This window comes from Cupressus sempervirens, chromosome 11 (genome assembly GCF_028749045.1).
Source record: "Cupressus sempervirens isolate cs-2001-9-10 chromosome 11, ASM2874904v1, whole genome shotgun sequence".
In the NCBI taxonomy this organism is placed as follows: Eukaryota; Viridiplantae; Streptophyta; class Pinopsida; order Cupressales; family Cupressaceae; genus Cupressus; species Cupressus sempervirens.
In genome coordinates, this window is record NC_143128.1 from 583,511,572 (window position 1) to 583,655,750 (window position 144,179).

The 144,179-nt window shown below is 34.8% G+C and overlaps 1 pseudogene across 1 annotated transcript; it reads right to left on the reverse strand.

The window, feature by feature from the left end:
* Window positions 1-24,893: 24,893 nt before the first annotated feature.
* Window positions 24,894-100,301, reverse strand: LOC149530998 (kinetochore protein SPC25 homolog; annotated as a pseudogene). The gene is made up of 7 exons (XR_016359052.1): window positions 100,070-100,301; window positions 99,853-99,918; window positions 96,999-97,144; window positions 40,034-40,132; window positions 39,819-39,914; window positions 39,522-39,644; window positions 24,894-25,270 (listed from the first exon to the last, which is right to left on the reverse strand). The product of XR_016359052.1 is annotated as a kinetochore protein SPC25 homolog (transcript).
* Window positions 100,302-144,179: the final 43,878 nt, after the last annotated feature.

Below are 144,179 nucleotides of genomic sequence, written 5' to 3' on the forward strand. Positions count from 1 at the left end.
GATTAGAGAAAAGGAAAAAGAAAATTGCATGCATGTTGGGTATGTGCTTTAGCAAGATGACCTAACAGAGTAAAGTACAAAGAATATCATTTCAATAGGAGGATAAGGGTCCTAAGTATGAATAATTAACTCTTAAGGGTCTCTGTTGTGATATGCCAACTCAATTTTCTTACCAAGATTAGAGGGTTTACAAGGGCATGGGTAGAGGAATTGTGTGTGTGTGTGCACGCGCATGCGCGAGCATGCAGACACACACACACACACACGTGTGTGTGTGTGTGTGTGTGTGTGTGTGTGTGTGTGTGTGTACGTAGACATATATACATATATCTATGTATATGTATATATATATATATATATACATATATATATATATATGTATATATACATATATATGTATATATATGTTAATATACATATATATGTATACATATGTTTATATACATATATATATGTATACATATATATATATACATATATATGTATACATATACACATATATATGTATATAAACATATATATACATATATATATGTATACATATGTATATATACATACATATGTATATATATATATACATACATATGTATATATATATACATACATATATATATATATATATATATATATATATATATATATATATACATACATACATATATATATATATGTATGTATGTATACATATATATGTATATAAACATATGTATACATATATATATATATATGTATATAAACATATGTATACATATATATATATACAGATATATACATATACATATATATACATATATATATACACACACATATATATATAGATATATGTAGATACATAGATATATGTATATACATATGTATATATGCACATATATACATATATATATGTACATGTATATTTATATGTATATATGTATGTATGAATGTGCATGTATTAACATACAAATCGAGACAATCCATATAGGTATTAGTGCATTGGTATTTGTACATTAATATTGGCATAGAACTAAGATTTGATTCTAATGAAATAGTTATTATAATTGAATTAGAAATGCATGCCTAATTAGTAATTGAGGTTAAAGATCTCATCCATCCAGTTTGGATGAAGACCTCTAATTTAACATACACACTATGACACCTTTGATATTTAGAATTGAGGAGTGAGAAAGGCCATCATGAATCAAAGGGAAAACAAAAGGCTTTCAAATCAATGGTAATATCAAGTCATTAATCAATCAATCACATATCAAATAAAAAAGGACCTAAATCACATTAAAAAAGAGGAAAAACAATTCATAAAATCACAAAATAAAATTAAAAAGGTAAAAAAAAAAAATATTGAAAATAAATGGAACATTTAATAAATCAATAAAACCCAATTATCCTTTCAAAAGTGAAAATCCTCCTTTTTGAAATTAAAAGAATTGAAAAATCCTCATTTATCCTCACAAACTAAGTCTGTTGGACTTTTCCACTTGTGCCTTATGAGATATTTTCAATTTTATCATTACCCTCCATTGAAAAGTATAATCTCGGTCCTTAACGCAACCCCATTCTGAAATCCTATAAATAGGAGGGAAATCCAAGAGCAAAAGGACCCAAAATAAGGAAGTACTCTCACATAGGCAAGGGGATATAATAAGGACATCTACCATATAAAGGAGGATTTTGGAAGCTTAAAACAACAGAATCGAGGGACATATTGCATTTGTTTCCTTATATTGCAAGACTAACCGACAAAGATTAAGGACAACGAGTTATGTGGAAACCATTGCATAGAATTGGATCGATAAACGAATAGGAGAGGACTATGACTATATACAAAGTAATCAATAAACATAAATCAATAGATTGATAAGGACAAAGGCCTACGCCAATGACAAAGTATGTGGGTATAAATGTTACGCTACTCATGGGGAGTAATGGTATTTATAAGAATATTTAGTTTATATGATTTATAATGTAGTAAGATAAGAATCTTTAAAAGGACCACAATTAGGACTTAATAGAATAAAATATAAGCTAAATGAGTAAAATGATAAATGTGGATCATTCCAAGAGTAGGGAATGGCATTAGTTCCTATTTAAATTTAGAATCAAATATAATAATAATCTTTTCAAAGGAAATGTAGGGAATTTGATAAAAAAAAGTCCTATAGACCTTAAGGAGCATCTTCCAAAAGAAGGCTAACTAATTGAGGATCATTATGCAAGAGCATAGGGAGTCCTCTCAGATGATTATGTAGCTCAAGTTGAATAATAGTTTCAAGAAAGACAACAAAATAATTGAGGTCTGCTCTCCAGACCACGAGATCCGCTCTCCAGAACACAAGGGACGCTCCCAAAGGGTTAGAAAGCCTGAGACTACAGAATAGTTGAGGACCTCTCTCTAGAATACAGGGGATCCTCCCTGAGGGTTAGGAAGCCTAATTGAAGAGATCCTTAAGGATTATGTTTTCGATTAAGGAAAACAGGTTTTGAAGGGTGCATGAAACCCTGTACATAGCTTTAGATATTCAATAAGCATAGAGACAAAATTACAACAAACCAAAAAGGAGCTGGTCACCCCCCAAAAAGAGATGACCATGGTGACAGAAAAGCCTATCACCATCCAACACAAAATAACCAACTAGGAAGCAAAGATCTGAATGGAAGGATCTGCCTCCAAAAAATTAGGCACAACAAGGGAGCTCACGATACGCCCTTTGATTTAGAGTCTCCCTTGCTCGACCTAAGATTCATTTCTAAAGGAGGAGCAATGGGCTTAGTTTTCTTTCTTTTTATCGTAGTCCAACCATCCTCCACCTTAGTTGCCTCACCAATCAAATCCCCAGAAGAAACTAAAGAGTGGAAGCCAAGGGGAGCAGGAGTAGCAACAAACTCCCCAGGAGAATCCATAGAGGGATGACCTCCCATAGGAGTAAGAAGATTAGCTGAGACAAGGACAGAGGTAGGAAAGGGACCAAGGGCCAGACACTGGCCTTCCTCAACAACCACTAGCATCGAATCGTCAGCAAGGGGAGAGGACCTAATGTCCACAGCAACAACAAGCTCTGGGATGTCAACAACATGGGGCGAGCCAGAATCATCCGCAACCTCCAAGGAACCTTCTAAGGAAACATCTGAGGACTTAAACACTATGTAGTGCTTAGGGGAAGCCCCAGACCACCAGGAACAAGCAGCAATGTGACCTGTCTTTTGGCATTTTTTGCAACGGAAGGGAATACCTTTGTAATCCAACTTTTGGATCCAAGAGCTCGGCAAAGAGTCCAAATAAATCTTTTCTAAAAGGCCCTTTGAGACATCCATCTCAAGAATTCGAGCACACGTCGAATGGAGAACATTAGAAGTGGCTAAGTCCACATATAAAAAATCTCCGAGAGAGTCCCCGATAGTTTCCAAAACAGAATCTATCCAGAGATGCATTAGGAGGTTCGGGAGCTGGACCCAGATAGGAACCTTATTAAAGGATTCAGTAAGTGGATCGAAATCCATATGCCATGGTTTGGCCATAAGTGGGTATCTATCTCGCCATGAAAAATTGTTATGACACAAAATGGTCTTCCTATCCTTAGCACTTTCAAACTTTACAATGAAAAAACCTCTGGCATTTGGAAATATCTGGACACCATGGTCTAAAATTGGTTCCCATAGCTTGGAGATCCAAGCATGGAGATCAACTAGAGAGGGCCAAAAACCTCGAAAATGAAAGATGGCAGCGAGCGAAGAGAGCTCCTCTGTCATATTGAAAATATCATCAATCGTTTCATTGTCTAAAAAGACCTTAACAGGTTTGGAGACACTCACAGAGACAACTTCATGGGGACGAGGAGGCCCAAAACCAGCACAAGTTGTACCATGAAGACTCACTTCAAAGGTGCCCATGTCAGCATAAGAGGTAGCCCTACCTGCTGAAGGAGCAAGAGAAGCTGACCCAACAGCACCTGGAAAAGCCGCCAAAGGATCGCTCGTAGGAGGTAGGCAAACCCTACCATTCCCCAAGGTCAACACAGTAGCAGTCTTGATCAGAGACAAAAGAGGGCGAAGCAGCTCAAGAGTGCACACATCAGAGGCATTTTGAAATTATGGCAATGCACATCCAAACGTGTGAACAGGTGTGAAACCGATAGTAGGCATTGAGTCCCGAATTCTAATCAATGTTATCCTTAAGGATTATGTTGACACAAGTAAATATCTCAATATGAAATGTTTTAGTTTTACATTTATGTTGTCACTATCAAAATCTTTGGAGGCAAATCTTATCAAGTAACAACTAAGGATAGCTCTATTTCTTTCTTAACCATGTTATTAATCTTTCTCCACAAAAAAAACCTCCACCACTTGTGTTTTTTCTATCATCAACATTACTAGCCTAATCTACATCAATATAAACTTTAAGAGTAGCATAATTTGATTGATTCACATTTATATCATTCTTTATTTGATGAACTTGTAAACCAATGAAAATTTTGATCTTAACAAAAATAGATATCTTAAATTCTTTACTCATTTGATGAGAATATGATTTACATAGAAAATCATTTCCACCAAATATAATGTCATCCACAAAGATTTCAGCAATCAACACCATACTTTAATATTCACTTTTCAAATACAAATTATTGTTTTCACATGTTCTAGAAAATGCAATCTTAATCAAATAAGACTGATACCTTTTATACCAAGCTCTCAGTGCTTATTTTAGTCCATATAGTGCCTTCTTCAATTTATTAACCATGTCCCTCTATTTAGGTTCAATGAATCATTTTGGTTGTTCAATGTAGACTTCTTCAAGTATTCCATTCAAAAATCCCAAGGAATAGGTCTAAGTTTAGGGATTGGTCATGATATATTAACCATTTCTTTGTAGTGCAAAATTGTACATTTGTGTTATAAAGCAAATAATCTTGTATAGTTAAATTTATAAAACAATCTTGTCTTAATGGAAAGAAGTTGTAGGCCAACTAAGAGATTATTAAAGGTGTACGAGATTGGTATTAAAAGAATTGTAGTAACTAAGGATAGTTATTACACAATTGAAGTTATCCTCGACATTCCAAAAGTGCTAACTAAATGACATAACCAGGTTACTAAGAGGCAACCTTTAGCCGCCAAATTTGAGCATGCAAACTAAGTTTAGAGTAAGTAGTAAAAAAATGTGCTTTCTTGGTAGTTGTTGTCACTTAGGTTTGCACCCTTGTCCAAGGCCTATGCGTGAGGACAACCTAGTAAAACATGGAAACAACCTCCAAGCTGTGGGACTTGAACTGCGAGGTTGAGTCTCTAGAGAAGGCCAGCTTCCTCTTACTATCAGGGCGCACCTAACTACTCTCAGAAGGAAAAGGGGAAGAAGGAGATGCAGAAAAACAACTCTACCCTACCTAAACTATGGAGGTGATGCACCAAAATAGAGTGTTCAGACCCATTTCTACCCATATATGCACTACAAAACCGAGATAACATTCAAGAGACATACACATCCAGATTTATGTCAATCAATAACCACATACAGATCAGGAAACCAAACTGAATAACTCAAGGAAAAGGATTTCACTTATATATTATCCAATAGGCCGAGAATAGATACAGTATGCAAGCCACTGATCTCAACAATACACCAATGAGAGGCAAGACGGATGCACATACACATCGATGGTTGAAGGAGATAATACAGAATGTTATACAGCTCAGAGACAAAGGGAATTTTACACTGCAGACCTGCGAGCAGTAGCAGAGAAATCAGAAAAGGAGTCGACCTTGACAAAATATACAAAAATTGCCTTTATAGTTCAGGCATAACTGATATTTTTCACTCTGCAATTACTATCCAACCACTGCCATAAGTTCTGCACTGAAATCTAATCTGGAAATCTGATCGCAGCATGGCTATGAGGTACAAAATCAAGTATTTGACTGAAAGAAATGCCTCGAGTAGACAGAAGCGGCGCCAATGAATGATCCTGACACAGTAGATAGATCTGCAACAGTGATGGAAGGTCCTTCTGCACCCTGCATTCATTCTGAGTTGGTGGCAATTGATTACAAAATCGAATCCATGGCGAAGACTCCTAATTTTACCATTTCTGGTTCATAAAATAGCGAATCAAACAAGTCAACTCAACTCTATACGCCAGCTGGGCCACACGGGCCAATCATTTTCTTCCATTCTGCCACCCTGGGAACTTTTACTCGCTTACCCGTTGACCATGCCTTAAGCTTGACTAGGCGCTATGTCGCTATGGAGATATCGAGGGCGATATCCCATAGCGAGATAGCGCCCAAGTGTTTCCTCATAAAACTGTGCCACCTCCAAAACTGCTAACACTAACTGTGACTATTACACTAACTGCCAGTTGCCGACCGTCAATCTTGACCAGGCCAGTGAGACACGTGTCATTAGGGCGCCATCTCGCTATCGTAAATATCATGCAGCTTCTCCATAGCGCGATGGCGCCTGCCGTCGATCTGCCTTGATTTGACGGCCACGAAAGATCTGCCCCTCTTTACTGTGCTGGCTGCATGAAAATATGGTCCCATCGGGACACGTGGCGCCCGGGTGCTATGTCGCCAATGTTATCTCTCGAGCAGTTTCTCATAGTGCGATGGTGCCTGCCCTTGATCTCTGCAGATCTGACTGTGGACTTAACCCTTGACTGCATTGGCCGCGTTGAAGATCTGGTCCCACGACACGTCTGTGTTCTGACTTGGCATATGTGGTAGTTCCTCATTGGCCTAACGAAGCACCACCCTGGTAGACTCAAGACTTGACCCCTCGGAGCGGCCACGTGTCAACCAGGCAACATGTCTCTATGAGGAAATCAAGGCCAAATCTCCATAGCGCCATAGCACCCAACTGATGACATGTCCTTCTATCGCAGACATGTCTCCATCTGATTGGCCATCGTAGCACCGAGCTTCCTACCGTGCATGCGAAGTACCTGTTGGGACCCGTCGTGCCATGGTTACTCGTCGCGGTGGATTTTTTCGTTTGTGCGCTATGTCGCCATCGAAAAACTCATGAATTTTCCGATGGCGCCATGGCACCCACTGACTTTTCGACCTCCCGGCCCCACTGACACGTATTTGCCCGGCGTAACATCTCCTGCTGCCGCGAACTTTGCCCGCCAAAAATGATGATCCACTAAAAAAACACCTTCGGCTGGTCAGGGGCTATATCGCTAACGAAAAACACGTGAATTTTTCGTTAGCGCCATGTTGCCCGACCGCCTTTTGAAATTTCTAGCCTGTAAAAAATGTTTGCCCGACCCGCCGTAAAATCGACCGCTCGCCGTAAGAAAATTCTGTCGGGCGCTATGTCGCTATGAAGATTTTTTGGCCAACACGCGATAGCAACATAGCGCCTACGCGTCGTAGAACCTTTTTCGACCTACCGAACACTGGACCCACCATGGCAACATGTCGTCAGGGCATCATCTCGCTATCGTAAATATCGTGCATCTTTTCCATAGCGCGATGGCCCCATCCGTTGATCCTCTTTGATCTGACGGCAAAGAACTTACGAAGAGCAAAAATATATTATAAGGTTCGGAACTTGGTATTTTTCAATATTTCCATGGGTATTAAAATATTACTAATTGGGGAGGTGACCGTTGGGCGGGGTAACATTTGAATTTTGAAATTTGGCGGGGCAAACAAAATGTGGTAACATTTTGGCGACTCACAGGGGATGCAAGCCTGCTATGCATTAGACCAGTGGCCATATAAAATCCATTGGGCTACAGAGTCAAAAAATAAGACAGATTCTGAGCGTTATGTAACCCTAACCCTACCATGGAAGGCCATAAAATGAAACCCTAGTCTCTGAAACTTGGAAATAGAAAACTCAAAACTGCCAAAACTTCGAAAAGTTGGCAACTCCCAGAGAGAGCCATGTGCCCGTGCACTTATTGAAAGCCGGAAACAACAGAAAGGAACCTAAACTGATATGTACATGGTTTCACAAATTTTCAGAAACGGGACTTTAGATACATCTCATTGACTGGAATGGGCAAAATTTCTCCATTTGGCCTGCTCAACTGGAATGCATTGGCCTGCTTGCAACTGGATATTAGATAAGGGCCACTCCACAATGCATCAAACTTGGAATGTCTTCCTGGTTTTGCCCTATCTGCATCCCATTTCAAAACTAGATCCCCTTCTTTGAAAGTCCTGACCCTGGCCTTCTTATCAAAGTTTCTCTTCATCTGTTGTTGATGTATCTCTATGGTTTGCATAGCCTTATTTCTCTTTTCTTCTAGTTCAATCAGCTCTGCCATTCTTACTATCATGGCATTATCTTCAGTCAATTCCAGCTGATGAGCCAATTCTAAAAATGGGAACTCTAATGAGATTGGGAGTTTGGCTTCCCTACCATATACCAGTACAAAAGGTGAATTCCCAACAGATCTTTTGGGTGTTATCCTATCAGCCCACAGAGCAGTTCTTAATTTCTTATGCCAGACCCTCTGATTGTCTTCTATTGTCCTCTTCATGATTCTGATCAGATTCTTGTTGGAAGACTCAGCCAAACCATTACCCTGGGGATAGTAATTTGATGATGTTCTCAGGTAGATATTGTGATTCATTGCCAATGCACAAATCTGGGTTCCAAAAAAAGACTTAGCATTGTCCGAAATGATAGTAGAAGGAGCACCAAATCTAGATACAATTTCATCAAGGAATTCAACAACCGATGGTTCTGTGGAATCCTTCAAGGCAACTGCCTTTGTCCATCAAGTGAAATAATCAGTAGCAGCCAAAATCCATTTATGACCTGCACTAGACGGAGGATGAATGGGGCCTATAAATCCAACCCCCACTGGGCAAAGGGTTGATCCACCTGAATAGGATGAAGGGGGAGAGCTGCAAGCCTCTGTTTGCTTGAGAAGAAAGCACATTTCTCACATATCCATAACAATCATGAAACAGAGATGGCCAATAATAACTAGCTCTCATGATCTTCATGGCAGTTGTTCTTGCAGAGAAATGGCCACCATCAGGGCCATCATGAAGTTCCTTAATCATCCTCTCAGCCTGATCATCTTCAATGCATCTCAACAGGGTCCCATTAAAATCCTTCCTGAATAGGATATCATCAATTACAACATAGGGAATGGACTGTAGTCTATATTGTCTTCTTTTAGCTCTGTCCAATCCCTGAGGGTATCCATTCCCTGATAAGAAGTTCCTCATATCATTTATCTAGCTCCTTGGACCATTAACATTTCTTACCTCCTACTGCTCTGTTATTACCATAGCAATTTCTTCATCAAAATCTTGACCTAATAACATTTTTTTGCACAATCCTCTCCCTCTTACCAGCTTGGTAATCTAAATATCAACATCATACTCCATTACCTTAGTGATCCATCCAACTCTCTTTTCACTAATGTCCTTGCTCAAAAGGAAGTCCTTTACACTGGCATGGGGCACTAATAAATGGATCTTATTGTGGGATAAGAGGTGCTTGAATTTCTTCAAGGCTCTGATGACCGCAAGGGCTTGCTTCTCAACAAAGTTGTACTTATCTTCATATTCCTTGAGCCCTTCACTAGAGAAGGCTATGGGCTGCTCCTCATCCTTGTCATTTGTTTGAGTCAGGACAGCAGAGATACTTGACTCACCACATAAAGTGTAGAGGATGAAATCTTTCTCAAAATTTGGGTTCATGAGAGTAGGGGCTGAGGCTATGGCTGCCTTGATCTCTTCAAAACTCTCCTTCCCTTCCTTGGTCCATGAGAAGACCATGCCTTTCTTAAGCATAGCTGTAAGAGGTTTCACCATGGTAGCAAGATTAGGAATAAATCTTCTTAGAAAATTTATTCTACCAAGGAAACTTTGCAGCCCCTTCTTGTGTTTAGGGAGAGGAAGGGCAAGTATTGCCTTTGTTCTTTCTGGATCAATGGTCAGCCCATCCTTAGATACAATGTGTCCCAATAATTTTCCTTGGCTTGTAGCAAAGACACACTTGGCTGGGTTGAGGGAAACTCCAAACTCTCTACATCTTAGAAATACCTGTCTTAGATGATTAAAATGATCTTCTATATTTTTTGAATATACAGTTATATCATCAAGGTACACTAAGACAAACTTGTCAATTAATTTTTTAAAGGCCATCTCCATAGCCTTCTAGAATGTGGCACCTGCATTGGTTAGCCCAAATGGCATCTTGCAATAAGCATAGGTGCCCCATTTAGTAGTAAATGTTGTCTTATATCTGTCAGATTCTTTAACCAGCACTTGATTATAACCAGAGAATCCATCAAGAAAAGAGAATCTCCTCGAACCACTAACCTTGGATAGAATCTGCTCCATGGAAGGGAGAGGATGGTGATCTTTAAGAGAAGCCTGATTAAGATCCCTAAAGTCCACACACAATCTAATTTTCCCATTCTTCTTCCTTACACGGACAAGGTTAGCTACTCATGATGAGTGTTTGATAGGAAATATTATATTAGCCTCTATCAACTTGGATAGTTCTTTTCTCATTAGAGGTTCAATCTTAGGATTCACTGGCCTCTATTTTTGCCTTACTAGCTTGGCCTTATCAATTAAATCTATGGTATGCTGAAACAAACTAGGGTCAAACCCTTTTAAGTCATGATATGTCCAAGAAAATACATCATTAAATTCTTGACATAGATGAATGAAGTTTTCTTGCTCAGTTTCAGAACATACCTTCCCCATATTCAGAGATTTTCCATCAGCAATTGTAACTGGGGCATAATCATCCTTTTCTGCAGCTAGATTCATTCCTTTGCCTCTTGTTTGATCATCAGGATTAAAGACACTCTCCAAGGTTATGAGACCCTTCAGCAACTTGTTAGAACTGAGATGAATGATCTGATCACTATATTGATCTTGCAGTCTTGACTGGTTTCTATCTGAGAATTCTGCCTCATTCTGCAAGAAACTCACAATTTGCTCATCAGAATCAAACACCTGCCAATGAGTGTTGTTGTCAGGGATGGCAGGCCTCGCTACCACCCTTACTTGTTGCTTCTTCTCTTCCTCAAGATTCCCTAGTACATCATAAGACGCACCCACTGCTGCGAGTCTATCAGCATGTTTATTTTCTTTCCTAGGAATGCTCTGAATATTAAATGCATTGAAGCCCTCAAGAAAATCCCAGACTCTGTGTTTGTAAGACTTGAGCAGGCCATTTTTCGTGATGTTCTGATTTCTCACTTGGTTCACTACCAACTCACTGTCTCCATATATTCTCAAGGCTTGAATTCCTCTCTTTTGGGCAAGTAAGAGACCTTGAATCAAAGATTCATACTCAGCCACATTATTGGTGCAACTGAATTGGAGCCTAAAGGAGTAGTAGTATCTTTTTTGTGCAGGAGAGATCAACATAACACCAGCCCCTGATCCATTTCTATTTCTTGAGCCATCAAAGTACATACTCCATATTCCATTTATATTATCATTAATCCCAACAAGATCAGGAACTTGAGCATCTTTCTCTATTATGCAATATGTACTAAGGCATGTCTCAAGAGTTTCTGACATAGGTTCAAACTAATATGCATTTGCCCACTCATCCAAGAAAAAATCAGAAATCTCTGCTATGGAAGTGGCAGGCTCATTTACTATGTCATTTTCATCCATCTCTAGAATAGGGCAATTCATGTTCATGGGATTGGGGGTGTAAGATTCAGTGTGATGAAGGGCTTGAGGTTCTGCTCTAATTGAGGCATTGGCTCCATATCTGGTCTTAAATGACATATATGACCAATCAGCAGATATGAATCCACCAATTTGGGCAGTGAAGTCTCTTGACAGACAAATAGCAAAGCATGGCTTGACCTCAGCAACGGATATGTCTTGAATCATAGTGCAACCAGGGCATGCATGTAGGGCCATCTCCACATTCCTAAGGATACCCACAATTTTGACAGAACTACCATCTAATTGTAACACATCCCTAACAATGGGCTCATATTTCATTCCTAAAGCATCAGCAACACACCTAGGCATTATTGAGCTACTAGCCCTTGAATCTATCATGCAATTGTGGACTAACTTGCCCCCTATAATTAGAGAAACATAGAATGGAGGAGGTCTAACCTTTTTATTTGTCTCCACATACCCTGCTGGTTGTACTAGACTTGTGGCACTCTCCATGATAGATGGCTGATCCTTGGGTTCAATCTTCTCTAATTCTTGCTGCAGCATCCTCTTTTGCATTGGTATGGTAGCAACAGCATCCCACATAGAAATATTCACATTTGTCTTCTTCATTTGCTCTACCACACTCAATGGTGCATTAGGGACTTTGGTAGAAACTTTGGGAGCTGCACTTATAAGAGGTTGAGATGGGGCAACATAAGGATCACTTGCATCTTTCTTTCTAGAATCTTGCTTTTGCTGTTGTGAAGTACCTGTTCGTTCATTTGTTGCATGTGCATGAGGTGCAACACTTGAAGTTGAGGCCTGCTTAGGAGGAGGGGAAGCATGTTCCATAGCTCTCTTCTTACTTCTAGTGTTATGAGCAACGGAATCCTGGTTTACATTACAATGCTCCCCAATCTGATGATTCATGAAAGAGCAATCATCACGTCCTTGTATATATGAGGCCTCCTTGGGATGATCCTCCTTGTATGGTTGCTTTGTTGCAGGTTCTTGGTCAGTTAGGGCCAAATAAGATTCTGCCTTCTCGCACATGCAATAGGTATAAGAATAGTTGCAGGAAGGACAAAAGTCTTGATCTTGGGCCAAGTTATTTTGAGGGACTATAGCTCTATTCTTATTTGAGCTTGAAGCAGGAGCATGACTATTTTGCCTATCCTAACCAAAAGAGCTATTCCACTGATTAGGAGGCCTACCACCATTTGGAGCCTGATATTGCAATTGGGGAGGCTTGCCACCTTGAGCTTGCTGCCTTTCTAAGGACACCACCTTGTTACTCATTTTTTGTATCATAGAAAAGCTATCCTCCAATCTCTTCCCTTAGTCTTTCAACTCCCTCCCCTGCTCTTGCAATTTTTTATCCAGGGTCTTCTCTCTTTTATCTGTATTCAACACTAGACCTTGGAGCATCTCTTTGAGTTCATCTATCCCATTTGAGGATGTGGAAGCTTGAGGGACTGGAGTAAGGGCTTGTGATGTAGAAGTTGTAGGAAGAGGGTCCATTGTTGGTTGGTGGTTGGGAACATCAGGAAAGAAAGGCATAGGGGGCCTTGGAGCCAACTTTCCTCCTTGTATTAGGATGTTCTCAGCTTTTATGGCTATCTCATAAGCATTAGGCAAGGTATCTCCTCCCATAGTTTGGATTGTAGTGGCAATATCACTGTTAAAAGCTCTAAGGTAATGCAAGAAGGCATTACCAGGGGTAGGTTTCACTGTAGTAGGTATTCTATCCCATGTCTTTTGAAATCTATAGTTAAAATCAGTCATACATTCATGGGGGGCTCTTTTTATAGTAGTCAACTACTCTAAAAGTGACAGATAGTCACTTTTATCCTCAAAATGTTTGCATAATCCTGCTCCTAGTCCATCCCAATCAGTTATAGCACCATGAGCTAAGCCTCTGTACCACTGTAATGCTTTTCCTTTTAAAGATGAGGCTAGAAGTCTGACAGCAACATCATCCTCTATAATACCATGAATATTACAGACATTTGCTACTTCTTGGATATGCTCTAAAGGGGAGATGGAAGTTTCACCAGTAAAATCGGGTATACTTTTGAGTGCAGATACTAGTATATCATGTCTTTGGGCTAACAATAGAGGACTTCCACCGTTAAAGGTGGCAAAAGCGTGAACTCTTGGTTGTGCCATGTAAACAAGTGTTCTATTGATGAGTGTTGATGGCAATCTAGGCTGAGTTCGAACAGTAGGAGGAGTAGAGACAGATCTTACAGGTATATTAACTGTTATTACACCCCTAACTGGTGATAATGAAGTTCTAGTCCTCCTTCTTCTAGGATTTGAAAGAGAAAGCTCTTGATATTGAAATTTACCTCTAGAAGACGCCCTTGTTTCAGCTCTGGGCATGAATCACTGCAACTTTGGCCTGGAACCAGATTTGTTGATGTTCAGAGTCGCCAAGTACTTTGAAGGATCAGCCTCTTAAAGGCTTGAATACTGAAGCCAACACTACCTCTTCAGTATTAATCTCTGAAACTCTTTCTTCTTGACACCAGTAGACTTTAAATTTTGCTTGAAAAAAGTCCCACCAGGCGTGCCAAAAACTGTTGTCACTTAGGTTTGCACCCTTGTCCAAGGCCTATGAGCGAGGACAACCCAGTGAAACATGGAAACAACCTCCAAGCTGTGGGACTTGAACTGCGAGGTTGAGTCTCCAGAGAAGGTCGGCTTCCTCTTACTATCAGGGCGCACCTAACTACTCTCAGAAGGAAAAGGGGAAGAAGGAGATGCAGAAAAACAACTCTACCCTACCTAAACTATGGAGGTGATGCACCAAAATAGAGTGTTCAGACCCATTTCTGCCCATATATGCACTACAAAACCGAGATAACATTCAAGAGACATACACATCCAGATTTATGTCAATCAATAACCACATACAGATCAGGAAACCAAACTGAATAACTCAAGGAAAAGGATTTCACTTATATATTATCCAATAGGCCGAGAATAGATACAGTATGCAAGCCACTAATCTCAACAATACACCAATGAGAGGCAAGACGGATGCACATACACATCGATGGCTGAAGGAGATAATACAGAATGTTATACAGCTCAGAGACAAAGGGAATTTTACACTGCAGACCTGCGAGCAGTAGCAGAGAAATCAGAAAAGGAGTCGACCTTGACAAAATATACAAAAATTGCCTTTATAGTTCAAGCATAACTGATATTTTTCACTCTGCAATTACTATCCAACCACTGCCATAAGTTCTGCACTGAAATCTAATCTGGAAATCTGATCGCGACATGGCTCTGAGGTACAAAATCAAGTATTCGACTGAAAGAAATGCCTCGAGTAGACAGAAGCGGAACCAATGAATGATCCTGACACAATAGATAGATCTGCAACAGTGATGGAAGGTTCTTCTGCACCCTGCATTCATTCTGAGTTGGTGGCAATTGATTACAAAATCGAATCCATGGCGAAGACTCCTAATTTTACCATTTCTGGTTCATAAAATAGCGAATCAAACAAGTCAACTCAACTCTATACGCCAGTTGGGCCACGCGGGCCAATCATTTTCTTCCATTTTGCCACCCTGGGAACTTTTACTCGCTTACGCGTTGACCATGCCTTAAGCTTGACTAGGCGCTATGTTGCTATGGAGATATCGAGGGCGATATCCCATAGCAAGATAGCACCCAAGTGTTTCCTCATAAAACTGCGCCACCTCCAAAACTGCTAACACTAACTGTGACGGTTACACTAACTACCAGCCGCTGACTGTCAATCTTGAAAGGGCCAGTGAGACACGTGTCATCAGGGTGTCATCTCGCTATCGTAAATATCCTGCAGCTTCTCCATAGCGCAATGGCGCCTGCCATCGATCTGCCTTGATCTAACGGCCACGAAAGATCTGCCCCTCTTTATTGCGCTGGCTGCATGAAAATATGGTCCCACCGGGACACGTGGCGCCTGGGCACTATGTCGCCAATGTTATCTCTCGAGCAGTTTCTCATAGCGCAATGGCGCCTGCCCTTGATCTCTACAGATCTGACGGTGGACGACTTAACCCTTGACTACGCTGGCTGCGTTGAAGATCTAGTCCCACGACACGTCTGTGTTCTGACTTGGCATATGTGGCAATTCCTCATTGGCCTAACGAAGCACCACCCTGGTAGACTCAAGACTTGACCCCTCGGAGCGGCCACATGTCAACCAGGCGCTATGTCGCTATGAGGAAATTGAGGCCAAATCTCCATAGCGCCATAGCACCCAACTGATGACATGTCCTTCCGTCACAGACGTGTCTCCATCTGATTGGCCGCCGTAGCACCGGGCTTCCTACCGTGCATGCGAAGTACCTGTTGGGACCCGCCGTGCCATGGTTACTCGCCGCGGTGGATTTTTTCGTTTGGGCGCTATGTCATCATCGAAAAACTCATGAATTTTCCGATGGCGCCATGGCACCCACTGACTTTTCGACCTCCCAGCCCCACTAACACGTGTTTGCCCAACGTAACATCTCCCGCTGCCGCGAACTTTGCCCGTCGAAAACGTTGATCCACTGAAAAAACACCTCCGACTGGTCGGGCGCTATGTCGCTAACAGAAAACACGTGAATTTTTCATTAGCGCTATGGTGCCCGACCACCTTTTGAACTTTTCGGCCCGTAAAAAATGTTCGTCTGGCCCGCCGTAAAATCGACCACTTGCCGTAAGACAATTCCGTCTGGCACTATGTCGCTATGAAGATTTTTCGGCCAACACGCGATAGCGACATAGCGCCTACGGCGCCGTAGAACCTTTTTCGACCCATCGAACACTGGACCCACCATGGCAACGTGTCGTCAGGGTGCCATCTCGTTATCGTAAATATCGTGCATCTTTTCCATAACGCGATGGCGCCATCCGTTGATCCTCTTTGATCTGACGACAGAGAACTTACGAGCTGCAAAAATATATTATAAGGTTCGGAACTTGGTATTTTTTAATATTTCCATGGGTATTAAAATATTACTAATTGGGGAGGTGACTGTTGGGCGTGGTAACATTTGAATTTTGAAATTTGGCGGGGCAAACGAAATGTGGTAACAGTAGCTTCATTTGATCAATCTAAATTATTGTTAAAAGTGTAATAGTATGGAAAATTGCAAGCAATGGTTGTTTGGAAAACTTAATAGTATTGTACAAAACGAGAGATCAAGAAGTTGCAAAACTTGAGTAATGAACCAGTTGCTAAATGAAGAGTGTCGCTCTAAACATCAACCAAATAATGAAAATTCCAAATATCACAGTCAAATCACATGGAAAAAAAAATTAAAAATCTGTTTAGCAAATGTTAAACAAGAACCAAGTAACCTATGGTTTGTGAGATAACATGGATTTTGATGAGATTATGAATGTTCAATATATTGCACTTTGATTAATGTTAAATATGCATTGAAGAAAATTCTAAAATTGATGATAAAATATTTGGTTGGTTTTAAAAATTAAATTCGTATTTAAAAACATCTACAATCTAATTGCTTCGTATTAAAGGATGTTGTTCAATATTTACAGAGTTAATAAATCTCTCAGGATTTCTTTTCAAATTTGTAGAATATACATCTACCCCTGTTGTATCGGAGTCTTAGTTACTATTATATCTAGTATTTAAATAGTGTTATTTAAGTATCTAACAAAAGAGGTTTTTTTCAAATTTGTAGAATATACATCTACCCCTGTTGTATCGGAGTCTTAATTACTATTATATCTAGTATTTAAATAGTGTTATTTAAGTATCTAACAAAAGAGGTTTTCTTTTGATGGGGACACAACCCGAGCACAGAATGGACACAACAGGAAAAGGGAAATTGTATTAACTGTGAAAATAAGCTAGTACATTCGGTACAGAGAAAATATACTTCAAAACATGCCCTAAGGGCTTACAATAGCACAAAACTGGAGATAATTTCTCCTTTTGGTACCTCCTCTCAAATTCCACTCCGAACTGCCTTTTACAATGCCAAAAATGTCCTTAAATAGACCCCAGAGCGTTAAGGACTAGGAGTACATTCTAGAAAGTGCTTGTAGGCATCCACCGACCTAGTAGAAGGCTCCAGAAGTCGCGTTAGAAGTTGGTGCAAATCTAAAAGAATCCAAAAACGATAACCGAACTTCCAGGAGGCATAACTTTTGAACCGTAGCTCTGATTAACGAACCATTTACATTTTCGAAAAGCTCTCGAAGCGCTCTATAGCCCTATTGGCAAACTTCGCTCGTACCCCATTTTTTGACCCTTTTCAAGGTCATTTAATGCCCCTAAACTGTCTTTGAAGCATTCTTAGGAGGTCTCCAAAAATTGAAAAACTGCGATAACTTTCAAACCGTGGGGCCTTTTGACTTGATTCTTTTTCTGGAATGCTCTAAATTGCAATTACATTCATCTAGCCAATTTACACCTCCTAGTTCACCAAAATGATGGCTCAATTACATACTCCTATTTTTTTGACATTTACACGTATCCCAAGGTGTTCAAATACTCTATCCTAGAACATTGATAGTGGAACTGTGAGAGTTAGAACCTTTATTTGACCCAAATGGGTATCCAGAAATGAAAACACATGAAACAAAAACTAAGTCTAAGTACATTTTTTTTTGGGTGACACAAGATTGCCCTTATACCTCTAGATGCTCCTACATTAGACACCGAGGGTACATTAAAAATTGACCCTGTCACTTTATAAATGGTAGACGAAATCCCAAATGGGAAACCTCAACTGCTGAAATCCAAGTTGAGTCCTCTATCGGTCGTCCTTTCCACTTGACCAAATACTCTTCATACTGCCTATTTCTGGTACTCCTACCCACACGATGATCTAGAATGTCTTCTATCTCCTCCTTTTTAGAAGCAAGAATTGGACATAGCTCTAACAGCAGTTCCTCATCGGCACCATCATCATGATACTCTGTTAGGTCTGCAATGTTGAAAATAGGAGAAATGTGAATACCATCTGGAAACTCCACCTCGTATGCATTTCCTGAGTCATGTTTCTTCAGAATTTTGCAGGGGCCAAATTTCTTCATTTTTAGCTTGTAAGTGCCAGCTGAAAATCTTTCTTTTCGTAAGTGTACCATGACTAGATCCCCTACTTGGAATTCCTTATGTCTTCTCCTTTGATTAGCCCTAGCTTTATATTCTTGATTCATCTTGGTAATGTGTGCTTGAGCCTCCTCATGTAGACGCTTGATATGTTCAGCAAATTCTTCAGCTTCAGCACTTGTCCTCTCCCTTTGCTTTATCTTCCTCAATTCTTGTGAAGTCCTTGGGCTACTTCCATATACAATTTGGAATGGTGATCTACCAGTACTCCTATTTACAGAGTTATTGTAAGAAAACTCGACTTGTGGTAGAATCAAATCCCACCCCTTGGGCTTATCCCCAACTAAACATCTCAACAAATTGCCCAAACTTCTGTTTACCACTTCCGTTTGGCCGTCAGTTTGTGGGTGATGTGTGGAACTGAATTTCAAGTCTGTTCTCAACTTTTTCCACAATGTTCTCCAGAAATACCCCACAAATTTAGTGTCTCTGTCAGAAACTATACTCCTTGGAAGACCATGTAGTCTTACCACCTCTCTGAAAAACAAGTCTGCAATATGGACAGCATCATGAGTTTTGTGAGATGGAATGAACTGTGCCATTTTGGAGAACCTATCAACCACCACAAATACTGAGTCATTACCCCTTTGTGTCCTCGGCAATCCAAGAACAAAATCCATACTAATGTCCTCCCATGGCTTTGATGGAACAGGCAATGGCTGATATAGTCCAATATTGTGGCTAAATCCCTTGGCAACTTGACAAACCTAGCAACTCTGTACAAACTTCTTCACATCTTGTGAAATCTGAGGCCAAAAATAATGTTCTCTAAGAATGGCAATGGTCTTATCTTGACCAAAATGTCCTACCATCCCTCCACTGTGTTTCTCCTTAATCAGATTTTCCCTCATGGAACTCCTTGGAATGCACAATTGGCTGCCCTTGAATAACATACCATCCTGAATCAGATAGTCTAACCACTTAGTTCTGTCTACAGCAACAGGCTCTTTACAAGCTTTCCACGCTTCAGCAAAATCAGGATCATCAAGGTACAGATTCTTGAGTTCATCAAACCCAACTACTTCAACCTCCATTACTGTTAGCAACAACTGTCTCCTACTTAGTGCATCTGCAACCCTGTTAGATTTTCCACTTCTATTGTTCAACACAAATGTATAGCTCTGCAAAAACTCTACCCACTTCATATGCCTCTGATTCAATTTACCTTGGCTATTTAGGTATTGTAATGCCTGGTGATCAATATACAAAACAAATTACTTTGGCAATAAATAATGCCTCCATTTCTTTAACGCCTGAACTATTGCATAGAACTCTTGATCATAAACAGAATACTTCTTCTTTGCATCATTCAATTTTTCACTAAAATATGCAATAGGCTTACCTTCTTGGCTCAATACAGCCCTAATAGCGTTGCCACTAGCATCACAATCCACCTAGAACACCTTTCTAAAATCTAGAAGTGCCAACACATGTTGTTCTATCACCTTCTTCTTCAGCAATTCAAAACTTCTCGCAGCTACTGCAGTCCATTTGAACTCTTTTCTATCCCCTCTTATTGTGTCAGTTAGGGGTGCACATATGCCACTGAAATTCTTAATAAACTTCCTGTAAAAACTATCCAGACCATGAAATGATCTTACCTCAGTAGCAGACCTCGGAGTAGGCCATTCCAAGATGGTTTTTACCTTCTCTGGATCCATTTTAAGACCATCAAGTGATATAACAAACCCCAAATAGACTAACTCCCTTTTTGCAAAGATACACTTCTTCAAATTAATTAACAGTTTCTCTTCCCTTAACCTTTCAAGGACACTATGAATATGCAATAAATGTTCTTCCAAAGTCTTGCTGAAAATTAAAATATCATCCAAATAGACAATAACAAATTTTCCCAAGAACTTCTTAAGTACCTCATTCATAAGTCACATGAAAGTTCTTGGGGCGTTCGTCAATCCAAAGGGCATGACTAACCACTCATAAAGACACTCCTTGGTCTTGAAGGCTATTTTCCACTCATCTCCTTCTCGAATCTGTATCTGGTGATAACCACTCTTGAGATCTATCTTTGTGAAGTACTGAGCTCCACTCAAGCAGTCCATAAGATCATCCATTCTTGGCAAAAGAAATCGATATTTGATGGTTATCCTATGTATAGCTCGAGAGTCTGTACACATCCTCCACTCTCCATCCTTCTTTGGTGCTAGTACTGCAGGTACTGCACATGGACTCAGGCTCTCTCGAATCAAGCCCTTCCTCAATAGTTCCTGAACCTGTCTATTTAGCTCCTCAATTTCAGTAGGAGTCATCCTGTGAGCAGCCTTGTTAGGCAAACTAGCTCCTGGGATTAAATCTATCTGATGACTAATTTTCCTTACTGGTGGCAATCCTTCTGGAACATTATCAAAGATAATATCTCCAAATTCACCTAGTGAATCTGAAACTTCAAGTGGTATTTCACTACTACCTTCTTTATCTTTCCTAAGAATCAAAGCATAGCACATATTTTGATGTTTCATTCCATCTTAAAACTTTCTTCCATCAACAAGATAAATCCTAGCACTGCTACATACCTTTTCACCTTCCTTTTTCATGGGCTTCAATTCGTGGCGAACTCCATCTTTTGTTAGAGAGTATGTGTTTGCATGACCATCATGTACTGCATGGCTATCAAACTGCCATGGTCTACCCAACAATAGATGGCAAACATCCATTGGAATAACATCACAGAGAACTTCATCATGGTAACTCCCAATTTTGAATTTCACGAGACATTGTTCATTTACCAGGACCTTATGATCATCTTTCACCCAAGCAATCTGATAGGGCTAGGATGTTTCTTCCTCTTGAGCTTCAACTTAGAGACCATCTCCTTTGATACCAAGTTATCAGTGCTACCACCATCAATGATCACATCACAACATTTATCCTCACACTTGCATCTGGTACGGAACAAACTCTTCCTTTGTCCTGGTTCAATCTCATCACTTAGTAGGACCCTTTCATTTACCAAAGTCTCTCCTCTTTCTGCATCCTCTAAATGTGATGATTGTGCATCCTCATCCACATGAGCAACCCTAACTTGACCCTCAGCTCTCCTATCTATCCTTCCTTGTCGTTGAGGGCATTCAAAGGCACAATGACCTTCTTCATTGCAATGGAAACAAGTACCACGGAAGCCTCCTCTTCCTTGTCCACGTCCTCTACCTCTTTCTCTCTAATTTCCAAAGTCTTGATCAGGGAACGGTTGAAACCCTCATTCCTCTGGTTCCTGCTAGTACCCACATCTTCATTTTTCTTTTGGGTTTCAGATGACCTACCGCTTCCCCTTCCTCCTTAACCACACCCTCTTTGTCTCCCTTCAAACCTCTTATTTAGCTTCTCTTCAACTCGTAGGGCAAACCGGTATGCCTCTTCCACGCTGGTCATTCTTACCAAACTTAATTCCTTCTGGATGCTAGGTCGTAACCCACTGATATAACGAGCAACCTTCTCCTTATTTGCTTCTGCATGCCCTGCTCTAATCAAAAGTCGATAAAACTCCTCTGTATATTCTTCGACTGATCTTCCTGCTTGCTTTAGCCCATGCATCTTCTTAAACAAATCAAACTCGTAGTCCACAGGAATGAACTGCTTCTTCAATTTGTCCACCATGCAATCTCACCTTGTGATCTTCTCCTTTCCTCTTCTGTTTCTTTCCAATTGAACCTCTTGCCACCAGATTTTGGCATGGCCTTTAAGTTTGGCCTTTGCAAACTTAACCCTATCTGGGTCCCTGATATCCTCATACTCAAAGTATTCTTCCAATTCATTGATCCAATTGATCAACTCATCTGGTTTCAGATTTCCTAAAAATACACCCACATCAATTGTAGGTCTTTTCCCAAACTTAGTAATGGCCCTAAAAAGCCTTTCCTCTACCTAATTCAGAACTTCCCCGTCAAATTCCCCTTCTGGTACAATTTCTTCTTCTTCATTGTCATCCTCACTATCGTCACCTGCGGCAACATTTGTTCCTCTACGGAGCTCCTCTTGCAATGCTTGTACCTGTCTTTGGAGGGCTCTAACCTCCTCAAGATTAACAACTTCGGCCCTTCCACCACGCTCTCTTCGTGGAGGCATCTTCTTAACTCAAACCCACAACCACACAGTTCTGGTGCAAACTGCCTCACAGTCGGCGCTCTGTCTACACGCTTAAGAAAACCAGCTCTGATACCACTTGATGAGGACACAACCCAAGCACAGAATGGACAGAACAAGAAAAGGGAAATTGTATTAACTGTGAAAATAAGCTAGTACATTCAATACAAAGAAAATAGACTTCAAAACATGCCCTAAGGGCTTACAATAGCACAAAACTGGAGATAATTTCTCATTTTGGTACCTCCTCTCAAATTCCACTCCGAACTACCTTTTACAATGCCAAAAATGTCCTTAAATAGACCCCGGAGGGTTAAGGACTAGGAGTACATTCTAGAAAGTGCTAGTAGGCATCCACCGACCTAGTAGAAGGCTCCAGAAGCCACGTTAGAAGTTGGTGCAAATCTAAAAGAATCCAAAAACGGTAACCGAACTTTCGGGAGGCATAACTTTAAAACTGTAGCTCCGATTGACGAACCATTTACATTTTCGAAAAGCTCTCGAAGCGCTCTATAGCCCTATGGACAAGCCTAGCTTGTCCCCCATTTTTCGGCCCTTTTCGAGGTCATTTAATGCCCCTAACCTGACTTTGAAGCATTTTTAAGAGGTCTCCAAAAATCGAAAAACTGCAATAACTTTCAAATCGTGGGGCCTTTTGACCTGATTCTTTTTCTGGAATGCTCTAAATTGCAATTACATTCATTTGGCCAATTTACACCTCCTAGTTCACCAAAATGATGGCTCAATTACATACTCCTATTTTTCAGCATTTACACGTATCCCAAGGTGTTCAAATACTCTATCCTAAAACACTGATAGTGGAATTGTGAGAGTTGGAACCTTTATTTGACCCAAATGGGTATCCAAAAATGAAAACACATGAAACAAAAATTAAGTCTAAGTACATTTTTTTTTTGGGTGACACAGGATTGCCCTTATACCTCTGGATGCTCCTGCATCATCTTTAAAATCCCTACTCTAGATGTTCCCATATCTATTGTGTAGACTAATGTTCTGCATTGTCCTGCTAGTGCGTACAAAGTTTGAACTTCATGCACTTGATTGTCAACAAAGTGCAATTAATTTTCTGCTAATACTTGAAAATGAAATCAAAACAAATCAAATAACACTAATTGGCCATGCATGTCCTCAAGAATAATTGAAGAAAAAAATAAATTTATATGACAAAATGGAAATAAGGTATAATTTGGTTCCAAAGGAGATTGTCTTGACAATTGAGAGTGACTAAAAAATTAGATCTAAGCAGAAAATAGCCACAAAATAACTAGAAGATTATTTTGAGATTAGTTTCTCACGAAAAATGTAATGTTGATATTCTTGAATGCTTCCTATATGATATTAACCAAAAACTACATTTGCACCTCAAACATTGTAAATGTAAGATGTAAGAGATGGTGTTGTCTAATAAGCTCTTCTGCACCGCACATATTGGATTTATAGGGTGGAATAATCCAGAAACACGTACTCATTTCAATTGTTGCCTCTTACATTGAAGGATTAAGAAGATACAAAAATATAATTTTTTTGACTGAGAAATGGTGACCTTAAAAAACACAAGATTTTAACAACGCTAGTAAGATGCAATATTTAAGAGATAGGAAAACTATTACTGAGAGAGCTCATTTCAAGTATAGAAATTTGATAATAACAGCTTGATCATGCCTGTCATTAAACAAAAGCTTATACGGCACACAAAATAAAATGTAATCTTCTAATAAACAATGTATGCCTTCAACATAACATATAATCTTGTAATAAACTATGCATGCCTTCAGTTATTACATAATTTCGAGCTCAAAGTTCTTAAAAGGGATGAAAACCAGAACCATTACATATAATAATTTTCTTTATCTCCACACATTTACTTAAACCCAAAATTTAACACATACAAATAAATAGAGTTTTTGACTTGATGCAGATTGATGTGATATAAGTGATCCTATAGATACCTAAATGTAAAACATCTCAAGAGCATTAAAATGACGTAATTTTATTCTGAGATTGCCAAAAAAGTAACTGCACAAGGCAAACATAGGAAAATAAAATACGCATTCAGTAAAACTTTTTTTTGACATGAATGTTTCTTTTGAGAACTTTCTCATTCGCAAGGCTTTTTTTATATACTGCATTTACATGGTGTTGGCTTCTATCATATGTCACTATCATATTCTACTAGGGTTAATCACTTTATACCATCTTTTAATTTCTTTAATATGCACAACTTACAAGGAGACAATGTACAAAAGGCATGTATCTCCCACCTCGAAGATACTAAAAAATGACCAAGCTTGCCCATAGGGAAAGCTATTTGCCACCATTTCCACATAATAATAACCATAAATACTGCACCATTTCTCATTCTATAAGGGATTAATAACACTTGTCTCCTAACAAGAACCATAGTTCAACCTGCACTCAATCAAGACAAAGTTGAGAATCAAGGTAAAAATGTTTGCAGAACCTTAAAAAGAAATAAGTTTAAGGATATAGAAGTTAGTGTGACATAACAGTTGAATGAATCACTGAAGTAAAATCCTGTGAAAGGGCCACTCCAAATAAATATGCAAAAAGCTCTAAAGAGTGAAATAGTTGTGTTAGTTAAACACAGCCTTCACAACGAACTTACTACAGGAATATATACAAGACACCCAGAACAACACATAGGGCACCCAACTCAAATTATATAAGTATAAAAAAATTGATGTTGTCGCTACTTAGCAATAAATAAAATTTATGTAATCAAATTTCCACAATCCATTAGAAGTGCAAAACAGTTTTCTAGTATTTAATTGTGTACATATTTTTATCATCAACATTTTTCATCAGGATAAAGGAGAGTGCTAGAGAGTAGAAAATTAATGAAAATAAAACAACAATTTAGGAGAACAATGCTAGATTGGAAAGAAATGTAAGCAAACCAAGAAATTATTTGTACTTTTTGATGATATACCTAGATAATTTGTCACCTAAGTCCTATTCACACCGATTACTTAAGTTTACTTTTACACAGGATAGTTATCACTTTGTCTCAAGTCATAAGATTAAGACATGTCATAATCTTACACAATCATGTATTCATGTTGACCTACATATCCAAGGTGTTCCCTTTGTAATCTCAATTCATTCAATCAATCTGTTAGTACATAATTATTTTCTCATAGTTGATCTCTCTTGCTTTTGCAGAAGTCCTGAGATCTCAGATGGCTACAATCTTAACCATATTTTGCATGGTATATTACTATATAATATTCTATATCAACTATCACATAGTATCTGAGCATATGGGATTGCTTCTTGTTAGCCTTAATTGAGAGATCTAGGATGCAAATCTTGGTGTATCTTGAAGTTAAATATGCTCTTCTATTGCATCAAATGATGATCAACAGAATTTAAAAAATACTTGATAGAAATATCAGACTCAAAGGCTTTCCTCTTTGTGGTTTCATATGGCAAGCCAAAACTGGAGCTTCTCGATGCACAGTTGAGCTCACTATTGAGTTTAGAGTGTTCGAAAAAGTCAATTTTGTCTTTTGTTTTGTCCAATGAACATCTAAAGTCAAATCTATAGGGGTTTGAAATTGAGAAGTGGATACCAAATCCAGAAGATAGGGAACATTTTGAGTTAAGACTCAAAACCCTACCATTATGTCTGAAGGCCCAAAACCTAAGTTACAAAATAATCTACATTTAACTTGAAGAGACTTCCCCAATCCATCATATAGAGCAAAACAATAGTGTTTCTAGATTTGATTGTGTGCACTATTTTTGCATCAATGTTTCGAATCACACTCTATGATCCACAATCACAATGAGATGAGCTAAAGGAAAAAAGCTTAGTTCCCAATTCAGAATACGAATCTGATTCGGGCACATGAATCGAATCTGCCATTAGGATTCGTGAATATATATATATATATATATATATATATATATATATATATATATATATATATATATATATATATATATATATATATATATATATATATATATAAAAGAGAGAAATATACAATGGGAGAATGAAACAACGAGCAAGTTTGAGGTGAACTATATTTGGATGTGAAATAAAAGGTCATTTTAGGATTAGAAAGCAAAAAAAATATTTTAAAAGTCATTAAATAAGTTAGACCCACTTAAAACATTGGCCTGTTTGTCAATCCTTGAAGATTCATGTTGATTCAAGTAGGATCCTTGTTTTACACAGTGAATTTGTTCGGATTTGCGAGCTACGAATCTGGACGAATCCACTATGTAAAACAAGGATCCTACCCAAATCAACACAAATCTAGCAACTAAGGAAAAAAGTGATGATGACGGATCATGGAGTGTGATTCTAAATGTTGATGTTTCTTTCCAATGGCAGATTCTTCTAAGGCAACAAATTTCAAATCATTTGGTCCAACTAATTCCTCATATGTATCAAATTTATCTTTTTTTAGGTCTACCAACTAATTCCTCATATGTACATTCAATGCAGTCTTCAATGCTAACCTCATAGCCGAACTCTGATTATTTGTATTTCCTAGGTAATACTACTTCTATGAAGCAATGATTCCTATCAACTACAAAAGTAATATTAAGTTTAAATCTTTATACACTATCTTCCATATTTCTCTATCTTGAAATTAGGTTCTTCCAAAGCTCAAGGAAGTATTCTCTACATGCATTATCCTTGTTATCCAACATGTTCAGGTAACTATACATTGCTCCCATATTCCAAACAACATTCTCCTTCAATGGTAATGATTTCAAAAAGTAAAATACCAAACAAACAACCCAATATCCAAAACAAAAAACATAACCCTCAATCTCAGTTAACATCAAGTTGTTCAACAATTATAATCTCAACAATTCACATAAGTCATAGTCTATTCCTTCCCTAACCATCTGATGAGCAACATAAGCAACAATGAGGAAGTGGATCTTTCTCTATTTCAGTAGTTTTTGTATGTCATGCCAAATGCAACGTATTTTACTATTGGATGGAAAATTGTGCCAATTTCGAAGGCCTTTTGATCTCTTGTTACGCCTGTCATAGTCTATTCCTTCCTTAACTATCTGATGAGCAACATAAACAACAATGAGGAAGTGGATCTTTCTCTATTTCAGTAGTTTTTGTATGTCATGCCAAATGCAACGTATTTTACTATTGGATGGAAAATTGTGCCAATTTGGAAGGCCCTTTTATCTCTTGTTACACCTGTCATAGCTCCAACTTCCTTCTTCTTTATTGATTTCATTATCAGTATGGATTTGTAGGAGCAAAGACTTGTAACAACATTAATGGCTTCTTTTGTTATCTGATAATTTGGCCAAATGCAATTATCATGTATTGTACTCTAGATCTGCACTAAGCAGCTTTATATCCAAAACCATTGCAGAGTTAACAATATCCATAAAAGGGTCTAATCGTTCCATTCACAATTTGATTTCTGCAATTACTAGTCATATGACCAAATCTTTTGTAGGCAAAGCACTGAACATTCCAATGTATCTTGCTTTTGCATTTTGCAACTTATGTCTGAACTTTTTACAAAACAAGCATCACCCATAAGAAGAAGGGAACCTTTGAGCATTAGGTTGCTTGACAGAAGGTTAAGTTGCAAAATTATTTTGATTCAAGACCTACTTTCCTTACATTATTTCTTAGCTTATTGTCGAGCTTGAGTCTTTTTCATCTCGTCCTTTCTTTCAATTCTTTGATCTGAGCATTCACCAGTTTCAAAGCTTAATCATCCTTTGTCCTTGGAAGTTCTGTATGCAATCATTATTTAATCAAGTTTCAGAGTGGTTTCCTATACTTTACCTTCTGACTTCAAAATTACTACATGTCCCAACTTTGCCCAATCTTTTGTCTTCTGTTTGATTATGCCATTAAAGCATTCTTCAAATTTATTGCTTTCTCTGATTCAAAATTTCAGATTAACAATTGTTAAATTTGCTTATTTCAAGTCCTTGTTGAGTTCTCTATCTTTCCTTGAACTTTTTGATTTGCTCCCTCGGCTTTCTTGATGTTTTCTTTCAGATCCTTGTTTTCACTTTCCACATTTCCAAGGTCCTGGAGCTATTTGCAATTCTCCATCCATTTGGTTGTCATCTATCCTTCCTTTGGATGTCATTTGTTCAACCATCAAGATCTCCCTTATGTGCTTTAGCTACCAATTGTTGAACAGTTGTTATATTGAGAGGGGGGTTGAATTGGTATTGAATCCAATTCACTTAGGACCTGTTTGGCTGTGAGAATAGAAATATGGGAATAGGAATTGTTATTCTGGAATAATTATTCTGAAATAGAAAACAGGTTTATTATGATATTTATAACTCGATAACATATATCAGCTCATGTCCCTTTTCCTCTTACTTTTGTGATTACTCTTATTTATTGGGGAACCTTAATTTATAAAAGTGAAAAACTAAGTAATTCAGGAGGAAAGGGCATGATAGTGACGTGTATTTGCATAACAGAAGTATTAGTTTCTATGTTTGGTTCAACCAAAATTTGATGGGAAATTCACGGACCCAAAAATTGATGTTTTCTAAAATAAATAAAACTAGAATAGGAATATGTATTCCAATTCCACATGTTTAGGTGGAATTGCAAATGCTTATTTTTGGGCCAAAATTGGAATACGTATTCCTATTCGCAATTCTGATTTGGTGCACCCAAACAGAGAATTCAAAATTTTAAGATTTTACATATGCCTATTCCACTTGTATTCCCGTTGCCAAATGGACCCTTAATGCTCTTCAAATCATTCTTATCATTCATATAAAAAAAAAGCAAATAATCAAATGATCAACTGAAACAATTACATTGCATGCACTAGAGGACACTACGATTTTTATAGTAGAAAACTCTTAATATTGTATAACTAGTTATAAAATATTACAAGCACTTACTGCACAGCTCACTACCAAAGGGCTTACTACCCAAAGTAAAATAGGTAAACAAAATGAACTATTATCATTGCATCTAACATATGCATAAAATCAAATTCCTTTGAAGCTAAAAATACAAACTTCACACACTTCATCTATTCTTCAATATTTGCATCTGCGTCTGCTACATATCACTATATATTCCTTCACAAGTTCTAATAAAGAAGGTGCAACAATCATGTATACACAAAATCCAACCATGTTCCAGGTTGGCCATACTTGCTTCATCAATAGTCGGCTAAGATCATTTTCTACATGTTACATCCACTGTATACTAAACATTTTAGTTCCATGAGTCAGCCAAAAAACAATAATTATTGATACCAACTTGATATTAGACATTTCATTCATCTTTTACCCATGTCCCAAAATCATAGGAATAGAACTATCCGTGCAAAAAAATGATAACACACTAATTATTTTTGTCTTGAAGGAACAAAGCAACACTCAAACCAAGTTACCAGACAAAATAATAATCTGACCAAAGCACCAAAACTCATGAAATCTTGAATATAGAAGCATTAGATATACCAAAACATGTCAAAATCAGATACCCATATATGTATATGTGAAGCAGTGTGGACCAAAACAAGATCGACATTATCACTCAAATTCTAAAAGCCATAGCAAAATAGGTCAACAAAAGTATGTTGACATCAATGCCAACTAGTTTCATATAACTACAACATTCTCCTTCATCAATGACAAACTTCCAACACTCTTACCAGAATACCAAGCACATGTACACCTATAGTAACTATCACAAAGTCAAGTGCTCTCAAAACAAGCGTGAAACCAAACTCTACCTTTAAGTAAATAATGACATATACAAATCCCAATTGGTTGCAAAAGCCATATTTAAAACAAAAGGACAAGTCATATAACTGTTTGCACAACTGTCAAAAGAGTCAAGTTATGAGACCGTTGGAGCTTACCGTTAAGACAAGTTATAATAGTGTTGTCATTGATGCCAAAGAAGAATTGAAGTGTCCACAGATATGGGAAAAGAAACTGGTGAGACAAGGAAGAACACTAGTGCATTCTAGTCAGACGACTGGACTACAGTATGGTGATAATGGAAAGGTGAAAATAAGTGATCTTCAGAATCACATTTAGACAAAGTGAACTAAGTGAATGGTGACATGAAGTAGAAGTCAAGACAGGTGAACAGAAACTGGAGATTTGTTGTCAAAGTAGACACAATGAGAAGACATCAAGGTCAAGGCAAGAAACCTGTGACTATACACGCCACAAAGGTAGATGTAATTCATCTGGCACCTTGGAGATTGGAGAGGGGGTTATCACATCAAGCTCCAACAAGCACAAGAAAATTCAAATTTGAATTCTTCCCAGCAAGTAAACAGGAGTCACACGAAACCCATGACCTTCTATGTCAGGAAAGTATACTTGACACATGCAACCTACGAGAACGGCACATGACAAAGACAAACAAACACACACAACAATTTAAGGAGAATTCAAAATTTGAATTATTAGGACTTGAAGATGATTGAATAAGAATCATATATAGTGTTTCATTTTTTTATGAACTTGTGGGATTGCACATTTGAGAAGCTAGATGCCAAAGTGCAATCACAGGAGAAAAGTTGAGAAGAAATGAATGAAGGTGACTGGAGTTGAGATGAAATGTGATCAATAAATCTAGGGAGTCAAATGCACAGTGATCAAGAGTGCTGAAGTTGAGCATAGCTGAGTATAGAAGTGATAAAATTTGTGTTGTGTTGTGGGGTTTTCACACCATCGCCCCATTGCAATTGGGGACCCCCTTTTTGTCTCTTGGTCTTGTCCTTTTGGCTTTAGTTCTTGGTAGTAGTCTTGGGCTTGATCTTCTAAGGTCCCCTCTTTCGAATGAGAATTGGTAAAATTGGCCAAGTCTGGAAAGTGTTGTTCATGTGGCTCCCAGAATAGAAACTATTTGCCTCTTTGAGAATCGAATGTCTTGACATACTCTTTTTAGCTTGTCTATTTTTAGTAAGTCTATTTATAGTAAATTTCACTACCTCCCAGATTGACCTTATTTTGAATTTGTAACAACTTACTATTTTTAGTAAATTTCACTCCCTCTCGAATTGACCTTACTTTGACTTTGGGACTACTTACTATTTTTAGAAAGTCTATTTTTGGCAAGTCTATTTTGGCAACAAGTGAGCTCTAGTTGATATAGAGACAAAAGGGTATCTGTTTCTATATCCAAACAAATGAGCAAGCAAGACAACCAATCAAAAAATGGTTAAGTCTAGAATCACCCTTGAAATATCCAAAAGTGGAAAGGCATGAAGACATCAAGAAAAATGGTTGTTGCGGAATTCTTCCATCATGGACAAAATCCATCACCACTCAAAAAATCTTGCCTTGGAGAAAAATGGTTGTTGTGGAATTCTTCCATCACAGACAATTTCCATGATCACTCAAAAATCCTGCCTTGGAGAAAAATAGTTCTTGTGGAATTCTTCCATCATGGAAAAAATCCATGATCACCCAAAAAATCCCACCATGGAGAAAAATGGTTGTGGAATTCTTCCATCATAGATAGAATCCATGACCACTCAAAAAATCCCTCCTTGGAGAAAAATGGTTGTCACGGAATTCTTCCATCATGGACAAAATCCATGATCACTCAAAAATCCAGCCTTGGAGAAAAATGGTTGCTGCAGAATTCTTCCATCATGGAAAAAATCCAAGACCACTCAAAATTTCTGCCCATAAGAAAACTAGAAATCTTGGAAAAAATGGCCCAAGTGTTGGTGGTGCAAGGGACCTTGAAAGATAGGGCCCTCACCATTTTCAATTTCGTTGTGTTGTGCTCCAAGAGAGCCTTTGTAAGTAGAATAAGGGTCAGTGGACCTAGGTGCATTAGCTAGCGTATAGGAAGTCATAAAATGTCCTTAGAAGAGTCATTAAATGGCCTTAGAATCAAGGCATTCCTTGCCATAGAGTTATAAGTAACCTAGAGAATAGGCCTCTACCCTAGGGAAGGATCCCTAGCATGGAAATGCTAAGGGATAGCCAAACTAGCAAGTAGGAAGTGTTAAAAAATTGCAAGCAAGGAAAATTGCAAAAGTTGCTATGCAAGAAATTTTGCAATTTTGCAATTTTGCAAGAAAATGCTGATTTTCTTTTCCAAGCATCAAGGAGGTCGATGAAAGCCCTAATATGAAGGAGAAAGACCTAGGAAGACATATTTAAGCTTCCCAAATCCTAAAGTTGGCAGATGTTACTTGTTATTGTACGAACAGCATGTTGTAGCATGAGTTTTGATTGCAAAAAGACTAGAATACTAAGTGTGGAAGGCTTTTGAACTTTGTTTTGTGTGTTGTACCAGTTGGCATTGTAGATAGGATTGATTAGGACATTTTTGTTTCAATGAGTTTGTTTTGGTTGTGTGTTATTTCATTCTTTTAAAAATCTTTCTTTTCCAGCCAGTATGTTGTCCTATTATAGGCAATTTGCATTGGAAATGATGTAACTCACTATCCCACCGTAGGAACTATACGACCTCTAGGGGATAGTGAGTGTACATAATGTACTACACCTTGGCAAAAACATGTGCCCTCAAAAGCATGGGAAGCATTTTTAAGCTCTTGCCCTAGGCAAGCCAAAGCATGCCCAACTAGGAAATAATGAAATTGTAGAGCTTATTGTTTGCAAGGTTGTGGAGATCTTTTGGAAAGTGAATGTGGAAGTTGAAAAGGAGTGAGAGGAGGTTCTTTGGGTAGAAGGACAAGGTGCCACCGATCCATTAAGGCACCCAATAAAGCCAAACAGCAAGTTGCCCTTGAAAACCCTCAAAATCAGCAAAGGCACTATACGGCAGTTCTAGGGTCTAAAACCTAGAAAATTTGAAAGTGCTCATGAAATGAATACAAGTCTGTCAAGACACTTTGGAAGGCTTAGTGTAAGAAATTGGAGAAAATCCCTAATTTGTAGGAACAATAGGACTAATTGGGGCTCTTCCTTGTAGCCCTGTTATGAAGGAAAAGGCTGAAATCGGTAGGAAGTCCAACCATAGAGAGTTGTTGTGGAATACCAAAGAAGTGCATCGCAAGGTTTTCTATCTTCTCCATGATCCTGCAAGTTGGAAGTGTAGAATGGTCAAAAAGACCTAGTTTAGTTGGAAGACCTTGAATACTCTCCATCTAGTATGGGAGCATGGCAGATAGCAAGAAATGAAGTTTGATCAAGATAGTGAAGTAGGGTTTAGGATTGGGGGATCTTTGCTTAAAAAGGATCCTATAAGTCCATTGGGTGATCTAGCAAGACACCTTAAGTCTCAACAGTAGCCAAGAAGCATGAACTTGTGATTGGTTCATCCCTATTCTCCCTATCGGTTGGAAATATCTCCTTCATGGAAGGAAAAATGACTAAGTGTTGGAAAATTCCTCCTTCATGGAAGAAAAATGGCTAAGTGTTGGAAATTCCTCCTTCATGTAGAAAAAATGGCTAAGTGTTGGAAGCATTTCCTTCATGGAAGAAAAAAATGGCTAAGTGTTGGAAATTTCTCCTTCATGGAAAAATGAAAATGGCTAAGTGTCGAAAAATTTCTCATTCATGGAGTAAATTGCAAGAAGTAGATAAAATTTGGCTAAATATCTTACTAGAGAGACAAAGAATATGTAATTGGTTTATGTGTTTCGTTTTGAATTTTTTTGCATTATTCTTATATTGCTTATTTCTATTTTGCAAGAGGAGAAAGCTCTAATTCTACAAATTCAAGAAAGACGCTCAAATCCAAAATTCTAGTACCAACATCAAAGACATCAAAGTACTAAGTGATCCGATCACAGGTATTCAAGGTTCAAAAATCAAAGCTCAAATCCAAAAATCCAAGAACATAGCGAAGGAAGTTCAATATGAGGAAACTCTAAAGTGAAAAAATCATCCGCAACGGATTCCAATCCATTACAAGGAGATAAATTTTTGAGCGGGTACATGAAAGATAAGATGTTTGAGGAGAGATTTTCAAAAAAGTTAGTCAAAGTTGGATCTTAGTTTAAAAAAATGACTGTGTTAGAAAGGAATCAAGCTTACCTGGCCTTGATCATGATTTCGTGGCACCCAATTATCTTTATTGATGAGTTGAGGTCTCCAAGTCAAACTTCTATGCATTCAAGAATGGAATCAAGAATAATCTATTCTAGGAAGACTGAGCATTTATCAAGGAATGGACATGCATAGTGGGTAATTATTGCACCCCACTCTCTTTCTGTGCAAGCATGCATAGTGAAAATTTATTACCCACTATAGTAGTGAATTTCTCATTGCATTAATATAGATTCCTTTTCTTTGTCCTTACCCTAAATAATGGTTGATGTGGTGCAATCTTGGCCATCGATTATTGTAATCATCTGGGCCACCCATTGTAATCGAGGACCTATATAAAGGCCTCACTTCTCATTTGTTAAAGGAGGATTTTTTGAGATTGTTGCTATGAGCTACTAAGATTATAGAGTTTTCTTTGAAGCTTGGTGAATAGTTTATGTGCCTTGGTGCTTGCTTGTTCTCTTAAATTCCCTCATTTAGATTAAGTTAGTTTAGTTAAAGTGTTGTGATTGCAATGGAGAATATGATGGTGTATTGATGGATTCCTCTGGTTCATACTTTTGACATTTTAGTGATTCTAAATCATTGTGCAAAGTTAGCCTGAACTCATTTCATGCATATGTTTAACTTCTATCATTCATATAAATTGTTCTTTATGATGGTGTATATGGTGGTTTGAAAATCTTTCGGCATAACCCTTGAGGATTGCACCAATTCATGCATAGTTGTAGTATAATTTGGCGAAACGGAATTGAGGAATTTGTCCACTAGAGTACCATTTATTGTCATCACTACCTTTAAGATTAGAATAGAATTCCTGAACCCAATCCTATTTCATTTTTCCATATTTTGTGAAAATCCAAAAAAGTACTTCATTGCAAAAGCTTTATATAACTCCCGCAACCAGTATGGCTTGAAATGAATATGAATAAACACACAAAGGCCCCTTGTGATCATTAGCAAATTACATCAACCACCAAGCTTATCCACAGTCAAGACTTGGCGTTGAAGGAACCTTGGAGTCATTGTATGATCTTCTAGCAATCTTAGCATACACGAGATTTTGTGCAAGAGAGGATAAGATGTTTCGGTATTTTGTTATACTATTTGGTGGGTCATAAAACACGCATCAACAAGTTGCAAAGCCAAGGAGAGTCGAGCAAGTTGTAGATCAGTTTATGAGCATAAAGGTGATCTGAATCAAGCTAAGTAGATATCTTTTATAGATCAATCATCTTCTTCTTCTCTTATCATTACAACAGAAAATCCCATTGTGGGTGGAGTCTAGCAAGTCTTTTGTATAGAATCTCTTTACTAGGTAACACATTCACTTGTGTTCTAAGTCCTTTAACCAGGCTACCCTTTAACCGGCTAAAGACTCTAATAGGTCTCTCAAATCCCTTAACCGAGTGGCACTTGACAGTGTCGTAATCTTCTAACAAGGATAAGTTGTTGACCAGGCGCACTATAGAAAGGTGCAAGTTTCGTAAGCATTGCCTCACCACTGTCGTTTTTGGCCTAATCAGATTTCCACAAGATAAATTGCTGTTGCATATTCAGTATTGTGTGGACCAACAATAACATCACTTGCTTTATTTCAGGACCATATATAGCTTAGAGATTGCAACAAGAAAGATGAAAAAAATATACAACGAAGATGTTTGTTAGATGGAATATGCTATTAATGGAGTTTAGACTAGTAGAAAGGTCAAAAACTGCTTCTTGCAATAAAGAGGAACATCAATGAGAAGGTGCCAGGGGAGGTTCTCTTCTAAACATGTGGAAGCAATAAAAATGTTCAAGTAAACTTTGACAGCATTTAAAAACAGCCCAGAAAGGGTACAAAGTTGAATCAATTCAATGATCCAAAGCCCAAGCCCTCCGAAAATCATATGGATGTCTTGGGATTTCTTCATGATTCTATGTGCATATTTACAACCATCAGCTTTGTTAGTGGATAGTAGCCTTCTCGGTAATAATCATATCTGTATTGCTACTAGGAAAATTACTATTACCAAGCAAACTTTATGACCAATATACATATGAACTTCAAATCATGAAGAAACTCCAAGGTATTTGTATGACTTTTGGAGGGATGTGTAAGTTAATGATAACTCCAAGGCACTAAATTCTTGTGTATCCTGAATATTGCATACCCTCATAGCAATAGAAAGCAAATCATCACCTAAATTCCATACATTGAATTGACCTAAATATCTTGAAATAGATGACATGTTCCTAAATGCCAGCCACCAGTTGCATGAATCTGGAGACTCTTGACATATATCAATGCAAGCACCTCACCCTCCTACTGATATGTAATACCATCAAGACGAGGGAAGAACTTAACAAGTCAACAAAGAACACAAAGTGGATTGAGGGGATAATTAATAAAGAACACCTGCATATTGCATCCCTTGTTACATAATAATGACAAAGATAATTATCCCATCCAAATACAAGACATCATAAACCCAAATTAGCAATGCCAGTTGCAGGCATGTGAATATTGACTAGATTAATTTTGATGGACATTAGAAAATTGCAGAGCCACTACAATCTGCTGCCGCAATGGAAAACATTATAATACTAACCACCATTAAAATAACAATGGCTAACACAAATTGTGAACTGTTGTCTTCTATTCCATTTCTGGTTCACTGGAAAGCATAGCTTGAAAGAATTCTAAAGAACTCATGGGCCTTCAAGGATTGGAACTGTCCTTCCAGCTCCCATAGTCAATTAACTGCATGCAAAAGCTACTGAGTTGAATAATTATCTCTATCATGAGTAGTGTCCTAGGAAAGAACTTCAATTGGAGTCCACAGTACATGACAAAAGATGAAGTACAATGAAATTGGCTACAAATAGTTGACCTGCCAATAGGCATAAACCACAGTTTGGATAACAACAAAAAACATCTTCTGAAAAAGAGAATATCCAAAGAAACCCAAGATTGGAATTATCTCCTCCGGTCTGGATTTTAATGAAAGAATTGTGCACTTTTTTCAAAGCCGAAATCCCTCAGTGGTGATCATGGAAGACACAACACCATCTTGGTTGGAGAATTAAAAAATCACAATGTCAGCATACAGAAGAGGCTTGAAATGGCGGAACTTCAAATGAAGTTTTTTCAGTTTCAGATATCTGATACCCATTCACTGCACAACTCTAATCCTGGTTAATATTTTAAATGATCACTCCAGATTTTATGACAAGCTCTTAGTTATTAGCTAGTAAACAGTCCTTCATACCGACTTTTATAAGTATCCAAAAAGGGAACTTGTCTAATTTTACAACTACCAAAGCTAAGAAAGCCAATAAAATCAACAGGGAGTTCATGTCAGTTTTTGTTATTATTAAACCAAGGAAAGATAATAAAATCAACTGAGAGGTCATGAATGCTGGTACTGGTACTAGTGCTCCATCCGGGCAAGACTTTGGTTCTACTGAGTTTGAAAAATATGTAAGATTTAGCTTGAATACCATATTCAATGATAGTTACCGATGAGCTCTGCAATTTCACAGACAATATTATCTCTGCAATCTTTTATTTTCCTAGGAAGAAAGTGTTATGACATAAAGTTTGCCGCAAAAAGGTTAAAACAGAGAATTTATTATTATTTCTCAAGCATCAAAGAACTTCGAACCAGATGAATTTCAGCACCCTCCTTCAAGTTAAGTTATGAAGCAAGGGAATGTGAGAAGAATAATGCTACTTAGAAAATGTCTCCAATCTATACAATCACGATGAGTTAATTCATAATTTTATCACATAGGAGATGGCAACATGACAGGTTTCCAATACAAAGAACATGCTCATAAAACTGTTGTTTATTATACTGAAACCAAATTACTCACAATAATTTTCTTTCTTATTCTATATTTATTCTTTCTTTTAAGTTATGTGCCCCAGATCTCTTTTATAGACTAGATAACCTTCTGAGCATTACAAAAGCTTAAAAATCAGAAGACAAAGTGCTTATTCTAGAAACAAAAACAGTTTATCTTAGTGAATTTATAGCGCCTCTAAATAAACAAAAAGATAGAAATGGTAGAAGAGTTCAGTGAAAAGCATAAAAACAACAACAACAAAAAACTAGAACTGGGAGCTTTCAGAGCCAAGCTGTAGGAGAACAGACATGCTACACACTTGAAAAACTAACAAAAGTTGTTATCATAGATAGGCAGGGCACATGTCCAATCACAAAGAAACATCTAGGCTTTGACTTGAAGAACCCAAACCCCTCACAAAGCAAAAATTAAGATGTCAAACAAAAAATTTCATATCAGTAGAGTCATTCAGAGGATATATCTTTGCGGATAGCTCCCACAAAACTAATGTCAGCTCATCCAGTAACACAATGTAAACAAAGAGTACATCTGACAGGCACAATACAAAGTCCCAATACAAGAAAAAATTACAGAGCCTGCACAACTTCAACATTTAAAATATGCTAAAAGCCTGACATGTGTCCTAATATCTTTGCCTGTTGTGAGAAGTGTATTCTGTCTGTTTTTAAATTTTTGTAAGTCTTGATGTTTCAAGCTGCCTGCTTCTACGCTTTCCAGACAAAATAAAACCTTCTGTTTATCATAAAATATATTAAATAATTAATAATTCAAAATATTCTTACAAGTAATCGCTAGATAAACATACCCTTCAACGAATGTTCTTGAAACTTTCCCCTCATAACCCTTACAAATTTGAAAAGATCATTAGTCCGATTCAACTCATCCAGTAATTCTTCAGTACCTTCAATGCTAGGGACACAATCCAATACTGCTGGTACAATAAAGTATTATTATATCATAACAATTTGAATAATCAAATATTAAGAAGAAAGAATTGGATCAATAGCATGTATCAAGAAAATCCTCTTCAACATTAAACTGTGGCTTTTTTTTAAATGACTAACTCGCACTAAAGAAATAACTGCAATTAGTATGAACATACAGGTATAGCTGTCGTTGCTTCTGCAATGACGGATGCTGAATGAAAACTCACGATCTGGACATAGTCGGTCAACATTGACAAATATGAATTTAATCCCTAAAGCAGAAAGACAAAAAGTTACTCCACGGTCAAGATGTTACTGATATGAAAATGCTCAGAAATGAAAATTGCTGATGTATAAAGATACATTATGAAATCAGTTTTCAGTCTCTCACCATGTCCAGATTCGATACGAAAACCAAGTACTCTACTGTACCATGCCACAGCATCTTGTTGCCCTCTCTTGAATTTCAAATCCAGCTTATCTCTATCTTCTAACATTGTTAATGTTTTTTTCAAACAGGAAGGAAGAATGTGACTCAGAACGTTTGTAAAAGCCCACAAGATCATAAAGATTAAACTTAAAGTCACAATCATAATCAATTTCCCCATAAACCAAATGTCACAGTGCTAATAGTTCCATTAAATACTCTTTTGAACTGGAAATACTCTACTCTTAGCCATATGTGCAATGGACATGATGAAGCCACCAATTGTGAACAGTAGCTTTAGTCGCTTTCAAAAGCTCAACTTTGTTGAATCTCAGTCCATATCATTTCCAAAAGCTTATTTTTGGGAGGATGGATTTTTGTGTCAGATCTGCCATAATTGTGTCTTGCCCAAGGTAGCAACCATATTACGCTATTAGATTTGCTTGACTTCTGTTGTAACCTGTACCTCATCAAGATAGTTCTCTCCTCTTCAGTGTACTCAATGAGTAGATATTTCAGTAGTACTATGTTTGCTTGTCTCTTTTAGACAATTAGACCATTCACACAAAGATTGTTAATTCTAGCCTATCTGAGAGAAAAACAATATTGCTCTAGAATTTTCATTATTCAATTCAGAATAAATATTTTCTCTATTGAGGTTTACAGCAGTTGAGTCAAGATTACAGTTGGACTTCTCAATTTACATAAGGGAAGAAAAAACAAGTTAAACAACTAGCCATCACTTTATAGTCATTGTGTTAGTTGACGGCTCAGTTGCAATAAAATGGATAATATATTGGATATGATAGAAATAAAACAAACTTTCAAGATTCCCAAATACGGATACAATTAGATACAACAATTATAAAATATATACATAGATTCTCATTCAACATAAATCAAACATATTTCTTAATAAATATTTTGATGTTTATACTTAATTTTAAAAGAAAAAAACGTCTCCAGTAAATTAAAAATGTGCGTGTACGACACAAAGAAAGACTGACAGAGAGAAAGAGATCAGTTTTGCATGGTCCAGTTTTCAAGAATTTTATATGTTTTTTTCTAACTACTGAACTCGATACAGCATCAAAATGCCTCTGCATGGCTGCATATGTTATATAAACAAAGGGCTACTGTTAAATAAAATACACTACAGACACTCAGACTGTTCATAGTGCCATATCCAGACATATCATTTAACACACAAGTATAGGCTTCAGTGACATTGATATTTGCGCAATTGAATCTAAAAGCTCATGGAAGGATATCCTTAAACTAGCTTGTAAACAACTGATGTGTCAGTCTTCAATTCGGACAGCAAGATGACTGCAAACTTAACCAATTAGACAACACAATGATGAGGCCAATGAGAATACACACCAAACTAAAATTTGAGTAAACACTCAGTGCTCAAAATGGCTTACAAGATGCATTCACAGCCTTGTAGACCTTGTACAAGAGCTTCAACAAGTTAATAACACCCCAAGAACTAACCAGACTCCGCAAAAATTACCACCTACTACCTTTTCTCTTACAACAGTCAAGAACATAAGAAATTATAAATAAACAGTTTCCATAAGAGAATCATGACTGCAGCATGTCAAGGTTCAACGTCCAAGAGGCATTAAATTGTCTAATAAACTATCTGAAATAGGGAAGGTGGACCACTCATCCAAATGGAAGAGAGAGAAACAAATTGGAATCTAAAACATTGCCAGATGCCACAACAACACTAACAATTCATTGTTTCCAACAGAGATGCAATTACATACTGTAGCTACCTCAAATTTGCTGTAATAGACGACAAAATTGCCACAGTAATATATGCTTTCATTACCCTTACAGAATAGTAATTTCACCAAAACTAGTAAAATACTCTATTTAGGAAAAAAAAGCATGCCGAAACCTACACATGATTGTCCCATACGACTCAATGTTTTCCAATAAATAAGAAATGTCCTCTGTCCAACAAATTAATGAGCATAAAATTATAATCCAGTTTCATATCACACCTTTGCTTTTGGGCAGCAGCTTTCGGTCCCCAAAGGGACCCAAAAGCTTAAAGACTCAAAGGCTAAGGGCAGAGGAACCCCCCAATTGATAACATATGCCACATTGTCTTGCACTACAATACAAATACAAACCAAATCTTGTACACCTCTGGTGTCTAACTGTCAAAGTAATGATAAAATATACTCCTTGAACTTGAAGAAACTTGCTCGACATTGGTTCTCTCCAAAGCAAGCATTCTCATGTTGCAAATCATCTTCCATAAAGATTCAAGACCTTCTCACACTACTCTCTACCTTGATAAGAATACAAGAAAATGATTTCCAATTCTTGATGACCCATTAATTGTTAAACCTCCCTTTAAAAATATCACTTTCCTATCATATAATTATGGACTGCCCAAGGTGACACCATACATATATAAAGGAGCATATCAACACCAACTTATTAACAAAGGTAGCTTCAACAAGAGAAAAAACTCTTGCATTGCTTACAGACTAACATATCAGCAATTTGACACAATCTAACTGTTGATTTTCCCATATCGCTGGCAATGTAATAGCACTGCTATAATATTTGGTATGCATGTTCCAAATGCAACATCCTCTTAGATTTATATATAGAGAATAGGCCATGAATAGACATGTCCCTTCATGGAGCATGTCTATTCATTAATCAAATAATTAATAATAATAACAAATATAATCTCATATATATATATATATATATATATATATATATATATATATATATATATATAACAATACCCTTATATCTCAATATAAAGAACACACACATATATATAGATTATATCTCATATATAATTATATATAGGTTTATCCGACATAAGCTATCAAACATCAACAGTCCCTCTTAGCTTAGAAGGATAAACACAAGAATAAATACTACTTCAACACAATATTACAAATAACAATTTTAACGATATCTCATTTGATACCTTAGAAGATTTCCACCATTTGATATTGCATTCAATATCATGAGTATTGGTCTTCCAGAATATCAACACATGATATTCACCAAGTACCCAAATGAGGTTTGATATCACATATAATATCAAGAGCATTGGCCTCCTAGAATATCAATGATATTCACCTAGTACTCAAAAGGTTTTGATATCACATCTGATATCGAGTATTGGCCTCCCAAAATATCAATGATATTCACCAAATACTCTTTGAGTAATGACCTTCCACAATGTTGAGATGCAAGACGTTCACCATATACTCAATGTGTTTGATCTCGTAATACAAGTTATTGTAAGATCATCACCTTACAGTAACTTCTTCAAATACAAGTGACATCATTTGGAAGTCATCACTTCCTCATGATGTACACAAGGGGTAAGCCCATTTGAATGATAGTCACACATATGTACTTTTGAACTCCCGCTGAATATTAATCATCTGAGCTCCTCATCCAATGATGCTTCTGATGGAGCATCAAACTCCCTTTGAATCTAACATCAATCTCTCTTTTTTTCTGCAATAACAATCTCAGAGGAAAAGATCAAGTCACATAGCTCTTATAGTATATAAATAAATAAATAAATAAGAGAGACTATTATAATACTCAAGAATAATAAATAGTCTTGCATAATAAGACCATTCCAACTAAATATAGATAAAATATATTTTGAATATATATGCATATATTCAAACTTCTATATATATATATATATATATATATATATATATATATATATATATATATATATATAAACATATTATTTCATTTTCAAAGAAATAACTATGATTATGAAATTCTTATTCATTTAATCTAAGTTGCCGGTTCGCGGTTCGGTTCCGGGTTCGGGTTCGAGAACCGGTTCGCTGGTTCGACAAAATTTTGAAAAGGGGCTTGGGTTCGTTTGGGTTCGTTAGTACAAAAACATGTAAAAATATATATATATATAAATATATATATATATATATATATATATATATATATATATATATATAAATATAAATATATAAATATATATATATATATATATATATATATATATATATATATACATCTTTATGAAGCATGAGTTCGAATTAGAATGTAGCATAGTAGCATAAACACATTTGAACAACAAAAAACTTTAAAACAGCATAAACAATATAGTAGCAAACCACAGCGATCATTGGAACCCCTAGCCACTAGATCTCTTCCATTTCATTTAAAAAATTCATAACTGTATCTGATTAGTTTATGCAGATCAACAATAAGTTTTAATAAAAATTTCTTCTTTTCATAAATTTATTTACCAAACTCTTATTATGATTAACATAATCGATTGAACGTGGTTAAAAACTAATTAGATCTAGCTTGCAGAAGGTAAATCCCTTTGACCAGCTGAATATTCTTCAATCTCTTTGGGCACAATCTCCCAAGCACTGATCAACAACAGTAAACTGGAAAAAGACCATTCATGGAGGCCTTTGGATAACACAGTCTGACGTCCCAGATTCAATATTCTTTAATACAATTTTTAATATACCTAGAGGAGAAATAATCAGCCAAACAGTGATAGACAATGTGGTAAGTAGCTGCCCCACCTGACCATATTCATGTGACCGTAACTCTCTTCTGCAGGGCAACATTTCCCAATAAAACGTTGTTTATTGTTTAGTGTTTGAAAAATTCATATTGCTACTCAAATAGGCCCTAAAATTCCTCGAAATTGGTCATGGTGGTCGCCACATGTTGAGCATCTTCTCTTGTGGGTGTCTCAAATTTAGTAGCATTTTGATTCAAATAGAAAGTGTTTTACAGCTAGGGATTACTCAACACTAAAAAATTGTGGCATTGTAATGCCTACCAACCCAGACCCAAGATGTATCAACATAAATTAAATTAAAACATGCTGTAATGTGAAAAATTTATGTGGTTCTCTTGGGTTCGAACCCTGGTTTGAAATTTTATATGTGGTTCTCTTGGGTTCGAACCCTGGTTCGAACCAGATCGAACCAGGCCTCCAAAAACGAACCCAGGTCGAACCGGACCAGAACCACGAACCGGTTCGAACCGGTACGTGGTCCGGAAGGGGGGGGGGAGGTACCCGTGCAACTTAGCATTTAATGAGTAACCCATTCATATTTAGTAATCAATTTTCACATAGAAAATAAAGAGATAAAATACTTACCTCCATGTCACCCTTTTAAAGATTATTTTCTTAATATATTACAAACATTACCCAAATCCAATATTCTAATCAACATAATAACTCTAATAATAGATTTGCACTTGCATGATATTCTATCTACTTACCTAGCTAGATGATGACAGTTCCTCTCTTCTATGGTAAATAGTTTATAAAATGCATCATTTAATTACCTTATTTCCTTGGTATCCGAATTCTTAGCAGTGAGTTTGTTTTGCTTACTCGCATGTATTCAAGGTAAATGTGTCCTTTTGCACTTTGGAATCCACAAAGGATGAAATCTAAGTGGTCATAGTATCCTGTGTTCCTCTACATATCTTCCATTTTAATACTTGTGCGCTCATACATATAGGCCAATGCCCAATCGCATTCAACCAATTCAATGTTGCCTCCACATGGGCTAAACTCCCTATAAGGCGGAAATAATCCTCCTATATTATCTCCCTATTTCCACCCAATTTACAATTTACTTCAATTCCACAAAATTTCAATATATATATATATATATATATATATATATATATATATATATATATATATATATATATATATATATATATATATATATATATATATATATATATATATATATCTTATGGACTCGATTATTTTTATCTTCCCTTTTCATATGCAATGATATCTCAGACTTTGATATCATGGAGGATACTTAATGTCAAATCAGGTTCGCAAATTTGGTCCAAGAAGCAAAGCCCACGTATTGTGTGCACACTTGGGCAATGGTAGATTATCAAGTGCAAAGTCGGAGAAGGCTCAATAAGCGGGTGCTCTAATCACTTCCTCAATTGGCCTTGCAAATATCTGTTGAGTCTTTATCACGTCCATCTTCCTCTATTTCTACTAGGTTGTAAATAGATTATTAAGCAGCCCTCCACCATGGAACACGGGGCTCCTATGCCAATTCAAGGCTTCAAAAGGATTTGCTGTCCACAAAGAATGCAGCGTGGCATCCAATGACTTGAACGCAAACCTGAGATTCCCACAAGCAAGTCACATAACTCAGTTGTTGGCCTCCAATTCTTGATGGTAGGCTCCTTGTGAAGGTTATTGCCCTTCAAAAATAATCCTAGGTATGAGTAGGTCGATCAAGCGCTATTGTAGATGGTTATGGCAATCTTACAAATGCATTTGCAACTTGCTCTGATACCATGTTGATTTTCCCAGATCGCTCCAAATGTAACAGCACAGCCATAATATTTGGTATGTGTGTTCCAAATGCAACATCCTCTTAGATTTATATATAGAGAATAGGCCATGAATAGACATGTCCCTTCATTGGACATGTTTATTCATTAATCAGATATTTAATAATAATAACAAATTTAATCTCATATATATATATAAAACAATAACCTTATATCTCAATATAAAGAACACACACACACACACACATATAGATTATATCTCATATATAATTATATGTAGCTTTATCCGACAAAATCTATCAAAAATCAACACCAAACTATAAGGCTTGGGGTGTTAAGCAAGGCCTAATTTATCTATCATAATCTTGTGAAACTAAATTTGATTGAGAGCATGAATCACGATATTGAAAACAGCCATCTTAAATTTCCTACTAATGCACAAAAATCTCTTTACATTTTTTAATGGCCATTATCTTCAGTTATGGACAGAATTTTTTCACCCTTCTTACCATGCTTGTGAGGCATTTTTCCAAGATCTAGTTCCAACATGAGGACTATATATGACGATTGTTAACACAATGACCACAAAGTGCAGATTTCTTCTTGGTGCTTGTGGAGTATACCTTGCCCTCCCTTTATTGGCCTTAACATCATTACTATAGAGGAGGTAAAACGACCATCAATCTCATCATTTTGAGCAAGTATGCTTCATCTATATCAACCAACATAGAAAGAAAAATTGGCCTATGGAGTTTATTATGAAAGCATCCTTTATATTTCAGGAGTAGTTCTTCATCTAATACATCTTCACCCATTTGTACAGCCCTTCTACGGAAGTCACTAGTGTATTCTTGTACAGTTTGACCTTTTTTATCGAAAAAAAGCCACTCCATACTCTTTTCATCCTCATGACATATTGGTTGAAATTCAATGTAACACGATGACCATCCCCCCCCAACCACCTATTTCCGATACACACACATCTCGAGGAAGGGGGGATGAGAACTTGGCATCCCCTCACCACCACCATTTTGTTGCCCAAATGCCGACGAAGATGCAAGGACATGAGGGGACTTGCAAAAGTCCACAGGATGGCAAGTGGACATGAGAAAGTTTTCTAACAGGCCAAACAACTTTTGATCTATCGGTTAAGCAAATAAAACATCAACTGAAAATGTAAACATCAAAAGCACAAAAACACCGACAAAGAGAACGCTAGGATTTACATGCAAACCCAAACTAGGAAAAATCACGAAGAAGCTAATATCATGAAATGAGCTCATGTTAGGGTGCCACTGATTAAGGTGATTTTTACAAGAGGCTCCCTATCGATAGGTTCACTGCCAGTCAAAATAACTATCCTTATACAAAATAGATATCTAAATAGATACAAAGGAATGTGATTTAATTGAATTGCATCTAAAAATGCATTAATAGTTCTCTGTAAAACAGTGCTACTTCCGCCACCAATAGATTGGAAGGATGTGATCTTCTCTGTACTCATTGTTTGATCCACTGCTATCGGATATTCAAGTATATCAGCTCATGAACCACGACTCACATATCCCACTACTATAAGTTTGCACAGAATATGCAACTCAAGTACTCACAAATTACTTATCCACCACGCACCTCGGATACAAAATAAAATCTTTCTTTATTTATATTAGTATCCAAGTATACAAATGTCAACTTCACACCAAGCATGTGATATCACCAATGCAACAGATATTACATTACATTTAAGTTCAGAACACCAACCCCAAATCTAGGATACACATAGGAATATATTTGCCAAAATGTTACATCATGACCCATAGGTCAAACTTACGATATTACAATTTGCATTACATTTGCCGAAGCAATTAGAGTGCCACAACCAAAATCAAAAGATGAAACCATAAAGTAACTAATACCACTAATAGAGCAACCTTCACAATATGTTGTAGTCGATATAGCAAAACCATTTGATGAACTACACCACTGCTCAGATATCAAAAACATCTTAAGGAACACTTTGTAGTCATAGCAATCACCAAGGACTGATAGAAACAGTTGAATCCTAAAAACATACAAGTGTACCTTACATGTGAAGCATGAATAGGACATGATAAACTTACCCTAAAGCAACAAGGAACATGAGAAACATTCATACTAAACCTTCCTTGTGCAAAACCAAACTTTTGTGTCATCGCTCACAACAAACTAAACATATCCAAAATTGTCAACAACCAACTAATACCATCAAAGTGTCGGTATGGAAGTTTTGACATAAACAACAATCGGCATTAGCCCCAACTTAGTCTAACAATCTCCCCATTTGGCATTGATGGCAAACCTTCAAGAAACAAAAAGGAAAGAAAACTAATTTGATTGTCAAAAGTCCACTCCCACTAAGTAGATGCTATTTTTTTTTGTTTTCTTCTCAAACCAAAAAACTTTCCCAGGCCAACTAATGAAACATATTTATAGTAAAACAACAAATTTAACTATAGATACCATTTTGTACCTTGTCTTCAAAACTGGAAGCTCTTTCTTCCATTTGGCCACTATCGCCTCCATGCTACCACACAAACTGTCACATTCTACCAATTTGTCGAAAAATATTTTCTAATCGAAAGCAAGAATCTTTTGCCCATAGTTCTAAGCTTTGGTTATGATGCCAACAACATGATCCTCACTTCAACCATATACTTTACAAGCAAGAATGTCTTGATCAAGTGCTCTTTAACTCTGTTGTGATAGCATCTCAGCCTAAAGTTCTCCCACTCTAATTTTTTGCATCCCTTCTCTGTCCTTGAATATGTCATATGTTTTCCCTAGCTCATTGAGCTCAATCTCAATACTTTCACACCAACCTTTTAAGTTATCAACTGCAATAGGCCATCGAAGACAAAAAAGATAGACATTGGCAACTTATTCTAAGCAAACGCCTGTCTTACCAATAAGCAGAGATAGTTTCTGCTTTGCACCATCACATTTCTTCTCAATTTTGTTTGCCAAAGTCCAATGGTCAGCACTAAATTGTAACAAGTTTTACTCTATTCAGAAAACCATAATATTAGGTAGCATACCAGATATGCTAGATACCATAATCTTTTTATTAATCAAGCAAACAATCAACAATGTCAACAATAAGGTCATGTCGGTTAAAGAGTATTCAATCCACATACCTCCAAATTTGTCAATTCTCGATCATTCAGCATCAACATAACAACATTTCAATCAATAGCTTCTTATCCCGTCAAAGAGACCACAATATTCTAATTTCCTCAGCTTTCATTTCTTCCTCGAAGTCTTCTTCCTCTTCACTCTCACAAACTGTAACAACTTCCTTTCCTTTCTCACTGGTTTTCAATAACTTAGGTTCAGAAGAAGAACCGTCAATTACTTTGATCAAATCCTTTTGTTTTGAAGAGGAACTTCCTTCAACCTAATTTGTAGGTACATCACTAGCAACCGCTGAATGGGACCAAGTCTTTCCTAAAGGGATTTGAAATATGCCTTGCAGGAATTTGCCTTATTTTCCAATCCTTCTATGTGCCTATAAATTTGTCTACCAACAAGAGTGTCAATTCTCCATTCCACATTTTCTTTCCTAAGCATAAATCTCATTAATTAAAACATCAAGCACATGACCAACGCGCCACAACAGAAACCATGACTATCTTCAATTGTCATCTTCAAATTTAACAACAATTGTCTAACATCTTGCATAAATCCATTCAAACATCTTCATGTATCATTTTGCATGTCATGTATATAGCCACAATAGAAGATGAACGGTCACAATTACGGAATTGGATTTTGTAAGGCATGTCATGAGCTACATACCTTACAATTGGATCCTTAATGGTGAAAATTTGAAATGTGCGTTGATCCCTTCCGATTAGCATTAGGGCTTACACCTCTTCATAGTTGATAGATTTCTTTGTGAGTACATCACCAATGCTATATAGACCAATAATCTCCTTAATTACATCCTTTGTTATATTGGAGGGTTTGTCCAACACCAGGGTTTCACCATGAAACCAATTCAACATGAATGACATGAATTCTTCGTCGTCACACCAATCCCCAAATGTTGAGCCCTAGACTTCCCACTTTTTTCATTCCTTCCTCGAGCGATCCCTAGTTGTTTTATACAATTGTGATTAATTCCTCTCTGCACCTTTCTCTTCACGCCAACATGAACAACAGATTTGGGTGCCATGTTTTTTCACAACTATATTTCACCCAAGCCCTGTACAACTTTTCAAATGAAATTCCTTCGTGCTACAGTACTAAATTATTCATATTTTTATGCCTTTTAAACCCACCAACAAATATAAACAAAATTCCCACCTAAAATGATTGTTGTTGATGCACACAATATACTTTGCACAACAATAACCCAAAAATATCTTGTCATCATCAATACAGCAACTCAAGTGTTGATAACAATCTAATTGTGACCAATACCTCTTTGGAATAGGAGAGATCTAGGATTTTAATTGTTTAGCACTCCCACTAAGCCAAAGCACTCAATTCAAATATCAATAAGGTCAGTACTAGAAACCAATACCATCAAAACTTCCACACCGTCAGTCTTCTTCCTCCATTTCGTCCTTTGCTTCTACTTCACTATTCTCAGCACCTTGGGCATCATTTTCACCGTTTACCAACACATTCTCAAACTTGCATGATTTAACATAATGATCACTTTGTCCACATTTGAAATAAATCAAATTTCTCTTCTCAAATCGCATCAACTGCCTCCTAGACCTGCATTGACTAGCCTTGTAACCAAAGATGTAAGATATCTAGCAATTCCCATGAAAAATATTGTTTTTGCATTCATCCTCTCTTGCTCTGACACTTGATTCTTGCACTGACTTACTTTGTCAACAATCTTAAGACAATTAAAGCACTGAGTTATTTGATCCTTTCTCATCCTACATTGAACTTCCTTATCACCAAATTTGTTGCATGTATAACAACATTCATTGAAACATAATCCTTCTTTATATTTGTGACTGTTTTGCATTGTTAATAACTGATCTAGGATGATATTGCTTTCATGTGTCTTTGATTCTGATCTTACCTTCTTCAATTTCAATCTAGCTGCTCATTTGTTCAAAAAAGATTTTGATCATATCCTTGAAGTTTTCTTTAGTCTCATTCAATTCTTCAATAGCCATTTCTAGTTCAATTTTGGCTAAGCATTCCTTGACTTGTATTAATCCAGCTTTAATGAAGTCTTTCATTCAAGCCATTTCATCCTGCTTCCTCTCAAGATAAATTATCTTCTTCTTTAGTTCCTGATCCAGAATTGTGCCATAGTTTTTTTATTCTTTCAAGTTTCTTAGTCCTTATTCCAGATTCGCAATACTACCCTTTGGTTCCTACAATTCTTGATTAACTTCCTTATGCCTCTCCTTGAAATTCTTGATCTAATCTCTTATTGTTGCAATGCAAGCATTTGCTTCTTTCAAGTTTTCTTTAAGTTCCTCATTTTATGATTCAGTAACTTGAATATCACTCATCATGATTTGTCAATCTTCCTCGGTGTAATATTCACCTTCCATCTATTCAAAAATCCAAGATCTGCCTCAAGCGGTTATGCTCTATCTGTAATGGACCAAGCTCTGATACCAAGTGTTAAATAGGCCAAATAACTAAGAGAGGGTTGAATTACTATTTCCACACAAATTATAAATCTTCTTCTCTATCGCTGAACTTATAAACAATATCAATAACAACTTTTTCTCGATTAATTAAGCACATTAAACATTTACAAAAAATGTAAACATAAGAAGGATAGAAACATTGACACAGAGAACACCAAGATTTACATGGAAACCCAAAGTAGGGAAAAGCAAGGAGAAGCTAATTTCATGAAATGAGGACCTGTTAGGGTGACATAAGTTTGAGTGAATTTTATAAGAGGCTCACTATTGGTTTTTCTCATTGTATTTCAGTTCACTGTCGGTAGCTTCCCTACCCTGATAGAAAATAGATATCAAAATAGAAATAAAGGAATGTGAACCGATTGAATTACATATGAATATATATGAGCAATTTTTTGTTAAAACTATGTTGCTTCCACCACAAGTAGATTTGATGGATGTTGTTGGGTGGATATTTTGCAACCAGCAATTTTGGGTAAAAATCCAATCGGAAAATAGGATGACCAGCCACAATGTGTGAGACAAAGTCTCTCCTACCTTAAAAGGAAGGCTCCCCCTTCTCACCGTTCCTTGCATCAACTCAAGGTAAGCAATAAATTGAGAGATTTTATAAAACGGATATTACCAATATCCTTTCTTCTTATCTTTCAAGAAAGAATGCACTTACTCGTGGAACGAGTAATGGGCAGGGTGAATCTCTAACTACACTTCTATTAAGAGCTGGAAACAGTGATACCGATAAACATTCACTAACTCAAAGGCTAGCTGAAAATGTACCGGTTTGGCTCTATGTCCGGCCATATTTCTATATGGAAAAGCTTTACAATTAGGGCACAAAGACTCCTAAAAGTAACAAAATCTTAACTATTTTGTGAATTAAGAAGAAAATATAAGCTATAGACAAAGCTTCTAGCTATACACTTCCACAATTACTCCTGGTCAAAGCTCTGGCTCCAATTGCTTCTCAACTCTTTTCTATTCAATTCACGAGATACAATTACCAAGAACACAAAATAACATGAATCAAAGATAACTTAAGTGAATTATTGACGAAGCTTATAACTCATGCAAGTAACAATCTCACTTAATCAAAGTTAAGTTTCAAATGCTCCTTTGTATTCACTTTCTCTCAAACTAGTGCTTACACAAACAAAGTTCTACTGGCACAATTTCTCTAGAGCTCTCTTGCATAAAGATAATGATGATTTTATAATAAGGGGGCACTCCTTTATATAAGCATAGGAGTTGAGAAAAAGGTGGAGGAAAAAGTGGGAGCAACTCAACCGACTTTGACCTAGTCTAACTACAAAAGAAAATAAAGGGTTACATGCAGCTGCACATGCAACTCGCATTACATCTTTTTACATACATGTAACTCGCATTACATGTAATTACACTTTTTCGTGTAATGCATCCTTTACAACTACTAACACAAAATAAAAACATAAACAACAATCTTAAAGATTGTTTCTCAGTGCCTTGAATTTCACAATGATGTCACACACTATGGAAAGATTGGCAATTTTCATGGTCTTCAATATGGCTTCTACTCTCATTGCAATTGCATATGTTGTTTGTACAACTTTGGAAATTGCTGCCATAGTATCTAACAAGTGATTTATACAAGACAAACTTGTGTGTGAATCAAAAAATTTGGAATCTACATCAGCATTGATCCTGATTGTATATTCTAACTTTACTCTTTCTACTGCAATGAGATTACCAGATTCATCAATAACATGGCATCCCATCTGTTCCAAATCACAAGTAACACTTGCTTCAACTATTTGACTATCTCCAAAGGCTACCTGCAACTTTGTGATCAGCTTCCTCAATGTTTCCACTTTGTAACCGATGAGACATTGATATCTGAAGAACATCACATGAGACCAAGGCATCCAAATCAAATCTTAGCATTACATCCCAATCATTGAGGATTTCCTTCAAGTTATCCGCTTGAGTCAAAAAAAAAAAAAGTTTCACTCCATTTCATTCATCTCTTTAACACGCCTAAGGACTGCAAATGTCTCTGTGATGGCTCGAACTCGTTCAGAAATGATTTCCTATATCCAAGACTTACCGGCTTCAATCAGCTTTCTCTCCTTAGATGTTTGAGACATAACAACAACACTCTGAGAAGATTGTTTCTGCATGACTTCATTTAGACGAGAGACTTCCTGTTTCAGTTGATTTTTCTTTTCACATAGCTCATGATTGCTCTTTGATACATTAGCCAATGCATCTTGAATATCTTGCAAACAACTCAAACGTGATTACTTTCCAATTTCAACCTTAGTAAACTTGTAATTATTAAGAGTAAGTTCCTCAACATGTTTATCTACCAAGGGCTCAACAACTTCAACAAATTTCGTTTTATCGAAATCAACCAAAATCCTGGAAACAAACTTGTCTTTCAAAGATTTGGATTTGGTCTTCTTAACAAGGAGATTGTCCGGAGGGACAACCACTTTTCTCCTCTTTATTGTTATTTTGCTCAACCATTCAGGTAGGCTGAAACCTTCATTTGTAGAAGCAAATACCGTGAAGACCATTGGCATTGATCCTAAATTGTATTTCCATCGTAACAAAGCAAGATTTAGTTTGCACAGTTGAAGGCATAGGAACATGCTAAGAAAACTCCTTCATGAAAAGCTCAAACCCTGTCAAAGATGTATCAAATTGGGAAATTTGACCACTAGCAATAGTTGGAATATCTTCAAACACATTTGCTAAATGTTCATATTGCTCATGTGCAGGGATGCAAGGACCAGCAGAAGAAATAGGAATAGCCATGGTATTAACCTCTGAAGCTGGAATGGAAGGAGTGAAAACAGTGGAGAATAAGTCCACATCATCATCAGCCTCATGCAGAAAAGCCTCTTCATGTATAGATGTACAAGCTTGTGCAGGCTTTGGAGGAGATATGATCATAACTTCCCTTTCTTCATCCAAATCTTCTTTATCAAATTTTGTTTCCGATTCCTCTTCTAGTTCTTCCACTGATTCTTGAATTGGTTCAAAGATTTGAGACAATTTAGCTCCTTTTCCACCCTTCAATATGAGTTTGAGGGAACCCTTACCATCAGAAGACAAAGCACCATCTTTCCCTGTGATTTCCAATTGTGACTTCCTGCCAAGAGGACCAAAACTTCCACAATCCAAACCCATCTTAGGATTTACTCTTTTAAGGCCTTTACTTTTCAACCTTTTGTTGATGTTTATTAAGATGGATTGAAATCTGTCCATGATAGACGTACCTTCCTTTTGTTGCCACTGGATAAGAAAAGGGCACTTCTTATCAAAACCGGCTTGATGAAAGTCTAGATCAAGGATGTTGCCATCATCTTCAACTTGGAAATCTGAAGGGACCAACATGTTAAGATCAATTATCTGCTGCAAGGTTAATCTGGAGCAATCCATCTTCATGATGTCAAATTATATTCTCGTATCAATCCAGATGTTCTCGATTCGATGAACATGAGTGTAAGCTATTTTCATTTGAGAGTTCATCTCTCGGTAGTCAAAGTCAAATCTGGCTTTGAACTTCTTCAAGGTGATCAACTGCAACTCTGCTTCCATGTTCTTTGCTTTAGGCACAAAAATGATTGAATAGTTGCCAATAGCCAAAGGTTTAGCTAAAGTAAAGCCAAAACCAAGCCTATTCATAGCATGTTGATCACTTTGCACGTCCATAAGTTGTCTAGCTAGCTCCATCAGAATAATTCGATCTGTAGCATACCTAGGTAAGGTATATGGCTAACCTTTGAAATATCCGACTCTCAAGTATGTGAAAGTGGGACGCTGAATAAAAATACAACTGTATTGGTTCACCTTCTCCCATGCCGCATCAAATACTCTTTTGACAGATAAATGTTTATTGAACAAGCATCGGAAATACCCAAAGAAAGCATCTTGAACTCTTTTATAATGGAATTTACTATTTGTCAAAGTGATTTGGTCATAGTAATCCCAAACAAGAACCTAAAGACGATCTCCCTTGGTAGAAAGACCAAAAAAAGATCCCATGGCAGCAGCAATGTAAACAAGATAAGAATTCATGTAAAAGGGTGTTGATGTTCCCACATTGCCTATCTATTGGCAAAGTGCAATGCTGATAAGCTCTTCCCAAAAGATGTGTTCTTTATTCTCCATAATTTGAAACATGAACTTATACATCCATGGCTCGAAATCAGTAGAATCTATAAGGCCACAAATTTTGCTGAGAAGGATTATGAGATCCTTATATTCTTGTTTCAAGTTAGATTGATGAATGGTCTTTGGCCATCTGGTGAAGTTGCTTCTTTTATTGTTTAACCAGTAAGGTTGACATACTTTTGATAATCGCCCTTTTCCCCATTCCAACATGTCAAAGATGATTCTTCTGTTAAATCTACACATTCTGCTTTATGTGGAACCTTGAAGATTTGTTCTATGACCTTAGGATCAAGGCTAATGATAATCTTGCCGTCAACATCTTTGATAGTCTTCGTCTTTGGAGTAAATCGTCATGCACATCCGAAAATGAAATCAGGTTCTATGGCCACCATAGGAAACATAGACACCAGGTGAATGTTGCTTCTCTTGATATGCTTCATTTCATGACTAGCTAGAGTTTCAACTCTTTGTAGAAAATTAGTCACGTCCACATGACCAATATTTGTGTCCATCACATTATCCAAAATAAATATGATTGATTAAAGAGCTGCATTAGCCAATTCTTTATCATATTGATATTTCATTCTGCCTTTGGATTTTGATGCTGAGGACATTTCTTGTACTTGTACTGCAACACAAAAATCTCAAAACATAAATACATCATCAAATGGAATCACGATACTACAAGTTGATTTGTGATCAACAATGATTTGGAAACAAATTGGAGACATGGTAGATTCAATGAAATGATCTCGGAGAAATCATATGCATATGCAGTAGAAGAAAATGAAATGAATGGAATATGAAATGAAGTGTTATGAAAGTGAAAATATGGAAGATGGAATGAAACAGAATGAAATGAGAATGTGTGATGGTGGAATGCATGGAAATGCGTGCAAATGAAGATTGCTGATTTCAAAAGTGACTTAGTGTTTTCAAGGCATTATTGCATGAAAAATGAAGATATGTAAGTGCAACATGTAACGAGAGAGGGAAGGTGAGATGAGATGCGAATGCGGGCGAAGGATGCACTTCACATGTAAGTGCGAATGGAGGATGAGATGGAAAGCATGGAAAGAAGTGAAAATATGTATTTGCTGATGGAGGCGCAAATGCATATGCGGAAACGGAAAAGGAAAATGGAAGAGGGATAATGAGTTTTATAGTCACTTTTGGGGAAAGGGGAAGTCAAAGTACATGGGAGATAAAAACGACATCTTTTTGACTTTTCAAAATCTAACTTTTAATCAAAATCGGACCTTTTGGATGCAATTACACGTAAGGCATTTCATGTAATCGTTTCGTACGAATGGATGCGAAAAGTGAGATGAGTGAAAATGGAAATGACAAATGAGATTACATGCATGTGCCGATAGTGGATGAGATGGAAAACATGTAGTCGCATTCATTGAGTGAAAGGTGACATGTTGTGACACGAAAATGGAAAGTGGAACGTGATGATGCTTTCGCATGAAGTGAAGCAAGAACAAGCTCTTGGGAAAGAATTTGCAATTTCTCCAAGTGGAGGAAATCGGCAAGCAAGTACAAAGCACAAAACACAAAAGAAAAAATGTACCTTTGGAAAGTGACTCAAACATGCCAAGATGCAATGCACTTCAACACACAAATTCAAAATTGGGACTTGGGGAAGAACCAAAAACATGAAAATGAACAAAAACTTCATTTTTAAAAGAAAAATGCACTTTCCATGGCAAAGATTTCAACAAGTGGCAATCGTCAAGTAATTACGTGCATAAAATCAGCAAGATAAGCATGAATTAAAAGAAAGAAAGAAAGATTCCACTTGCATGTGCCAAAAATGAAAGGAAAAGATGCTCCAATGTTTGAAAAATTCTTCAAAAATGTGTGAATCTTTCAAACTTTCACAAATTCGAATGGAAGAAGGCAGCAATCAAGGAGAAGTTGGTAAAAGATGCCAAAACGTGCCCTTGGGACATTTTTAGCAAAAAATGTGTTTCACCATGATGCAAGATCAAAATGTTTTGGTGTTTAAACACCAAAATATGCATCAATATATAATCCAATCCCAAAAAGAAGCCAAATCGATTTACTTTGGAGCCAAAACATGGACCAAAAATAGATTTATTTGTTGATTTCTCCAAAAACGTGCCCTAGATGAGAGCTTCCAAAAATGTTTTTTAGCTTGTTGAATCCATTTTGAATGCAAGAGAACTCATTGCCAATCAAAAACACCTCCAATGGAAGAAATCTCATGCAAATTCATTGAGAGAATCTCTACTTATGATCAAAATCGGGTTCTTGGAGGGCAAAAACATGGAGTTCTTCAAAATCAGACTTTTTGAAGGCCATAGCATATATTAAAACATGTCTTAGTATAAAATCGGACCTTTTGGAGTCAAGAACATGTTTAAAAATATGCATACAAGCAAAATCACACTTTTTGGGGCAGGATGCGTGTTTTAAAATATGCAAATAAGCAAAACCGGACCTTTTGAAGGAGGATGCATGTTTTAAAATTCATCTCACTTTTTAGATGTAGAGGCATAAAAACTTCACTTTTGATGCACTAGCATCAAAAAGGTCCACTTATGATAGACTTTTGATGTAATGACATCAAAAAAGTCCACCAAATTGAACTTTATATGCAGTGACATGTAAAATGTCCACTTTTGATAGATTTTACATGTAATTGCATATAAAATGTCTAAGTTGCACGGGTACCTCCCCCCCCCTTTCGGACCACGTACCGGTTCGAACCGATTCGTGGTTTTGGTCCGGTTCGACCTGGGTTCGTTTTTGGAGGCCTGGTTCGATCTGGTTCGAACCAGGGTTCGAACCCAAGAGAACCACATATAAAATTTCAAACCAGGGTTCGAACCCAAGAGAACCACATATAAATTTTTCACATTACAGCATGTTTTAATTTAATTTATGTTGATACATTTTGGGTCTGGGTTGGTAGGCATTACAATGCCACATTTTTTTAGTGTTGAGTAATCCCTAGCTGTAAAACACTTTCTATTTGAATCAAAATGCTACTAAATTTGAGACACCCACAAGAGAAGATGCTCAACATGTGGCAACCACCATGACCAATTTCGAGGAATTTTAGGACCTATTTGAGTAGCAATATGAATTTTTCAAACACTAAACAATAAACAACGTTTTATTGGGAAATGTTGCCCTGTAGAAGAAAGTTACGGTCACATGAATATGGTCAGGTGGGGCAGCTACTTACCACATTGTCTATCACTGTTTGGCTGATTATTTCTCCTCTAGGTATATTAAAAATTGTATTAAAGAATATTGAATCTGGGACGTCAGACTGTGTTATCCAAAGGCCTCCATGAATGGTCTTTTTCCAATTTACTGTTGTTGATCAGTGCTTGGGAGATTGTGCCCAAAGAGATTGAAGAATATTCAGCTGGTCAAAGGGATTTACCTTCTGCAAGCTAGATCTAATTAGTTTTTAACCACGTTCAATCGATTATGTTAATCATAATAAGAGTTTGGTAAATAAATTTATGAAAAGAAGAAATTTTTATTAAAACTTATTGTTGATCTGCATAAACTAATCAGATACAGTTATGAATTTTTTAAATGAAATGGAAGAGATCTAGTGGCTAGGGGTTCCAATGATCGCTGTGGTTTGCTACTATATTGTTTATGCTATTTTAAAGTTTTTTGTTGTTCAAATGTGTTTATGCTACTATGCTACATTCTAATTCTAACTCATGCTTCGTAAAGATGTGTATATATATATATATATATTTTTAAAAAAAAAAAAAAATTTACATGTTTTTGTACTAACGAACCCAAACGAACCCAAGCCCCTTTTCAAAATTTTGTCGAACCAGCGAACCGGTTCTCGAACCCGAACCCGAAACCGAACTGCAAACCGGCAACTTAGTAAAATGTCCATTTTTTGAAGACTTTAATTCACTTAAAAGCATAAAAATGTTACAAAATGGGTCATAAACAATATTTATCTATTATATTTAAAAATATAACATGTAAACATGATTTAAAAAGTAACATTTAAATAAACATTTGATTTAAAAACCAAAAATTAAACTGGAACTATATAGTTATATAGTTACTTTAAGTGAAAAATTAAAAAGTAACTCAACTTAAAATTATAACATAAAGTGTACTATAATCACTTTAAATTCAAAATTTAAAATTAAAGTAACTTAAAAACATAACAAAAAGTGAATATAAGTTATTTTTATCAAAAAGTGAAAGTCAAATTAAAAATATATCATATTTTTAATTCATGTTGTTGCACCAAAAAGGTCCACTTTTGAGGCACTAAAATGAGCATATCTCTTGACTGACAACTCCAATTGAACTCTAGGTTAGACCGAATCAAAGGGAAAAGCAAAAGGCATGACATCAGCTAAACCAAAGAACAAAAAACCAACAAACACAAACTCAAAAGTAAAGAACAGACTACGAAGGCTTCACAAATCAAGCAAAGGCTCGACAGAAAGCAAAACAAAAAAACACTTGACAAAGGCCTTCAGTAAAAAGATTTGATATATGAATTAAAATGGATTGATCGATTAACATTAAGCAATTGAATGTCAAATTCAAGCTTAGAGAAACGTGAAACTAGCTTGAAAAAGATTCGTCCTGTTACCAACATTTTGTGGTGACAAAATGCAGGACAACAGATTCAATCTTCTTTGTACCCAATGTCTGATCAATCACTATCAATATGTAAGCTTTTCATTGATATTCAAGTATATCACTTCACAAACCACAGCTCACATATACCACCACTACAGGTTTGCACAGAATATGCAACTACAATACTCGCACATCACTTCTCCACCACACACCTTGTATACAAAGAATCTTTCTTTTTTTATACCGATATCCAAGTATACAAATGTTGGCCTCAAACCAAGCGTATGATATCACCAATGCAGCGGATATTACATTACATTTAATTTTATAAAACCAACCCTAAATCTAAGATACACATAATATATCAGTCAACAGCCTACAACATGACCCATAGGTCGCACAGGATATTACTATTCGCATTACATTTGTTGAAGCAATTAGAGTGCCACAACCAAGACCAAAAGATGAAACCATAAAGTAACTAATAGCATCGATATAGCAACCTTCACACTAATTGTAGCTGATATACCAAAACCAACTGATGAACTACACACTACTCAAATATTAGAAATATAATCTTCAATTTCGTTAAAATAAAGTAAAATAATTCGTTCAATGAGAAAATGACAGATGGCACAATTTAAAATCCATGATGTAAACACGTATTTTGAAACGCGCTAAAGACCCAAGTTTTCATCTCATCTGATATAAGGGCAAAGCAAGGGAGTTTGTTTGTGAGTCAATCAGTGAAAATTTTGAATCTAGAGGAACACTTTCTAGCCATAGCAATTACCAAGAACTGATAGAAACAACTGAATGCTGAAAACATACAAGTGTACCAATACATGGAAAGCGTGAATAGGAATTAGTACACTTACCTTGAAGCAACAAGGAGCATGAGAAACATTCATACTACACCTTCCTTGTGCACAACCAAAACTTGTCTCTCATTATTGATAGCAAACTAAGTATATCCAAAACTGTCAACAACCAACTAATACAGCTAGTCGATATGGAGGTTTTGAAATTAATGACAAACAATGCCAACACCAACTTACTAAGTCTAACAAAAGTCTCTAAGAGGACAGTGGGCTAGTTGGTATTCGCTCGTGTATCTTAACTGCAAGGAGTCAACAATTCCAACGATAAGGAATTTGCCTAGAGGAATGATTAGAGGTCTCCCTTCACTACATTTTGCATTTGTTTTGATATCATATAATCATGCTACTAATTGTAATCATCTTTATGATATTGATATATCATATTTTTTATATAATAGAAATCTGTCATTTGCATTTTCAACAAATTTATTATTATATTATTCAAGCTTTTAATTTTTAATTATGTATGCATTGTTCATTGTTCAAGTATTTAGTATTTGGCATTTGCAAGTTTGCTAGAAGTATATAGTATTTACTATTTACTATTTTACTTCTTATATTGTTATAACCTTATACATCTTTCATAACTAGCATTTGAAGTACTATATGTATGGTATATAGCATACCTTTTTCTTGGCCATCAATTACTAGAGAGCAAGAAACCAAGACAAGCCATGTTTTGCTAACATTAATCTAGCAAATGAGATATTTTGATCTAAAGTAAGACTATCCACACTGAAACATATGTGAAGTCGACTAATTTTGTTGTCAAGTTTCTCCACATTCAAATCACCTATAAATCTTGGTATCTCAATCTTTCCCTCCAACTCAAATACAAGTTAGTTAGGAAGACTCCTCACATAGAGTTTTATTCTCCATTGGAATAGGTTGTATCCTTGCCTCTGCCCCATAAGTGCCTCCTTTAGCCTCTTAATGGCCTCCATAAACTGAAAGAGGCTTGAAATGCCAACTTTCATTTTGAGGAATCTCACTTCAGTGTTAAATTTTTCTTTATTTGTCATGCTTCCAAACTCACTTCTCCACCTACAAGATTCTATCACTTTGCAAAAGAAAAATTTTAACTTACCTTGACCTTGTTGTGGGCATGACTCTACCATATGCATAACAAACCACTCTCAAAGGAATGAGCTTGTTTTGGTACCACTTGGTCCATAAACTATAAGGATATTGCCAATAATCTCCTTATCAAACATTGATTCAAACTTCACCCTTCGCGCTCATTCATGATATTCACTTCACATAACTCGATGCTATAATACATTTTCCTTGATTGCATTGATTGTTTTAGGGTTTACATGTAATTTCTCCAAGAACAGTCAAAACATGTTTGACCAATTCCAAACTTCTTCTGGAATCTTGCTCATCCATGCATTTCAACCGCCAACTGCTAACTCAGCATATCCCCATCCATTATGACACATGGTATAATCTGATTTCATCAAGGAGCTCATATCGATCACTGATCATCCATCCACGATCAGAAACTCGACAAATTCTCACTCACCTGTCATCATCTTGAGTTATGATCCTAAATTTAGTCCCTTATGATCATGTAGACATTGTACCAATGATCGCACCACCTGATTCCTACTACACTCCAATCACTACCACAATAGCCTTGTGTTGTAAATCTTCCTGTCTATCGATCATGGACTTAGTTGATTTTCCATTTTACCAATCAAGTACACTAATTACTAATGATCGTCTTGACTTATCAGTCGCTCCATTCACTTGATATGACTGGGTTGCCATCAATGACAACCAAATACACCATTGCATTTGACTTCTTGACTGATCTAATCACCGCTCATCATAAAACCAACAATCTCCTCATCACAATGTCAACAATCTCCTCATCACCAATGCAAACAATCTCCCCCTTTGGCAGGATGGCAAGCTCTCAAACTCTAATGTGAAAATATGTAAGGTACCTATTAGGACCATTATCCTCCAATCAGAAGAAAACTCCCCCTAACATTGTACACCACTCAATTGAACTTGTTCTCCTATGTTGCACCTTTATTTTCACATGTTTGTCTCCTCTTTTTGTCAACAATGACAAAGGTAATAGGCTTTACTCCTTCTGTTGTGACTCTTACATCCTATCAAACAATTCCTTGTAGTTTGTCTTGGCAAACTCCAAAGACATCCCATGACTTCTTCAATGATGTATGGCAAAGATCTGTCCATACAAACTTGTTGCCAACTCTTCCATGGAGTCTAATGTACTCATGTCAAATAGTCCCATAGTTGAAAAACTCGGTCTCAACAATATCTCGACCAACCCAAAATAATTCAAAATCTCATAATAGCAAAAAACTCAACTAAAAAAAAGCAATAAATCAACACTTTTATCAAACATTTGAGAATATATAATTTCTTAAAATAATCTTAAAAACACACGTACATCAATTTTTTTAAACATATACGCCCTATCACTTCAACTCTGCCAAAAATGATATCGCCATAGTTCTGCCAAGAATAAGCAGCCAAAACAAAGAAAATAGAAGTCATGAAAACCACTAAAAAGTTTGACTTTTAAAACGACAAGAACCTAAAAACAGCAATTATTTTAACTTGATTTATTTTGGACTTTAGCAGCAATATAATGAGGAAAATTGAGTGATTTTTGGCAAGATTAAGAGGTTGATATTGTGGCGCAATAATGAATGTAGCGACGCATATATTAACTGCGATTATATCGTTCAACTTCTTGTAACATGATATATCGCATCATTTTCCATATAGCACAAATATTTTCAACTATGGGTAGTCCAATTAGGACTTCTGCATTCTCAACATTTTATTGCATAACTTCTACAGTGGGCACTAGATATATTGTAACTTCAATGGAGTGTTTACCCACTTCTCCTGTTCAGCTTGAAACTGTCTCACCTTGTGTGTTGTCATTTTCACTTTGGCACTATATTCTATTGTAGAGCTCGTTATTGGATTGAACCGCTCCACTAGTTTATCCAACTCCTTTTTTGCTTCCTCTACTTTCTTGTCCAAGTCTTATGTGAAATTTGAGACCTTTGACACCTTGGTCCATAACTTGCCAACTTCCTTCAATGTGGTCTTAATTTGTTCAACTAACTCTTCAACTAATTTCCTGTCACTAACAAATTTCTCCATTAACTTTGTAGTTCTTTTCTTCTCATAATTGTTTTCAACTAACTTCATAACTACAATCTCTAATTTAGGTACTGGACCTGTTATTGTCTTGATCGTAACATCCATTTGGTCAATAATATTTGCTTCAGGGCGATATACCACATTAAGTACAAGGTTTGCAAGTCTATCCCTTGCAGTCTTCAACACTCTTTCTTTCTTCTTCTTTGCTCTCATCTTATCTCTTTCTACCTTTCTCCTTAGCTCTTCTAATAGAATGTATAACTCCTTAGGGCTTATCCCTGCAATGTTTACAGTAGTTTGTGGCACCTCTTCTTCATCTCCTCCTTCTATAGGACTAATCTCAACAATGGACTTTCTCTTCTTTGTTCCACTTTCTTCTCCCAAACTTACTTCCTTTTAACAACAACTAGTTCTTCTACTATCTTTGACCCTTCTTCCTTCTTCCTTCTTCTCATCTACTAGTTGTGTCGTATGAACTTTAAGTGTGTGGTCCACCTCTTCATAAGGTATATCTTCCACAGTTACAATTTTTGCACCAGTCTATTTATCATCCTGTTGTTCTATACTATGAACATGTTTTGGTATGTTAGTTAACACAGTGATCTTTACAAGAGTCGTAGTTTGTATAAACATTTGCATTGCTTCTTTTCACACACCTCATTAATAGATTCCACTCCCAATTCCTCAAACTTGCAATGAACGTATGACTCAACATCTTCGATCAACAAAATACTTGGAGGAATGGATGATAGAGTATCCAACTTGTCATTTTCACTCACCCTCATCAAATGTAGCGTGCATAGAGGTCAAGGCTCATCAATGGCATCAATCAACACTAGAGCATCGACCTTCTGTGTCATGATTCAATAGTGAAATATTATCGAAATTCAACCACAATCAAGAAGAATACCTCTTTCCTAGTTGGTTAGATTTCTTGAAACTTTTCCGCAATTTTCGCTTGCAAATCACTGTCTCAATCGCTTTTAGACAATTGTCAAATATTACTAGTGTTTAAAAGAGTGTAAAGTGACAAATCAACTTACTACGCCCTATTTTATCCTTGTAAACTAGTCATTACACTGCTTGAAGTCCTACTTTTTGTCACCACAAAATGTTGGTAATAGCACGAAACTTTTTTAAGTTAATTTCGCGTTTCTCTAAGCTTGAATTTGATATTCAATTGCTTAATGTTGATCAATCAATCCATTTCAATTCATCTATCAAATCATTTTACTGAAGGCTGTTAATGTTTTAGCGTCAGTAGAAGTAAAACACTGATTATTTGATATACTAATCTGTGTTTATCTTTTCAGATAAATTGGTATTTGTGATTCTTATATATATAATATATATTATATATGTAATATAATATATATTATATATTATGCATTATATATCTCATATATATAATATATATATGATATATGTAATATAATATATATAATATATATTATGCATTATATATATTATATATATAATATTATATTACATATATGGTTAATATATTAATATTCTATAAATGTTAAAGATAAGTTATGCATATAGTTATTGATAATCTAAATGGTGATTAACTATAGAGACATGTCTCTTCGTGTCTCTTGAAGAGACATGTCTCCTCTCATATTATACATATATGAGAACCAAAATCTGCATTTGAAAATCATCAATTACAATGGTAATGAGAGTACATTTGCAGAAACGATCTCAGTTACTTCAACATGGTATCAGAGCGAGGTTGCAAAATGTAAGAAAATGTTTGAAGGCAATGGAGAAGCAAAGGAATTATAGAGTCGAAAGCCAGTACTAAATATTTTATTTATGAGGGCTTCATAAGTTTATATTCACCCAGTGGCAGAAAAAGAGTAGTACGAATATGGAAGAGTTTGAAATAAGCACATGGAATGAACAATATACGTTCATAACTTGATATGCGTTGATATAAATATGGGGTATTAGAAACTTAGATGGGAAGTAATATTTGAAACCAATGAACAGCTTGGTAATCATTGTCTATATAACAGAGAAGTTACAAGGATAATGAAGGCGGAAGAACGAATGGTAAAGAATCTAACAGGAAGGGAGATGTACAGTCAGTACTAAGTATACAGACCATACTGCAAGCGATTGATAAGGGAATTACAATAACGCACAGAACAGAGACCAGTCAAAAGTGAATTATGATAGGAGGAATATTATAGAGATATATGCTGCAAAAGATAGGAGAAAAACAATAAATATACGAAAGACAAATGCCCAATCTAATAGCCACTGCTTGCATTGGATCATCATATATATGGATATGATGAGCTGTGAATTCCATTGGATTAATATTTGAAGGTATCGTAGAAATTACAAACACAGTCAAGTCATCGGGAGCCATTATGGAGCATCCGAGTATATTATAATTTAAAAGAAATATATTATATTCAATTTTATATAGCTTGTGAACACTATCAATAATTTCTAAATGAGACCAAAAATACATGAGGAGGAAATCAATGTTCTTACACCAGAAAGACATCTTGTACCCGGAGTGACGACCAAGGAAATCAAGCAAGCATAGATTCAAATTGGCGATACTGTTAGGTAGATAAGCCAGGGAAAGAAGATGGCTACCATAGTTAGAAGAATATAATTCAGATCACACAGGAAGCTCTAGAGGGAGCACAGCAATGACAAAAAGAGTTGGATCCCACGTCTAGCATTTTATATACCAAATTACATCTCTATGTTCCATATCTAAGTTCCAGATCGAACAAAAATAAAGTATTCTATCGCATTTGGATAAGGAAGAGAGTAGCGAAACATCTGTAAGGAAGATAATAGGAGAATTGGTATCATACCAGCATATAAGAAGAGTAAACAATTAGTGTTGAGAACATTTCAGAAAATTTGTGCTGCTCCTACTCAGGATTTTCGGTTGTAATCAAGTGAATATAATTCAAGGTTTATTTTGGGATGTATGTGGATTTGAATGCAAATTAAATCAGAAATTGCTTCGCCACAAAAATTCATATCGAATAATGATGTGACATTAAGAAGGCTCTCCCAACGTTCAATGGAGTTTAGTTAAACTAAAGATGATTCTCCTGCGATTGCTGGTTGGAGAAAGTAATAGATTTAATTTAGATTTTGTTTATATATATCTAAGGTAAGGTGGAAATTCACGAGCATAAAAATATCAATAAAGGGAAGACTGAGATTTAGTATAAAGTCACGATGCCTATAAAAGATGGACCCACCATAACCGATTAAAAGAGAAGCGGGTCCTATCAAGCATAAGTAGCATCAAGTCCCACACATACATATTAAAAGTGGAATGAAGGGGATACACTATAAGGAGGTAAAGGTATGAATCTATCAATTAAGGTATGTGTAAAGATATGGTCTCGAGCATTTTATATATATTTGTTTCTATACCATATGAGATGCTATAGTTGGAAATATATGTCTCATAATATATAATATGTTCTGTATTTAACATTTTGAAATATGATATTTATATATAGATATATATATTTATATTTATATATATACACTCATTGAAAATGATATTTGATAATTTGATAAAATGTTTGCTTATTTATATGAGAATATAAAAGGTTAAATAAAAAATCAAGTATAGTTGTATGATTAATTTTAATTTTATATAAATGATGAATTAATATAATTTTAAAATATTTTGAATTATACATGTGCTTATCTTAATTACACAATTGCATGGATTGTGAAAATCATACTACATTGAGGATAGAGAAAATATTATGTACTTTCTATTATTATCATGGGGACTAATATATTATTTGGTTGTGTAGATAAATATTTTATTAACGCTTCCTTATTCATTATTTGAATTTCATACTTATTGTTAGCCATTTGACAATCAAGTAATATGTTAAAATATAAATTAAAATATATATTGGAAATTGAGTATATATGTTCAAAGCATATAAGATATTTATCTATATTTTAAATAATCTTTTATAATTATTTTTTATTTTTTATTGTAGTCTCTCTTTCTTATTTGTATGCAACCAAGAGCTATGTGCCTTGATCTTTTTCTTCAAGATTGTTATTTCAAGAAGATGGAGAATGACATTTCAGGCAACCTTGAAAGAAAGGGAGCAAATAGAGGATATGGTTTTGTCTACAGTCAGTGATATCGATCATATTGATTCAGAGGGAGTAAACCAATGTTGTGATAGAATCTTCAGTAATCGATAAATTATAACAGTCAAGAGGATTGTAGTCATGCAACTATGTGAATGGGCCTACCCCTTTGTGTACATCATATGAAAGTGGTGATTTCAAATTAAACTATCTATGAATCTCCTTTGATTAACAAAACTTGACGTATGAGTTGAAGAGTCATTCAAGTGGCACAATCATACTCAATCAAGATATCGATGTATTGTGGATGAGGTTGTGTTAGTTTCTACTATTAAGCTTAATGAATGTTTGGAGCTTCAATGAATGAAAAAGAGCAAGTTGGGACTTAAAGGGAAGTTGTCAAATTTGATCTGATGTAAAAGTGTTCAATGATAAAAAAGTAAGAATTTTACATTGAGGGGGGGAATAATAGGTAATGTTTCATTCCCACTTGAACCATCCTTAGAAAAGGAGATATTCCATGATCCTCATGGGTAGATAAGTACTTGTATCTTTTACATTTATCATTTGTAATTCTATACATACCATAAGTGTCATTTGCTTTGATCTTTTCCTTTATGTTTGATGATATTCTTATAGAAAAAGAAAGTTGGTACTTCAAATATGCTACCAAATATTGTGCATTCTAAATCTAATGATAGTAGTTCCAAAGACCCTAATGATCAAGATGGATAAAGTGTGGCTCTTGATGCAAGTATCTTTGATGATTGAGATTATGAGATCCTTCTACATTAAGAGGGAGTATGACACTTCTCCAAAGGCAATGTTGGAACTTAGAAGATTGATACTCAGAGGGAGTCTAGAAAATTCATGTGGGTGACTACATGATGTTGATGGGCCTACTCCTACATATATCATGAGGGATGATGAGTTTGTTAAGCATCCTTGGGAAAAGAGAGTTTCTGAGGAAGTAACAAGAGGACTTGACATCCCAGGATCAATATTTAGAGGGAGAAATTTTGAGGTGCAATCCCTTATGGATGATATCTTCTCTATGAAGAGAAGTTCTAAAGGGAAATGTTAAATCAAAATAGTTCAAAGGTAAAACTTGATATGTTGATTTCAATCTATATTTGGTTATATAATTGTTGTTTCAGATATGTAATGAAAGGTGACGATCTTTCATTGACATATATAAATAGTAGGTAATCATTGTAAAGTGACAATTTTACATATAATAGGCCTGTTATCATGGTTCTTCGGGCCGGAATCTATCGGACATCATGATAACAAACAAAAAGTAATCTTTGTAAGGTGACGATCTTGCAAATGATAGTCCTGTTATTATGGACGTCTCTAGACATTGCTTAAGTGCAAGTAGAGATCATGAGTGTGTTATGGGCATCTCTAGACATTGCTTAAGTGCAAGTAGAGATCATATGTGTATCATGAACTTCTCTAGACATTGCTTAAGTGCAAGTAGAGATTATTTTTGGGCTTCTTTAGACATTGTTTAAAAGCAAGTAGAGATTATTTCTAGGCTTCTCTAGACATTTCTTAAGTGCAAGTAGAGATTATATGAGCTATCTTTAGACAATGCTTAAGTGCAAGTAGAGATTATTTTTGAGCTTCTCTAGACATTACTTAAGTGCAAGTAGAGATTATATCAGCTATCTCTAGACATTACTTAAGTGCAAGTAGAGATTATATGTGCTATCTCTAGACATTGCTTAAGTGCAGGTAGAGACTGTGTGCTCTCTCTAGACATTGCTTAAGTGCAAGTAGAGATTTTATGTGCTATCTCTAGACATTGCTTAAGTGCAAGTAGAGATCATTTACTATTCATATTGTGTTGCTTATATGATGATTTTGACTTAATTAATGTTTTACTTCTCCCTAACTAAAGAGGGAGTGTTAATATTTTAGCATCAATAGAAGTAAAACATTGACTATTTGATATACTAATATGTGTTTATCTTTTCAAATAAATTGTTATTCATGATTCTTATATATATGATATATATTATATATTATGCGTTATATATCTCATATATATGATATATATATGATATATGTAATATAATATATATTATATATTATGCATTATATATATATATATATATAATATTATATTATATTACATATATGGTTAATATATTAATATTATATATATGTTAAAGATAAGTTATGCATATAGTTATTGATAATCTAAACGGTGATTAACTATAGAGACATGTCTCTTCATGCCTCTTGAAGAGACATGTCTCCTCTCATATTATACATATATGAGATCCAAATTCTGCATTTGAAAATCATTAATTACAATGGTAATGAGAGTACATTTGCAGAAACGATCCCAGTTACTTCAACAAAGGCCTTTGTCAAGTCTTTTTCGTTTTGCTTTTTGTCGAGCCTTTGCTTGATTTTTGAAGCCTTCGTTGTTTGTTCTTTGTTTTTGAGTTTGTGTTTATTTGTTTTTAGTCCTTTAGTTTTGCTCATGTCATGCCTTTCAATTTTCTCTTTTATTTGGTCTAACCTAGAGGTCGATCAGAGTTGTAAGTCAAGAGTTATGCTCATTTTAGTGCTTCAAAAGTGGACCTTTTGGGTGCATGAATATGTTGGTAACAACACGAAACTTTTTCAAGTTAGTTTCGCATTTCTCTAAGCTTGAATTTGATATTCAATTGCTTAATGTTAATCGATCAGTCCATTTCAATTCATATATCAAATCATTTTTACTGAAGACCTTTATCAAATCTTTTCGGTTTTGCTTTTTGTTAAACCTTTGTTTGATTTTTGAAGCCTTCATCATTCGTTCTTTGTTTTTGAGTTTGCGTTTGTTTGTTTTTAGTCCTTTGGTTTTGCTCATGTCATGCCTTTCAATTTCGCCTTCGATTTGGTCTAACAAAGAGGTCAATCAGAGTTGTCAATCAAGAGTTATGCCCATTTTAGTGCTTCAAGAGTGAACATTTTGGGTGCAACAACGTAAATTAAAAATATGATGTTATATTTTCAATTTGACTTTCACATTTTGATATATATAACTTATATTCATTTTTTGTTATGTTTTTAAGTTACTTTAACTTTAAATTTTTAACTTAAAGTCACTATAGTGCACTTTATGTTATAATTTTAAGTTGAGTTACTTTTTAATTTTTCACTTAAAGTAACTATATAACTATATAATTTTAGTTTAATTTTTGGTTTTCGAAATCAAATGTTTATTTAAATGTTACTTTTTAAATGATGTTTATATGTTATATTTCTAAATATGATAAATGAATATTGTTTATGGCCCATTTTGTAACATTTTTATAATTTTAAACGAATTAAATGACTTAAAGTCTTCAAAAGTGGACATTTTATATGTAATTACATGTAAAATCCATTAGAAGTGGACATTTTACATGTCACTACATATAAAGTTTACTTTTGGTGGACCTTTTTGATGTCATTATATCAAAAGTCTATCATAAGTGGACCTTTTTTATGTTATTGCATCAAAAGTAAAGTTTTCATGCTTTAACATCTAAAAGGAGAAATGCATTTTAAAACATGCTTCCTCCCCCAAAAGGTCTGATTTTGCCTATGAGCATATTTTAAAATATGTAATGGTACCCAAAATTTGTGATTTTGATGAGATGCACATTTTAAAATGTGACCCAAAAAAGTCCGTTTTTTATCAAAAAACATGTTTTAATATATGCAATGACACTCACAATGTCCATTTTTGAAGAAGAACATGTTTTTGCCCTCCAAGAACCCGATTTGGATCATAAGTTGAGATTTTCTCAATGGATTTGCATGAGATTTCTTCTAATGGAGGCATTTTTGGTTGGCAATGATTTATCTTGTATTTAAAATGGATTGAATAAACTGAAAAACATTTTTGAAAGCTTCATTCTAGGGCATGCTTTTGGAGAAATCACCAAATAAATCCATTTTTAGTATATGCTTTAGCTCCCAAGCAAATCAATTTGGCTTCTTTTTGGGATTGCATTGCATTTTGGTTCATGTTTGGGTGTTTAATGATCAAAACGTTTTGATCTTGCATCATGGAGAAATATGTTTTTTGCTAAAAATGTCCAAGGCATGTGTTCTTCCAAAACATTGGATCTTGGAGTGTTTTAGGGCACATTTTGGTATCTTCTTCCAACTTCTCCTTGTTTGCTGCCTTCTCTCATTTGAATTTGTGAGAGATTGAAAGTTTCAAACATTTTTGGAGAATTTTTCAAACATTGGAACATCTTTTACCTTCATTTTTGACACATGTAAGTGGACTCTTTCTTTCTTGCTTTTAATTCATGCTTATCTTGCTGATTTTATGCATGTAATTACTTGATGGTTGCCACTTGTTAAAATCTTTGCCATGGAAAGTGCATTTTTTCCTTTAAAAAGGAAGTTTTTGTTCTTTTCCATGTTTTTGGTTTTTTCCCAAGTCCTAATTTTGAATTTGAGTGTTGAAGTGCATTGCATCTTAGTATGTTTGAGTCACTTTTCAAAGGTACGTTGTTTCTTTTGTGTCTTATGCTTTGTGTTTGCTTGCCAGTTTTTCTCCACTTGGAGAAATTGCAAGTTCTTTCCCAAGAACTTGTTTTTGCTTCATTACATGCGAAAGCATCATCACATTCCACATTCCGTTTCCATGTCACAACACCTCATCTCTCATTCAACAAATGTGATTACATGTTTTCCATCTCATTAGCCATCTGCACATGCATGTAATCTCATTTTTCATTTCCATTTTCACTCATCTCATTTTTTGCATCCATTTGCATGACACAATTACATGAAATGTCTTACGTGTAATTGCATCCAAAAAGTCTAACTTTGATTAAAAGTCATTTTTTGAAAAGTCAAAATGATGTCATTTTCATCTCTCATGTACTTTGACTTCCCCTTTTCACCAAAAGTGACTCTAAAACTCATTATCTCACTTCCATTTTCCATTTACATCCCTCCATATGCATTTGTGCCTCCATGAGCAAATACATGATTTCACATCTTTCCATGCTTTACATCTCATCCTTCATTCGCACTTACATGTGAAGTGCATCCTCCACCCATATTCGCATCTCATCTCACCTTTCATCTCCCGTTACATGTTACATTTACATGCATTCATTTTTCATGAATAATATCTTGAAAACACAGTCACTTTTTGAAATCAGCAATTTTCATTTACACGCATTCCCATGCATTTCACCATCACTCATTCTCATTTCATTTCATTCCATCTTCCATATTTTCATTTTCAAACAATTTCATTCTGCATTTCGTTCTTTTCATTCCACACTCCACTACATATGCATATGGTTTCTCTTTAAATTCACTTTGTCGGATTTGCGAAGTCTCCGATCCATTTTTGAATCTTCACTACTGATCTAGAATCCACTTGTATGAAGATTCCTTCTGATGATGTATTTGTGTTTTGGGATTTTTGTGTTGCAGCACAAACACAAGACATGTCCTCGCCATCAAAATCCGAAGGCAAAATGAAATATCAGTATGATAAAGAATTGGCTTATGCAACCCCTTCTTTAGTCATATCATTTTTGGATAATGTGATGGACACAAAGATTGGTCATGTGGATGTGGCTGATTTTCTCCAAAGAGTTGAAGCTCCAACTAGTTATGAAATGAAGCGTATTAAAAGTAGCAACATTCACCGGGTGTCTACGTTTCCTGTGGCGGCTATAGAACCTCATTTCATTCTCGTATGTGCACGGCAATTTACTCCCAAGACGAAGACTATCAAAGATGTTGACGGCAAAGTTATCATTAGCTTTGATACTAAGGTCATTGAGCAAATCTTCAAGGCTCCACATAAAGTAAAATGTGTTGATTTGACCAAAGAATCATCATTGGCATGTTGGAATGGGCAAAAGTGCGATTATCAGAAGTGTGTCAACCTTTACTGGTCAGACAATAAAAGAAGCATTTTATTCAAATGGCCAAAGACTGTTCATTGGTCTAATTTTAAACAAGAATATAAGAATCTCATCATCCTTCTCAGCAGGATTTGTAGCCTTAAAGATTCTACTAATTTTGAATCATGGATGTATAAGTTCATATTTCAAATCATGGAGAATAAAAAACACATCTTTTGGGCAGAACTCATCAGTAATATACTTTGCCAACAAATATGCAATGTGGGAACATCAACACTCTTCTATATGAATTCTTATCTTGTTTACATTGTTGCTGCCATGGAATCTTTCTCTGGTCTTTCAACCAAGGGAGATCATCTTTGGGTTCCTATTTGGGAATACTATGACTAGATCACTTTGGCAAATAGTAAATTTCATTATAGAAGAGTTCAAAATGTCTTCTTTGGGCATTTTCGGTGCTTGTTCAATAAATAGTTATCTGTCGAAAGAGTACATGATGCAACATGGGAGAAGGTGAATCAATACAATTGTATTTTTATTCAGTTTCCAACTTTTACATACTTGAGAGTTGTATATTTCAAAGGTGAGTCGTATACCATACCTAGGTATGCTACAAATCAAATCATCTAGATAGAGCTAGCTAGACAGCTCATGGACATGCAGAACGATCAGCATGCTTTGCATAGGCCTAGTTTTGGCATTACCTCAACTAAACCTTTGGCTATTGGCAATTATTCAATCATTTTTGTGCCTAAAGCAAAGAACATGGAAGCATCGTTGCAATTGATCACCTTGAAGAAGTTCAAGGCCATATTTAATTTTGAATACCGAGAGAAAAACTCTCAAATGAAAAGAGCCTACACTCATGTTCATTGCATCGAAGGCATATGGATAGATATGAGGACAGAACTTGACATCATGAAGATGGACTACTTACAGATTAACCCTGCAACAGATAATTGATTTTGCCATGTTGTAAATTCCTTCAAATTACCAAGTTGAAGATGATGGCAACATCCTTGATCCGGAGTTTCATCAAGCCGACTTTGATAAGAAGTACCTCTTTCCTATTCAATGGCAGCAAAAGGAAGGTACATCTATCATGGATAGATTTCAATCCATCTTAGTAAACACCAACAAATGGTTTAAAAGTAAAGGCCTTAAAGGAGTAAATCCTAAGATGGGCTTGGATTGTGGAAGTTTTGGTCCTCTTGGCTAGAAGTCACAATTGGAAATCACAGGGAAAAATGGCGCCTCATCCTCTAATGCTAAAGGTTCCCTCAAATTCAAATTGAAGGGCAGAAAAGGAGCTAATTCATCTCAAGTTCCGAAACCAATTCAAGAATCAATGGAAGAATTAGAAGAGGAATTGGAAACAGAATTTGATAAAGGAGATTCAGATGAAGAAGGGGAAATTATGATCATATCTCCTCCAAAGCCTACACAAGCTTTGACATCTTCTATACATGAAGAGCCTTTTCTGCATGAGGTTGATGATGATGTGGATTCATTCTCCACTGTTTTCACTCCTTCCATTCCAACTTCAGAGGTTAATATCATGGCTATTCCTATTTCTTTTGTTGCTCCTTGCATCCCTGCACATGAACAATATGATCATTTAGCAAATGTCTTTGAAGATTTTCCAACTCTTACCAGTTGTCAAGTTTCCCAACTTGATACATCTTTGACAGGATTTGAGCTTTTCATGACGGAGTCTTCTCAACATGTTCCTATGCCTTTAATTGTACAGACTGAATCTTGCTCGATCACTACAAAAATACAATCTGGATCAATGTCAATGGTTTCCATTGTACCTGCTTCTGCGGATGAAAATTTCAGCCTGCCTACATGGTTGAGTAAAATAACAACAAAGAGGAGGAAAGTGGTTGTTCCTCTAGACAATCTTCTTGTTAAGAAGACCAAATCCAAATCTTTGAAAGACAAGATTGTTTCCAAGATTATGGTTGATTATGATAAAACCAAATTTGTTGAGGTTGCTGACCCCTTGGGAGATAAACCTGCTGAGGAACTTACTCGTTCTGACTACAAGTTTACTAAGGTTGAAATCGGAAAGAAATCACATTTGAGTTGTTTGCAAGATGCTCAAGATGCATTGGCTAATGTATCAAAGAGCAATCATGAGCTTTGGAAAAAGAAAAATCAACTGAAACAAGAGGTCTCTCGTCTGAATGAGATCATCCAGAAACAATCTTCTCAGAGTGTTGTTATGTCTCAAACATCTAAGGAGAGAAAGTTGATTGAGGCTGCTAAGTCTCAGATACAGGAAATTATTTTTGAAGGAGTTTGAGACATCGCAGAGACATTTGCAATTCTTAGGCGTGTCAAAGTGATGAATGAAATGGAGCAAAACTTAATCTCTTCTTTGACTCAAAAAGCGGATAACTTGAAGGAAATCCTCGATGATTGGGATGAAATGATAAAATTCGATCTGGATGCCTTAGTCTCATGTGACATTCTTCTGTCATGTGAAATGTTCTTTAGATTTCAAGGACTCATTGGTTACAAGGAGGAAACATTGAGGAAGTTGATCACAAAGTTGTAGATGGCCTGTGGAGATTGTCAAGCACTTGAAACAAGTGTTACTTGTGATTTAGAGTTGATGGGATGCCATGTTACTGATGAATCTAGTAATCTTATTGCAGTAGAGAGAGTAAAATCAGAATATACAATCAGGATCAATGCTGATGTAGATTCTGAAAATTTTGGTTCGCTCACGATGAAAAAGTTTGTCTTGTATAAATCTTTGACAAAACACTTGTTAACTACTATAGCAGCATATTCCAAAGTTGTGCAATCAGCATATGAAAATGCAGTGAGAGTAGAAGAGATATCGAAGACTATGAAAATTGTTGATCTTCCCACAATGCATGACATCATTGTCAAATTCAAGGCACTGAGAAACAATCTTTAAAATTGTTGTTTTTGGTTTTATTTCATGTTAGTAGTTGTAAAAGATGCATTACATGAAAAAGTGTAATTACATGTAATGCAAGTTGCATGTGCAATTGCATGTAACCTTTTATTTTCTTTTGTAGTTGGACTTGGTCAAAGTTGGTTGAGTTGCTCCCACTTTTTCCTCCACCTTTTCCTTCACTCATGTGCCTATATAAAGGAGTGCCCCTTAATTGTAAAATCATCATTATCTTTATGCAAAAGAGCTCTGGAGAAATTGTGCTAGCAAAACTTCATTTGTGTAAGCATTATTTTGAGAGAAAGTGAATACAAAGGAGCATTTGGGACTTAACTTTGATTAAGTGAGCATTACTTGCATGAGTTATAAGCTTTGTCCATAATTCATTTAAGGTATCTTTGATTCATGTTATCTTGTGTTATTGGTAATTGTATCTCGTGAATTGAATAGAAAAAAGTTAAGAAGCAATTGGAGCCAGAACTTTGACTAGGAGCAATTGTGGGAATATATAGCTAAACGCTTTGTCTATAGCTTATGTTTTCTTCTTAATTCGCAAAATAGTTAAGTTACCTTTACTTTAGGAGTCTTTGTGCCCAAATTGTAAAACTTTCCATATAGAAGTACGACCGGACTTAGAGCCAAGCCGGTGCATTTTCAGCTAGCCTTTGAGTTAGTGAAGGTTTATCGGTATCACTGTTTCCAGCTCTTGATAGAAGTGTAGTTAGAGATTCACCCTACCCATTATTCACTCTACGAGTAAGTGGATTCTTTCTTGAAAGATAAGAAGAAAGGATATTGATAACACTCATTTTATAAAATCTCTGGACTTCTTGCTTACCTTGAGTTGATCCAAGGAACGGTGAGAAGGGGGAGCCTTCCCTTCAAGGTAGGAGAGACTCTGTCTCACACGTTGTGGCTGGTCATCCTATTTTGCGACTGGATTTTTACCCAAAACTGTCAGTTGCAAAATATCCACCCAACACTGTTAAACAGTAAAACAATACTTTTGTATCAGTTAACACTATTTATCCATTACACCTTTTCACTTCATCAGTTGAAGCGTGAACCTTTATTGTTATCATCTTGAAATTGCATATGACCTTGAAAATTCATCAAACTTTAGTCAACACATCTCATTATCCAGATTTATATGACAGCTCGTACCTTTAAAAGATCAGTGAAAGGTTTTCTTTTAAATGCTCGCCCTAAACAAAATTCTAACTTAGTTCAATGATGAACCCATCATACTTGAGGATGATGGCTCATTCTCTTATAGCTTTCCTTCTTCCTTAGTGACCTCTTTCTTCATCCATGTCTTCTTCATTTCATTTCTGTCTTCCTCCACTTTGACAATTTTCTTCCCTTTCTTATCATCTCACTGATTGAATGACCAGTTGCCTAACCTGCAATCTCTAGCAAGATGACTGATTTATGGTAATGGAAACATGCCATACTAGTTGATTTCCAAGGTCCAACATTTCCTCTTTGTGTTCTTATCCTACAGTTCACAGCTAAATGTCCATAATTTCCAAAATTGAGCATGTGACATTGAATTGTCATTTCCTTCTATAAGTATTATTGGTTTGATAGGTGACCTAGGGCTATTTGCTTTAGGCCTACAATCTTCAGCCTTGTGACCATAATTGTTGCAAGCATAACAGTGACCATCATAACTAATTCCATTTGATCTACTGCTAATACTAGATCTACATTCATATGCAGCATGACCATAGCTTCCACAATTATAGCAGTGCCCATTAAATGCATGAGGCTTAGTGATTAACAACCAGCTCCTACAAACATTTGCAGTATGACCAATCTTTCCACAATTGAAACATAGAGGTTTGTTAGGTTTCTTCCAGTATTTCTTGTCCGTACCTTCAAGTCTTGTTGAGTCTCTTTAGATTTTAATGATTCTCTAGCTTCAAAAGTGCTTTGTGCTTTGTAAAAAAAATCAGTTGTCTTTGTATCACCTCTAATTGTTTAGTTGTTCAATAAGCTTTTGGGAACTCTCATTAAGCTTATTTAATCTTTCATTAGCTTTCTTTTCAATATTCAATTCATTTCTCATTTTCTTCCCTCAGTCTTTCATTATCATTTACCACTTGTAGATTTTCTTCAACAACATCCTACATGTGCCTCTGTAGTAATGTCATTTCTTGTCTTGCGTTGTTAAGCTCTTCTTCTTTTTCTCTAAGTGGATCCTCTATAACCTTCTTGGCATCTTCAGCATATTTCCTTGCATCCTCAACAACTCTTTTACCTTCAAGGTTTTTACACACACTAATGACCTAACTTTCAAGTTCCTTTTTCAGTTTCTTAATGCCCTTGGTCAGCTTCTCATTATCATTCATCAGATCTGTCATTGCCTCTTCTAATTCTTCAGATCCATTAGCTTCTAACAGTTGCTCAATGACCTCATGACTTTTACTTAGTTGCTCACTCAGTTCCTCCCTCTTTACAGTGAACTCTTCAGTTTATTCTTCAATTCTTTGATCACCTTGTTTGCATCTTCAAGTTGCCTTTCATACCTGTATCTCTCCATATTGCCTCTTAGGGAGATTTTCCTCAAGTAGTTGAGTTTCTCACCTAGAGGACCAAAACTCTGGTACTAATTGTTGGAATTTAGAAGTACGGAGAGGGAGGAGGGATGAATAAGTACAAATAGGTAGCTTACTGTTTCAACCAATATTCAAATTGACCTTAACAGCAACATCCAAAACATAAAACTAACAACTAATGCAATGCAGTAAAAGTAAATAACATCAAACATACACATAATTATCACACATACCACAATGATTTTTGTAAATGGAAACCCTCAACTAGGATAAAACCATGGTGGGGATGACACCCACAAGCCTTTTAATGCAGTGAATAGGTTTGCTTTGTTAGGAGCTACAAATCTCCTTTATGAGGTTTCACCTTGTTAGGAGTGATCTTGTACACTATTAGGAGTACAAATAGATCTATTTGGATCTACCTCACTAGAGGATTTAGAACACCTTCTATGTGTCCACCATGTTAAAGGATTTATACAACTACACTAGTTAAGGTCCACCCACTTAAGGGATTTCCCCTACTATAACCATTAGGAAACAAGTTAATTAATCTAGATGTAGCACTCTATGCTTGTCGAATCCAATTTGTTCTATGCACTCTAACATTGTTCTTTGTTCATCCTTCGCACTCTGCTTCGATCTCAACACTAACACACCACAATCTCATGACCAAATTCATCAAACACTCTGCAACATCATTTTACAATACTAAGACAATCCTTTATGGCAGCATCATTTTTGCCTCTTAATCATCACCATTCATTCAAAATTCACCCTTGGCGCTCATTGACCACATTCATTTCACATATCTCGATAGCATAATACATTTTCCTTGACTACATCGATTGTTTTAGGGTTTACATATTATTTCTCCAAGAACAGTCAAAACGTGTTTGACCAATTCCAAACTTCTCGAATCTTTCTCATCCATGCATTTCGCCAACTACCATCTCAACATATCCTCATCTGTTATGACACATCACGGTATTATCGAATCTCATCCAACTGCTCATACTGATCACCGAGCATTGATCCCAAATCAGTAACTCAAAAACATAAACTATTCATTTTCTAACTACATCTACTTTTGAGATCATCACTCACTTGTCATCCTCTTGAGTTGCGATCCTTAGTTCCTCATAATCATGTAGATGTAGTACTAATGGTTACACCACCTAATTTTTACAGTACTCTGATCACTACCACAATAGCCTTGTGTTGTAAGTCTTCATGTCTACCGGTCACTAGACTTAGCTGATTTTTCCCTTCTGTCAATCAAGTACACTACTTACTGATCGTCATCTTGACTTATAGGTCGCCCCATTCACTTGATATGATTGAGTTGCCATCAATGACAACAAAATACACCATTGCATTTGACCTCTTCACTAATCTGAACGTCGCTCATCATAATGCTAAGAATCTCCTCATTACAATGCCAACACCACTAAATAGGGTATGGATATGAATAAAAGTACATGAACACAATACGTGGGCATGGCAATATGTTTCGTGAAAGTTGGGTTCATTTTGGGTACATAAGTGAAGAAAACATATAAAATTTATATTTATAATTATAACCATACACAAATATATGAAAATAATAAAATATAATTTTTTTAAATTATATTAGAATAAACTATATTAATAGAGTACTATCTAAATCAATAATGTTAGCAATTAATGTCATAACTGTATAAAAATTGGTGATCTACCCTAACACGACAACTCCTCTTCATTCTCCCTCTCCTTGTAGTTGTGTTTTTGTTCCCTACAAAGCAAGGGCACTAGCATAAAAGTTTGTTTCTTTCTGATCAAATGTAGTCGTGTGTGAACACAAGATTCATGGTCCTACTATTGCACTGTCCCAGATGCAAATTCAACAAGCCCTCCTTCTTGCCAGCCATTTAAACCACGACAAAAGGAAGCTTCAAAACTTGAGCTTCAAGGACCTGGCATGATAGAGCTTCCAAGAGTGATATGTCGGTCAAAGCATTCCACCCATAAGGTTGTAAAGGTCTTTGAAAATCCAATCAATTCGTGCCCTAATCCAATTGGGAGGCACAACAAAATGGTGAAGTTTACATTTCTCTCAGGAGACTATAGTGCATCACAACCTATCCCTTGTCAATTGTCATGTCCCCTATTTTGCCAATAAAATTCAATAATATAATGAGTCAAAGAAATAATAAATTTTATAATCTTAAAAGAGAACATAATATTATAATAATTATGTTGATAATAATATTATAATATGATAGTAGCCAAGAAAGAATAATTAACAAGAAAACATAATATGATAATAATATTATAATATTATTATAGTATTATAATAATATTATTATATTATTATAGTATTATAATAATATTATTATTAAATATATTATAATAATATTATAATAATAACAAGAAGGAATATCATAATAAAAGATGATTATAATAAAATATAATACTATTAAAAAAGGTGATATAAGATAATGTTAAACAAACATAATACCTTATTAATCAAAGGTAAAATATGATGTAATCTAAATTATAAATATAATAATAGTTGAACAATTATTAAACTAATATTAATAATTGCTCTTGATCGGTCATTTCTTTTGAGATGAAAATGGACTGAGTATATAATGGAAAACAAATTTAAAAAAGAAAATATCAGAGAATATGATGGAAAACATAGGGAAACTCTGGAAAATAATCAATACTATTAAGGTTTCTAAAACAATGTCCCTACTTTCTAAATGGAAGAACTGGAGACATTATAGTGGTCTCAGAGCATAATCCTGCCATCCTATGAGTTTCTAGCGTCAATAATATCAAAGTGTCGTTAAGGAGTACGGAAGAAAAGACATAGCATATATACTTCTTTCTGAATATGAATTGTATTGAGCGACTAAAGAGAAATATAGAGGGATAATTCAGTTTGTGGAAATATAATCCAGATAGAAGAAGAATAATAAAACGGCAAAGAGAAAGCAGCGATCAATATATATCCTACCTTGCAGCGATGGTGAAGCAAGGTAATTGCAGAAGTATGAAGAAATTCAAATTCTTATTTATACACAGCCCATTGGAGTGTATAACACAAACTAGCGACCCATGTAAAACAACTTGCATGGTCAGTATTGGCCATGTTTTTAAGTTATTAAAGGTTGCAAATGAATCGCTGGAGAAGGTGTCAGGAGCAGCTTGGTGTGAAAAGCAATCAAATAAATGCCCAGTTGAACTTTCCAGCGCTGATATGGTAGTCAAACTTGTCAAGCAGTTTAGAGTATATGAGGTGGAGATTATTGGGATGATACAGTTTTTATTTTTGAGCATACTGTGGCTTTGGAGATTAAAATATATGTACTGTGTATGGACAGCAAATACCTTTAAGCAGCAAACAAGATTAATACCAAAAATATTCCCAACAGCAGCGTATGATAATGACAAGCAGGTTTTACCAAACTTCAATCAATGAGAGCCATAATATGCTACAGCAGCGATAAGGGTTTCAAACGGTTTGGACAGAATTTATGATTGGGAAGCTAAAATAATATTAGTGAAACAGTTATTGAAATTAATTAAAACAAAAGCTGGGATTATAATGAAAAGGTATTCATTTTTAAAGAATATAAATAAAGGCTATTTGGTTTGAGAAGTATAAGAAAATAATAATAATAATGAGAAGTAAGAAAACAAGAGTATGAGTGGCAATTTGAGAAGTATGAGTAAAAGAGCATAAGAAGAACAACCATATGAAGCAATTTGAAGGTAATCAGCAAACATTACACAAGCCCAAGAAGACAAGTATATTGCAGAGACACGTTACTTGTCAGGTACCAAAATAAGGCAATCTTTGAATGTTCGGTTTCTTTAGAGAGAAACCCAGAGTAAACATTCAAATTAAGACATGGAGAGTTTTGCATAAAAGTTTATGAAATATCTGGTTTCTTTAGAGAGAAACTCAGAATGCAATAAGCAATAAAGATGATAAAATTCTTGAATAAGAGCTTAGTTTCTTTAGAGAGAAACTACCAATTTGAGCTTAGTTTCTTTAGAGAGAAACTATATATTGTGAGAATCAACATATGCATATGACAGAGGGCCTTGGCAAAGGTGGGGTCTTTATCAAGTGATTAATCAGAGATCTCTAGAGGCCTTAGGGTGAGATAAAGTCTCTCCTAAGGATTAAATAAAGAGGGATAGTCCTAAAGGGACATCCATACAAGCCTGGGATGGGATAAAGTCTCTCCCAAGGATCATAGAGATGAGTACATCCTAAAGGGATACTCATAGAGGCCGAGGACGAGATAAAGTCTCTCCTAAGGATTAAATAGAGATGGATACTCCTAAAGGGATATCCATAAGGGCTTAGGATAAGATAAAGTCTCTCCTAAGGATTATAAAGAGGGATTATCCCAAAGAGATATCCATAGTGAGGTGAGATAAAGTCTCCCCTAAAGATTATGAATGCAGGTTGGAAGAGTATCCTTAAGATTTGGAAGAGATAAAATCCCTACCAAAGATTACAAGGATTGATTATCAGGACTCATCGTGGATCTAGCTAACACAATCGAGAGTACAAATATGTTGCAACACATCCAGATAAGTGTCATTGAATTTTTTTGAGTATTTTAATTTAGTATTCAATTTTTTATTTTGTTCTAACTCTAACATGTTTATAGTTATAAATTTATTCTAATAAGTTGTTGGTAATATTATCATTCTAATCAAAGTGAAATTATTATTTCGGGATGCATCGATCAAATCACAAGCAGAGAATATTGAATTGCTTGAGGACAAGCAATTTTGGGAAGGGTGGATTGTCATGTTCCCTATTTTTCCAATAAAATTCAATAATATAATGAGTCAAAGAAATAATAAATTTTATAATCTTAAAAGAGAACATAATATTATAATAATTATGTTGATAATAATATTATAATATGATAGTAGCCAAGGAGGAATAATTAACAAGAAAGCATAATATGATAATAATATTATAATATTATTATAGTATTATAATAACATTATTATTAAATATATTATAATAATAACAAGAAGGAATATCATAATAAAAGATGATTATAATAAAATATAATACTATTAAAAAAGGTGATATAAGATAATGTTAAACAAGCATAATACCTTATTAATCAAAGGTAAAATATGATGTAATCTAAATTATAAATATAATAATAGTTGAACAATTGTTAAACTAATATTAATAATTTCTCTTGATCGGTCATGTCTTTTGAGATGAAAATGGACTGGGTATATAATGGAAAACAAATTTAAAAAGGAAGATATCAAAGAATATGATGGAAAACATAAGGAAACTTTGGAAAATAATCAATACTATTAAGGTTTCTAGAACAATGTCCCTACCTTCTAAATGGAGGAATTGGGGACATTACATGAATGCCAACATACAAACCAATGCATACAAGCCCTAACACATTGCTCTAGCCTCAAACCCTTCATCTTTTGGTTGAAAGAGAAACTTGAACAGCTCTCTTCCCTTCAAATTCATTGATTTAGTCTAAGAGGTTTATTTGGGAGGATCTATACATGATAGGGAAGAATTCTTGCAACTCACTCTCATTTGTAGGGTCATGAAGACTTGGCCTAAACTTTGCAACCTCCACTCTTGGATCACTAAATATTGGAAAGATAGTATGCAAGAAGAAATAGATATTCACCCCTGCACAAGGGGTTTCTTAATAATTGAATTTGAGTCCTTCAATGAAAACAAGATGGTGCTTAAGACTAGTCCCTGGTTTTCAAATGGAAATAATCTACGCATCAAACCTTAGCCCCTCCTTCAATTTGCCGACAAAGACTTTCTCCAATGTTCTACTCAAGGTGCGTTTACCCTGCCTACCTCAAAAGTTTTGGGAAATTGAGTCTTCAAGCCATTGGAATGGCATAGGTAAGTGTTGATGTAAGTTTTGTACCACTACATAACGTATAGCAATTGAATACTTGATATGGAATATCAAACACTCAATCTCTCTCTTGAAAAGTAAATACTCATGAAGACATGAGAAAAACTCCAATGTTCCTTACACCTGTGGATACTAACTCAGTTATAATAATGTGATTTGCTCGTTAATCATGTAGGCGGCCTTACGTTATTCATTCGAAGATAACTCGGACTTTTGGTGTGATGGTGATGCATCTAGCTTTGTAAAATACATGAGCACCAAATAATGTTGGTGATGATAATGGAGGGTGTATCAACCAATGATGCTTCTCCTAACTTCCTTCTCGATTGAACTCCAACTACTATACTACTTGTTGCCTTACTCTTGCTCCTATGAATGGAAAGATTAGCAAATGGACGAGGATTGAATCTGATGAAAGTTTACCAACGGCTCTACCTCCATAGATGCAATGATTCAAGGGAAAACAAAACTAGATTACCACGCAAGGCTTCCTCACCAGCCGCTAGGATGCTAGTGACCTAGTTTATAGATCTCTATCAAACATCCACTAATATCACCATGCAACTATCCATCTATTCTTACTCTTTACTTAAAAACTTTCTTGAAATGAAATCTACATTAACAACTTCAAAGGAATCTAACTTTAACTATTGGAAGTAGAAACCATGCAATAACACCAAATGTTCTTAATCACCATGCAAGTCACAACAATGATAAAGAGAGGCAATTTTGGTAAGCAACAATTTTCTTCAACCCTTTTACAAATGAGAGCAAATGGCCTTATATAGGGACCAAAATTACAACCAATAGTAGAGATTAAGAGGCAAAATCAACGATCTACATTAGATCCTACAAAACCTAATTAGGGTTGCCACCCCATCGACCAATGAGAAGACACCACCTCATCAATGGACCAATGAGAAAAAAGGAAAAGTGGCAACCAATGAGAAGGCACCAAAATGGTAGCCAATCAGAATCAGACACCTATCCTACCCAAAAGAAAGGAGAAATTGCCACTTGGGCTTACATCAAATGATCTAATTTAATCCTGCCATTTTCTTTCATCTTTTTAGCCAAGGCAATGAACTTGGCTAGCCTGTCGTTGACTTCCTTCATGGGAGGGCAAAGCGTGTGCTTCATCTTGAGCTCCGCTGAATTCATCATTTTGCTCGCTGCTTGTAGTGTCTTGTCATGATCCTTCTCATATTCTTTCGCATATCCGATAAAGGCATTGAGGGAGGCAAGGTACCCAAATGTTTCTTCTTGATGGCAACCTTCTCCAACTCATCCAAACTTGATCCAAATTCTATCTTACTGACCCCCCCCTCTTTGATATGTTCAAAATCAAGTGCAGCCCCAACATCACTCATCATGGTTGAAATGGAAGTGTCAACGCTCTGGCTATGTTGTACAATCTCATTTCGTATCTCTTCAAGTATCCTCAATCTAACGATCAAGGCAACAAACCAAGACTCCACCGTACTCGTTCCTCCATCTACCAACTTGGATCTCTCCAAATATCTCTCTGGTAGCTCGATAAATGCTTGTAGCCTGGGAATGGACAAGTCCTAATAGCCACCAATGACCTTAATATCAAGACAAAGGAAGGCAAGAAATTTTACCCATCTTGAATTATAGCATGGATCCAATCCTTGACTTCATGCAACTGAGCAGATATTTCGTCTATGTTGCTCCCGCTGTCTTGCGGAAGGGCTGCCTGATGCAACTGTTGGATAGGCTCGCAATCCCTCCAATATTTGTTTTCAGCCTCTAACTTTGCAATCCTCTCGTTTGCCTTCCTTGACATTTCTCTAATTGTAACCATGCCTTCCTGTATCTCCTCACCTTCCATGTCATATGTGATTCTTCCCAAGTTATGCTCAACTATCTCATACTCCTGAGCTACAATCTCGTCTACTGCCTTGCTAACCTTTGGTGTAGCAATCCAAACTTTTCGGTGAGCCTCATCGTCGCTTCTAATTACCTTTGCCACTGTTTTTGCAATTTGTTTTTGTTTCTCACTATCTTCCTTTTCCACTAACCCTTGAATATCTTCAACTATCCGGGCAGTCACCACCTTGCCTCTTGGCATAAGCATTTGCCTTAACCATAGCAGTGCAGTGCATCTCCCCAAATCTAGATTCGTATCGACTAGCAAAGCATCACCAACAGCCTCGAGCGCCTGGCTTATTTCCTCAATATCAATTGGCCTATCCTCTTCTTCACTAGTAATTGTCACATCATCTCTATGTTGGTTCTCCGAGAGAGTAGACTACTTGGTACTGTCACTATAACCACATGATTCTGAATCAAAACTCACCTCTACCAAGACCCTTTGTCTACTTGTATTAATCTCTCAGGTCCTAGCCTCAATTATGCTCTCCTTGACATTGCTACATTTCGTCTCTTTGCTAGAGGTTCCTAATGTTCTTTACTTTTCTCAATCTCCAAACCTTTCTTCTTGCTCTTGATTGTTCTTTGTTGCTGGCTACTGCCCTCGCCTTTCTGTCCGACTAACTCCAGTAGACCTTCCTCCGATTTCATCTTCTCATAAGTAAGGCGTACCTTCCGATTTTGTAATTGCCTTAACTTCTCATTGTACCACGACTGAGTATGTAGATCAACTGTCCTTGTAACTGCCTCTAAGGAAGGATCCTAATGATCATCCCAATCCAGTGAACCCAATTTTGTTCCATCCACTGTATCATAATCTTCTCTTAGCACATTTTCATCATCTTCCAATTGATCAGGAATATCAAGGCCTCTCCATCTAATCACCCTCATCATGCTCACTGACAACCTTGAGAAAGCTAGCTTCCTCACATGAAAGGCATCCTGTGCATTGGCCCAGAAATCTTCTATAATAGGAATATGTTTAAATGTGTTTTCGTGAGATGCCTTGATAAGAACATTGGGATCGAATCCCTATCTTGCTCTATACCATCCTAGATGATACCATTCTAATTCTTTCTCTACAACTACAAAGGCGACAAGATTGGGGCAAGTATCATTGCCTATTCCAAATGAGAAGGTAATCCCTGTCTCACCTTTAAGTTTCATCTTGTCATAATGCTCAAGTTGCTTAGCCAACTCCTTCAAAAGTATCATGTCGAGTGGGTACCTTGGAAGTCTCTTGGGACAAACTGTACTTCCTACCATTCTAATGTATGTAAATTGTGAAAATTGGATGAACCAACTCCCATACTTCTTAACTTTTACTTATGCTTCCAATGAGAGCCTCTTAGCAAGTGTCCCTTGTAATATCCTTACCATCTTCATGGCAAAGGCATCATAAAACATCTTATAATCTTTGGTGTTGTGCAAATGAAGCTATGGATAGCACTCATGCACCAAACATTGCCCCGGCCCATTGCCAATCACTCCTAATGCCTTAAGTCCAAGATTTTCATATAGTCTCGCAAACAGATAGAAAAGATATGACCCCATGTAGAATTGGTTTTGATTTTGCATGTCCTAAGTTGCAGCTCTAAATTTTCACTTATGATTCTAGCCCAATCAAATTTTCTCTTTCCATTTGCAATTTCATCAATAAAGTCGTACATTCAGTTTTTGAATTGCATACCTTGAGCTACGCCCATGACTCAGCTGAGAAGTACAATAAGATCGCCGTACTTTGATTTAAAATCTGACTTGGTGAGCTTTGATGACTTGCTGACTCCCTTCTTGCCTTCGTGCAACCAATTATGCTTTAAATGAATGAAATAAGCCTCTTGATTATCCTAAAATAACTTAGCCGCCTGATCCATCATTACCACTATCATGATTTTCTATTGGGGAATATTAAATACTTCTTCGACCACTTGTCTGTCAATATTGGCTAACACTCTCTTCCCTTCATCAAAAATGATGGACTTAGTAAAAGTATCAAACTGAGATGCACATTCCACTACCAATTCCGGACAAGGCAAGGTAGGAGGGAAAGTCGCCGCATGTACAATTCCGCTCTTGTAGATCTTCTTTGCCATGGGGGATTGTACTTCCTTCAATTTGTCCTTCAACTATATCATGTTCACTATACCAATATTGGTATCACTTATTCGCCTCACTTTTGAGAGGAAGGTGGTCTTAGGCATCATATCTTCCTTGTCTTTTTTGGTATTCATTCCTTTTGGGTTCTTGCTTGCACGAACATCGACCATCCTAAATACTTATTTATGCCTCTTCGTTCTAAATGATATGGACTACACTTATCAATCTCCAACCTTCTTTGTATCAATGGAATCTAACTTATTTCTGCCTCTCCAAGTCCTATCTCTACACTTATCAATCTCCAAACTTCAACCTAGGGATAGGACTACCACTTATTTCTGCCTCTTCATTACCTTAGAATGGACTACACTTATATCTCCCAACTTCAATCCTAAAGTGGTCTAGCTTATTTCTACCTTTCCAAATGTCCTATCATGAAATCTACACTTATATCTCCCAACTCAACCTATCAATGGAAATGATGAAGTGGTGGACGATGAGTGCAAGAAGAATATAAGAGAAATGAACCAAGCAAGAATAAGGAATAGAATCCGTCTTTAAAACCAATCTTCACCTCTAAAAATGAATAGAATTTTACCTTAAATCTACTTTTACCAATAATCGGTCCCTCTTCAAGTTCAGATCAAATCTCGGAAATTTCAATCTTCCTTGCAAAATATGATGCCCTAGCAAAAATTAGAATTTCGACTTCCTTGAAATTGCCCACACTCGTCAAAAATCAGACCTTGAACCATATAGCCTCTTCACCAAATAAAATCGCAAACTAGAAAGAGAAATCGCTGCCAAAAATGGAGAAATCAGACTTCAAAAAAAAATACCCAAACTGAAAAAAATCAGATCTGCTCCAAAATCGCCCCAGGGCAAAAATTCACCCAAATAAGGAGAAAAATGCCGCCAAGAAATGGAAAATCTGCCCCAAAAAATCGCCCAAGTCTGAAATTCGCCTCTAGAAGAAAAACGCACATCCAAGGAGGAGGAGGAAAAAAAAATGAGAAATTAAGAGGAGGGGAAGCCCCTCTTATACTACACTTTTTGCCTCTCTAAGTGGGCCGACCTGCCTGGAGAGAAAACAAAATTAAATTAGTCCCTTCATTAATGGCCCATATTTAAATGTAAGACTAAAATTATTTAATCATAGTGAAATTGGCCCATTTAATTGCTAGTTTTGATCAAAAATTGCAAAATAGAAACAAGGAAAGCCTAGGAGATGCCAAAATTCTAATTTAATAATGTTTTGGCAATTAAAATATCATTAAAATCGAATTTTAGCAAGCTAAAATCAATTTTCCATTCCAATTCACCAATTTTCCTTAAGGGCCCGTTTGGTTGCTGGCATAGGAATTGAAATTTAGAATAGAAAATTAGAATGAGAATGGGAATGGAGAATAGGTGTAGAAAATGTTTATTCCAGCCCTGTTTGGTTCACCTGGAATTCGACTAAGAATATGTTAATCCTTTGTTTGGTTCTACAAAATTAGAATTAAAATAAGGTTAAATTTTCTTAAAGCATTTCTAAGAAGGTTGCAGTATGAATAGGCATTTTGTGACAATTTAGTATCTGGAATGATTTATTATCAAGATAGTTCAGACTAGAACACCCGATAGAGTGAATCTCTTTTCTGTGTTTCAAAGTTCTTGTTTTGGCCTTGAGTTGTCATGCATTTGTGGTGACTGTCAAACAATGTGTTAAAATTGGAAACTCTGGACCTTGGGTTGCAATTGGTTTGTGGTGACTGTCAAATAATAGCTTCCTGAAGAAGTACCTTCATCTCTTCATTAGACCATTACAAATCCTTGTCATGGGTGTCACGTTTCTCAGAATCCCCATATATAGCAGCGTATCCTCAAGCATTTAATGATAAAAAGCAACACCAAACTCACCATGAGAAACCTGAATTCAACGGGAAAAGATGCAGCTTGATGTAATTTGCCTATCGAGGATGTATGAGACGCCATGCTTAGGCATGGGTGACTATCGCAGTTGACATAAGCACTAGCTTGACGTGGGAAATGGCAGCCATAGGGTTTTAACGAGGAGGTCAAAAATTCAAACAAATGTGGATGGACTCAAACAAATGAGACGACCCCTATATTTATGTAGATTGAAATCAAAATGAACAAAAAATCCAGACCATATTGCACTGAAAATCCAGATTGAACATGGAGTAAGATGTCGCAGAAATTCACAATCAATCGCAACCACGGCCCAAAACCCTGAATTGTTCCAAAAAAAATTAACCCTACCCGCTCATGCTTATGCTCACGGATGCTCACGGACCCGACAGATTATACAAATTAGAAAAATAAGATAGGGAATAGGAATGGCCTATTCTAATAACTGATATTTTTTGGCATAGACATATGCTCAATTTGGGGAAAAAATTGGAATATGTCTTCTAATTCTCAATTCCATTTTAGCGTACCAAACAGAAAATATTAAACATATTCTATTTTTGCTTTCCTATTCCCCTTCTATTCCATCAACCAAACGGGCCCTAACATTTCTAAAATCTTCTAAGCAAAATTTCAATCAAATTAATGAGATTTTGCAATTTAGTCCACTTTCAATGTTGCAATTATAATTCTAATTTTTAAACAAAATAAATCCCTTTTCTACCAGTCAAAATCAATTTCCAATTTCAATTTCACTACTAAAAAAAAAAAAACTTTTTCACCAAAAAAAAATCAAGATTTTCCAAAATGACTAAATCTAACAAGTTCATTTTGAAAATGTTCAAGCTTATACAATTATTTCAAATTTTCAAAAATCCATCTAAGTCCAAAATTTGCAAGTCTATCCTGCCAGATATTGTTTTAACCATCGAAAAAAAATTATTTTTGAATTTTTTTCGGCCTAAGGATAAAATCACATGTTCTAGAAAATCAAGTTTTTGCACCGAGTGAAAAATAAACCAAATCAAATCCCTCTTGGACCGAAGGCATCCAAGGTGTAGGATTTTCAAATCGAAAATCTCTGGACCACTCCAAATCTTGCTAAGGCAACCAAAAAAAAATCCAAAAATCCTCGAAAATTGCCAAGGTTTGCCCAAAAAAGGGGGGTCCCCAAAAATTTTGGGGCGATGGTGTGAAAACCTCACAACAGTAAGTATCATTGTACTTCAAAGGAAACAATTAATTATGAGAATTCTTCATGTTCACAAGATCCCCCAACAAAATTCTCCGTAAGTGTAAACAACAAGAGCTGAAGATCGCTTGTTCACAATGAAAAAAGACATTCAAATGTTAGAGATGCTTCCCCCTATTCATTTCCCTCAACATTCTAAGTTTTCATTTGACAAAGATCAAAAAGGTCATACCCCAAGTAGTAAGCCCACTTGGTGGATTGATGCAGAATCACAAGATTACATCATTTCTCCCAGTGGTCAAAATGATTTGGTTGCTTCCAAAGATTATTTAGAATTCGTCCCAATGTCAAATTCCCCTCCTTCACTCAATCTACAAATCAGTCCAATGGGAGTTTGCAACTAGCCTCTATCCAATCTAATATACTGACACAAAGACTGTAGGTTTTGGAGTCTCTAAGATTCACTAATAACCCACACGGAATATTCACAAAAGTAATGAGGGCTTCTCTAAAGAAATAATCAGCCAAAAAAAAGAGCTTTATCTTCAAACAACCAAGCATAAAATGGCACTAAGTTCAGCAAAGGGAGGGAAAACGCATGGTTCTGATGTACTCTCATATGCAGCCATTTGAGTCTGATTGCACACCCACTTAAGGGTTGATATAAATTTTATTTTTATCTCTGATTTTGTTGGACTAAATACGGATTTATCCTATCTACTCGTGCTTAAATTTACTTAAGGATCGTCATTCAATAATTATATAGTTAGCTAAATATTGTATATTGATGTTTACCTTGCATTTAATCATTGTTGTGTAGTTGTCAATAGTTGATCTCTACCTATCCTTGTGTTTGATTGAAACACAAATTTATATCGTATGTTCTCCTACCTATTGCCTTGTCTATATATGCAAGCATATTGTGCATATTTTAGTATCTCATAATCAGTTATTTGCATAGGTGAAAAAGCCCCATGCTTCTCTCTGTGTGTGTAGGTGATTGCTTGCAGATTGTGCTTTTGAAGGGTAGTCTTCATAAATATTTGTGATATCCCAGGAATCTTGCCTATAAACAATATTTGATATCTCTATTTTATTTGTGTCAAAACTCAAGCGATTTTATTATCTCTAGAGAAGGTGATTCAGCCAATTCATGGAATTTGTTAATGGCACAATTGCTCTTTGCTAGACAATTGTTTTGGTTTAACTGCTTGTGTTTTTAGCCCATGCAGCACCTCAAAATTTGTTACTTTGCATTGATTGTTTTCCTAAGCCTTGACCAATGCATTTCAGTCTAGTTCCTTCATACAATAATACTTGTCGTGTCTTTTATGAAGGATTAATATTTGTTTGAATTAATACCTTGTAAAGTCACACCCACCTTGGAATTGTTGACTATTATCTCAAGAATCGCATTGGAATCGGTTAGATTTGATTGCCAATGGGAGTAATCATTATCGATGCGGAAAAAACAAATCCTTTTTGAATCCAAAGGCAATTTGAACCAATATCCAATTTGGGGCATTTCATACCCAGAATCGACTTATTAAGTCCTTTGATTTCTATTTTTTACTTTTAAGTATTTTACATTTTTTGAAGTTTCTTATCCATAGAATAATCATTCTTTTCTAAATTTAAAGTACACATACATATATGGCATCTCCAACCTTTCCTCTCACCCTAAGGATTTCACCTATTGGTATGATAGTTCACAAAAATATGTTCCCTGTTGAAGCTATCTTGGAGCATTTTCACCCCACAAAGAACATGTGGCACCCCACAAAGAACATGGAAATATAAAATGGGTAACTCCTTCAAGAGGAAGAATGAAATTTTAATTTTATCGGGCCTCAAGAGGTAATCTTGGTATCTCATGAACTGAGTGTGTGATCGAAAACAAAGTGGGAACTGTCGTTTGGGCATTGCCACATCTTCAACATGTCTTCCTCTAAGCACAGCTAATGAAGCTAAGCTCGAATATTTACATATTGAAGAAACCACATCAATATTGAAGTGGATGCCCTTCTTTGCTAAATGTTGTCAAAGCGAAAAAGATATCAAACTAGAAGCTGCAAAACAAAATTGATAGGATATGCTCTCTGCTCAGATCCATCATTTTTTCCTACAGCATGTGTTTTGGGAATTTAATATGATGGCAGACTTTCTATCAAATCATGAATATGACAAATTTCCCATGGCATTAATTACATTCAGACTGGTGATTGGGCTATATTGGAGAGTACAATTGATCATGATCATGGACCTGCAACTCCACTATGATCCTCAAGATTCTGGGCAATCTTTGATGTGGTTTCTTTATCAGAATGCCCTTGTATTCTCCCACTCAGAAGAGTTTATATCAGTCTGGTTTAGTTGTCATGGTTCCTGCAAATGCCAGACAAAGTAATCAACAAATGCTTGACCTGCAGCTGCTCCCCTCAAGATGTTTCAACTCAAATAGAAAGACCATTTAATATCTCATGCTTGGAGTCAAAGATGGCAATCATTGAGGTGATTGGGGTCATGGAGGTGATTGGGGTGTGCCTACTTTGAAGTGGACATATCCATGATCCCAACCTAGTCAGTGCATATCCATGATCCCAATTTCATCAGTAAACACCATGATCCCAACGTCATCAGTGATTTCCTCACTACCAGCATGGACTTTTTGGTTTGAAGATGTATGGGAAACTACTGGTCCATGTGTGGTTGTGGACTGATTTAATAAGGTGACCTTATTACTCAATCTCTATATATGACTGCATGCACCCTAGCAGGGACATCAATGATATCTCCAACATAAGGCTATTCAGAACAATGACAAATTGAGAAATGCCTCAATGTCCTAACTTTGAGGCTTATCTCTAAAATATATGAAGCTCTAGAAGTTTTTGTAAAACAATCTCGGCCTTCCTCAGCCATATCAAATATAACACTTAAAGGAACTAAAGAACCGTTTGTCCTTCATACTGTAGCATGCTTTGGCAATCATGTAAACCCTCCTATAAGGTATGTTTGTTGAATTTATATTCAGTAGGAGCTCCCCCTTTGCAGCACTTGCCTAACAAAAAAAATCATATATATATATATATATATATATATATATATATATATATATATATATATATATATATATATATATATATATATATATATATATATATATATATATATATATATATATATATATATATATATATATATATATATATATATATATATATATATATATATATATATATATATATATTTGTGTAGCAACCATCTCCATCCTTTTTTTAAAATGGTGTATCAATATTCTCTTCCATACTAATACATGTCACCATCTCTTGCTAACATTGCATCTAGGTGATGTTCACAAGGGTGAAGGATTAGGAAATCTTGGAAGGTCGCCTGTCCCAATACAATTCAAGTTCAAGTGTGCTTACTGATGTTGTTTCCCCCACAATCAAGCTCAATTATCTTGCAGCACCATTTTCAAAACCTTCAGCAAGTATTGTGCATTAGGAGCCATTCAATGTATTGCTCCCTTGTTCTCACTTTAAAAAAATTGCAAATAAAGGTAAAATTTAAAAACACATACCAGTCAGCTGATCAGAATTATCATTTCACGCTCACACCTCCTGGCACTTAATTCTCACTTCATCATCTTAAGGTCTTCAACTCTGGACTTAGTGGAAGAAAGTGAATCGGCATTAGCCAGCCATTGTTCACATTTGTTTCCTTTTACTGCAAAATAAACAAGTTGGCAATCAACAGAAAGTTTAGCATATGTTCCACAGTGATTCAAAGTACAATTCCATTGTCCCAGTTCAATATTTATTTGCAAACAAACTCTACTGTTACAATAATAGGTGTAGACTAAAATTTTAAATGTACCTGTGTAAAAATAATAGAAAATGAAGGTTTTGGTTTATGTACCATGCTAAAGTCCATGTGGAACGACATAGGCACTGCCCTGTCGTGTGAAAATTATAAACAGTTGAAGCTGTGATCTAGAATAAACTGACAACCACTTTATCCTTATTGATAGCATAGTTCTTTTAAATAGGAAGATACTCCTAGACTAGCATTACTAGAAACCTTCCCAAGACAAGATCCTGAAAGTAAGATTTGGTGCCACGGGACCATATCATACAAATGTCTATAACTTTTATCCTCTAAGAAACATGGAAGATTTGTATGTTAGGCAACTGGTTTTCAAATGGCAATTGATGACTGGATAAAGTTAATATCAAGGTTGTACCACCAACCAATTTTAACAAATAATCACCTTATAGCACCCAAATCAAATAATCTTCTATGATATCTTCGAACCTAAGTTTCAAAGATGGACAAACAGACAAACTCAATGGATACCAACCTTAGGCTAGCATCCTAATCAAATAACCTCCTGTATAATTCAAGAACCTTGTATTGTGTAAAGATGCAGTTCAAAGGTCATCATTTTTTGAAATGTCAAATGGAATCTGAAGTGAATTCCGGTGTGTGTCAATAACATAATGCTAGATGGTTTGGGATGAAGTCAAGGGACAGAACATACCTCTGTCATTTTTATGAACTTTAAGGACATTTCATGTTAAGGCAATAAAACAAATATAAGCAAATCCGTAATTTGTCAGCGGCTTGGGTAGACAAAGTTTTGAAATACCCAAATGCTTCAGCATTACTGCAAACAAGATAAAGATAGCTTGAGCTACCCAAGGAATTAACAAGTTTCAAAACCTTCAAGTTGAACTCTACATACGATAAATGAGGATTTGAGATATCAATTACACAAGAACATATTTAGAAAAGAGAAGCAATGCATTTCAGGAAACAGGGTGAAACACAAATCACACATTTTATCCTGAGCAAGCATTATATTATCCCTCACTTCCTTGGAAGAGCTATAAGAAACAGATCTAACTTGAAAGCTCTTTCCTTGGGGAACAATATACTAATTCGAACTCATATATATTGCTAGCATTCCCTTCCCGTTGTCATTTTAAAATTTCTTCTTTGTGTAGCTTTCAAACAATACTCGATAGGTAATAATATTAGTTCAAACAAAATAAACTTATGCATTGCAATTGTAAATTCTAAATATGTTGTCTTTTAGGAAGTTTTCACTGAAATGAATCGACCCAAGGAACAGTTTTCTGCTTGGTCTGTTTTTGTGGTTGACAGAAAGGAATCTTGTCATTAACCCCTGGTCTATCTATTCAAAAAAAGAATGGTTCCATGTGAACCAATTCCCATTAAAAAATGTTCCCTTATAGACTGAACTGTATAGCTGCTCTTTCTGTTTGCTTAGATACTGAATAACTATTCTACCAAAGTCAACAAACACTTCACACTCAGACTAGGTTGGGTCACATCGTTAATTGTTTTGAACTTCAGATAGCCTTGTGACATGAGTCTAAAAATGTCACAAGAACAAATGCAATCTTGAGCAGAAATTCAAATAAATGAGTTGCTAGATGTTATGATCTAAAATGTCATGTGTTTAATGTGCAGTAACATTAAAAGCTGATGAATTATTTGGCGTTGTGGCTCAGTCATTTTAGCTAGTTTTTTTATAGGCATTTGATAGTTACCCGAGTGGTTGAAAATAAAAAGCTTTATAAGCACATATCAGACGTTCTAAAATCAACCCAAATATTAAAAAAATGTGCGTGTTCATTAGCATCACTTGCAAATGTATTTCCTAATACCATATAGACTTAATCCTATTCCTACAGGAGCACCTAATTTCTTGGCTGCGCATTTTGATCGGGTTGCATATTTACAAGAACACCTAAGCATAATTTTCTTCGTTTGGCAATTAATGTCTAATTTCGTGCTTAACAGGAATTTTATACAAATTTGATTTCTATTAAAAATTGCTGATAGGAAATTTTTCTGATCAGCACTCGCAGTTAAGTACATTTCGCCATTTTAATACAAAATAGCTTCTAAGATTTATTGGCAGCACCCGCATAGAAAACCCTTATGACCTCTCCTTCGTGGAAACATTGCAAAACATTGTTGTCCACATTCAAAGATCTAGAGGCGTAATAATTATGCCTAACGTTCCCAAGACTAGCATCCTCGCTAGCATTCTGCCGAAACGGCACCCCGGTGAGATGCATAACAGCTAAATGAATTCACTACTAAAATCTGCAACAGCCTAAAATGCATCCACAAATTTATCCAAGTCTCGTATTTTGTTCCAGTGTCTCTTCAGCAGAGATAAAGAGGGGTTTGGATGGCAAGCAACAGGATGGAGCTAACAAATTTCCAACACCAAGACCGTTGAATCAGAGGAAAAACAGAAACCGTATTAATGAGCATAAATGAGTTAAGAAGGCCAATACAAAATATCTGGGTAAAAATTCCTGCAATTTAAGGTTTAGCTGAACTATAATGGAGAAAAACTAGGGTAAATGGATGGCATGTTACGAATTATGACTAACCTGCCTTTATGTGAAGAAAAGTCTCCTCCAATTTGCCAAAATGTGCTTCAAGTTCCTTAATCTTTTCTGTAAAAGAACGAGAGAAGAAAGAGAAAGATCGTCACTTGTAAACATCTAGCAAAGAAACGACATAGACATTGCCGAAGCCATCTGATGCGCCATTGCTGTACTTTTTTTCTTGAAAAGATGAAACACAAAGTGAAAAAAGTTCTAAAACCTTGATTGTGAGCAATTTCGCGAGCTGTACATTTACAGCGCTCCAAAGAATGGATGCTGGTGAACTCCAAGTGATCTAGTCTTCGATGCACTTCTTCCATGTCTCTGAAAATTCTTTGATGATTCATTTTCGATCGATACTGGATTTTCACATCTAGGCGCATTTTGAATTTTTACGTGGTGGGAAAATATATTTTTAAGTGTAAAAGATTTGGAATGACTTGAAGTGCATATCTACCCGCGCTCCCACAAACTCAGCAAATATTGAATGTATAGGTGAAGAAAATAATCGAACTTAACAAATATTGAATGTAGGCTAGATAAAATAATTTAATTTACTACATCTAAAATTATTTATATTTCTTTTATTTTCATTTATTGAGTTTTTTACTAACTTAATATTTTAATTAAGCGAGAGACTTCTACAATGGAAGTATCTTTGGTTGTAAACAATTTGACATTTGAAAAAAAATCGATGTTCATTTAAGTGTACGCTTAGTCCTTTTTTTAATATATTATATAATTCATATAAAAAATAATTTAAATAGTTTTTAATAGATAAAGTTTAGTAAGTTCTAAATTGAAACAAGAAACCTTATAACAAATCAAATTTGTTTTAGAAATACTAAAATTTATATATTTTATATTTTAAACAAAAGTAATTAATTATTTTCTTCTTACAATCTCGAATTTTCTTAATTTTTTGAATAGAAAAATTTTGAGAGAAAAAATAATATATAATTTCATTTCATTAAAAAAAAATTAATTAAATATAATTAAGTTACATTAGATGTGGTTGATTTCATAGTTGAGCATTTGTCATGCTTATTATTGAAATTTTGTATTGAAAAAATAAAATGAATTTATATTTTATAAAAATTATGGAAAAAATAATACTATGACATTCCATAGGAAAAAATGTTAAACCTTTTAAATATATATTGTTTTAAATTATAACAGAAATGAGTTTCAATATGTCTAGACTAAAACTAGCTTATATATATTTTTGTATATATAAAAAAGTCAAAAGTTATCCTTCTTGAGGCACCTATTGCACTAAGGAAATTTATGAAATAGGCGCGAGAAGGATAACTCTTGAACTTTTTATATATATATAAAATATATAAGCTAGTTTTTTTTTTTTTAATGGATAATTTATATCTCCAAATATTGTAATTTAAATAAATATTTTATATGGTATTTACTAGATTATTTTTTAAAAGTATATTATATTTATAATAAGATTTAAACTTTTGACATGTAGATGGTTGTCAAATTTAACCTAGAAGAATAAAATTAATATTAGCATGCTCACACCATCCTACTCCCCCCATTCTGCCATTATAGAATGTCTATCAACATTAATTAAGTCAATTGCAACAAGTGCTACTTAGTAGATTAGTATTTATTTTAAGTAGTATTAGTTTTAATTTTAATAAAAATAAAATTATAAATTTTTTTATATTTATTATATGTTTCAAAAATATTAATTGTTATTTGTATAATAAACACATTATAATATAAATATATATGATATAACTAGAATAATAATTTTATTGTTCACAACATAGTATTTTTAAATTATAAATCAATAGTCATTATAATATTTATATAATGGTACTATAGTTTAAAAAATATAATGTGTTCATTATAGTTTGAAATAAAGAAAATAAAAATAACTATTTTATAGATTGATAGTAGTGGATGAATAAAATTTCTACAATATATTTGTCCATGATTTTAATTTTTTAAATTTAATTGTGTGTGTATATATTCTAATTCATTCAAAAATAAAATTTGAATTTCAATAATAAGATAGATATTAAAAAAACACAAATTAGGGATAAAATTAATTTACAAAATATAATATTTCAAGCTACAATATGCATATAAGATTTCGAATGATTCATCCAATTAAAAAGAAAATTAATTTATACAAATTATAAAGTTAAAAATTTACCATGTCTATTTTAGAAAATGTAATATTTATAATAAAAGATCAAATATATAAAACCTAGTATATATATCTTTAATAAATCTATCTAAAGAAATGTCAATAGATATATCCACTACAAAATTATTACAATTTAATTTAATGCACTAAAAACTATTTATATTTCTTTTATCTCCATTTATTTTTCACTAACTTTAACTTTTTATTTTTATTTGTTAAAAAATTGATAATTTATATCTCCAAAGAATATAATTTGTTTCTTAAATTATTTTAAAAGATATATTCTATTTATAATAAAGTTTGAAATTTTTTAAATTATTTTTAAAAAGTATATTATATTTATAATAAGATTTAAACTTTTGACATGTAGATGGTTGTCAAATTTAACTTAGAAGAATAAAGTTAACATTAACATACTCACATCATCCCACTCCCCCATTCTGCCATTGTAGAATGCCTATTCGCATTAATTAAGTCAATTGCAACAAGTGCTACTTAGTGGATTAATATTTATTTTAAGTAGTATTAGTTTTAATTTTAATAAAAAATTAAATTATAATTTATTTTTATTTATTATATGTTTTAAAAATATTAATTTTATTTGTATAATAAACACATTATAATATAAATATATATGATATAACTAGAATAATAATTTTATTGTTCACAATATAGTATTTTTAAATTATAAATCAATAGTCATTATAATATTTATATAATGGTAGTATAGTTTAAAAATTATAATGTGTTCATTATAGTTTGAAATAAAGAAAATAAAAATAACTATTTTATAGATTGATAGTAGTGGATGATTTTAAATTTTTAAATTTAATTGTGTATATATATACTAATTCATTCAAAAATAAAAATTGAATTTCAATAATAAGATAGATATTAAAAAAACATGAATACCACTTCTGCCTTATAATTAGGGATAAAATTAGTTTATAAAATATAATATTTCAAGCTACAATATGCATATAAGACTTCGAATGATTCATCCAATTAAAAAGAAAAATAATTTATACAAATTATAAAGTTAAAAATTTACCATGTTTATTTTAGAAAATGTAAAATTTATAATAAAAGATCAAATATATAAAACCTAGGATATATATGTTTAATAAATCTATCTAAAGAAATGTCAATAGATATATCCATTACAAAATTATTACAATTTAATTTAATGCACTAAAAACTATTTATATTTCTTTTATCTCCATTAATTTTTCACTAATTTAAACTTTTTATTTTAATTTGTAATAAAATTGATGATTTATATCTCCAAAGAATATAATTTGTTTCTTAAATTATTTTAAAAGATATATTCTATTTATAATAGAGTTTGAAATTTTGATGTGTAGATAGTTATCAAATTTAACCTAGAAAAATAAAAATTAACATTAACACACTCACACCATCCCACTCCACTCTACTCTTTATGCCATTGTAGAATGCATAGCGGCATTAATTAAATTAGTCAAGTATTACTTATTTAATCTCTAGTTAAGATGAATAAGTCAAAAGATATAGGAATATCTAGGTGACAGTCTATAATACAATGGTAAATTGTAAGTCTCTTATTTGGGAGGTCTTGGTTTTGACTCTACTCTAGCTTGACATATAATAATAATTAAGCTTAATAAATAATAATCTAAGTTTTGGCCCATAGAAAATATTTTTTTAATCTATTAGATTATGTGATACTTTCATGTGTAAATCTATAATAGGTGACAAACAATGTTAATAAATACCTTTAGGAAATTCTTAAGGTAGTTGTATTTTTCATTGGTCAAATCATTGGGCAAGTTGATTCAACAACTCACGAATAATTATCAAATACCCCAAGTAAGCACGTAGTATGACTAGCCATTATCAAAATCTAATGTTAAGTGTGGATGGGATACTCTCATCCTTCATCTAAATCTTAGATATGTGTTTATTGATTATAATGAATTAGGGATTTTTCAAATATAACACCTTTTAATACATACAATATTTAGTGGCCAATTCAATGAGGAATCACAAAGTTGGAAGCAATCAACATGGACCTAGATTAAAATTTTGAATGGAGTGTAAGAAACAAAAAATCACACACATTTCAAGTAATTTGTCAATTCATTTGCATCAATATGCTACTTATGCATTAGTTGTTGAAAAAAGATCGAATCAGAACCTAAATGAATGGGGGGAGTGTGGCATTCACAAATTTCACAATTAAATAGGGCCTCTAATTTAACTTGGATTTCAATTTAAATAATTAATCAATACATGTAGTTAAGTCGATAGGCTTCACTCCTTGAAAAACTTTGAACAGTTTGTTCAAATTTTCTAGCAGTCGAACATCAGGAAAGAAGGAACCATGTTGGAAAACATTGTGTGAATCAGCTCATTTCATAGTGCTCTTACCATGTCAGATGGCAGTTTAAAAAACATGTCTAATTTACCACTCCATTGAAAGGTGTTCTTTATTAATTGAGATACGGGGGTCCACTATGGTGAGCGACACCAGGACTAGAGATATAGGATGAAACCTACAGAGGCTCTATAGAATGATGCCCTCTAAAAAAAATGGTTGTTGCAAAACAACTTTGTACATGAATGACATGAATCTAATAAAAATATTTCACTGGTAATCTTATACTAGACAAAAGAAAATATCGTTCACTCCTATCTGCATACATCTGACACTCAAATCACAGTCTTCTTCCATCTGCCAACATATAAAATGAATCGAGTCAGTTCATGTAATGCAGATGGAAACACACATTAGATATTGTTTAATGTCTTTGGGTTATAAAATTTAAACAATCTAAATGAAAAGAAAATTGAAATTTTGTTGGCAAATTCTAAACTATCCTTGAAAATCTATTGAGCACTAACATAAATTTTTCTCACAAACAATCTTGTGAGCACAATAGAATTGAAAAGCTAAAAGATTGAACTATTATTGAAAAGCTAATAAAAATTAATTGAAATCAATTTTAGAAACAATCATGTGATCATGATTGCATTGTAGATGTGTAGTTTTTGTCATGAATTGTGAATGTGAAGTCTAAGGTTGTCTCTGTGAAAGATATAATGCTAGCATTCATGACAGTGAGATTAAGCCTTTCAAGCTCTACAAGGAATTTCACCAACAACCCATTTCTCCTTTTGCAATGAATTCAAGTTAGAATGTTTTTATTCACTTCTTGAGCCTCGATTTTAGGTATCAATACTCCTGTGCTATCTTCCATAGCTAGGGATGAATAAGAAGAGTAATATGAAGATAGTTTGTCATCCTCGCGAGTTAGAATGTTTTTACTTACATATGATAAATTAGTATATATCTTAAATACATCAATCGAAAATATATTCGCATATATATATATATATATATATATATATCTTAACGTGTTTATTAAATACACAACTTAAATATATTAACAACAATAAGAATTAGAAATATTAATAATAATAAGAATTGTAAATACTTTATAACCACGAACTATATATTCCATAAATTAATTCCTCAACCCTATTTCATCTCCTTATCTTGGATTCAATTGATCTACTAGCTTTACGATTGCATCTCTATGAAGCTTATTTCATAATGCAAACCTAATTCACATTGATCAAAAATTAGAATTAATGTTTTGTATCGATAACCCTTATGCAACTTGCAAGATTCAAAGAAGAAAATGTAGAGATAAATGCATGTTAGCTCCTTATTTCTATCAAACGATCCATACAAATTCTTAGTTGTACACATATTACTTGGAGCAGCGGACATCACAAATTTCACGTAGAGGAGCTTTGCTTCATTGCAAAGTACACTCTTCCATCAAAAAGCTTTAGGTTCCCTATTTTTCCCATCACCCTATTTACCTTTCATGGTGGAACAACTTCAAAAATGTCAATGTCAAGGTGGACCAATATAATTATTCCTAGCTCAGATTGTAATAGCAACCACTGCAGCCTTTCGAGAGCTCATAACAATAACAATAACCTCTCAAAAAATTAGTTATTCTTAGCTTTCTTGTTCTTATAAAATAATAATAAACCAAATCATTTAGTCTCTAATTTTTTCTTCATTTTAATTAGTAATTCAATTTCTAAAAACTAGTACCTAATATATGAAACATTTATTAGTTCTATATTCTTTGTGTTATAAACTAATGTAAAAGTATAACATAGTTTAATTGTTGAATGTTATACATGTCTAAGAAGATTAATATGGGGAGAGAAAGAGGTGATACAAAGAGAGAGAGAGAGAGAGAGAGAGAGAGAGAGAGAGAGAGAGAGAGAGAGAGAGAGAGAGAGAGAGAGAGAGAGAGAGAGAGAGAGAGAGAGATCAAAAAGGAAAGATGGATAGGAGGAGGTAAATAGTTAAAATGATATATTAAAATTGAGAGAAAGAGGCAGAGATGAGTAAAGAGAAGTTGGAAGAGGAGGGATAGGGAGTAAAAAGCATAAGAGAAAGATAGAAAAAAAGGAAAGATGGATAGGAGGAGGTAAATAGTTAAAATGATATATTAAAATTGAGAGAAAGAGACAGAGATGAGTAAAGAGAAGTTGGAAGAGGAGGGATAGGGAGTAAAAAGCATAAGAGAAAGATAGAACGAAGATGTAGATGTGAAAAACTTCATAGAGGAAAAAATAGGGAGGGCAAAAGAGAGAGTGTAGATAAATGGATTAAAATAAAATATCAAAGTAGGGAAGAGGAGAGAGGATGGGAATATAAAGAGATAGAAAAATAAAGGTTATGAGGTGATAGATAAATAGATCAAATAGAAATAGACAAAATGAAGTATAGAAGTAGAGAGGCTAAAGGTCAAGAGATGGGAAAGATGGAACTAGGCAGGGAGAAATGAGTGCCTACGTGTGTGTGTAAGGAAGATATAAAGGTAGGAATGGGGAAGAGGATGTGTTTATGTGGTGATGTGTGTATGTAAGATATATACAAAGAGAGAGTGTAGATAAATGGATCAAAATCAAATATCAAAGTGGAAAAGAAGAGAGAGGATGGGGAGATGAAGAGATAATGATAAAGATTATGGGGTGATAGATAGATAAGTTAAAGAGAAATAGAGAAAATAAAGTATAGAAGTAGGGAGGATAAAGGTCAAGAGATTGGAAAGATGGAAATAGGGAGGGAGAAATGAGTGTCTATGTGTGTATGTAAGAAATATATAAAGGTAGAGACGAGGATGCATATAGAGAAATTGTAAGTCAAAAAGAGACAGGTGGATAGAGAAATAGAAAGGGATCTAGATCCAACAATATGTCTCAATATAATCCTTTGATATATATTTCAATATCGGCATAACCTGTGTACCCCTCAAAGGTGCAAGTGCTAGTATATCAAAAATTGCATACTTATAAAGGAACAAATTTTTTTTGGGAACAAATTCACATATGAGAAGATATAAGTATTACCATTTTGTAATTGACGTATTCAATGTTAAATTTCTAAAATGAGGGCACTACACAATGTTAAATTACGAGATATTGCAAATTTTCATGCCATGATATGATATTAAATATATTCAACAAACATTAAAAATTGATAGTAATAATGAATGGGAATATTTTGCACTCTCTTGCAATTAACACTATCTAATTTTGTAAAAAGAAAAATAATTCAATGATTGGGTTATTAATAGTGGTTATTCACATCATATGACTAATGACAAAAGAAAATTTGTAATTTTGGAAAGGTATGGTGGTGTTGTGGTTAGCTTTAGAGCCTGTTTGGTTGCTGGAATAAGACTAGTATAGGAAGAGAAAATTAGAATATGTTTTATATACGTTGTTTGGTACACTAAATTAGGATTGGGAATAGGAAGACATATCCCAAATTTTCCCCTAAAATAAGCATATGTCTGTGCCGAAAAATGGTTGTAATTGGGATAGACCATTCCTATTCCCAATCTTATATATATTTGAATTATCAGGAGCAGGGGCTATAGCTACAAATGCAACAGGGGACATTATTGGTTTTGCAGTGAAGCGGCTAATGGATGGAACTAATATGGTAGCGAAGGTGGTGGCTGCACTTCTAGCAATGCTACTAGACAAAAAACTGGGTGTTATGCATCTCCATTTGGAAGGGGATTCCAAAGTTATAATAGATGGCATTGTTAGAGGGACGATGCAAACATGGATATATCAAGACCCTATTCAGAGGATTCAAGAGAAGTTGAGGAGTTTTCTAAATTTTAAAGTGAATCATGTTTACTGGGAAGGGAATGTTGAAGCATATAGGTTGGCCAATTGGGTAACAACTTTCACTATGGTCAACTTAACTGTTGTTGAGGATTATCAATTGGTTTTTTGTGAGAAGGATTTTGAATTTGGTAATGGTTATTAATTGGAGGACAATAATTTATGAACACTAAGTGAAGTTCACAGATTTGATAGGGTTGCGCATGTGGAGGATGGGAGATCGATGTTTTGTATATACGTTTTCCAATGATAAGATTTTGTCAGAGATGTGGATCGGTTTGGTGGAGGAGTCTTACGGAAGCAAAGCTGGAAAAGGCAGTTTAAGCATGCATTTTAAAGTCACCTATACGAATGGTAGGAGCTTTTCATTATTAGGAAGGAAGATGGCATTTTTGTTCAGTTTGTGTTTTTTAGCAAGTTCAAAAAGAAGGCAGCAATGGAAGCCTCATTTACCCTAGACTCTGACAAGCAGTTGAAAGCTTTTAAGGGGTTGGTCACCAAGGAGTGACTGAAAGGCCTACTAAAGATTAAAATGGAGGGCATGATCAAAGCAGTATTAGGAGTGATTGGCTCCCAATTCTAAGAGCGAGCGGTAAAACAACATTGCAATCTAGATGTGATTGCCATGGTGGTAGTGTGGGGGCTGGAGCTAAATATTACAATGGAGGAGGTGGGCTACGTGGTGAGGTGCATTGGTTATGATTTCTCTGAATGTTTTGAAGAGGAGGATGAGGGGCGGTGATACAGCTATATCCCTTTCTTGAGGTGGAAAACCAAGGTGGATAAGCAATCCCTTTACCATGAGGGGCATCAAGCATGGGAGAAACTGCGAGCAAAGCTGAGTAGGGCAGAAAGTGAGAAGGATTAACCAACAACTAAATGGGTAAACTTTCCCCATCATTGACACAGTCCACAAGGCAGAAGAATGACATCCAAAGGACAAGGGAAGGCATTGGTGGAAGGATAGGGTGCTATGCAATGCTTCGCGGTTGATGGTGGAAGTTTTTTGTATAACTGATAATATTGTATGTAGTGTTTAGTATTGTAGTTGTTAGTGTTGTATAGCCAAGTGCAGGTGGTTAGTGGTTTTTTGTTTATGATGTCAGTATTGTCTATAAATTTGGGAGGCAACTGTAGGAAGGGTTCTTTTCGATGTATATAAACTATGGCTGGTTGCTCATGGAGAGCTTTTTCTAACCTTTTATTATTATTAATTAATATACATGATACATTACTGACCAAAAAAATAAATAAATAAATAAAATAAAAATGAAAATAAATTAACCTTTTACCATTATTGAAAAAAAAAAATTTTAAAACAAAAAAAATTAAGGGAAATATTTTTTTAAATACAAAACTTAACCTTATTCCTATTCCATTTTTGTACAACCAAACAATGAATTAACATATTCTAAATTGAATTCCAAGGGAACCAAAAAGGATTGGAATTGCTCTTTTCTATTCTCATTCCCCATTTCCATTCCCATTCCATTTTTCTATTCTAATTTTCAATTCCTATGCCAACAACTAAACGGGTCCTTAAAGATAATAATCATTTTTTGATGTAAGAGGCTCTTTTATTCATGTTGGTAAGTATAATACTGGTGATGTCTTATATGTTGAGAGTCTAAATTATGATCTTTCGAGTGTTGGATAACTAGTTGCAAGGCATACGATCTACAATTTAATAATGGAATGTGAAGAATCATTGGGAGTTCAAGTACTGACATTGCATTTGGTACAAAGGCTAGTGGTGACCTTTTTCATTTGAATAGTGTTGAAAGAAGATGTTTTATTTCTCAAGTTGATGAGAGTTAGTTATGGCATGAGAGGTTGCATCATGTGAATTTTGAGAAAATTACTTCTACTATAGCAGTTAGAGACCTACAAAATTATGAAGCCTAATGCACTATGTGTAAGGAATGTTAGATGGGTAAGAAAATTATAAATGAGCATCCTTGGGTTGTTGGAAATCTTGTATCGGCCAAAAAAATTTAATTACTACTTATCTATTTCATTATTCACTGGGATTGTTTCCTACTGTTTCAATGTATGATTGATCCATTCGGTTCATTTCCTTGTGAAATCCTAATGGCATGATCTAGGCATCATGGAATACCTATGTTTAGGTTTGTATCATGATATGATATTTCTAGGTGAAGTTATCTTATGATTGATCTAATCCTATTCTAGCTTTCTTGTTTAAACACCCAGGTTGGCAAGATTCAACTTGTGATGCATGTTAGCACATTGTTTCATATTTTAATATGTTTCATCAACTCTCTTGTATGCTTGCAAGTCATTATGTATTCATATGGGGTTGTTCTTTGTGATATCCCCATCCTAATATAGGATAAAAACAAATAATTTATATTAATTACAAAAAAAAATTGAACAACAAATAATAATTAAAATATAAATAATAAAAATGATAAAATAAAATCTATAAAGAGACCAAGGTACAATTAAATTATTTTGAGTCTCTTAAAAGATCATCCCTGAATTGAATAAGATTTATGAGAGGAAACAAAAAAATAGAAATGACTGCCCTTATTAGAGAGATAAATAATCATTGAATATATAGCAACATAGAACAAAAGAAACTTACAAATGGTCTAGTAAAACAATGCAATTATAGTTCTTATAATATAAAAAGCTAAAAAATAATATTGACAATATTAAATCTATCAATTATTATGAAATAAGCTTAAGGATGTGTAACACCCTGCTACGGAAACCAAAATAAATTAACCTATTATATCACTAAGTTTGCTAAACATTTTTTTTAAAGGTTAAAACAAACAAAAGATAACATAGCGGAAGCAATAATGCACATACATACATAAGCTATACAATAACAGTTACATCTCTCAAGGGTTCCATGACATTGAATCACAGACATAAGTTTTTTATTAAAATTAAATCTGATACATAACAAAGTCCACATCATAGGATAACCATAAGTACTGAATCAAATGAAATAATATACAAGTACATAAGATCTCAAATAATCAAAGTACAATATACCAAAATATGACCATAGAACATAATCATAAGACAAGAAGAATATAACAACTACATAAGGCACATCTGGAAATGACATCCAACTATCAGATCTCAATGGCATAAGAAACACTACCACCTGACCTTGTGGAACCTAAATTACTCACTCCTACCATGCTAAGGAGATAATCTCAAGTCCCAAATGGATAACAATCCAAAGTCATAACAAGAATCTAGGTCAAGGAATCCTAGTAGCAATCTATCTCAAAGGTACCAAGTACACAAGTAACATCTAATCTTAGAGGCATCAAAGACATGTAGGAAACCTCATATGCATGTGGGCAAGTGTCATCACATAAGTCAACTCTAAGGTTACCCTGGTAGTCTCTCTAGATTTTGACCCCCTAGTGACTCTATGTGGCATTAGTATCCTTTCTTATAGACAAGGCATACTAACGAGGCAAGGTCACAACCAAACATCCTCTCTACTCCCATGTTAGGCTATATTAGCACTCAAGGCATGGGCGAGATAATACACTGACTCTTGTTAATTCATTTTAACCCCATTAATGAAATGTCATCACTTACTAATACAAATTACAATGGGTTATCCAAGCAGCCTCTTTAAGGCTCTAGTCTCCATTGCAAGCTACATCCTAGCATACACATAGATAACCTACCCTAAGCTCATCAAAGTATATCTCATAAAATCATAATATTCACATTAGTCCTATACAAATAATTGGAAAATGCAAATAGATAACTGATCGAAGACCTCGTACGTTACACCAAGAAAATCACAATACATGAGCTTACAAAAAAGAACTTGATCTCATCACCCAAACATGTGGATATAACACATTCACTGGGAATAAAATAATCAAAACAACATCACATAAAAGCATCACTTCCCAAGCCTCTAGTAAATAATCTTATTTAGCCAAACTACTAAGTTTCCCTAAAAACTCATCACAAGGTAAAACACGATATCTTGATATGCATTTATAACAAGTATAGTTATTTAGTCTTTTTTTTTATAAATATAATTCCATACAAATTTATTTGCATCAAATTCAAGTTTTCATTTCACAATCATTTCATGGTTGGATAAAGTTTATCAATCACGTTATTAATTTAAATAATCTTAAATAATAAATGATTTAATTAATAACATAAATGTATAATATTGAGAAAAAAGGTTCGGGCAGCAGCACTAAAAAAAAGAAAAAGAATGTTGAGAAGGAAGATTTTGAGGGGGAGAGGGAAAACGGTTATTTTGAAGAAATTGTCAGAGAGCATATAAAAAATAGGGGAGGTAGAAAAGGAAAGGGCAAGGGTTGTCATGATGAGAGGGCTTCTCCTTATTCCAATGATGAGCCCCTGGCTCAATGCTTGGAGAGGAGAAGGAAGTTTGTGCGGCGACAAGATAATAAAAATGTCAATAAGATGAATGAGGATTCTGACTATGCTGATGATGGAGAACAGGGGTCTAAATCTGATGGGGGTGATTTTGCTGGTGGTAGGCTAGGGTCCTCTAGAGGCCTATTTGGTAACCCTGGCTCTATTCAGAAGGACATTGGCATCCTCAAGCATAAAATGGTGCTACTGAACAAGGAAATGGAACAATTGAGCAAAACGGTCAAAGGGGAAAGAACCTTAGGACAACACATTGATAGGCTTTCAGAGGTCATAGGAAATGCAGAAGAAGTGAAAATTCTAATGCACAAGATCCTTGTGATGGAAGCTAAGCAGAGGGTTATGGACAAGGACATTGGCAATATCCAGGGGAAGGTGTCAAAACTTGAAACCAGGTTGGGTAACATGGATAAACAACTTAAACAATTGGTAGATAATATGACTAATTTCCTAAAGAAGAATGAGGCAGATAAAGGCCAGGATTTTCCCTCGGGGGCTGCTTCTCAAGGACCTAGCAAGCGTACTCGGGCCCATTCGAAGAAGATTGAGGAAACCGGTAAGAAAGACGAGGTGAAAGCTACTGCTAAAACCATGCATTCTCTGGTGGACCAGGTTGTGAATTTGATTAATAATCCTTAGTTACTCGATTACTATACCTTTGCTGGACTTTTGTTGTCTTTTCCAACACTGTCTTCTGTGACCTGTTTTTTGTTTTCTAAGGTCTGTTTCATGTTGTTTTTGGTTTCTTCTCTCTGTTGTTCTTTCCTTATGCTACTCTCTAGAATTTTGCTGTTGTAAGGTTTCGGGTCCTTTAAAACCTGTTTTTACTTAATCAAAACATAAATGTATAATATTAGATTAAATCTTAATATCAATTTTATTTCTAAAATATTAATTTGACTTCTATTTAAGTCTAATATTAATATTTGCCTTTCCTTTAATTCATAATGCAACTTGAGATAACTCAAACTTGAAATTATAATTATAATTAAACTATTTACAATTTCTCTCATAATATTTAAATATTCATAACTAGATGATTATATAGCTAACTCAACTATAACTCTTCTTAAAATATAGCTACATCACAAATTATATATATTTATTTACTTATAACTCCACTTGCATTAATAAATATATAACAAGTTATAACCCACTTAGAGTTTTTTTTTTAACAATTAATATTAAAAACCCACTTATAAGAAAATAAGTAGTATTTATTTATTTAATTTTCAAAATAAATAAATAATATATTTTTTAATTAATAGATTATTTATTTTAATTAAAAATTTAATTTATGAAATTAATAATTAATCATAAAAAAATTATTTTTTATTTATAATAAATAAGTTTGAAAATTAAATTATAATTTTATAAAATAAAAATAAACATTCAATTAGTATTGTTCGCATGTCTTTGACCTCTCCAATCATGCAACCATAATATATACTTAGTTTTCTATATTTAGTATAATTGTTTTCACGTGCATGTATAACTTTAGCTATAACATGTTTTTCTCTCAATTAATATTTTGTTTTTCCAATAAATTTTGCAATTAAATTATTTTAGATATAAGAAGAATATTTATCTTTATTTAGAAAATGCATAATAACCACATGAAAAATTTAAAGTTCAAACCCAAGTTGTTCAATTTGTTGTTTTCTTCTAATTTTCTATAATCGAATTAGAAAGGGTTTTAAAAGAATATGGCCATAATAATTTTCAAAATTTTGCTAGAGTTTTCCTCAATCACATTTTCTTGATTAATAAGATTTCATTTTCAAAATCTACAACATAATTCCTTATCCAAAGATTAATACAATGAAATAATAAGCGTTATGCAAGCACCCAGGAAGACACAAAGTAGATAGATCTTTCAATAAAATTCTACAATGAGTTTTCAAACCCTACCTCAAAATAATAGCTAGAATCTGAGACAACTTATGAATGCATGCAAATCCAAACCCTCTGAAACTTTCAAAAATTATTTTGCTCTAATTCCAATTTTTGCTCCCCAAGACCTATGTGTGGAGAAATGAGCTCTAATATCCTAATAAAGAATTTCTCAACCTAGGGTTTCGATTTTACCAACATGAAAAAGTCTTTACTTTTATTATTTTAATTAATTTAATTCTTTGTGCATACTGTTTGCGTTTTAATTATAATAAGCTTTATTTTAATTATTTTCACTTGCATTTATTAAATAATAAGACGTAATTAGAAAGTATATTTATTAATTTAACTAATACTAATATTTAGAGTTCATATTATAAATGAAACTTCTAAATTAATTATTATTAAATTAAATAAATATAATTACACCAAATTTAGACTTTTAAATAAATTTTTTAATTTATTTTCTCTATTTAATTAATTTCTCAATTAATTAAATATAATGAAAATTTCATTTTTCTTTATAAATTTTTTGTTTAATTAAGTCTTTTAATAATCTCTTTAGTTGATTTAACTATACTTGAAAATCACAACATACCCACAAACTCAATAAGATAAAACTCGACTAAAAAGGCAAAGTACGAATCAAACTCAAAGGTTAAAAAATCTTGAATTCACGTTACTTTGACAAATTTGGAAAGGTAAATAAATAAAATACCTATCCTATATTTTAGGATAATTGGCTCAAGTTTGGGATTTGGAATCAAGAACTATCTTCCCTCTTTACCATTGAGATACTGCGATAGGGCACATGCATCCTAGCAAATCAAGGAAGTCGATGCCCGATACTTGCAATCTGCATAAATGTTGAACATATATATATATATATATATATATATATATATATATATATATATATATATATATATATATATATATATATATATATATATATAAACTAAATAGGCAATGGTAGGAAGTGGTACATCATGTAGATCCTGAGTAGCAGGTGACTACGACTGCCTCCCTCAACCACATCATAAATGTCAAACATAAAGTAAAACATACATGTACACCATACACATGCAAGTATGGGGTAAGTTACCGTATAAATAATCCATCTAACTATCATCATGAAACAACTGAAATCACTATATGAAACATACAAAGCATCATCATCGAAAGAATAACCATGGACACAATAAATAATCGAGTATCAAGTAGCTCATCAAATAAATAAACTAAATAATTGAGTATCAAGTAGCTCATCAAATATATAAACTAAATATGAAATAACATCAATCAAATCAACTAACCAAGTACCACTAAATCATAACACACAACCATAAAAGTTGGCCTAAAAGAATTCAACAACAAAACATGAAAGGTAAACTAGGGATAGGCACTACAGGTTGTGTCTCTTGGATTTCCAAAAGATGCAACATTTGGATTTTCAATGTATATGTATCAAATCCATTCCATATATCATGGGGAGATTGTGGAAGATGAATCACACTGTATGAGGGGTAAGGATTCAAAAAAATTAAAAGGAAGCTCAAGCGACAACCATGATCAATGTTTAAGACATTCAAGACATATAAATCATGAATAAATGATAAGGCAAAGAGGTATGATCATATTTTGAATATGGTATCGAAGCAAGTTTAATGTGAAATATGAAGAGAGTGTGAGGAACATATAGTGGATGGGAAGCTTTGAACTTTCAAGCAGAGATCTTGGAATGATCAAACATTTCATTATTTTACTTCATATCTACGTGGTCTATTCAAGCAAGGAGAATGGTTGAATAATTCTAAAACAATAAACAAGCTTCCTTAAAGATGGTGGACAACGATGAGTAGAGAAAGGGTGGATAAGCAGAGACATTGCAGAGGACAAGTTTCAAAATCAAACCAAAAGAAAATAAATAAATAAATTTATACACAACGTAATGGTGAGTAGAACCAATCGAGGATTTCTAAACATAGTCACACCATTATACAGGGTCATCTCACATTAAGGAAAAATCTCTATAAGCCAAGGAAAGTCATGCAACATTGAATGGAGAACAAACAAAAACATAGTATTTGGTCTCAAGCCTTCCAATGTGGATAGACAATGATAAAGCTAAGGACATGCCTTCAAAAAAATACAATACCTTCATAACCATCACCGTCAACATTATAAACCAGCAGTTGGAAATCACAAACAGGGGATAAAATATCCACATCATAGGTAGAGTGGATAGGATGATAGAAAGGAAATGAAGGATTCAAAGGAAATCTACAAAGCATAAATGATTTAACTAAGGAAATTTGAGGAGAAGGATAACGAGAAGAAATGAATAAAACCAAAGGAGTAAGACACTTGTGATAGCGTAGCAAGTTGGTCAAGTGTAAACACAATATTATCCATAGTGCTAAGAGCTCTAATAAATAAGAGAGAATAATATTAGAGAGGATAGGGATACATGTATATATTAGAACATAAATATATATCCATATAACAGAATATAGGTGCGATAAAAGATAGCAATATTGGTATTATAAAATCAGTGCCTTTAGTAGCAAGTATAGGAATTGGAGACATAGAGGAATTAGCTACAGTAAATAGAGACCATCAAGGGACTGGTCATTATTTATGATTGTCCATTATTCTAATAAGAATTAAATTCTAAACTAAGAAGATAATATAAAGAAGAGAGACTAAAACCATGATCATAGAGAATTCAATATAATCTCAAAGGCAACACAGAGGTGTGTTATATCTATCTTTTTATTAAATAATTTATAATATGATTAGATCCAAGTTAACCTTGGTAGAGGATATTTATTATGGATGTCAATTTTCTCTAAAAGATAACTTAGAGATTAGAGGACATTCAGAAATGAATGTCACTGGGATTGGAATCCCTGAGAGGGATTTAAAGGAAATCTCTTAGAGACAATATATATTGTAGTGGTTAATCATATGCATATGTTAGAGACAAGAGACTTGGTTAGATGTGGGATCTCTACCTAATAGTGTTGTAATGAGCATAATCATTACCAGAGATCCCCGAGGCCTTAGGGAGACACTCTTCACATAACAATTGCCTAATTGAGAATTAGTTCTCATCATAAGGTTAGGTAATCCGAGGAGATTTCCTTATGAAGGATTAAGAGGGTTAGTAAAGGATAACATTTAGTTGTTATTTAATTAATTCATTAGTTCTAACATGTTCTAGACTTTTAATGTGTATATTTTATCATGGACTAACAATCTATCGCAAGTTCCAACATTCATTCCTTGAGCTAGAAGTAGAGACATTACATTCTTATGATTTAGGTCCTAATGTATATATTTGTAAAACATTTCCTTTTATTGGGGATTATCAACCAAATAAGACAAATTGTGGTTGTTTATCTTGAATATAAGTAGGGTCTAGGTTCTAGTTTTAGTAGTGTTAGAGGTGTGAGGAAGGAAAGTGCAAGCTATGCAACAAAAGTGATAGATTGTCAAATATAGTTTGGAAGTAGTTGGAAGGTTAGACTTCTAATTTTGAAGGATGATCAACTAAAAATTGGTAGTAGTTATATATTGACAACGGTGATGTGGTGAAGTTTCATTTGCAAACCAACTTGATGATTATCTAGTGATATTCTTTTGTATTATGTACTTTGTCCTAAGTTTTTTTGGTGTGTTTTCATTGTTACTTTCCTTGTTGGAAGGTTAGACATCTCCCTTAGGGATTCTTTGATCTTGATTGCATTATTAGTATCAAAGATGGGTATGGTTGTTGGTTGTAGATTGTGCGAGTACTTGGAATCCAATGTATCAACTTGTATGTCTTATTTTTGTAGAGTGATAGAAGAGAAGATTATGATATGAATCAACCAAATGCTAATGCAAGGTGGAAAGGAATGGATTAGGCTATTGAAAGATTGAGTTCATAGTAGTAAACTTGGTTGTGGGGTGACAAAAGAGTATATATGTTCCACAATTGTGGAGGTTACATTGGAAGGGTTGGCTAGTTGGTGAAGTTGATTAGTTTTATTGTTACCAAATAGACCTAACCACTAGAGGAGGATTCTTTGTGTTGGTATATTGTCATGTTGGGTTTGGAAAATCAACATTTGTAATCAAATCACCAAACATGAGGAATTTAATATTGGCATCTTGGTAAACATGTCACTTAGAAGGATGAATCCTTGGAGACTAGATAAAATGGATGATTTCAAATATGAGGTAAGGATTGAGATCTAGAATGCTTTAGTTGGGGCTAGGAGGAATATTGAGATAAATTATGAGTTTGAGGAGGCTATTGAAGATCTAGAGACAAAATATGTGGATATTCATATTGAAGAGGAAAGAGTATTGAGAGTTATTATAGAAATAGGTAAGAGTCTTAGAATTGATATTGCATATTTTTCTAGTTCTTTACACCCATTGGAATTGATAGATTAAATTATTGAACAAGAAAATTACTTTGAGCTTGAAGATGTTAAGGATCCATAGAGAGTTAGGTTAGTACAAACTAATTTGAATGGTCATGGTGCCTTATAGTGGAAAGAATTGTAGAAAGATGGAGAAAATAATGGTGAACCAAAGATGACTAGTTGGAGAGTTATAGTTTCTAGACTTAAGGCTAAGCTCATACTAGGTGATTATGAACTTGAATTGTTTAAGAGGCTAAAAAATCTAAAGCATAAAGATTTATTAGTTAGAGAGTAAATTGAGGAGTATACAAGATACAATTAGGTCTAGGCACTAAGAGTCATCCACAAAGAAGGTGGCTAGATATATTAATGGTCTGAGACTTAACATTCAAAATGAGTTAAGTATGCAAAGGATTGGTTTAATTGAATCCTTATCAGTATGCCCTAAAGGAAAATGATAAGTTGAAGATATGGTAAATTATCCTTAGGGTTAGGGATAAATTGATGGACAAGGGTGAGGATGAACTGGCAGTTAAAGAAGAACTTGATCAAAAGACTCATGGAAAGAGTAGAGATAGCAATGGAGATTTCAAGGGCACTTGTTTCAAATTTTGGAATGTTGGTCACAAGGCTTTCCAATGTTTAGTTGGTTCTAGTAAGGGAAAACAAAACCTAGTAGCACATGAGGAATGAGCTAAGAAAGATATACTTATTGAAAGATAAGTTGCACCTAAGACGAGAGAGTCTATGATGTTCAAAAGAGTTATGTTAAGTAAGAAGAAATCATAGCCTCAGTAGAGGATACAATTATTCTAAATTATTTTCAATTCCATTAGAAAATGTTACAAAGTGATAATCGATGGTGGAAGTATATATAACCTTGTATATAAGAAAATGGTACACAATTTGGGACTAGGAAGATACAAGCATCATTTTCCTTATGTGATAAGTTGATTTTAGGATGATCATATGGTTGAGGTGAAAGAACAATGTTGGGTTAATGTTAGCATTGTACCATACAGATATGAAATCTTATGTAATGTGTTGATATGAGTATTTGTAGGTTTTTTTGGGTAGACCTTGACAATATGATGTTGGTGCTACTCATGACATCAAAGGAATGATGTTTCTATCATAAAAGATGGTACAAGATTTACTTTACTTCCTTTGAAGGATGAAGGAATAAAACCTAAGAAATTGAGCACGGTGAAGATTACCTCGAATTCAAACTATTTTGAATCAAAAGGCAATGGATCTACATTAGGTTATTGATAGGATTTTTAAGGTTGATCAGTTGTCCAAGGATTTGATGAGAAGATACAAATAGGTTAACTTAAGAAATAGTGGTCAATGGAAGTTATTGTTACATGATACAGGAGCATCCTAGGCTTTCTTGCAATCCTGCATGTTGGAGGGATTTTGGTTTGTAGTTATGGACTGTGTCACCAAAGAAGTGGTTCTCGGTTGTTGTTGGTCATAGTATATGCGTGGGAGCTTGGCAAGTTCTAGGAGCTCAACAATGCCAGTGGTGCTTGGCATGCATTGGGAGCTCGATAGTGCTTATGAATTTACTGGTACTGGTTTTGTTGACACTTGGCTTGGTCTTGGTTTATGTTGGTGTCGAGTTGTTTGTGAGCCAACTTTTGGCATTTAATTTATGTATAGGTATTTAATTTGTGTTGTAGCCAACTTGTGGTTCAACTTATATTTAATGTAAGGGATTTAATTTAGTTTTTAATGAACTAGGCTGACTTGTGGCTTAGTTGGGTATAAGTAAGGGGTTTTGTGGGGTCTTTTGGCATGATTATGATTGGGTGAAGGAGTCCATCTTGAAGAAGAGGATGCAAATTTTGAAGAGCTAGTGGTTGCGGCTTGAGAACTAGAGGATTATTTGGTGGACCTAAGGGTACAAGTGTGGAATTCTTATTGGTTTTCTTATCTAGTTGTCGATTTGGACTAACTGGGATTAAGATTGTAAGTTAGATCTTATTGGATCTTGCATAACTAATTTTGCAATTGTTGTTTGTATTTGGCCCTAACCTGAAAGGCCTTAGAATTAGGTATATTGCATGTAATTAGTTATATCTATGAATAAAGAGTTGTGGCTTGGTATTAGATCTTACATTATTACTACTTTGTTCTATTTTTTCCATTGTGTGGTTATTTCTTGGTGGTTAATACATTTCCTTTGGGGATATGGTATCAAAGCTAAGGTTTTCCTGAGTGTGTTGACAAATTGCCAAAGTCGAGGTAGTTTGCACCAAGATCTTGGATTGGAGAAGGTTGATCTTGTGGAGCTAATTAATCTTCTAGATTGGTGGATCTATTGCTTAGGGTTTACAAAAAGTTTGGAAGATTCCTCCAAGAAGATTGGACTCTAGGGCATTTGATGATCTTAGTGATGTTGTAGAAGAAAGGATCTGAGATTACATTGACAATGAGTGACATCGTTGCTGAAATTGTGAGTGCTTTGGGTAATTTACCTAGGCATGTGGGTATTGAAGGTAGTTACGAGGAAGTTGCTAAAGGCTTTGAAGTTGTTGGATCTAGTGGTGAGGACATAATTGATCATGTGGAGAGACCTATTAGAAGCAGGGTTGGTCAATTTGTTAGACCTAGATCTTAGTTGATGTTGAAGCATAAGATGGAGGTTTCTAATTTCTCAGGTACTTTGACTCTCGAAGACCTAATTGATTGGATTGGTGAATTAGAAGACTACTTTGAGTTAGAAGATATTAAGGATCTTCTTAGAGTCAAGTTAGCACAAACTAATTTGAAAAGACATGTTGTTCTTTGGTGGAAATAATTGCAAAGAGATAGAGAAGAAGAAGGTGAAATGAAGATCACTAAATTGAGATTGATGTTAACTAAATTGAATGCTAAGTTCATTCCTGTTGATTATGAAGTTGAGTTGTTTAAGAGGTTGTAGAATATAAAATAGAAGGATATGACTGTGAAAGATTATACCGCAGAATTCTACAAGTTGACTATTTGGTCCAGTTGTGGAGAATTGTCAAAGGAGAAGGTAGCTCAATACATTAATGGTTTGAGATTCAATATTCAAGATGAGGTTGGTATGTTGAATATTTTTTCAATTGAGGATACTTATCAGTATGCTCTGAAGGCATAAGATAAGTTGAAGAGAAAAAGTCAAGGTAATGCTAGAGGAAAAGAGAAGTAGGATAGCTTGGCACAAGCTAAACTGAGTGTTGATAGTGAACCAAAACCTTTTGATCAGAAAAGGAGGATAGGTGGAGGTGAGTTCAGAGGTAATTATTTTAGATGTGGGAAAGAAGAACATTGATCTTTTGAATGTCCACATGGTAGGATAGTTGTTGTTGTGAACAAGGTTACAACCCAGGATAGTCAACCTGAGTGAGGAGAGATTTTTCTAGCTCAATGAGTACTGGTTGGTCAAAGGACATTGGATTCTTGTCGGAGGACTAGTTTGTTTAGGACTTGTTGTAAGTCTAGTGGTAAAGTTTTCAAGGTGATTGTGGATGGTGGTAGTACTGATAACCTTGTTGTTGAGGAGATGGTTTAGAAACTTGATTTGAAGAGAGTGAGACATCCTTAACCTTACATTATTGGTTGGTTGCAAGGTGAACATGCTTTGGAGGTGAGGGAGCAATGTCTTGTTGATTTCTAGATTGGGCACTATAAGGATCAAGTGTTGTGTGATATTATGGACATGAATAGATGTCATGTGTTACTTGGCAAACCTTGGCAGTATGATTGTAGGGTTGTGCATAATTATGTATTGAATGTCTTTACTGTTGAAAAAGGTGACAGGAAGTTTTCCCTAATTCCTTTGTAGAATGAAGAACTTGGTAGGAGCAACTTGAGTATTAGTAGCCAAGTTGAGTTGGCAGATTTTGAGAAGGTTGGAGATTAGTATGGAAAGTAGACTTGTAGCACACTGAAGATGGACATGAAGAAGTGGAAAAAGAACTAGTTTGGGATTTATGTATTGAATGCCAGAAGATGTTCTTCCAGTTGTTAGTGTAAATAATTATTATTAACACTTTACTCAAGTTTACTTAGGATAAATGCATCATTTTATTATTTATTAGGTTAGACACCTGTAAGGAAACTCAGGTGCGGAAACAGCTTCCTACACTAATCTTGTAAGGAAAGTATGGTGCAAATCCTTTTAAAATCTTCTAGACTTACATATTCAATATCATGTAAACAACATTATTGCAGCCAACCATGCATACAGAAAATAGATAGAGAAATAACACATAACACAAAGATTTTTCGGTGGGGAAAAACCTTTTGGTAAAACAACCCCACCCCTCCAGAACCTGCATAATGTATTATCTTCAACACAAGATTACAATACACTTGCAATGCGAGTTCAACATTAACAATAGAAGACTCCAGCAACACCTCACTACCTGCAAACTTTGATCTATCACACTATTGCATTACAACATGCAATACCCAATTTTATGAACATCTTAAGACCCAACAAAATGCCCATAATGGAGTTGGGCATTTTTCATGGCTCAACCACCAAGAAACATGCACAATGCCACATGTACATCCAATACCAAGAAAAGGGCGTCCATCCCTTGAATAGACAATGACAGCTTGTCATAGAATCTGCCAAAAAATAGCGGTCACAAGAGAAGTGTAAGGGAATCCGTCATACCAACCTATTTTTGGCATATTCTCTTACACACACCAACCACTCATTCTTGGGCACCCAAATAGGCCTCATGTCATAAGATGCTCTTACACCTGTCATAGCTCATTCCTTAAATAGCTCTTACGCATCATAGGAATCCATCATAACCATTTCAGCCGTGATCTCCTTCACACACTTCAAGATGCCAACACATGTAAGTGATCAACATGCCAACTAGACATGTACACTCGCATTTACATATTATTTGCAAAAATACATTTTACAAAACAAATAATAATAAGAATACGAATTATACAAGGTTGAGACACCTTATACCTAACAACACCTAGGAGTTTGCGTACTCATATGAGTTGTCATGTTGACAACATAGGAGTAAGCAACTCTATTTTAGCACATGGTGTCTACAACACTAGAGTTTGTATAATCAACCGAGTTGTCATGTTGAAAACACAACTGTTCACACTCTTAATTAAGCACATGGTATCTATAACATAATTTTACATGACACACCTTTGTAGGCTTATCCTTTCATCATCACACTAACTCCTGTGCTTAATGGAGGATAATCCACTCTTGGTGGACATGTGTTTAGTTGTGAGGCTTATCATATTGCTAACTCTAACACATTATATAAGCATTCTAGAGGCCTTTATATTTAGGCACTCCTAGTGTACTATTATATCAATTGAATATCATATTGTTATTTTGATCATACTATATTGGCCTATTTTGTGCTAGTTGTTGAGCTTCTTGATCTTGGGTGATTTTTCCCTAAGGCAAGTTCTCACTTCAATTAGTGGGATATATAGACTTAGACTATGCAAGGGACCTTGATTATCTCAAGTATACTTTAGGATATATGTTTCATCTTGGTTTTGACCCCATTTATTGGTGGAGTAAAAAGTAGAACACCATTGCTCTCTCATTGACTGAGGTTGAGTATCAAGGAGCTGTGACTGCGAGGATAGAAGCTATTTGATTACAGTATATTCTGAAGAAGTTTGGTTTTGATCTACCCAGACCCATAGTCATCCATTGTGATAACCATAGTGCTATTGAAATCTCAAAACATCTATTGCAACATCAATTCACCAAACATATTGAGGTTCATATGCACTACATTAGAGAACCAATTCATGAGTAAGTCATCACATTATAATATTGTCCTATTGAGTAGCAGGCAACTGGCATCTTCACCAAGCCCTTCATGGAGGTCAAGTATATTCATTTGTGAGATCTCTTGGGAGTGAGGATTTTTTCACCAGGGGGGTCACATAATCCTTCTCTTCTATATTGTGCATCTCTCTTTTTGGAGGAGGGTTTTTCCCATGAAGTTTTCCGTCTTTCTCTGTTTACAAACAAATTTCATTGCATTTCAACATTGCATTTGTACTTGGGTACCTAACATGGCCTAGTAACCAGGACCCATTGTGCATTTCATTATAGCTTTTGTGAGCTTAAATGCATTCTCCTAAGTTGCACTTAAGGGGGGGTGTTAGTGTAAATAATTATTATTTACACTTTACTTAAGTTTACTTAGGATAAATGCATTATTTTATTATTTATTAGGTTAGACACCTAGGATTTTGCGTACTCATATGAGTTGTCATGTTGACAACATAGGAGTAAGCAACTCTATTTTAGGACATGGTGTCTAAAACACTAGAGTTTGCATAATCAATTGAGTTATCACATTGACAATATAGTTGTTTGCACTCTTAATAAAGCACATGATGTCTACAACATAATTTTACATGGCACACCTTTGTAGGCTTTTCCTCTCATCTTTGCACTAACTTATGTGCTTAATGGAGGATAATCCACTCTTAGTGGACATGTGCTTAGTTGTGAGGCCTATCATATTGCTAACTCCTAGACATTCTAGAAGCATTCTAGAGGCCTTTATATTTAGGCACTCCTAGTGTACTAATATATCAATTGAATATCATATTGTTATTCTGATCATACTCCGTTGGTGTATTTTGTGCTATTTGTTGAGCTTCTTGGTCTTGGGTTATTTTTTTGCAAGGAAAATTCTTACACCAACTACTAAAACATATTTTTGAACTCGAGTTGTTTGATGCAAGAGCATCTTAGGCTTTCTTGCAATCCTGCATGTTGGAGGGATTTTGGTTTGTAGTTATGGATTTAGTCACCAAAGAAGTGGTTCGCAGTTGTTGTTGGGCATATTTTATGCTTGGGAGCTTTGCAAGGTATAGGAGCTTGACAATGTCTATGGTGCTCGACATGCACTTGGAGCTCAACAATGTTTGTGAATTTACTGGTGCTTGGCTTGGTTTTGCTGATGCTTGGCTTGGTATTGGTTTCTGTTGGTGCCAAGTTGTCAAGGAGCCAACTTTTGGCATTGAATTTATGTATGGGTATTTGATTTGTGTTGTAGCCAACTTTTGGTTCAACATATGTATAATTTAAGGGATTTAATTTAGTTTGTAATGAACTAGGCTGACTTGTGACTTAGTTGGGTATAAGTAAGGGGTTTTGTGGAGTCTTTTGGCATGATTATGATTGGGTGAAGGAATTTGTCTTGAAGAAGAGGATGTTAATTTTGAAGAGCTAGTGGATACAACTTGAGAACCAAAGGATTACTTTGTGGACTTGAGGGTACAAGTGTGGAATTCTTATTGGTGTTCTTAACTAGTTGTGGATCTGGACTAGCTAGGATTGAGATTGTGAGTTGGATCTACTTGGATCTTGTAGAACTAATTTTGTAATTTCTCTTTGTATTTGGCTCTAACTTGGAATGCCTTACAATAGGGCATATTGCATGTAATTAGTTATATCTATGAATAAAGAATTGTGTTTTGGTATTAGATCTTGCATTATTGTTGCTTTGTTGTATTGTTTCTATTATGTGGTTATTTGCTAGGGGTTAGGACATCTCCTTTGGGGATTCTCCAGCCTTGCACTATACCATTACAATAGGGTGTCGAATGTATAGTAGTATAAGATAAGAAACATAATCTTGAGGGTGAATTAAAGACTGTTGTGTTGCATGATTTTAGAGATGGAGATAAACAACAAAATATGAAGAAGACACTGGTTAATAATTATAGCGATGGCAAATGTAGAGATAAATGGTGGTAAGATTCATTAGAGTAGGGATGGTTGTAGTAGTAGAAATGGTGGGATGTCAGATGTAGGAGGTTATTCTATTAGAGGATTGATGAACATTTGCAAAAATAGTCATGTACAAAATCGTAGCTTTATTGGTCATTTAGATGAGGAAGACAAGTAGGTGAAAAATGTTCATGGAATCTACATTATGAAACTTTTCAAATGTTCATAAATTCCTTTTATGGAAAATATTCTATTCACCCGAGGTGTCTAATGTAGGAGCATCCTTGGATCATTGGAAATCTTGCATCACCCAAAAATATTTTCTTACTATTTTTTAAAACTATTTAGTGGAATGGTTTCCTATTATTCCAATGTGTGATCAATCTAGTTGCCTCATTTCCTCATGTTATTCTTATGGCATGATCTAATTCATCTATCCAGGTTTACATCATGATATGATGTTTCTAGATGAATTTAGTTTATAATTGGTTTGATCCTATTATGTCTTTCTTGTTCTAACAGTAAGGTAGGCAACAATCAAATTACAATAGAGATTTATAACTTGCAATGCATGTTGGTACATTTTTTTTTACATTGTACTATATTTCATCAATAAGTTTGTAAGGCATGGTGTACTCATATGGGGTGATTTTTATGATTTGGGTGTTGACCTGTCTATTTATAATGTTTATTTTCACTTGGAGATTATCAATTGGATAAGTCAACTTATTTATGGCAATATTGTATTGAAGTAGGGTATAGGGGTTCTAGTTTCCATAGTGCTAGAGGTGCAAGTAATGAGATCACAATGTGCATGGAAAAATAATAGATTTTCATGTGTAGTTTGGAAGTAATTGGAAGGTTGGGCTTATAATTTTGAGGAATGATCAACTGCTAACTTGTAATATTGTGTTTATCGATAGGGGTGATATCATGAAGATGCATTTGTAGGCCAACTAGATGATAATACAATGATATTATTCCATATTGTGTATTTTTATCTAATTGTGTTTATGTATTTCCATTATTTTTGGTTCTTATTTCAAGTTTAGACATCTCCCTCAGAGACTCTTGGATCTTGGTTGCATCAATAGACTAGATCTATATTCAAGAGAAAAATGCATTCTTCAAATGGTTTATTAGTTCTTGTGCCTATTGAATTATGTGGTTCATATATAACTAAGAGTTATTACAATGAAAGGTATTTCATACTATTTGTTGATGATTACTCAAAGATGATGTGCATTGTTTTTCTATAAGAAAAATTTGAACTATTTAACAAGTTCAAAATATTTAAGGCTATAGTTAAGATAGAAACAAGTTTGAAGATTAAATGTCTGAGATTTGAACATGGTGGTGAATTCATATTACATGAATTTGATGATTTTTATGAGGAACATGTGATAATAAGGAAAACATGTCTCCTATTACCCCACAAAAGAATGGTATTACAAAGAGAAGAAACAAAACTATCCTAGACACTGGTAGGACAATAGTGATTAAAGGAAAAGTTCCACAAGTTTATTGGATAGATGCAATTAGAACTATAGTACACTCATTAAATTGGGAATAAATCAAGAATGGAGTTGGTAAGATCCCTTGCAAGTCATGGTATAGTAATAAATGCTCCTACTGTCAAATACTATTAAAAATTTGGAAGCAAATTCTATATCAAGAGAAATGAAGATTGAGGAATGTTTGATCTTAGGCATGATGAAGGAATCTTTTTTGGTTATTATACAAAATGAAAAACTTACAAATGTTATAATAAATGATTGAGAAAGATAATTGAGAGTGCTATTAATGTCACATTTGATGAAATAAATTAGAGAAAAACTATATCTTATGAGTATAATTAAAATGATGAGAATATTATTGTAAAATAAGGGAACATTAACTCCATCACAAAACTAATTACAGATTATTCCTAATATTCAAGATGATGAGGATAACTAGTGAATGATGAAGAATATAAAGAACTAGGTGTTCATTCAAAACCTAAAACTCCAAGGTATATAAGGTTGAATCATTCGAAGAATTAAATAACAAGTGATAGAAGCAAAGTCAATTAAACAAGAAGAAGTTACCACATCATAGAGAATGAATTTGTGTAATTTCAAAGATAAAACTTAAGAATATAAATGAACCATATAATGACGAGCCATTAATGAGAACTATGATAGAAGACTTAATCGAATTGAGAAAGATATGACATGGATTCTTTTTCATAGACCCAAGGACAAGAATATGATTAGTATTTGTGTGGGTAGTCATATAAAAAATGAATGAAGATGGTGAAGTTGTGAGGAATAAAGATAGACATGTTTGTAAAGGTAATTTACAAATGGAAGACATAGATTTTGAGGAGAAAATTTCTAATGTTGCTAGATGAATTTGTCAGATTTTTTCTTACATATGTTTCAATGTAGATCTTCATTTTTGAATGGTGAGTTCGAAGAGGATATTTATTGATCATCTTGATGGATTTTGTTTGATTGGTCAAAAAAATATGCTATACTAATTAAAGAAAAAAAATTATGGATTGCAACAAGAACTTGGAGCTTGGCATGCAAGTTTGGATAAGTATCTTCTTAAACTTGTATTCAAAAAATATATTGCTAATAGAAACTTGTATTTTACAATCAATCATGAAACTAATTGTTAAAGTCTTTTTTGATGATACCACTTTTGGTGGTGTGACAATTCGAGTAAGGATATTTATAATGATATGCAAAGGGAATTGAGATGCTTAATATTGACGGGATGAAATTCTTTCTTGTCTTATAAATTACTAAATCAAAAAATGGAATTTTCATGTCTTAGTCAAAGTATGTGAAAGATTTTTCTGAAGAAGTTTCAAATGGACGACTCCAAATTGGCAAGTGCTCCTATGGTGATTAGTTTCAAATTGAATAAGGATGATGTATCACCTAGTTCAAATCAAACTTGATATAAATAAATACTTGGTGGATTTTTATAATTGACACAAACTAGGCCTAATATTATAAATGCAATTTTTATTGTTGCTAGATTTCAATTAGTTCCTAAGGAATATCATGTTGTTGAAGTGAAACGAATCTTAAAATATTTCAAAGGGACAATTGAGCATGGTATGTGGTATCCCAGAGATGATCATTTCAAATTGATTGCTTTCATTGATGTTGATTTTCCAAGTAACATGGATGATAAAAAGATCACAAGTGGTGGTGCATTTTTCTTGGGAAAGAGGTAAGTTGCTTGGTCAAGCAAGGAGAAAAGTTGCGTTTCTCAACCTATTGTTGAAGTTGAATGTGTTTCTATTGTTATTGATTACACACAAGTAGTATGGATGAAATGAATATTGAAAATTTGTTAAGGTAAGTATCATTAAAATTGTTGTTATTTATTGTGATAACTCAAGTACAATCAACACATCAAAGAATCTTGTGTTGCATTGAAAGACATAACATATATCCATTAAATATCATTTATTAAAGGATAATGTTAGTGAAAAATAATTCAAGATGGAATATGCATATACTAAAGAACAAATTGTAGATATCTTCACAAATCCCTTGCGAAAGGATACTTTTGAGAATCTCTAAGGCAAGCTTGGGGTAATGTTTCCTCTTGATTAGAGCCAGAGATTCATTGAGATGCATTAGTCCTATACTATTATGATGTAGCAAAATCAAGCTCAGATTTGTGGAGTTATGCTTTATGCAGTCGGGGGTGTGTTTTAAACATATTGGGCAACCTTGTCCTAAGAGCACATAAAGGTTAGAGTTATTGTCTTGGATTTAGAGTTATTTTGGTGATTGTTAATAACATGTTCCTAAATTACTCATAGAATTTGGAGATTGTATTCAAAAGATTTGGTTCAAGGGAGTTGACTTGCGTGCTCTTGGATTTGGATTCTTAGATGGAACATGGACCTATGTCTAAGTGTGTATAGTCTTATTTGGTATTTTTAGTTAGTTATGTATTGTAAAATTGGGGCTTGTCCTAAGTATTTAGTTATTTCATGTATTTAATGTTTATTGCCAAGATAAATTGTGGCTTGAGGGTCTATTTTATTTCTATTATGATAGGTTGACTTGTGCCTTAGTTTAGTATAAGTAGGGGGTCTTGTCTTGTCTCGATACATCAGGAGAGAATTCAACATGGAGTTCAACATAGAGTAGCTAAGAAGATCGAAGTTTGAGTGGAGCTAGTAGCTAAGTGTGGGCTTGGGAAATAAAAAGGTTTCTTGGTGGCTTGTGAGCACAAGTTTAGATTCTTCTTGGAGTTCTCTACTAGATTGTTGTTTTGGGCTAGCTAGGATTTTGGATCATACGAGGTCTTGTAGAAACACTATGGTAATTGTTGATGTATTTGGCCGTAACCCAAAAGGCCTTACAACCAAGCATATTGAATGAAAATATTAAGAATATGTTGGTATTATTTGGATCTAAATCTATGTGTTATTGTTTAAATTTCATTTTGTGGTTATTTGTTGGGGGCTAGGACTTCTCCTTTGGGGATTCTCCTACCTTGTACTACACTAAGTGATATCAAAGTAAGGTTTGATCTGGTTGGAGATTATCAAAGCAAGGGTTGTTGCTCTGGTTATTGAGAGAAGGTTGGAGCAGAGTTTGATCATGTGGTGGGTTATTCTTTTTGAAGCTCTAGATATCTTGGTTGTGAGGTGGCAAATCATGGTGTTGACTTACAATTGCAGATGACTCATAAATGGATCCTGATATGAAGGGATGGTTGCAAATATGGAAGGTTGATCTTGTTGAGTGAAGTTTGGATCTAGTTGGAGATTTTTTGCAGAGGGTTTGCAAAGATCTTGGAAGATGCCTCCAAGAAGATTGGACCCAAGGATGACTATAGATCTCTGTGATGTGGTGGAGAGGAAGATAACTGAGGCATTTTCTTAGGTGGATGTTGCTTTATCTAAACAAGTTCAAGATAAGGAGAATAAAGTTGTATAGTATTGGAGTTGGAGTCTACTAACCATAAAGAAAGTTGTATAGCTTGTTAGAAGGATTGTTTAGAGAAGAAGATAATTTTTTGTTAAGGAAGAGGTAAAGATGATTTCACTGAAGATGAAGAGGTATGTGTGGTTGGTTTTTTTAATCAATTTGTGGAGCTTGATATGAAGAGAAACATGTGGTTATTGCTAAGATACCTAAGATTATTGAAAAATTTCCTAATATTGTTGAGACTAGAAAGGATATTTGTTTTCATGATGAGTTGGTTGGATCTAGCATGGAAATTGCATACCACCTAGTCATGGATAATTAGGTTTTCATGGGCAAAAAGTCACATGTCACAAAGTATCTTGTTGTGGATAATGAGATTGTTGATTATTTGAATATATATATGGATGAGGATTTTCATATGGTTGCTGATATGGATCTAAATTCATATGTTACTATTGAGATGATTGGGGGTATACGTGTTAGTGATGATATGGGTGATTTGGATTTCCATATTGCTATCGATGTGGTGTTGGATGTTGTTGGTGTGGATTCACTAGTTGTTGATATGGTCAAGGATCTACATGATACTATTGATTGAGATCTATATGTTCCTGATGTGAACCTTCTTGTGGTTGACATGGCCGAGGATTCACATGTTGCTCCTATTATGGATTTGAGCTTACATGTTGTTGATTTGGTTATGGAGTTACATGATTTTGCTGACATGGCTTTCATGTTTAAGTATGCTACTATTTTTGGTTGTGATCAGTTGTAGGAATTGGTGGTAAAGCATTATGTTCAATTTATTCTTGGGAGTTAGCACATTGATTAGGTTGTTGAGGTTCATTTGATTCAGATGTTTGAATGGATGAAGTAGAGATGGTCAATGTCCATATTTGGTCTTATGTTTGTGATGAATTGGAAGCCTTTAGAGAAGATGAAGTTGGTTGTAGAAATTTATTTGGCATCAAAGTATGGGATGTAGGAGCATCGAGCTCAGACTTGTGGATTTATTCTTTGTATAGTTGGTGTGTGTTCAAGACATAGTGAATAATCTTTTCCTAAGTGCACATAAAGGTTGGAGTTATCATCTTGGAGTTAGAGCCATTTTGGTGATTGTTGGTAACATGTTCCTAAATTACTTGCAAACTTTAGAGATTGTATTCAAAAGCTTTTGTTCAAGCGAGTTGACATGTACGCTCTTAGATTTGGATCATTAGATGGCACATGGACCTATGTCTAAGTGTGTGTACTCTTATATGGTCTTATGCATTGTAAACTTGAAGGCCATCCTAAGTATTTAATTATTTCATGTATTTAATGTTTGTTGCTAAGTTGACTTGTGGATTGAGAGTGTATTGAATGTGAGTCTTTATTTAATGTCTATAATGCTATGCCAAATTATGGTGTATTTTAGTATAAGTAGGAGGTATTATCTTATCTAGAGATATTAGGAGATGATTTAGCATGGAGATAATCATGGAGTAGCTGAGAAGAGCAAGTTTGAAGAGAGCTAGTGGCTAAGTGTGGGCTTGGGAAATAAGAAGATTGTTCAGTGGCTTGCAAGCACTAGTTTAGATTCTTCTTGTAATTCTCTACCAGATTATTGGCATGGGCTAGCTAAGAGTTTGAATCTTGCGAGGTCTTGTAGAACTACTATTGTAATTGCTAATGTATTTGGGTGTAACATGGAAGGCCTTATAGTTGTAATACCCCTAAATTGGCACATTGGCATTTTGAACCAATTTTGGTGCTACAATCTTACAACGTCAATTTCTTGCTCAATTAAATCCTATTGTACTAGGCATTTCTAGTTCTAACTATCTTTACTTGACCTAAGTGTCAAATGCAAAAAATCCCTAATTTGTATTAATCAATACTTTATTTAATTCCTACATATTGATCTAAATTGGCTAAATTAACCTTCTAATCTAATTAATTTAATTATAAGTCCTTGTACTTTTATTTAATTAAAATCCACCCCCTTTAGCTAATACACATGGGAAATGAATTAAATATATTGATTTAATTAAATATTCTCTAATAATTGTTGAAACTAATTATATAATTAATTAGAATATTATATTATGATGTCATATTTGAATGGATCAATATTCTTTCCTAATTCATCTCTCATGAAAATGGAATTAAATATCATCATCATAATTGTTGAAACTAATTGTTTAATTAATTAGAATATTAGATTATGAGGTCATATTTGAATGGATCAATATTCTCCCCTAATTCATCTCATTCAACTCCATAAAAAATGGAAGACTCAATCTCTCCTCCAATCTAAACTGTACATCTAGTTTAATCTTGACCATTGAGTGGTTCCAATATTCTATAAAAGAGACCCTTGACCTCTCATTTGGAGAGGATGCAAGTGAAGAGTATTGAACCATTGTTGGATTGAGCACTCAAGCATTTTGCATTTTCATATCCATTCCTTTTACATTCTCATCATATAGATTGCAATGCATTCATTTAGATTAATTTGCTTATCTCATTTCTTAGATTATTTTCAATATCATCTAGATTAATTCATATCTTTGCATACAACATCTTAAAAACTAAGAATAATATTGTATTTTCATTAATCTAAATCCTTCGTATTAGTTTGGTCTGGTTACTGAACTCTTGATTCTCAGAGTGCATAAGAAAACCTTGTCTAGTTAGAAGGTAACAGATTGCCTTGTGCATGCAAGTTGGATGAATAATCTCATGTTAATTTTGGGATTTTATTGACATATATTGATAACGTTGAAGTGTATGGTTGAATTAGAGGCCCATAATTAACATTCACATTTATGGCACCCATCGTGGGGCCAAAAAATCAATTTTCTGGCCTCATTTATTTTCATTTTTGACATTCTGGATTATGTTCCATACAACACAACAAAATCTTGCATGCAAAGATATTTTCTCATGCAAGAATTCTAAATGCTCGCACTATCCTTTATACATTATCATGTGGAATTGTATATGCTCATGAGGAGAGAGCATTCTCTTGCATGACACAAAACATTAACTCACACACCCTAGTGTAGAGTCTTGTGTGAGACTTGACAACAAAATATCCAAAATTTGCATTTTTAACAATTTCTCATTGATAGCTCTATTCTAACATTTGTTTTTTAAGCAAATATTTCATTATTTCAAGAACATGATAATAGTGGTTTGCAGGGTGATTGTCGAAGATACCTTGAGATGACCATACAAAAATTGCTAGTGGTTTGATTACAGGATGCTTGTCAAAGATAACTCAAACCCACTCAAACATTATGTCTTTTTACATACTTTCAATTCACATAGTTTAAATAGGCCTTGTGACTTTGTAGGGCTCTAGACAAAGGAATAAGGGATTATGTTCTTTGCTACTTCGAAGTAACATGCAAGAGTAAATAAAAAATCTAGACACCTTTAGAAGATGGTACCCAAGGGAGACAAGAAAGACAATGGTTCTCCTAAATAAATCTTTCAATGAAGGGAAATGCTCATTTTTCTTTGGGAAAATTAGAAACCTGAAATAAGACAAGTTGGGATTGATAAGCTAGCTTAATGATGAATATGTTTTGTGTGTTTAGGTAAGGTGACAAGGTAGAGGAGTCTTCTCTTTTCCCTTTGGGAAAATTAGAAACTTGGACCCTTGAATCCAAACCAAGTCCAAGTCAACCTTTAGTGGGCCTACGAGAGCGATCCAACCTCTGGGAATGACCCAAGTGAGCACACACCTAATGTCGATGATTCTGACTCACTATAATAAAGAATCTTTGTAGAGTCAAAAACTCCAAAGCCGTGTTAATTTCTTTCTCTTGATTCTAAAATCACATATCAAGAGAAGGCTCTGTTTATTACACTAGGTGGCACCACCCCCATTCTTGCTAATCAAGTGTGTGTACTTTTAGGTTTTGGTGTGGGTTGTTGACCTTAACCTCATTCATGAGGCCACTGGGGATTAATGTGAATGGAAACACTTTGTAGTTAGTTGTTACCTGGTTCACCTCTAAAAGGGGGCATAATATTTGTGCAAGGAGGGGAAAAAATCTCTCATGTAGATCCTCACCATAGGCATGTACTTGGATGTTGGAAGGTGGTTTATGAAACTGGACACTACCTCAAGGGTAATCTTTGAACATATATGTTATTGAGTCATTGAAATACACCAAAAACATGGGCACCCTCTAGTGGGGTGATACAACTATGTGAGCTGAACACATGCACATAAGATGTGAGATAAAGATTTTTTTGCCTCTACCATTTTCAGTTATAAGGATAAAGAGTGTCTTTTTCAAGTTAATAATCGTCCAAACTATCCAAACAAAAGGTTAAGACTCCCCCGTCCCTCTAAGTTTCTTTGTCCTTGGTTGGATTGTTTACAACTATTGATTGTGTCCTCTTGTTTGTTTTTATAAACAATTTTGACAACCAACTATTGTACTTGCCAAATCAGTCCAAAACAATGACAATATGAAAGCGATACCAAAATCTATCTAAAAACTAGAAATGTTGTTTGCAATTCATCCAAAACTTGTCAAAATTGATCAAAGTCTCTTCAAAATTTGGTCTAAACAAAGAAATTTGTCCTTTACTCACCTAGTTTGTTGTGAAATTTTGAGCTAGTTAGGACCTTAGGGTCTTCCAGTTTGTATTTCCTCGCGTCACTCTTAGCACTTCTTCACATGAGAAGTTTTCTTGCATGATATTGTGCAGAAACACTGTCAAAATTGTTTTAAACTTGTTAAACTTGTTAGTTTTTCACTTCCTTGCATAGTTTGGTGCAAAACATCACACAAGAAAAGAACTTGAGAATTATTTTTCTCTTTCATCGCACCAGTCTACATACTTCCTCACATGGGTCTACCAAGATTCTCGTGCAATATCTTATCTCACAACTATCAAAATTTGCTCAAATTTGCATGTCAAAATTAATTACTCTCCTAATTTATATCATTTACTTGCATCAGAGTCATTTCCTCAGGCGAGTCTATCAAAAATTGTCAAAACTAGTGAGCTATTTTCAACTTCCTCATCAAAACTTTTTCCAAATCTGGTCTATATCCAAGTACATTTATTTGTTTCTTTGTTTGCAACAATTAGAAACTGAGACAACTTTATTGGTTAATCACTTGTGATCTGAATATGAACCAGTCTCATCACTACACTGTCTCATTTGATCTATTGTGTTTGTCATACCTTGTGTTATAATAGTCAATCTCTCAGTTATTCTAGCCATTTATATGACTACTCATACCTGAGTATACACCATGCTTACTATTACTTACTTACTTTGAGATGACGTTCTAAGTGTGGTCTTTGTTTAAACTTTGTCATAAGTCATTTTCTATGACTATTGCAACTAGGAGTGGAAATTACTTTCCTCCCCATCAACCTAGACGAGTTAGAGATAGAGGTAGGAATTCTGGTAGAGGTCATTCCCAATTATATATATAGTTTGAGTACAATAAAGGATCATCATGGTCTCATTCATCTATTGATCCACCTAACATCAAATGAATCTTTTCCATAAACTTACAAAAAGTTAAGAATCCATTATTTCAATAACATCCAGACATTGATAAGACACCTATGTCTTTAAACAAAATAGATGAACTTCTATTCGATACACCTATACATCCTAAAGAAATTGAAAACTTTCATACTAATAGGATGATAGACCAAGATCAAGGAATGGGTGAAAACAATAGGAGAGAACATAGAGATGAATTATAAAGAATTGAAAGGTTCAAGGGTCCTTACATCTATATAAATGACTATGGGGGATACTAAATAAATACCCCTAGAAGACATAGAGAAATGTCACAAAGACAAAAAAAATCTAAAAGATGATGCAAAACTTACTCAATGACGAGAAAGAGAAGTATTTCCTTAAACTTTCTCAAGGAGCAAAACTAACTCAATATTACAATGTTGAAACTATTGTCATACAAGAAAAGGAATCTAAAAACTCTAAGTTACAAAAAAAAACTCCAAGTCATGCAAGAGAAATCAACACAAATGTTGAAAGACAAAGACAAACTAGCTAAAGAATATGCACTAGATTTTATTTGCCCATTTCCTTTTGATAAGGATTTGTACATTCCTCCTTTTCCTAGAGGACTTGAGTTATCTAAATATGACAATTATCTAGGAATGTCTAATCCCCAAGATAACTTGAGATATTTCAATACTTTTTCCATGGAGTTCATACACAATCAAGCATACCTCATGCACTTTTTCACATGAAGTCTGGGTGGCAAATCTATGGAGTGGTTTTCACAATTACCTACTAGAATTAAAACTTTTGATGAGATTGCCAATATGTTCATACAATAGTACTCAAACAACATCCAACATCTAGTTAGCATAAGAGATCTTTGTAACCTTAAATAGTTAGTTGGAGAACCTTTATTAACATTCCTCCAAAGATGGAGACAACTCTACACCAAATACTCATGTACGATACCTAAGACTGGAAAACTTGATATATTCATGGATAGCCTCTTACCTAATTTTAGATACTAAATATAGCTTCAAGGTCAACATACCTTCAAAGACATGATTACACAAGGTATTTGCATAGAAAAGTTCATGGTTAAGAAAGGCAAGTTAACCCTTCAAAAAGACATCAAACAAGGTCCAACTTTAGTAAAGACAAGTCCAAGTATGTTAACAAAAACTGAGATGTAGTACATGATGGAGCAGTGGACACTATCACTCCTAAACCTCCTAAGGTAGCTTTTAATCTCACAGATAACATGCATATATCTAAAGCCACTAAACAAGCTACTATAGAAAATAAGACATTTGGAAACAAAGCTAAAAACTCATCTTGGGTTTCTAGACCCAAACATGAACACAAACCTCTAGGTGAACCTCTTGAAGTGATATGCAAGAGTCTTGTTGAAAATAAGATTATTACTCCACTTGAAAATTCTTGTTCATATGACCCAGAACCAAGACCTACATGGTGGAATGAGAATGCATATTGTGAATACCATCAAAACAAAGGTTATAAAACCAACAACTATACTAATATGAGACATCAGATTCAAGACCTTGTTGATGATGGTGATATAGTTATGGGAGGACATTAAAAAAACTCAAATCATAAAGCATTTAAGGAACCATTTCCTCCATATGAAAAGGGAGAAATTTATGAACTGAAAAGAAAACAATAGGGTCACCTACACATACCAACGATGATAATGTAATCAACATGGTTGAACCTTTAGACTCTGAATATTGTAATTTAATCATGATCAAAGGTAAACATGACAATAAAAAACCTAAGACTCCATTCATTCTAAGAGTAGCTACATCTCTCAAATATGAGCAAGAACAATTATAGTTCTATGTTAACATTGTCACACATTCCTGTGCTAAGATAGTAGTGAAAAGCCCTGTGCCTTCTGGTCCTAGAATTGGACAACATAAAGACAAGCTTGTTGTTGGTCCATCTAGCAAGAACGCGAAACTTGTAACATCCTCCATTGCTGCAAATTATAACACACTTGAACAATTTCAATGAACTAATGCTCAAATAACCATTTCCAAATTGCTTAAAATCTTACCTACTCAGGCAAATTCTTGAAAAAGCTTTCACTAAGGCAAGCATACCCCAAGATCTTGATCTTGATCAGTTTCAATCCATGGCAGGTCACTTGACTTCGCCTCATTACTTGTCCTTTTCTGAAGAGGATAATAATTCTCTGAGTCATCCTCACAATCAACCATTTCATATTGAAGTCATGATCCATCAAAAATATGTTCATTGTGTGCTTATAGAAAATCATGCTAGTCTTAATATTGGTTTTGCTAGTTTTCTTACACAATTGGGTTACGATGACGAGTCTATAGATCCTTGTAGAAAAATCACCGTCAAAGCATATGATGAAGTAGAAATAAAATCCAAAGGTCTTGTTGTGTTGCCTCTCTAAGTAGGCCCTATAGAATGAGATGTTATCAGTCAGGTCCTTGATATTCCTTTAGCATACAACATATTGTTAGGAAGATCTCGGATTCATGAAATGAAAGCAATACCTTAGACATAACATCAATATATAAAGTTCCCATTCCAAGGATCAGAGGTTACTATACCTACCAATACTAGTTATACATGTAATATGTTCAAGTTTGTTGATAGTTTGGTCCCTACCATTGCATTTCACCAACCATTGAATGTTGAATTTCTAGATGAGTCAATTCTACTATTGACACACCAAACATGGGTTATATTCTTTGATGGATCATTCACACAAAAAGGATCTGGTGTTGGACTTCTATTAATCACTACATAGAAATATTCTCTACCTAAGATGTATAAGATTTGGTTTCCTTGTACAAACAATATTCCTGAATATGAAGCCTTGATCAATGGGATGAATTTTTTTGTTGAAAAGTAGACAAACTGAACATCTTTAGTGACTTATAGTTGATGATCATCTAGGTTAATGATATCTATCAAAAAAAAGATTAAAAAAATGACACCTTACAAGAGAATGGTTGATGATCTAAAAAATTACTTTGCACATGTTACTTTCTAGCAGATTCCTTGGGTAGATAGCAAGGCGACTAATGAATGACCACTCTAGCTTCTATGTTACAAATTCTAGAAAATGAATTTTGACATGAGTTCCCAGTGGAGACATTATCTTACCCTACCTATGATTCCCCTAAATACTAGATGCTATGTTCTATCATAGGGCATGATTCATCTTGCTACCACCACATATACTCCTACTTACGTAACCAGATTGTTCTAGATACTCTAAGCCAAAATGAGAAATGTCACCTTGTCTAAAATGCTTCACAGTATGTCATCATTGCTAATTACTTATTTAGGAGAGGTCTCAATGATACATTCCTTAGGTGTCTAGAACCCTATGAGTCAAACCATGCATTAACTAAGGTATATGAAGGCATTCTTGGATCACACTCAAATGGCTTGGCATCAGCTCACAAACTTATTAAATTTGGTTACCATTGGACAGAAATGGACAAAGAGGCAATCAAATATGATAAGTCTTGCAAATAGTGCCAACTTCATAGAAATGGACAAAGAGGCAATCAAATATGCTAAGTCTTGCAAATAGTGCCAACTTCATATAAATCTCATTCATGCTCCAATTAGGGAGCTAATTCCTTTTATCACACTTTGACCATTCCAATAATGGGCCTTTGATTTAGTGGGTTAGATTCATCCACCTTCTTTGACTGGACACAAATTCATCATAACAACTAAAAATTACTTTAGAAAGGGGGTAGAAGTAGTCCCTCTTACTGAAGCTAATGGAAAAACTATAGCTTTGTTCATTCTCAACTACATTATCGATAGGTATGGTGTACCATCCTCTATCATTACTGATAATGGAGGACAATTCAAAAACAAAGATATGAAAAAGAGTTATGTTAAAAGTTCAACATCACACAACATTGGTTTTCCATCTACTACCCTTAGGGTAATGAACAAGCAAAAGAATCCAATAAGGCTATTCTCAATATCCCACATCACACAATTAAAAAATCTGGAAGGGATTGACACCTTCAAATTAATCCAACTCTATGGGCTTATAAAACAAGTATCAAAACTCCTATAGGAACAACACCCTTTGCTTTAGTATATATAGAAGATGTTGTGCTTCTAATTGAGGTAGAAATTCCTACTCTATGAATCTCTTTGAAATACCTCATTATCGATGATGGTTACGAAATATCTTAGCTACAAGAGCTAGAATTACTAGATGAACATTGGAAAGTGGCATTTGATTATCTAAAAGCTTACCAAAAGAGGATATCCAATAGTTATAATGAGAAATTAAAACCATGAGACTTCTAGGTGGGTGACCTCATTCTAAGGGAAAACCCTAAGAATCAACAACATCATATACAAAAGGGAAAGTTTGAGCCCAACTGACTTGGTCCATATATCGTTACTGTAGTGTTTGGATTAGGTGCTTATCAACTCTCAACTACTAAAGGAGAATCACTCAAGGAGTTGATCAAAACCCTTCATCTAAAAAGTTTCTACAACTAACATGCTTTTGAAGCTCTATGTACATATTTAAATGTCTTGAAAATAGTCTAAAAATTATAAAAATCCCTAAAAAAATCTATTATCTTGGTGAAAACCTAGCAATAGGTGCCTTGGTATTTTGAAAACATAAAAAGAAGAATGCACAAATTTAAATACAAGAAAGGTGACATTGATGACAACCTAGCAAACAGGCATTGTGGTAGCAAAAATAGAATATTTGCTAAGAAGGTGAAAACTTGGTAAACAAGTTCCTCTTGTTTCAAATGCTACATCTTGCAACACATCTTCTAGCTTCTACATAGTTGCTTTCCTACTTTCAGTACTTTGCATTCCTGCTTTAGTTTGTTGCTTTCGCTCATGCATACACTCTCAATTATCTTTGAAAATCTACTCAGACCTACATGTATTGAAACTAGTCATAGTATAGGGGGCAACACCCTATGGTTTTTGAGGATCTCTTTTGTGCCAATCACTAGTTGTTTTAATTATATCTTTCTATTATTGCTTAGTCAATTGACGAGATTCCTCTCGAAGAAGATCTATTTTGTGTCAGCCACTAGTTGTTCTAACTATGTATGTTTGTTATTGCTTAGTCTACTAATGAGATTCCTCTTGAAGAAGATCTCTCTCATGTCAGTCACTAGTTGTCCTAATTGCATCTATCTACTATCATCCATCTATTGAATGTGTTTCTTATGAATGTTTTGAACATCAACATTTGACATCAATCCCCTAACACTGAAATGAAATTGAAAATACTAAAACTATTTGAGCTATTATGAGGTTTTCTTTGTGTATTTTATTTCGCTTTGTCATTCCCCTTTGAGAAACTCAAGGATATTTAATTTAACTAGAGAATCAAGGACTGGGGACATAATCTTTTCATTGTTTTATGTTTGTTGGTTTAGTTCCAATGATCTCAAGGATTTATATAAAAGGGATGTAAATTATAAGAGCCTTTATCTCATGTTGGATGGCCATGTTTATCTTGACTCATTTTATATAGACACTTCAGTGAGGTTGGTTCTTCTCCTTAATTGTTTAAGTGAATTTTTTATGCTAAAATAAAATACTAATACTCATCTTATAAAGTGAATGAATAGATCACTGCGAGTATACTTAGCACATTTTTGTCTTAGATTACAAATGTAAGGGTCATTGCAGACATAATGCTTACTGATTACTTAGCATAAGAAGGATCTCTTGCATGTTTGGTGTGCTTGTATGCAAGAAACATTCTGGTCATCCTAGCATTTATGCTCTGATGCTTATGTTCACTGGCTACATTGATTGAAAAAGATGTTTTGGTCATTCTGGCTTCTTGTGCTTGAATGCTTACATCTAATTTTGACAAAAATATGACTCACGTCATATTCATATTCTCATGATTGCAATGTCAGTGAGGATTTTATAACATTAAAAGGCCTTAATCAAATGCTCTGTGATGAAAACAATATCTCATGGGTTCAGTAACTAGTCCTAAGGATTGCATCAAGCATAGGATTACATTTCATACTAAAATTGCATTAGGACATGATCTTAGTTACTTATTTAATTTCATTCCTCAACTTGAGAGGTCAATGATTTCTTACATGTATCATGTTTCATCTTGACTGCACAATTTTTTGATCCCCTAGTGGATCTTTATGAATTTGCTAGTGCACCTGTCATGAGCAATAAAAGTGAACCCTGCATGAGATGTTAGTACATATCTATTTTGCATTATCATATCATTTATCTAAATTTCCACATAATCAATTCATGTCATAAACATACATCAGACATCTATATATCATCCATCACATTTGCATCATAAAACACATTTCATCTGCACTACATGTTTATCCGTCATACACATTTGCACAAGTCAAAATCATATAGGAAAAGATCTCATGTATGAACATCATAAGAGAAAAAAAATGTGAAACATGCAATGATACCAAAAGCAAGCTCTCCCCCCCCCCCCCCCCTCTCTCTCTCTCTCTCTCTCTCACACACACACACACACACACACACACACACACACACACACACACACACACACACACACACACACACACACACACACACACATGTATATCAAGTGAGTCAAAATGTACATCGATACAAAACTAAGTGCTACTCAAGCACTATCAATCTCAAAATGCTACAAAATGATGTTGATACATCTCATGTACATGATATAAAATCAAAACTAGATAGAAGAGAGTGAGGAAATTGCAACCTTCTCCTTCATCCCATGGTGGAGGAGGGGGAGGAGGAGGAGTATCTTCTCTAGCTAGCAGACATGTACCCTCTAAAGTTGGCATACTCGAAGAAATAGGGCACATGCTCTTCCTTCTCTGGCACTACTCTGACATATGCAACATAATAGTAAGTTGCTCATAGTATTTGTGTATGTACCTTGTATCATTGTCTCTCTAGCTTCTCTCTCAACTCTCAAATCTCTTGATCCCACTCTTCCAATCATGTTCTCACACTATAACTTGAATTAGAAACT